This window comes from Diospyros lotus, chromosome 7 (assembly GCF_014633365.1).
Source record: "Diospyros lotus cultivar Yz01 chromosome 7, ASM1463336v1, whole genome shotgun sequence".
In the NCBI taxonomy this organism is placed as follows: Eukaryota; Viridiplantae; Streptophyta; class Magnoliopsida; order Ericales; family Ebenaceae; genus Diospyros; species Diospyros lotus.
This window is the reverse complement of record NC_068344.1, coordinates 34,389,328-34,511,223: the sequence shown is the minus strand read 5'-3', so window position 1 is coordinate 34,511,223 and position 121,896 is coordinate 34,389,328. Positions and strand designations below refer to the sequence as shown.

General features: G+C 36.1%; 14 protein-coding genes across 27 annotated transcripts in view; 8 read left to right on the top strand and 6 right to left on the bottom strand.

The window, feature by feature from the left end:
* Positions 1–727: 727 nt before the first annotated feature.
* LOC127806611 (gibberellin 3-beta-dioxygenase 3-like) lies at positions 728–2,527 on the top strand. Its single transcript, XM_052343997.1, has 2 exons — positions 728–1,237; positions 1,930–2,527. The coding sequence occupies exons 1-2, from the start codon at positions 762–764 to the stop codon at positions 2,525–2,527; spliced, it is 1,074 nt and encodes a 357-aa protein (XP_052199957.1). The 5' UTR covers positions 728–761.
* An 86-nt stretch (positions 2,528–2,613) lies between these two features.
* LOC127806610 (sodium/pyruvate cotransporter BASS2, chloroplastic) lies at positions 2,614–10,262 on the bottom strand. The gene is made up of 13 exons (XM_052343996.1): positions 9,921–10,262; positions 9,718–9,835; positions 8,535–8,658; positions 8,353–8,394; positions 8,162–8,275; positions 7,999–8,061; positions 4,939–5,066; positions 4,541–4,622; positions 4,060–4,111; positions 3,840–3,937; positions 3,590–3,748; positions 3,120–3,209; positions 2,614–3,020 (listed from the first exon to the last, which is right to left on the bottom strand). Exons 1-13 carry the CDS (start codon positions 10,030–10,032, stop codon positions 2,943–2,945), a joined length of 1,260 nt encoding a protein of 419 aa, XP_052199956.1. The 5' UTR covers positions 10,033–10,262; the 3' UTR covers positions 2,614–2,942.
* Positions 10,263–14,167: 3,905 nt separating this feature from the next.
* Positions 14,168–17,868, top strand: LOC127806764 (probable inactive receptor kinase At2g26730). The gene is made up of 3 exons (XM_052344259.1): positions 14,168–15,742; positions 16,737–16,975; positions 17,073–17,868. The coding sequence occupies exons 1-3, from the start codon at positions 14,440–14,442 to the stop codon at positions 17,484–17,486; spliced, it is 1,956 nt and encodes a 651-aa protein (XP_052200219.1). The 5' UTR covers positions 14,168–14,439; the 3' UTR covers positions 17,487–17,868.
* Positions 17,869–23,995: 6,127 nt separating this feature from the next.
* Positions 23,996–28,718, bottom strand: LOC127806964 (APO protein 1, chloroplastic). Of its 3 annotated transcripts, none has more exons than XM_052344594.1 (5): positions 28,478–28,718; positions 27,329–27,409; positions 27,038–27,111; positions 25,372–25,745; positions 23,996–25,256 (listed from the first exon to the last, which is right to left on the bottom strand). In XM_052344594.1, the coding sequence occupies exons 2-5, from the start codon at positions 27,381–27,383 to the stop codon at positions 24,419–24,421; spliced, it is 1,341 nt and encodes a 446-aa protein (XP_052200554.1). In that variant the 5' UTR covers positions 27,384–27,409; positions 28,478–28,718; the 3' UTR covers positions 23,996–24,418. The 3 variants fall into 3 exon arrangements, with proteins under 3 accessions (XP_052200554.1, XP_052200555.1, XP_052200553.1); XM_052344595.1 differs by having other exon boundaries at positions 25,372–25,739; positions 27,329–27,414; positions 28,478–28,716; XM_052344593.1 differs by having other exon boundaries at positions 27,329–27,414; positions 28,478–28,715.
* A 6,090-nt stretch (positions 28,719–34,808) lies between these two features.
* On the top strand, positions 34,809–38,002 carry LOC127805874 (myb family transcription factor EFM-like). The gene is made up of 4 exons (XM_052342699.1): positions 34,809–35,152; positions 36,069–36,680; positions 37,135–37,211; positions 37,350–38,002. Exons 1-4 carry the CDS (start codon positions 34,957–34,959, stop codon positions 37,836–37,838), a joined length of 1,374 nt encoding a protein of 457 aa, XP_052198659.1. The 5' UTR covers positions 34,809–34,956; the 3' UTR covers positions 37,839–38,002.
* A 2,860-nt stretch (positions 38,003–40,862) lies between these two features.
* LOC127806398 (glycine-rich RNA-binding protein RZ1A) lies at positions 40,863–49,971 on the bottom strand. The gene is made up of 9 exons (XM_052343657.1): positions 49,804–49,971; positions 47,069–47,167; positions 46,487–46,926; positions 43,713–43,779; positions 43,578–43,631; positions 42,298–42,366; positions 42,054–42,119; positions 41,891–41,959; positions 40,863–41,176 (listed from the first exon to the last, which is right to left on the bottom strand). The coding sequence occupies exons 1-9, from the start codon at positions 49,912–49,914 to the stop codon at positions 41,138–41,140; spliced, it is 1,014 nt and encodes a 337-aa protein (XP_052199617.1). The 5' UTR covers positions 49,915–49,971; the 3' UTR covers positions 40,863–41,137.
* Positions 49,972–63,386: 13,415 nt separating this feature from the next.
* LOC127806397 (protein argonaute PNH1-like) lies at positions 63,387–74,181 on the top strand. 6 transcript variants are annotated; one of them, XM_052343653.1, is made up of 24 exons: positions 63,387–63,481; positions 64,216–64,316; positions 67,299–67,667; positions 67,750–67,958; positions 68,053–68,199; positions 68,328–68,461; positions 68,577–68,686; positions 69,813–69,919; positions 70,019–70,157; positions 70,243–70,359; positions 70,651–70,758; positions 70,854–70,925; positions 71,029–71,151; positions 71,315–71,474; positions 71,679–71,800; positions 71,913–72,050; positions 72,137–72,279; positions 72,483–72,545; positions 72,720–72,783; positions 72,880–73,015; positions 73,209–73,282; positions 73,360–73,454; positions 73,546–73,577; positions 73,780–74,181. In XM_052343653.1, exons 3-24 carry the CDS (start codon positions 67,311–67,313, stop codon positions 73,947–73,949), a joined length of 2,820 nt encoding a protein of 939 aa, XP_052199613.1. In that variant the 5' UTR covers positions 63,387–63,481; positions 64,216–64,316; positions 67,299–67,310; the 3' UTR covers positions 73,950–74,181. The 6 variants fall into 6 exon arrangements, with proteins under 6 accessions (XP_052199613.1, XP_052199614.1, XP_052199616.1 ...); XM_052343654.1 differs by having other exon boundaries at positions 63,429–63,534; XM_052343656.1 differs by lacking the exon at positions 63,387–63,481 and adding an exon at positions 63,647–63,666.
* Positions 74,182–79,671: 5,490 nt separating this feature from the next.
* Positions 79,672–81,606, bottom strand: LOC127805496 (protein SLENDER RICE1-LIKE 1-like). The gene has a single exon (XM_052342256.1). The coding sequence runs from the start codon at positions 81,392–81,394 to the stop codon at positions 79,808–79,810; it is 1,587 nt and encodes a 528-aa protein (XP_052198216.1). The 5' UTR covers positions 81,395–81,606; the 3' UTR covers positions 79,672–79,807.
* Positions 81,607–87,130: 5,524 nt separating this feature from the next.
* On the bottom strand, positions 87,131–88,713 carry LOC127807012 (uncharacterized). The gene is made up of 2 exons (XM_052344674.1): positions 87,988–88,713; positions 87,131–87,864 (listed from the first exon to the last, which is right to left on the bottom strand). Exons 1-2 carry the CDS (start codon positions 88,460–88,462, stop codon positions 87,278–87,280), a joined length of 1,062 nt encoding a protein of 353 aa, XP_052200634.1. The 5' UTR covers positions 88,463–88,713; the 3' UTR covers positions 87,131–87,277.
* A 1,088-nt stretch (positions 88,714–89,801) lies between these two features.
* LOC127807011 (pentatricopeptide repeat-containing protein At1g31430) lies at positions 89,802–95,186 on the top strand. The gene is made up of 2 exons (XM_052344673.1): positions 89,802–92,391; positions 94,278–95,186. The coding sequence occupies exon 1, from the start codon at positions 90,029–90,031 to the stop codon at positions 92,027–92,029; it is 2,001 nt and encodes a 666-aa protein (XP_052200633.1). The 5' UTR covers positions 89,802–90,028; the 3' UTR covers positions 92,030–92,391; positions 94,278–95,186.
* A 4,548-nt stretch (positions 95,187–99,734) lies between these two features.
* Positions 99,735–103,888, top strand: LOC127806078 (uncharacterized). Of its 2 annotated transcripts, none has more exons than XM_052343074.1 (8): positions 99,735–100,188; positions 101,493–101,630; positions 101,751–101,819; positions 101,900–101,971; positions 102,209–102,291; positions 102,384–102,515; positions 102,695–102,908; positions 103,034–103,643. In XM_052343074.1, the coding sequence occupies exons 1-8, from the start codon at positions 99,769–99,771 to the stop codon at positions 103,067–103,069; spliced, it is 1,164 nt and encodes a 387-aa protein (XP_052199034.1). In that variant the 5' UTR covers positions 99,735–99,768; the 3' UTR covers positions 103,070–103,643. The 2 variants fall into 2 exon arrangements, with proteins under 2 accessions (XP_052199034.1, XP_052199033.1); XM_052343073.1 differs by lacking the exon at positions 103,034–103,643 and adding an exon at positions 103,666–103,888 and having other exon boundaries at positions 99,740–100,188.
* Positions 103,889–104,188: 300 nt separating this feature from the next.
* Positions 104,189–114,609, bottom strand: LOC127806079 (probable histone H2A variant 3). Its single transcript, XM_052343075.1, has 2 exons — positions 114,364–114,609; positions 104,189–104,672 (listed from the first exon to the last, which is right to left on the bottom strand). Exons 1-2 carry the CDS (start codon positions 114,475–114,477, stop codon positions 104,376–104,378), a joined length of 411 nt encoding a protein of 136 aa, XP_052199035.1. The 5' UTR covers positions 114,478–114,609; the 3' UTR covers positions 104,189–104,375.
* A 4,767-nt stretch (positions 114,610–119,376) lies between these two features.
* On the top strand, positions 119,377–120,456 carry LOC127806557 (EG45-like domain containing protein). 5 transcript variants are annotated; one of them, XM_052343920.1, is made up of 3 exons: positions 119,377–119,560; positions 119,663–119,963; positions 120,074–120,455. In XM_052343920.1, the coding sequence occupies exons 1-3, from the start codon at positions 119,440–119,442 to the stop codon at positions 120,171–120,173; spliced, it is 522 nt and encodes a 173-aa protein (XP_052199880.1). In that variant the 5' UTR covers positions 119,377–119,439; the 3' UTR covers positions 120,174–120,455. The 5 variants fall into 5 exon arrangements, with proteins under 5 accessions (XP_052199880.1, XP_052199882.1, XP_052199884.1 ...); XM_052343922.1 differs by having other exon boundaries at positions 119,378–119,560; positions 120,079–120,456; XM_052343924.1 differs by having other exon boundaries at positions 119,379–119,560; positions 119,663–119,967; positions 120,079–120,123.
* Positions 120,457–121,705: 1,249 nt separating this feature from the next.
* LOC127806509 (uncharacterized) overlaps positions 121,706–121,896 on the top strand; it is a 9,570-nt gene continuing 9,379 nt past the window's right edge. For both annotated transcript variants that reach the window (XM_052343859.1, XM_052343860.1), the window contains exon 1: positions 121,706–121,872. The gene's annotated coding sequence lies outside the window, so the exon portion shown is untranslated. The remainder of the gene's footprint in view (positions 121,873–121,896) is intronic.

The window sequence follows — 121,896 nt, the reverse complement described above, 5'->3', positions numbered from 1 at the left end:
GCCACAGCCATGCCCATTGCCCACAACCACCCAGATGTTGTCTCCATGCAAAGCTAGCAGACAAATTAAGTTAAGCTCCAAGAGAAGCATCAACCACCAGTCAATTCAACGGCCTCACCACCGGACAAACCTATGCGTCTGTGCAACCTTACAAGACTCATATATATATATATATTCGCTTTCATGTATGTATGTATGTATGTACGTATACACGTGTCAGGATCAAGTGACATTTGCAAGCCATTCAACCAAAATTTGTCACTCAAATCTGACCATGTTTGTGTGTCAGGGCAGTAGTGATGGTACCAAGTTGTGAAGTTGCCAATTGTAAATCACGACAATAAAAGAGGAACCACATATCCTCTCTTCTGGGTTGGTTTGCATGTGCTCAAATATTAAATAAAATACTGATTACAAGCTAGCTAGCATTTCAGCTGCAACAATCCAAATGATTAATTAATTTGAAGAACTGAAGGAAGAATGAATGGAATGAACAGCTTATGCTTATATATATATATATATATGGAGTGTCAGTAGTCATATTAATCACTCCAATTCCGTGTAATGACACATTAATCTTTATAAATTCAAAAATCATTTTCTCTCTAAAAATTGTTGTTATATACCACTTTGCAACCCAACAAAGACTAGTCAAGCCCCTCCTCCTCCTCCTCCTCCTCCTCCTCATATAAATATATAAACATCTATATATGTTTCATCAAGGATATATATATAGCTTCTTCTTCTTCCAAAGCTCAGCCATGGATTCCATATCAGGATCCTTCAAACCCGACCCCGACCCGCTAGACGAACTGGATCGCATCATCCCGCTGGACTTCAATGGCGTCCACGAGCTCCCAGAATCCCACACCTGGACCCAACCCAATGACCAACCCACCACCACAAACTTATCGGTACCCGTAATAGATCTCCAGGACCCGGATTCGAAGGAGCTCATACGACAAGCCTGTGAGAAATGGGGACTCTTCCAGGTCACCAACCACAGCGTCTCCGCCAGCCTCCTCAACCGAATTGACCGCCAGTCCCGCCGGCTCTTCGCCCTGCCGGCGAAGCGCAAGCGCCTCGTGATTCGGTCCCCGGGCGGCTTCACTGGCTACGGCGTCGCCAGGATCGCCCGGTTCTTCCCGAAGCTCATGTGGTCGGAGGGCTTCACGGCTGTGGGTTCGCCGGAGGTGCATGCCTGCCAACTTTGGCCTCATGACTATACCACATTCTGGTACGTGCATGCAGCTGTCATGTTAGCAGCTATATATATAGTATCTCTATATATATATATATCTATATAGATTAGCAATATTTACCTATAATAATAATAATAATGTAATTAACAGGTTAGTTATATAAATTTTAAATTTATTAAACATTTGCGATAATCTATTTGATTAACAAATAAGCAAATGCAAATTTATGTTTCGAATTATCTGTATAAAAATTTTGAACTCTTTTAACTCTAGCCACAAAGATCACCATGACCCTTTGCTACTTCACTTGCGTTTAGACCCCAAATCTATATATTAAAAAGTTCAAAATTATTATAAAGAGTATATATATTTAAAAAATATCCTTCAATATAAAAAATTGTAAGAAAATCAATTTTGATTTATTTTGTCTTTTATCAGCTGCCTAGCACCACGTAATGGTAGGTGGGGACGTGCCATCTGGCAAGGATTTAGGTTGTAGGGGCTCAATCGTAATTTCACATTGTGTACGCGGCGGTTAGCCAGTGATTTTAAACGGTGTTCCAACCTAATATGCACTATGGCGGCGTTATCCATCTCCGAACGCTAGCGAATATAATAAAATAATTTTGCAATATTTTGATGATTAATTTTCTAATAAAATTTTATAAGGAATGACATTTTCGTTAATAACCATAAATTGCCTGTTTTTTGGCGTTATTTCACGCAGCGATGCAACGGTAGAGTACCAGAACGAGATGAAGGGGCTTGCGGACAGGATGCTGGGCCTGATGCTCAAGTGTTTGGGCTTCACCCGAGAAGATCTAAACTGGGAAAAGACCAACAGATCCGGATCCAAACCCGCCCAAGGCCTACTCCAACTGAACTCATATCCCGTCTGCCCGGACCCCACCCGGGCAATGGGCCTGGCCCCACACACCGACTCATCACTCCTCACTCTGCTCTACCAGAGCAACACCGCCGGTCTCCAAGTCCGCCACGGCGACGACGGCTGGGTGGCAGTGCCGCCTCACGCCGGCGCGCTCGTCGTGAACGTGGGCGACCTGATGCACATTCTCTCAAACGGCCGATTTAAGAGCGCGCAGCACCGGGCGGTGGTGAACAAGGCTCGGCACCGGATCTCGGTGGCCTACTTCTACGGTCCGCCGGCGGACGTGAAAATCGGGCCGGCGATTAGGCTGATCGACGTCGATCATCCGCCGATCTATCGGCCGGTGACATGGAAGGAGTACCTGGACGTCAAGGCGGCGTACTTCAACAAGGCGCTTGATCTGATTCGCTCGGACGCGTTCAGCACAGAAAGATGAGCAGAAATGTGGGGTTCTCAATCAAATGACATGCAATCTTGTATGACTGATTAATTGCCACTTGCCAGCAGAGACAGTTCAGTCGAAACTACGGAAAAAGGAAAAGGCAAACGATGTTTCGTGTTGTTTACAGATTTTCGAGTTCGACAAGAAGAAGCCCAACCGAAAATGAAAACTCAGAACACAAAAATCTGAAACAAGCACATAAAACTGACACCTCCTAATTCTCCCATTAAATTCTCAATGCTAAAAATGGCTCAAACTTGATTAACCAACCATCTAAACTACAACTGGAAACCAAAAGTTGAAGCTTGGGCATATTATTTGCTTCCACAATCACAGCTAGGGGAGACTACAAAAGCGCTTCCACAATTACAGAAAATGATACTAACAGTGGAGAAAGGCTGAGACTTTTTCACTCCTTGAAGTCATCCTTGTCATCAATGGGAATTGGCCTGTTCCTCCAATAGACAGCAAGAGCACTTCCACCAAGCTGTGCAAGGAGATGAAACATAAAGGAAGGGGTTATTAATGGATCGGTAACAGGAAACTCCTTTTCCAAGTCTGAATCATGGAGAAGAAAGAGTCATACCGCCATGCAAACTACGCTTACAGCAGAAGGGACTGCAACTAAAGGGTTGGTGAAATGTCTTTGGGCAAGTAAAAATCCAAGTGCAGAGCTCTGAAGAAACAGATGAATCAGTAAACCAAGTTCCTCACAATTAATGCAAAATCACCATGTGAGTTAACGCGAAAGTTTTGAGGCGGTCTTTGGCAGTTAAACTGGGTTTGTCAAACAAAATAAATGTGTAGAAAGTCTTGATATACATCATTGAGCCCTATTCCTAAATCCTAATAGCTTAAGCTTTTAAGATACGAGAACTTAACATGGTATCGAAGCTTTGCTTCTAGGTTCCGGATTCAAGTCTTTTTATGCAAATTGATGGATATAAAGGTACAAGGTGCACAGGCAGGCAGGCGTTGATGAATGGTATGATGCACTCTTCACATTCGAAGTTCATAGAGAAAACAATATACTAATCTATGGGAACATATGATTACCTGCATTCCACATTCAATGGAAATTGTACGGGAAGTTGATTCGCCAAATGATAATTTTGAGATAAAGTAACCCAGAGCAAATGCTGCAGCATGTAGGAGCGCTACCGGGAATAATAGCCGTGTTCCCTGGGCTTTCAGGACATCTGAAACTTGTCCAATCTTCACAAAAGAATTTCATGAGATAGTCATATATATATATATATATATAAAGATATTGAAATGATTGCTTAAGCCATCTACTGCTACTTACTGGGCTTGCACAAAGTAGAGTGGTGAGTATAACTCCAATTAAAGGGGTAACAGTGACTATCTTTGAAGTAAACTTGGGGAAGTATTCATTTGACAACACTGAACATAAAGAAAAAATAGAGATTAATTGTTGTAGGTTATGACAAGCACTAGACATCCCCAAAATTTCAGTGTGAAAATCAACTCCAACAAAAATGCAATTCAAAAGCCCTTGAACTTACCTCCTAAAACTGTTGGCACTAGAACAACCTGAAAAGTACTGATGGCCAGGCCCTGAAACACAAATAAAAAGAGAAGTGACCATGAGCAGGTATTATGATTTCAAGGCAAAATTTTCTTTACCATCCTTGGATGATGCAAGACGCAGCCCAAGAATCTTTATTTGACTCCATTTAATTAAAACTTAACACAAATTGAGAAGAACATATGAGGATGATCCTGAAACCTCCATCTATATCAGATATTGACAGACCAATGGACACACAATGGTAGGTTTTTGGACAAGATAATCCTGTTGGAACCATCAACTTTCGACTGTTTGAAACAAAATGAAACCCCTTAAGAGGGTGGTCTTAGGCAACAAAGAAAGATTCAGCTACAATCATATTGATTTGCAAGTTAGCCATGAAGGAAATACACAAGTTTCTTCAAGGTTACAAAATCACATGGAATAGTTAAAATATCAAGCATGGCAGTACTTACTGCTGCATCAACTGGAACAAGCTGGCCAGCAAGAAGCTTAGTGAGAAGTGGTGTCATAACTATAGCCCCAATAGTTGAACACCTATTGAAGAACCATAATACTAAAGTCAGATACCCTAATACCAGAAATTATGTAACTAAAACTGATTGTTGCTAAACGTACAACTTTCAGTAAGGTAAAACAATGAATTACTAGTTTTTTGATGTCTAACTTTTAATTTGGCATCCGTCAAAAAAAAAAAAAACCTTCAGAGTGGCAGTAGCCATAATTTCACTCTATTGCAGATACATCCCAGATGTAAATGGGCAAAAACCAAGCCATTGCAAAGTTAGACAAAACCTGTACAACATTTCAACTTGATAAATTGTGTCAAAACTGCGTTGTAAATTGAGCATACGTTGTCATAAGAACTGAGAGTGCTACATTTCCCTTTGAAATATATGTAGCAACATTTGATGCCTGGCCTCCAGGGCAGCAAGAAACCAAAATAAGACCAGTTGCAAGAGGTGCAGAGAGTTTCAAAGTCTGCATAATGTAGCCAAGAGTCAACATTTTTATTTGAAGACATTGTAATCTCAATCAATAATAATTCATTTGCATTTAGATATATTTGAAAGTTTAATTTCAATAATTTCACACAATGTTCCAATTTATTTATTTATATTATTTTGGTGAAAGAAGGGGAGCCTTGGCGCAACGGTAAAAGTTGCCGCCGTGTGACCTGGAGGTCACGGGTTCAAGTCGTGGAAACAGTCTCTTGAAATCAAGGTAAGGCTGCGTACAATAGACCCAAAGTGGTCCGACCCTTCCCCAAACCCCGCACATAGTGGGAGCTTTGTAGCACCGGGCTGCCCTTTTTTATTATTTTGGTGAAAGTACTCCCCCAAAACCTGTAATGCAGGAGCCTTGTGAACTGGTTCACCTTTGCCACCTCTTCTTCACTGCAAATGAGGGCTACTCTTGCCTCCAGTGGAGAAGAAGAAGAAAGAAAAAGAGGGGAATAAAGTTTAAATATTTTTGGGGAAGGGTATTTCTGTCAATATGAGAAAATTTTGGGATATATTTAACATCTAATAAGATACAATTTTTAAAACAATATTTTCTGTTTTTATTTTCTAAATTTTGACAAAAGAGAATATTATCAAACACAAAGCTCAGCTTCTATTGTTCAAACAAAAAACAAAAACAAATACATGAAAACCACCAGCAAAATCCAAATGTCCTTAACATTTCCCTTAGAGATTGATATGACTGTGTTTGATTGTTGGATCTTAAGGAAAACCTTGCATGAATTAATTGCAAAGAAACCATAAGAAACCTTAAATGCTTATTCTTGTATGATTATATATTTGACTCACTCCTTAGGATTGCTCATTGTAATGCATTCCAGGACATAGTTAGTAATGACACGTGTCGATGGATGTATAAATTTGCATTATGCACTCTTACATCTTTGATATTGTTAAAGATACTGATGATTAAATGCCTTATGGCAGATATGGCCTAGTTTGGGAACTTAGAAAATAGGGATTGTTCCTCTCTTGGTGATACTGATAGACCCAAGATATCCTCTTGGAAAAGGTGATACTTGTGTCCGGTGAGACTTTGGAGCAACTCAAATCCCAAAACAAGGTTGTTCACATAGGAAAAGAAAAAAAAAAAGAAGTTGTTTTAAGATGCATATAATGGAATGCCCGTTGAAGTTATTAGATCCTGAGGATATCGGCATATTCTGCAATAGTGGTGCCCAGTTACATATAATGCAGACCATTGCGGGACTAATTTAAATTTTGGTAGATAAATGAAATGAGAACGTATATGATGACTACTTGCTGTCTCAATGTACTGTTTACATTTTTACCTTGAGAATCACTTTGCTCTTCTCAATGTTCTCAGCTCATGTTCATTGATCATTATCCTAGTTAACCATACAACTAAGTATCAGTGCACTCATACTTATATTGGAGAATACTGATTCACTAGAGGGAGGGGCCGATCCACCAAGGGCCAAGAGGGGGTGTTCACCCCCACTGGAAATTAAAAATTAATTACTTCGTTTTGATGCTAACTTCAAAATTGAATATATTAGCTTTTAAATGCATAGCATTTGGTAAGAGAGGTGGCATGGCTCCGTGGTTTTTGTACTAAATTTTCTCCCAACCAAGAGGCAGCAGGGGTTTGAAACTTACAGGAAAGGTTTCAAGTAATTTTTTTTCTTACTTACGTTATTTATTTTGTTAGCACAATGTAGGTTGGGTTTTCTTTTTACTATTCATAGTAAATATACAATATTACTATTTAGAAATTGGCATAAGTTACATGTTCAGTTATTAAGCACTGCCATATATTATATAATTTTACCATTCTAGTTTCAACAATTTTATCAAGCTAACAAATTGAGTGGTTTAAACTTTTAGGACTTTGAACCTCTTTACTTTGTAGGGTTAAAGAGAAATATTTGATCAACCAAGAGATGACTTTTTTTGGATACTTTTTCGTCAAAATTTTTATTTTTACATGTTTTCACCCTCATTTTCTTCATCTCTTCTGAGCTTCTATCTTGCAAGATTTATGTTAACTAGAGAAAATTTTATAAATTTTTATTGCGAGATCACATAATGGAATATTATAAATGTGTATATGAATTTTCCTTTTTGCCATTCATTTTTTTTAAAAAAATTATCAATGTATTTTCACCCCCCACTGAATTAAATTTCCGGGTCTGCCACTGAGTAGAGGAATGATGTCCCCAAGCAGTTGGAGTCAGATCTTAGCGGGATTAAACAACTGCCCTCTACAATTTTCGATCGCATAAGCCATGCAAGCTTGTGGGTGTTTTTAGTTAATATTTTTGGTTAATTTGTGGATGCATATGCAATCTTCATGATGTGGTATTTCTGGACTTAATTGTCATACATTGTTGGATTTCAGGGGTGTGTAAAGGCACTCTAATTGCCATTTGCTCTTTTATCATCATATATGAAGTTGACTTGCCATAGAGATTGGTAAAGTTTTAATGTATTTGGTGGTCAGCCCATTAAAATCATCCAGTTAACCGTCGGGTTTGGTGACGACATCCTAGTTCACTAGACTCTAGGAGAGAGTGCTTTAAAATGATTACCCTGATTTCTAGTTCATGCCCACCTACCTAGGTAATAATGTGTTCTTTACAAATAAATAACAAGGCACGAATGCTCCTGATACACATATAACTACTCTCAATTGCTTTAAAATTTAAATTAAATCCCAATAGAGTTTCTAGAACTGGTGAAGAATAATTTCCACGAATTCTGTCAGAAAGTATACTAAACATACACCATAATTATTGATAATAATGGTCAAAATCATTTACTATTTTGTTCTTGAGAACTCCATCTCAAAGACTATTTAGCTTATATAAGAAGACTTGGGACCAGAAAAGAAATTTCAGTTACTGACCAAGTAGATGAAGTCATACCATTGCAATAATGAAACCTAACATGGGTTTTATCAAATATTGAGCAAGAAATCCTACACCCACCTGCACCAATTAAAAAAGGGGAAAAAAGCAATTTTAAATAGGTTAACAACATATCATCTGCATATGCTTGGCCAAATTATCCAATTGAGTTGGTTCTTACAGTCCATGGGTTGCGAAGGCATCGTCTAAAATCCTCAAAAGTCAATGTCAATCCCATTGAAAGCATTAGGAAACCCAACCCAACAGTGAAAAGGTCTGTTTGTAACCAAGTTACCTGCAAGAAAGGCCCACAATTCTAGTTGAGACAACCAAGGACTTTCAATTCATTAAATAGAATGAAAAGAAAGTTACCGCAGCGGGTTTATAGATGCCAATGACAGTACCCAATATGACCTGTATGGTAAGATTGTAAATGTGAAAATTCTCCTTCAGGAAGTATTTTTCCAATGGAAACTGAAATACACATTCAGAAAAAACAAGACTAAAATATGGTCAAAAAGCTATAACTTGTCCCAACTGGATGCAAATCATACCCAAACAGGGAAAAGAGACGTCAGTGTTTCAATTATTCTCTCGTATTGGCTCATTCCACTAGGGAAGCTATCTGGAACATCTCCAGATACATTTGTTGCTGCCTTGCATACAACTTGAGAATTTCTAATCACAAATCAATCACTTTATTGTGATTATTTCATAACAAGGGATATTTGCGCATGTAGAGAAAAATTAAAATTGAAAGAAAGCAAATATTTGACTTGAAATCAGAGGCACAATGCCAGAAAGAATAAAAATTAAATACTAATCAATGGTAAATAACAATAAAAGTGGTTGGCCGTCTCTCTGCAGAAGAAGAAGAGAAACTTTTCTATGGGTAAAACCCCCGAAAACAACTGCATAAAAATTAAAAACATTAAAAAATGTAAACAATAATGACAGCAAGGACCAAAACTTTTCCAGTCCACTGGCAGCATTCACAAAAGAGTTTCTCGTTCCGAAAAGTTAGTCCCATATGGACCAATTTTATCAATGCCCAATGCAAGGGGAGGATAATTCCCAAATGTGATGCACACATTTCAACTGGCGATTCCAAATCACAAGTTCAAGCTGAACAACTGGTTTGAAAAGAAAGATTCAAGTTGAATATCTTGAATTCATGGCTCGGACAAGTTTAACTTGAATTTCAGTAACAATATTTTAATACAACAGCTTCAAGTCCTTTACTTGTAAAAAAAATTCATTTCAACAACTAATGGTTCAGAACTACAAGTGCAATAGAACCGCTGACATTGGGGATTATCTTCCTTTGGCTTAACAGTTGGTAGTGCCAGTCCCGTATGGACCAATGAAAAAACTCCACAGTTACAGGTCACACTTTTGATGGAATGGTTGAGACTGATAAAGTCCATAAGGCTCACTTAGGTTGACAACAATAAGCAACAACAATCATCCCAAGCCTTAATCCTATTAGGGCCAGGGGGAATATGCTACAAGAATTCTATCTTTCAAACCGTCCCTCCTCACTTAGGTTGACGAAAACAAAAAAAGGAAAACACTGATAGGACTCCAGGAACAAGACATGCTTTTCTTCTAAGTTCAATTTATGATTCTTGATCAATCAGCAACCTCAAACAAAGTTCTTCCTTTTTACTAACATGATGATAATGTTGATTCCACAGTAAACTAAATAAGGCATGCATATGCAATTAATAAGCAAACCTCGAAAGCTCAAGCATTGCGCCACGGGCTGAGAGAGCAACAACAGGACTCCTTGATCCACCGCGGATTGCCAGACAACCGTTTCCATTCGTAGGCGCGCCAATTGCACCACTTCGACCTAAAATCGGAACACAAGACAACAGAAAATGAAAACCTAGCAATCGAACTCAAAAGCAAACATATAAACAATAACCGAGACATACACAAACAGGTCTCCAGATTTCTCGTGGACACGCGAGAGCTCGGCCTGTAAACAGCATCACGGGGCCTAAGTCTGCAATCTCCTCCGGCAATAAATCTGGAGATAGACGCCATGGGAGACGTCGGTGAGGAAAAGCTAAGCAGAGGGTAAATCAAGGAGGCTTAACTAGGGCAATTTGAAAAGGGAAGAAGAGATGGAGACAGACAGAGAGTAGGAGTGATCGTGGAAACCAAGGAACCACACAAAAATCCTCGGGGAAGCTCATCCATTGATGGATTGAAAGCAAACAAAACCTTTTCTTGACTGATTTCAAGTAGTTTTCATATTCGTGTCGTTTACTGGGCTTTGAATCGGTACAAATGGAGGTACCCTTGTCTCCTCGCCTCCCCTGTAACTGTCCAACAGCAGCACGACCCACGTGAGATCAGTCTGTTTTTAGGCCGTCCGATTTGAATACTATCACACGGTCAACCACGCTTCGCCGTCGGATTATCGGTATTGCAAATTTATGCAATATCAACGTCGACCATTCGTCTAGAATTGGTAACGTTTTAGCCCCACTCTCTATCTTCTATCCCAATTTGGAATGAACTGTAAATGAAAGAAATATATATATGTAAGCATTAATTATGTTAATTATATTTAAATTAGTGATTTTTAAATAATAATTAATTTCTTAAATAATTTTATTACTACACTAACACTTTTTTTAAAAAAATTCTGTTTAAAAGATTTAAAAATAAATCATTAAATGTCATTCAATAAATTTTTTTTATTTTTTTTGTGTATATAGCACAAATCACCCACTTGGTAATTGTTGACACACATTTTTGTAACACCTCACATCTAGCGATAGGAAGGTCCGAAACAACTTACTTTGATAAGCCTACTCGAACTTCCCATAAGGGTAATTTATTTTTGAATTTCTCCATGTCAAGCACGCTTAACCTTAAAGTTCTTTATTTATATTCAGCCCAAAAAGTATTCAGTTGGTGTTGTTTCCTTTCTTACTTATTCTCGATATATACTACTTTTTTCTAGACTCTTGGGATATTACACATATTGTGTTATTATCATAGGGCCCACAACTGCGAGTCAACTTTTTAGCTCTCGCCCTTCAACTGTCAGGAGCCCCACCGTACTTATGAGCCCTTCAGTGGTTGCCCTCTAGGTAACAGATATGGAACGAACCCGATGCATCCATACCATCTTCCCCCCCAGGTGTGGTGGGGCTCTATTGACCCCTCTCTTATTAGGAGTTGTAGGGATCATTAGGCGGAATTCCCACAGACAGCGTCAAATGTTAACACACATTTTTGTAACACCCTGTATCGAGCGATAGGAAGGTCTGGGACAACTTACCCTGATGGACATGCGCGAACTTCATAAGGGAGTCACCCATCCTTGGATGTTCCCCATGTCAAGTACGCTTAACGTTAGAATTCTTTGCCTACATTCAGTTCAAAAGATATTCAGGTGGTGTTATTTCATTTCTTACTTATTATCTATATATATTACCCTGAGGGCAACTAGGTTTCCAATTGCATCCACACATGTGTGTCAGGGTAGTATATATTGAAAATAAGTAAAAAATAAAATAACATCAGCTAAATATATTTTGGGCTGAATGTAGACAAAGAACTCCAGGATTAAGCGTACTTGATATGGGAAAATTCAAGAATGGGTGACCCCCGAGAAATTCGCGTAGACCCGTCAAGGTAAGTTGTCCATGACCTTCTTATCGCTCGATGCAGGGTGTTATAAAAATATATGTCAACAGTAACATTTTAATTGAAAGGATTAAAGTTTGATTTTGTTTATTATTGTTTTCAGCTAAGAATTTGACCAAAAAAAAAAAAAATACCCATTGCTTTTAAATCACATAATCTGGTTGATTTGCATGAGGCGGGATTTGTGCGATTAAACTTTGGTTATCTCTCACAAGATATTGTTTATTTTGGTTTAAATAGTTTTAAAGATAGGTAGAATCAAATCGTCAAATTGTATATTCAAATAAGTGGTTATAAGAAAGAAGAGTTTCTCCATAATTATTTTTTTTTTCAAATATGATATGAATTGGTTGATGTCTGACTACATTTGTAGTCAAATATTATTTATTTTAATTCAATAACACATAAATTTTGGGACTATAATTCAAATATTTTATCAATAAAATATTTATTAAAATTATCGTTCTTGCACAATTCTTCACTAATTGTGCTCTCAATTTTGACAGAATAAGTAAATCGCAGATAAAAAATTTGCCTCACTGTGCAGAACAATAAGTCGAATTCATGATTTAGTGGTGTGAATCCTAACCCCAACCACTTTATTTGCATCATAAGAGTAATAAAATACTTCTTGTAAAGAAAATGAGTAACCTAACTTATAAGACAACTCTTCGTACTTATAATGAGATGAAATTGTCTCTTTTAACACGAAAAATACTTTATAAAAACACTTTCTAACTATTCTTATAGAAATTTATGTGTATAAAAGAATGTTAATTATAACCTTTTACTATTGTCAACTTTAGGATATCTTTATTTATTTATTTATCTCAAATGCTTCACACACATCAATTTCAACTTTCAACTCTAAGAGACAAAAGACATAATAGTGAAATGGCAAGAGACAAACTATGAAAGGGGATACGATGAACAAAATCCTTCCTATTCAATTAAAACCAAAGATGAAAACAAAACTATTTAATGGTAAATGACGAGAACGAACACTTGAGAAAATAGAACGAGTTGGAAACCATGTGCCGCCCCCCAAAAAAAGTTATATATATGTACTTGTCGAAACATTCTGTTGTAAGAATCGGATTGGACCAATGATACATTTGCTAGTCGGTCCAATTCAACAATGAAATTGCATCAGAGCCCGAAATACCTTAATTTATTTAAGTATCCTTTGTTAAAATAACTAACATCAAATTGTATTAAGATAAAATTAAAAAATATTTTAAAATTTTTATTAAATAAATTATTAATTTTTTTGAAATATAATGAAGAATATATACGTCATTTTTTCTTGTTTGTAAGATTTAAATTATGCTTATTTAGAGAAAGAAAGATAAACATATCTAAAAAATATTAAATAAAAAGTCACGTGACTTCTTTTCTATAGTATTTGTTAACCAAGATATGAAGTGAAAAATGTCAGATATGGGAAGTATTTTAGATATTTGTTATTTCTAACGTGTTTGTTAAATTTATATAGTGACCCATTGAAAAATAAGTCACGCGACTTTTTATCTTGATTTTTTCATATATGCTTATATTTCTCCCTCTCAAAATAACTATATATTGGTCCTTACAGATAAGAAAAAAATGGCGTTTGTGTCCTCTAGTATATTCTAAAAAATTTAACAAACAATTTAATAAAAATCTTAAAATATTTCCCAACTTTATATTGACCATTCCACATATTGGTTTAGAAAATATTTCGCCCTTATTTTAATACTCCCTTATTCTGCTCATTTTAACAAACGTTACCTAAGAGTATAAGTTTAACAAACATATTAAAAATTACAAAAGTTTAGAATGTTTTACATATCTTATATTTTTTGTCTATATATTGATAACAAACACTACCTTAGGTAACGTTTGTTAAAATGAGTAAGATAAGATTATATTAGGATAAGATTGAAATGCTTTTTGTATCGATATAAAATGATCAAGATAAGATTGTGAAATATCTTATAATTTTTATCAAACTATTTGTTAATTTTTTTAGAATGTATTAAAAGACACATGTACCATTTTTTCTTATCTATAAAGACTAAAATAAATTTAACTAGAAAGAAAAAGCTAAATTTAGGTAAAAAATTACTAGATAAATTTAACAAATATAATAAAAAATACTTTTACTTGAAATAATTTTTATATTATATTTTTTGTTATTAGTACTATAGACGTACTAAATAGTATCATTCCATCTTATTTTTTTATTTTTAATTAGTTTTTAAAAATAATTTTATTTTTTAATAATTATTGACTGTAACTTTAATCTCATAAATAATTTTTTTGAATTTTTTTAAAGACAAGACATAAATAATTGTTTTCGGGTAAGATCGTAATTTTTGATGAGATAAAAATAAAAACTATTTTCTAAAATAATAATGGAATAGGAACAACAATTTGTGAATTAAAATAAAATATAAGCAGAAACGTTTTTTTGTTTAAATAGTTATTTTTTATTTTTATCAATTCCTACTTCCAGTGCCAGCAAAATTGCCTCTGTCCAGTCCTCTTTTCTCCACGCCTTTTGTGCCCTTAGATATGCAAAGTCCCTCTCCCACTTACTCTCTCTCTCTCTCCCCTTTACTCTCCCTCGCTGTACAATCCCTCTCTTTCTCTCTCTAAATGTCTCTCCCGCCGCATGGCCTGCCGCCGGAAAATCACTCCCGGCTCAGTCCAAATTAGTCGCCGGAGCCGTCATCTCCGAACTTGAAGCCGACTAACCAGTCAAGGCCACCCCGAAATTTTTGCTTTCTGTTGCGAAAAACATCCACAATGGCTGTACTTTTCAGAAATGGGTTTGTTATTCTCTTCTTGGTGGTGGTGGTGCTGAGTTACCGAGCCGATTCGGAGCCGACTCAGGACAGGCAAGTCCTCCTCACTTTCCTCTCCGAGATTCACCACGAGAATCGCCTGCAATGGAACGTCTCTGACTCCGCCTGCAACTGGGTCGGCGTCGAGTGCGACGCGAATCGCTCGTTCGTCTACTCGCTTCGGCTTCCCGGCGTTGGGCTCGTAGGTCGGATCCCGGAGAACTCGATCGGGAAGCTGACCCAACTCCGAGTCCTTAGTCTCCGTTCCAACCGTCTTTTTGGCGAGATTCCGGCCGACTTCTCCAACCTGAAGCTCCTCCGGAGCCTCTATCTCCAGGACAACGAGTTATCGGGCGAGTTCCCTCCGAGTGTCCCCGAGTTGACTCGGCTGACTCGGCTAGATCTCTCCAGCAACAACTTCACTGGACCGATTCCGTTCGCCGTCAACAATCTCACTCACTTGTCCGGACTTTTCTTGGAGAACAATAGGTTCTCCGATAACCTCCCGAGCATCAGCCAAACGAGCTTGGTCGACTTCAATGTATCTAACAACCGTCTCAACGGCTCAATTCCTAAAACGCTTTCCAAATTCCCGGCGTCGGCGTTCGCCGGAAACCACGATCTCTGCGGCGGCCCGCTCTCGCCGTGCTCCCCATTCTTCCCCACGCCGGCGCCATCCCCATCTTCAACCCCCAAAACCCCATCCAAGAAGAAGTCTAAAAAACTCTCCACCGCCGCCATTATCGCCATCGCCGTCGGCTCGGCCGTCATCTTCCTTCTCCTTCTCCTCCTCCTTCTCTGCCTCATGAAGAAGAAACAGCGCCGCCGGGCCCCAAAGACCCCGAAGACCCCCGCGGCGGTGGCAGGGGCTGCGCGGTCCGCTGCCGGGGAGGCCGGAACGTCGTCGTCGAAGGACGACGTGACCGGCGCGTCGGCCGAGGGGGAGAGGAACAAGCTGATTTTCTTGGACGCCGGGATTTACAGCTTCGATTTGGAGGATCTGCTGCGGGCGTCGGCGGAGGTGCTCGGGAAAGGCAGCGTGGGGACGTCGTACAAGGCGGTGCTAGAGGAGGGGACAACGGTGGTGGTGAAGCGCCTGAAAGACGTGGCCGTGAGCAAGAAGGAATTCGAATTGCAAATGGAGGTTCTGGGCAAAATCAAGCACGACAATGTCGTCCCTCTCCGAGCTTACTACTATTCCAAGGACGAGAAGCTTCTGGTCTACGATTACATGCCTTCTGGGAGCTTATCCGCTCTTCTCCACGGTAAGATTCTCTGCTCCATTTCTGGTTTACTGAAGGAAATCTAGAATCTTGATGCTACATTTTAACAAATCTTCCTGCAAACCTTGAAGCTTGAGCTCTTACAAACATGGAAATTTCCATTTTCTCATACATTAATTTCAACAACCCTTTTTGTGGCCAGAAATGGGGCTGCAGCTTCGGTAGAAAAAAAATCCCACATTTTTGGTTATTTTCATGCTCCATTATTCGACGTGTACTGTTCATACACATAAAGAAGTAACAGTGGAGAGAATGGGAAGAAGGGGAAGGGGAAGGAGCCCGTCTCGTCTTTTCTCTGGGCAGTTTCTATAATTTCGTAATTATATATCAATTTTTAGTTATTTTCTGATTGTTCTTAAATTCAAAATTGTTCTTAAATTCAAAGCTGTGAAGTGAAGACGGCACATGCAGCTCTGTTTTAATTTTCCAGAAGCTGTTTCTGACATTCTCATAAGAGAGTGAAATGCGCCCCCCCTGAGGGCTGTCTTTTGATGTTTTTTTTTAAATATTTTCTGTATATTTATTTATATATAAATAAATAATTATATATCCAAAAGATCGCCATTAATTCTGCCGACATGAGTCTGACTTCAGGCGCTCAGCCTCGTTTCAGTTATTTTTTTCGTTTTGAAAATTACAGCGATCAAAAGCCTCATCCTCGCCGGTTTCCGGCGACTTCCGCCTCGTGTTTCCACTTCCTGGTCACTTTCTGTATCGCCGTCCTCTTCGCAATTGCAGTTGCGATTCGCGAGATGCGGTGGTTCCGTTGGCGGTCCAAAACTCGGTTCCAATCCTATTTTCTCCTCTCGCCGCCGGCGATGGTTCTAGCGGCCTTCCTATCTGTTCTAGGACTTCTTCACTCTCTGTGAAGATATTTTTCTTTATTCATGTAAAAGTTATCTTGTTAAATATTTTTGTTTTTGCAAAAAAAATGGGAACAAACCGGTGACCGGAGCTGCCGATTGTGACTGTGTAGGGAGCAGAGGCTCGGGACGGACGCCGCTGGATTGGGACAACCGGATGAGAATAGCGTTGAGCACAGCCAGAGGATTGGCACACCTACACTTGTCGGGAAAAATAGTTCACGGCAACATCAAGGCCTCCAACGTCCTCCTCCGGCAGGACCACGACGGCGCCGTGGCGGACTTCGGCCTCAACTCGCTCTTCGGCGCCCCCACGTCGCCAGTCCGTGTCGCCGGCTACCGCGCACCGGAGGTAGTTCTCCTCGAACTAGTCTCCAATTCCGCCGAATTTTCACTCGATTTTAGTAGTAAATCGAATCGCACACCACTAATTTCTGATCAATTTTCAGGCGCTTGAGATTCGGAAGGTCACATTCAAGTCGGACGTGTATAGTTTCGGCGTTCTGCTTCTCGAGCTCTTGACCGGAAAGGCGCCGAATCAGGCGTCGCTGGGAGAGGAGGGCATAGATCTACCGCGGTGGGTGCAATCGGTGGTCCGGGAGGAATGGACGGCGGAGGTTTTCGACGTGGAGCTGATGAGGTACCACAACATCGAGGAAGAGATGGTTCAACTGTTGCAGATCGCCATGGCTTGTGTTTCCACCGTACCAGATCAACGGCCGTCGATGCCGGAGGTGGTGCGGATGATGGAGGAAATCAACCGGGGAGAAACGGACGACGGACTACGACCGTCGTCCGATGATCCATCGAAGGGATCGGACGGCCAGACTCCGCCGCAGGAGTCGAGGACAGTCACACCGTAACTCCTTTCCCCCCTAAAATTCAGGAAATGAGAAGAAATAAAAAAAAAAAAAATGGGCATCCATGTTGCTAAGATGCGCACAGTGCGTAAATAAGTGGGAGTGGCTGCGCTGGTGATTAATGGGGGGGATAAGGAGATGTGGGTACCCAATTATGGTTTTTTTTTTTAATTATTTTATTTTGGAAATTCTTAAAAAACTGTGCAATGATTTTTTTTTCTATTTTAATTTTTTTTTGAAGCGGGGGGGAAAGAGTTCCATGCAGTGATTTGGAATTGAGCATTTGGTGGGCCTTTTAGTCGTTTGTTTATTTAATTCTTTTCTTTTCTCATTGTTGTTATTATTAATGTTTTAATTGTTAGTGAGAAAGAAGAGATTCACATCCCATCCCATCCCATTTGGCTGTTTCTTAGTTTAACTCCTCTACTTTTATTTCACTCAAACATGAGATGCCAAACATAAACAACATTAGTGATGAATCATCTGCATTTTAAAATGTTTATTTAAAAACAAAATGCATTCACTGTATCTTAACCACACCACGGACAATAATTTGTATTTTTTCAATAATGAAGATATAATACATGATATGACATCATTATTAATTATAATTTTTAATATTATTTTTTTTCTAATTAAGATATAGCCATTTTTTTCCCAAAGAAATACATTTTTTTGCTTAAATTTTCACTTGTGCAGTGTTTTGATAGTCATTTTTTTTTTTTTTAAAGAATTCATTTTTCCATTTATGGCCACGTGAGTGGATTTTTCTTCAAATCATGTAAACCAAATTCTCAAGAGGAAGGAGCTGGAATTTTCTTAGCAATTGAAGCAATCAACTTATCGAGCGAGAGAGTCAAAAGAGCCAGAGACAGCAAGGGCGAGTGACGATCGAGGATGAGGGGTTAAGGGGGCAACTGGTGAGAGCGAGGCCAAGGTTGAGTTGGCACCGGTGAGGGACGGAGTCAGACAGAGGCAAGAGCGATTAAGCGAAGCGAGCGTGTAACGATCGAGAAGGGCGAGTTAGTGATGATCTAAGTTGTCCGACAGAGCTTGGGGAAGGAGAAGGGCATGAGAGTGGGTGACGGAAGCGAGCGAAACAAAAGAGGAAGAAAGACAGGGGGTGGGTGGTGGCTAGGGGGATGAGGGAGAAGGGTAGGTGAGCGGGAGAAGGTTTGTAAATTATTTATATTATATATTTTTAATAATTAATAAATATAAATAAATAAAAAGATAAAATAAAAAATTACGTGTAAATTATTTCTTTGGAAAACATTTTTTTTTAATTTTGTAGTTTTATTTCTTTAAGAAAATGATTTAATTAATTTAAAATATGTTATTATTTTAATTTTTATATATAAGATTTCATATTTTTAATACATTTTCATCATTAAAAATAATGTCTATCAAATAAGAAATATCAAAAAAAGGGTCAAATTTTATAAAAAAATATTACTAATTAAATATAAAAAATATAAAATAACATCATTTTTCAGGTAAAAAATTATACTAATCAAATAGTTTAAATTTCTAATTTTCAAGATTTTTTTTTCTTAAAATTTATTTTTTTTCCACTCAAATTACTTGCAATCAAAGACATCTTTATTTATCACTTAGAGTGCAAAAAAGGAAATTATTTTTTAATTTTAAGATAATATTAAACGAAAATATATAATTAATAAATATAAAAACAAAATAAAAGTACACATAATTTTAATGCCTATGCATGGGAGATGGGAGGAGAGGTGTGGAGGACAGGCTGGCAAGTGGTGCCTGAATCTGTGCCTTTGTTTGCCTTCAGACTGACAAATTGAAGAAAAAGAGGGGAGAGAGAGAGGGCGGCCATGCCTTTTAGTCTTTCTTGACTCATGTCAGTGTGACGTGGCATCTTACTCCGCTCCTCCTAAAGCACGACGCGACCCAACTGGGTGGCTCAACCTTGAGCCGAGCAGTCTCTTTCCTTACAGCGCTGCATCTGACTTATTTTTTTATTTTATTATATCAATTTGTGGGATAGATATTTTAGAAAATATTATTATTATTATTATTTTATTATAAATAATTTAATAAAATAATACACTTTTAAATAATTTAACAAATTACTTCCACCCTAAAAGGAGGATTTCAAATATAAAAAATTCATTAACAGAACCCATTAATTACTACCAGTATTAAATCCCATATTTAGCCAAATTAATTTTGATAAGCTATCAATTTATTAACTCCAATTATCATATATATACTTAAAAACTTCTTTGACTAATTTGAATTCACAATTGGGAGCGTAACAAGTTCCCCACCAAACCTACCCTTTTGACAATTACCACTTTTATCATCATATAATAAAAAATAAAAAAAATTCAAATTTTCAACATTCTTTAAAGATTTAATCTTTTTCAAATAAAAGTCAAGATTCGTCACGCAATCTTCTAAGTTCTATTACGGGTAATTACAATCCGACCATTATCTTTTCGATTTGTTTTGATCTATTTTGTTTATTTATTCCTTCGTTGGGAATCAAATCGATTGATATCATGATGCAATTAGCTAGGAATGTTTGGCCACATGCCAAGTAACTTAGTGATAATGAATATTATAGCAGCAGAAGAATCTCTCACTTCATTGGTTAAAAGTGAATGAATTAAAGAAGTAGATGAAGTATTATTCTCTTCATTAAGGTTTCGAAATTTCGAGATATGTTACCCTCAAATTATCGAGATTTGTTTCATTCGAACTTTATACAAAATTTAGGGCCATAATATTTTGGAAAATGGCCCTAAATTTTAAAGGTCCGGAGACCACTGAGTCTTGTGAAAAGGGTCAAAACTGATAGTAAGAGGACAAAACTACCCTCAGACATGAATCCAAGGAAAAAGCTAGCTGGCACGTTTGGGCTTTGGGCAAAGCAAAATATTCTTGTAGTTTGGTGCACCGAAAGAGCACTCTATCAAAGCTCCAAGCCCTTTTGGTCGGATTTAAGTTGACTGCAGCAGCAGTGCTGTTGCTCTTCTGCTCTGTATGGACGAGTTATGTTTTGCTGTATGAAGAACATCCTTATTTTTACCTTAATTTTTTCCATTCCATTTAATGAATCAAGATTAACCCAATTGGGCATGCCATCACAGCCGTCCATTTCCCTGCTGCGATCATTGATTAATTCATTAAAAAGGGTGAGTGAAAAATGTTGCCTTTAATTAAGGCTTTGGGTCCGGATGGGCTCATTAATGCAATGCAGGGGGCATCACCTTAACTTTTCGCCTTTATTTTTGGTGGGGCTTTTGATAAGCTTTGGGCATGAGAATGTCTGCACTAAGAGAGAGATTAGGCCAAATGAAAGAACATTTATCTAAGGTTTTAAATTTATGATACATTATATAGTTTTTCAATTAAATGATATGATAACTGAAAGAGTTTATTATTATTATGGAAGATTCGAAGGATAATATAATCTTTGTTAAAAATTTACCAACTTTTGAGCTCAATTATTGAAGTGATCAAAACCCTAAAAGAAATTAATGGTATCTCTAGAGATTATGACTGTGTTTGGCCAGAGAATTCTCATTCATTCACCCATGCATAAATAAATAAATAAATATATATTATAATATAAGCTATGGTTTGGCATGCGAGTATCAAATTAAGGTCAAGTATAGACAGACTTGTGTCCTTATAATGGAGATCACCAATGCTTTGGCGACCTCCAAAATTTAATTAGTTTCTTCCAAGGCACATTACAGTTGAATTTAGATATATGATTGTTTGGTAGGCACTCTTGTCTGTCATCCATTGTTAGTAAGGATTATAAAAGGTGACTTAGAAAGATGCCCCATATATTTTATTTTAGAGAAAATGATACCCTTTTTTTATATGTAGAATTGATTATAATAATGTAGCACCCTGACTAGGGGTGAGTATTATTTATTTAAAACTGAATTTTTGAACCCCAACAGATTCATTTGATGTACAATTTAATTATAATATTAATATTTTAATTTTTAACCCAATAAATATAGGTTTTTACTATATTATATAATAATTGCATTTAGTACCGATCATTTTGAATAAAGTTGGTTATTTTACTTAATTTTGATCTTTCCAATTACCTTTAACTGAATTCAATTCTGTATGTATAAAGTCAATTAATTTGGTACGATTTTCAGGTCACTCAATAACTGAGCAAGATATATAACTGAATGGTGTCCTCTACCCATGATTAGGAGGGGTTCAAACATACACCCATACAAGCTTGAAAATGTGGGTTCGGATCTTAACCCACTATACTTAATGGATGGTCGACTTGTTAGCCATAATGATGTTATCATAGCTAATCTCTAACAGGATGCAAAAAAAAAAAAAAAAACCAATTAGTACCCTTTAAATAGTAATAATAATCAATTATAATGACCGTATGATAGTAGTTTTAGAATTAAAATATATGCATCTATATATATATATATATATATTAAAGTGACAGACACACAATCATTCATACATATATATATATATATATTTAAAATAAGAACCCATTTGGAATGTGAAGAGTGTCACTCAAGCAACTGCACAATGACCAAGTTTTGATCATCTCTTTTCTTTTTTAGAGTTTGAGAGACAAGCCAATAGGTTTCTTTCCTTCTAAGCTCAGGTACACATATATATAAATATAAATCAACAACTCTGAATTAATATTTCTTTCAAAACTTGAAGTTCTAGCAAAGGGTCCAACTCAATCCTCAAAAGCATTGCTAAACACATCAAAGCTGGTTTGATTAATCTTAATTAGTTTGTATCACAAACCTTGTATTGTTTTGGTGTTGGTTGGATGGGCACTGACAAGACAGTATACAGAACAAGCAAGCTTTAAAAAGGCCTCGTAATTGCTTTAGCCCTTTTGACTCATTGCTAACCAGAAAAAAACACATGCACTCATGTTCATGGATGGTTGCACTAATTGCAAGTCTCAACAACCTTCTCGAATAGCTTTGCATGGTGTGTGTTAGAGAGATGTGACTTATAAGATAAAACTATACAATCAATGCTTATTAACTCAAAGACTATTACATTATGAGATCTCGTGTAAGTTATAACTAAAATTTGAAATAAATTATATATATAAGAATTGTATATTCAATTCTTAGTGTTTACTAAGTATTCTTAAGTTAGTACTTATGCTAAGAAGATAAAATTTCGTATGAGATATAAAATTAAGAGAAAATTATGATTTATAAGTAAATGGTTACTTTTTTTAACTTTACCAGAATCTTTTTTAAGATAAAATTATCTTGGTTATGTTTATATTCTCTTACAATTTAATCACGTAAATATGTGTTTATATATAAATTAGTTATAATTATACTCATTTGTTAATTAACTTACAAAAATATGTTAGAATTTTTCTTTTCGCTAAACAAAAATGTAGAATAGTGTATATATATATATATTATATATACTCTACTCCTATACTATATTAGTACACTTGTACTGCACGATTATTTATTGTATATAATTGAGTTAGTAGTATTGATAAATACACAAAAACATTCGCCTGTATAGAGTTTTACAAAAACCAAGAGTTTGTCTTTTATCAATGAAACATCACAATTTTCTCATCACAAACTAGCAGGAAAAATTGCAAAGATATGAAATTCAACACATAAACAAAGCCATGCATAAGTGAACTTTAGAAGGGATCATAATACTCTCTCTCAACCCTAACGTTCTCCCACAGTTCTTTCCATCAGAAAATTACTCATTTTGTGCATCAGCCGGTAGATAAGAAGAAACATCATCATTTTGAATATATATATATAATTCGATTTATAGAACATTATGTTGATATGATTCTGGCTGGCCAAGTTCATTGCTTGTATACCAAACAAGGAGCAATCTATAGTGGTGGTGTCAAAGTGAACATTGCAGCTTTATCCCACATGATGTTCAAAACCCTTCCATGACAAACAACACATTTTGCTTCCAAAAAGTTCTCTCAATTTTTCTTTCTTTAGTTTCTCTTTATTTTTGATAAGTTGGAGAAAGAAGCCAAAGAATTAATTAAAAAAAGAATTGATTCTCTTTAATTTTGGACAATTTTTTATTTAAGTTGGAGAGTTGTTTTTATATTAGTAGATACTAACATGGTATGAATAATATTTTTGTATAGATTTTTTTATAAAAAAATACCTATACCCATAGCTAATTTATGTCCATATAATTGAGAAAGAAAAGTTGACGCAATTGAAGTGAAATATAACTTTAAATATGTTAATTATTTTGATATTTTATTTGAAGCTTTGATGATGAACTTAGCTATGAGGAGCCATGTTAGGTAGGACGTACGTTCATGGGTAGATTTGATTGAGATTTTTGAAACCAAATCAAGTTAAATAAAAAAATCCCCAGAACCAAACCAATCACATTAGTTCGGAACACATGGAACCAAAAGTTTGAAGAGATGAAGTTGCAGACATATCACATGTTAAGAGCATTACTAGGTGTTACAGATCACTGCTCACATGTACAAAACCATGCTGCTTATTAACAAACTGTTACAGATCTGTTGTATATCGAGTTTTGTTGGCATCTGTATATGACTTGATAGCCTCACAGTTTACTACGCCCATTAGACAGTTCCAAATTCTGTTCTCTTATGCTACATCAGTACTAGGCAACGGATACAATGACGAATGAAACAATAATCATAAACTCTGTATTTTAACTTGCTATGTACATCTGCTTCTCCTGAAAATACAGCAGATTCAGGAAATAGGTGCAGTCATCGACCCAAGCCCTTTTACGAGGAAATTAGAGCAGAACTTTGGGATAGGTGTCAGCAATCTCTCCTTTTCCATACCCTGCAAACTGCAAAGGCAAATTTGGCAGTCCACTGCTAAGGCAGAAAATCCAGCATTACAGAGATTTCACCATCTTGGCAAACCTTGCTATGCAACTGAGAAAGCTTCATCACTTTCTGGGATCACAATATCGAGACGCATCATGGTCTTGTATCTGTCCGGAACTTGGGCACCAGCTTGCAGGCACAGTTCAACTACAGCCGGAGCCTTCCCATAGAACCTCTTAAGTGCACTCTTCAGAGGCGGTCCTTCTGGATCACGAACGTGCCATACATAATTTGGAGGGAATACTTCATCCACCGTGGCATCCTGCCACCCGTGCTTTCCATCCCTCCATTGGTGCTTAAATTCTCCACAAAGCTTGGCATTGTGACCCCATGGACCTACATGAACCTCCGAACAATAGCCACAAGCCTTCACTGTGTACTTCCTCATCAACTTTGTCACACCCCATCTGACTTTCTCATATGCACGAATGGTCTCCTGTGCAATCCCAGGCACTGCCAGCTCTGTGGGAGCTGGGAATCGCTCAAATGCCCTGTGTGTGTCAATATCTACCAGTGATGAAGTTGAGTGTACAGAGAGACATTGTTGAGGCTCCTCGTCAGATCCACCCAGGTCAATCAGTTTCCTCCCAATCATTCGGACAGGCTTGGTGCGACGCCTTGAAGGATATTCTGGTATATCAACGCCTGCTTGGATGCATAGCTCCACAAGAGCTGGAATTCTGTCATAGTTAAATCGAGTGTCATGTTTAATGCGCGGACCAAAAGGATCGTACATATGATATGATTCAATAGGGAGAAGAACATCGTTAATGGATCCTTTGACCCAAGAATGGAAGCCTCTGCGCTTTGAACTGGTTGGGCCATGGCAGTTCTGGATGCAATGACCACTGTGCGCCACATGAACTTCTGAGCACTCACTGCACAGTAATGATCGTATATTTATTTTTCTAAAACATGGACTTGCTGCACAAAAATCAAATAGGATACAGCCGCAGGGCATGTTAGAAGTACTAATTACCAAATACAGCTTACCTGCAAGCATGAACAGGTACAACGTGCAAGAGCTGTGCAATTCCCCTAATTAAAATTTTCCACGCGTCTAATACTTCATACGCAAGTGGGATTAAATCAGGAACCAGTAACCCATTTTTTGGAGGCTCAAGGGACTTCTCTATTCCCTTTTCTGCAAGCTTTTTGTCAGCCCTGGCAGCCTGCTGTATCTTCTTTAGAGGGATTGGATAAGGCTTCTTCTTTTTCTTGGGTAGTATCGGAGGAAGATCCACATTTTGACGATATGATTCCTGTTTCTTAGAGTTGAATCCTTGAGCAGGCCGTTGACCACCATAACAAAAGGTTCCCAATGTTGTTGGTCCATCAGTTTGAATATTTTCATGCCCAACCTGAAACTGGAACAGAATTTTTAGCCAAATCCCAGTACAAGTGATATATATTTGCTAAGTAGTACAAGTGATATATTATCACTGTGGATTCCTTGTTCATTTTCCATCACATTATTGCACAAGAATAGCACTGAACCTATCACAACTTTCCCAGGGTTTGTTATGATTCATCGTATTTTCTAGGATACTTGTTAAAAAGAGTAATCTACAAAGAGAAGACCCAGGGAACTCCAACATTAAATCCACACATGCTCGTGATACACCTCCCAGTTGGTCAGGAATAATTATTGAAGTCAAATTCAAGACAATCCCAGAAAATCCAAATTGACCACATAAAATAAATGCCCAGGACCCAAAATAAAAGCAAGTAATTTTAAAAGTTTGAAAATTGTATCACAATAAAACTCTAGCAATTTTGAAAGTCCATTTCAGTCTTTCTTTCCTTCAAGGTTAGACTGCCCAAAAAAGGACAAAGAGGTACTCCCAGCTACAAAGTTTGGATGCCATCATATATCTAAATTCTCAAGAAAACGCATTAGTACTGCACCATTACAAATTCAGGCAACTTGAAAAATGTGACTTTCATACCATTGTGTATCACTTGGTCAAGATAAATTCAAGAAAACTGCAACTTATGACGCACCAAAATTATTGGTCCTAAGAAAAAATCTCTACAAATACATGATGCTAAGTATGAAAGGACAGGCAAAGAATTCCAGTACGACAAATGGATTAGTTTCCTGTAGGAAATTAGAGAACAATCATATATGGGAAGAAGATAAATTTTGAAAGGAAATGACAGTTCAATTAACCATGCTTTTTAGTAGGTTACCGGATTATGAATTGATGAATAATTAAACATGAATTCATTAAATTGTCATCTGGATTGAAAAATAGGGCATATAGCTCTCCTCTTTAGCTTTATTCCAAAGCCATATGGATGACCAGATGGGATAGAAAACAGAAAATTTCCCATTGACAACATCTCAACTAATAAATATTCCCTCAGGCCATGCTTCCTTTTAACTATCCAGATAAAACAAGTGAATGTTGCTGAACAATGTCAGCTTTGAATTGCATCACAATGGACTAGAACAGCAGGTTGAAGGGAATTTGGAAGTTATGTAACAAAACTGAACTTCAGGAGTATTGGCATATACAACAATAAAAAGGTATTCCCCAGACCATACAGATACAACTTAATAAGCGCATATACTCATAGCTGAACTTAGAAATTAATTTGCAAATAGAAAGAATCTCATACTATACTAGGATCAAACAAGAAAGATAAATAAAACCTTCAATTGATGAGAATATGACTTCAAGCCTGGTAATTTATGCTTCTTAAGCTCCACTATGCCAAGGAAAACACCTGAAAATTAAAAATCAATTGCAGACCATTAAAAAAAGACATATAATCTAAAAAGGAAATTTGAAAGTTTCCTGTTCTTTTAATTAATTGCAAATTGAGGCAGGCAACATGCTGTTGTGGCAAATACAATCTTGTGCACCGATTCATGTCAGAATTCATTTTGTCACTTTGTAAATATACAAATATAAATGTGAGTAAGAAGGAGATAAGTACTGACCCCTCTGAGATGGATCCCATGATGCTAAAAGTACTCCTGGAAACTGCTGAAGCATTAATCTGAAAGAATGCCTTCCCAATTCTAGTCTAATTTTGTAGAAAGCAAATTGTAGAAAACTACTGTTAAAAGTTGATTTTGATAAGCTCAAAAAAAGAAACAAGTTCTACAGAAAGGTAAGAATAGGTGCAACAAAGACAAAGCTCCAATCAACAAGTCATCCTGCCAAGAATTAAATCCTTCCAGAGATTAAAAATCTCACTTCCCAAAAGCGGAGCAAATCATCCATGCTACCAAAAGAGTATCTGATTCTTTCGCCCAGAATTGACCGAAGAATATCATAACATATACATAAAAGGACAACCACAAAACTTCCCCTCTGAACTATCCATTCCTTCACATAATGAGATGGTGTAATTATATAAAGTAATACATTATAGTATGGCACTTGATGCACAAAAATGGATCAAGGAGTATGACCTGCTCTCTTTTCACCCAACTAAATATGAGGATCAGTAAATCCTATCTTCTTAGATAGAGAGCTTACTGAACAAGATATTGTGAATAAGAATGTGTCTTCAAGCCATGAATTTTAACAGATGACCCACTAGAAAAACGGAAAGAAAGTCTCCAAGAAAGTGAGCAACATGCTGCAGAACTGAGGTCACCAGTACATTAGTCAAAACACACAACACAAACTAGCACCATTTAGGTCCCACCTATCCATCCCAGTTAACACCATTAAGATTGGAGTAATGGGTAGAATTTGCAAGTGAACAAAACGTCATCACTTCAATTTCACTAATGGATTACTTCAAATTATCTCCGTACCAAAGAACTGGAAAAGCTATCGCATGAACATCAAATTAGCCAAATCTACATGCTCTGAGCATTCAAGTCTTAAATTACCACCGACGCATCAGATACATTAAACTGAAAACAGGTGTGTTCAGTGTGGCTTTCTATCAAACAGGTGGTGAATCCGTAAATAGCATTCGAATTCCTCAGGCTTATACAAGCAAAAATCAACGGTACACCAAAGTAGATCTAGAAAGCAAATCGAAAATACTAAAACAAAATGAGAACTACAGAGAATGATAATTTTTTTTAAAAAAAAAGTACCAAAAAAATCAAAGCTTGAAGGGACACCACCTTGGATTAGGATTCACTTCAACTTTCCAAATCCAGCAAATGAATCGAAAATTTCCAACGCAAGTATGCTGCTTTCTTCCTTAATAAGTATACATTCGGAAGAATTCTCCGATGGTTCCCTTCAACTGTATTTCGCCTTCTTCGCTTTCTGTCACTTTTTGAGTCTCAGAAATCTTAAAATTACAGTAGAGATATTTATGTGGCAACAAATAACACAAACACTTTCATTGGAAGCAACAAAAAATGTATTTTTATTTAGATTTTTTAAGGCAATGCCATCATCATCATAAATATCCTCCTATATTTTATTTAAAAAAAAAGATAAAATACATTTTTACTTTGATTTTTTTAGCCATTTAGCCTTTCCAACTTTGAAGTAGATCTCATGTGTCTCTATCCTATATTTTCAATTTTAAAACAATCACACACCTTATTTGACAAGATAATATTATGTGTAAATTATAAGTGATTTAACATAGACCCCCCATTGACTAGCCCAATAAGAGGGCGTTAGTGTGACAAGGTGCTTGACGAAGTTGGGTCTTAACGTTGCAAAATAAGAGATAGGGCTGACAGTGAGAGACGTGGTGAAGGTTGAAACCGATGACCTTGGTCTCATGGAGAAAGAAGATGAAGATAGTGGAAACCCCTCGTGGTACTTGGTGCCATCGATTCACAACTTGTTTGTTTGGTATCGTCGTCGATTCACTAGGTTGAATCGCCGTTTCATGCTCAGTGCTACCATTTTCGTGCAACACGAATCGATTTAACTTCAAATATGCTCAGTGCTGTCGTCAATTCACAAACACAAACTAGGTTGAGTCATCGTCATGATCGATTCAGCCTCAAATAGGATTGGTTGGTGACGAGGAAAATGAGACTATGATCAATTAGCAACGAGAAATGAAGGACCACGGTTGGTTGGATAAAAGAAAGACAAAAGGTTGATCGACGATAGGAAGGTGATAAGTTGATCGGTGGCAAGGTAGATGGGAGGTTTGTCGGCAAAGAGAAAGGCGAGGGGTCAATCAGCAACGGTAAAGAAGACAAGAAGTTAGTGACGATGAGGTAAGAAAGAGGTCAATCAACAGAGGGAAAGACAAGAAATCATCAATGCGATGAAAAAGGAAGAAAAAATTAAAAATTTTAGCCATTGCACACTTCTCAATCGCGCATGAGTTCACGTGTTATGTTGAATGGATCAAGAGGTACGTGATTGTTACAAAAATTAAAAGTTAAAGTCCAAAATGGTCAAATGACAAAACTATCAAAGTTTTGAGGTATTTTTATGCTTTTTACCTTTAAAAAATATCTTTCTTTATGATTCTTAATTCCTAATGTAAAGTTAAAATATTTGAAAAGTTATTTTTATTTTTCAATTAGAGATATTTGATTAAAAAAATTAGAATCTTGAAACTTTTTTAATTAAAGATTTAACTTTTATTGAGCAATTAAAAATAATATTATTTTTATTTTCCTAATAGATTTTTTTATCGCTAATTTTCATAGAAAGTTTAATTTAATAATTAAAAAGAAACTCTTTCGTCCCAAAATTAGCAACATAAGTATGTACTTGATTAATTTTGTCAGAAATTTAATTTAACAATTAAAAATATACTCTTTATAGTTTCCTAATTTTGCGACAGCTTTCTAATTGTAAAATCAGTTTTAAATTAGTGGCGGTTGTTTTTCAGTCATTAATTTCTGCCAAAAATTTAATTAAACAATGATTTTTTTTTTATGACGGCTGTTTCGGTTTCAAATTCAGTCTTTGAATTGCGACAAAAAAACTTTTGTCGCAAAATCAGTCTCCAAGGACGAAATGTGAAATTTTGTCGCTAACTCTATCCCCAAATTCGTCGCTAATGTTGCGACCATATTGTCGGGCACAGAATTTGTAATCTCAATTGGATCGAGAATCCATCGCCGATTATAGACCCAATATAATGGTTTGGATAATTCCATCGCTAATTTGCTTTCTTCTAGTAGTTAGGTTTCTTTCAGTTGCTTCAATCTACGGCTCAAGGAGAAACGAACCAATCTCCGTTCATAGAGAAGAGTTCTCTTCTTATTCACTACGTGCTGATGGCAGAATGAAACCAGAATGCTTCTTCTCAATATCAACAAAGCGACTGCAAGTGTATGTTATGGAGGGACTGTCCCAGAACGAAGCAATGCCCCAACATGAAAAGCGTCTAAAGTCTCCATATATGACTTGCTGTCATAAAGAACAGCAACCCGGCCCTAACAACCCACTATCTCTAATGGGGACTTGCCAAAAACTTGGCCCAAATCACTGACCCATTGGGCCTAGCATAAGAAAACCAGTCAAGTCCAGTCAGTTCAATGTTGCATATTGCATGATGGGTATATGAATGGATTGTAAATTTTATGCTTCCAATATGTATGGCTTAAACAAGAGTAAAAAGCATATGGTTTGGTTTAGAAGCTTTAGGCCAAATTTGGAACAAGGGTTTCCTTTCCTTATCCTTCCCCAAATGGTAGTTCGAAACTTAGTATTATAAGTGATTAATTAAGATATTTAAAAACTTTGCAAATAAGAGTATACATGAAGGGAAGTTAATTAATTAGGAAAAAGGGATTGTTGGGTTGGTTAATTTAATAACGAGCTAGTTGATGCTGCACTTTTAGTTGGCACTAAGTCAACAATAATCCAGAAACATCAAACATGGCAATATTAATTAATTATATCCTTAGAATAGAAAGTTCCTGTCTTCAACAACACACTCTAATTGCATATCTTTTGTTAGGGCAACATCTTTTGCTAAGAGGCCGACCAAAGTGATTCTAATTCCATTCCCACTCTCTCATGCTGCAGATGCCTTATTCTTAGTTCATATCATTGTTTCTATACGCTTCTTCTTCTCTTTTGGGTCAAAATTCTCCCCTACCATTCAATTAAAACCCTAAAAATTTTACACCAAATAATTGCACACACACACATATCTATAGCTAGGGTTTCCACATGCATCATGCTATGCACTCCTCTCCACTGTCCAAAAGGGAGAAGAATAAATTGAAAATCTTCTGCAAAACAATAACTTTTTTTTCCCTGGGATAAGCATAAAAACATGCAATGCCAATACAAACCCTAGGTTTATTTTTCTTTTTTAAAGTTCATCCACTGATTTCTACTTTCTGTGGGACCAAACAACATGAAATCTTAATAAGTTACAACTCATGTAACTAAACCCTATATATATATATATATAATAAGACAAAAACTTGATAGGTTGTTGATTCAAACTCAAAGTTCTAATTCTCTTTTGAAATGGGACTAAAGTATATTGCATAGTTATATACAGAGGCGAGCCTATCATAGATAAACTGGGAGATTGGTGACAGATATTAGAGAATTTAGAAGAACACCCAGCTTTAAGTTTAATTCCATCTTGATAAATACTGCCAGTGAATTATATTCTAATACATAAAGAAACCTTTAATGTGCCAGTTAAGGGATTCTGATTAAAAATCAAAAGAGACCTTACAGCCCGTAAATGTACCCATCATTGGCTTTGCGGAAAGCCCTAAAAGAATATTTCACATAATGCAAAACAATTAAAGGCCATTCTCTTCTTTTTTTTCTCATGACTTTTGAGTCTTGGATTTAGGTTGAATAGTAGAATCTGAATTTGGGAATTTTAGTTCAAATGATCTTCTTCTACTTGACGATGGAGGGGAATAGAATCTTGATGGGTTTCTTATCCTTGTTTTGATGAACTTTATTGATTATTCTAAGTATATATATCTCTCAGCTTTAGCAAAGCACATTTGCACACACATTATTGGCTTCCTTTTCAGCCTATACATGCATTGTTGTTCATTTGATTCGGGTGAAGTTAAATTATGGCCGCTTTGGGGCACCCCTAAACGTGGCCTGTCCAATTAATTAAGATACTTCTGTTACATGATTGAGTATTAATTTCACAAAGTACGAATATCGTATGTATGCATGCATATATGTATGTCGAGTTTGCCTTGAATCTGCAAACCCATCACCGATAACCTCCTCTATCTCTTGTCACCTCTTATAATCATGTAGATTATGCTTAATACTGTAAATGTCTCTGATGCACAGTTAGATAACTAAATAAGATATAATAAATACATATAATCATCTCACATCTCATTAATCACATTCATTATTATAACACAATGTTTTTACATCAACCAAATGGAGAAAGACATATATGTGTATAGATAATTAAATATCTCAGTAAATAAAATATATTTATTATACTTTATCACGAGCCCTTTATTTATTGACAAATAAAAATTAATTATTTAATAATATATTTTAAAAAATTATCTATAAAATTTTCTAATTAAATTTTCATTTGGGTTGACAAGTGTGTGGATTGAAGGACAAAAGAGCTATGAGACCTAAAAAAAAAAAAAAAAGGAGGACAAAAGAGGGAATATGTGGAGGGGCAGTGGTCCGGAATTGGCCCAATTGTCTTGAGTTCATAGGCCCGCAAGAGCATAAGTCCAAACTTGGGCTTTTTGATTGGTCCAACATTACTCAAGAGAGCTTGTCCTTCTAAATTACTATTTTGTCCTTTACCTAGCATTTTGATTGAAAATTTGAAAACGCCAATAAGAAATAACGGCATGAAGCGTTATTTTGTTTAAATAATAATAGACATTTATATAAATTGTCCTAAAAACAATCCTGAGGGGCAATTAGGAGAATTTGGAGACCCGACCTTAGCCAAAGGGATATGCACAATAAGGACAATACTGGGAATATCATGACACGTGTGACGAGAGAATCTCCATGGAAAGACATATAATTAAAAAAAAATTATTAAATATATTTTTTAAATTACATTTGCATGGCACGCGTCACAAGAGAGAGAAAGAGAGAGAGAGGATTGGAGTCTTGAAGGAGAAGACTGGTTGGAGGAAAAGGTGACGAACCAGTGATGATTAATCCCCTGCAATGCTCCCCCAGGGAATTCTATGCACCCTTCGTTTTCTTTATCTTAGTAAGTGATATAAAAACAAAGTAATTAATATATACTTCTCATTGATTAATTATAGCATTACATATACGTTACTTTCATAATTAATTTTACAATTAACCTCGTAAATGAACATTAATAATCCAATCTGATTACTTAATAGTTAATTAGGATAAGTAACACAAAGTAACTTTGAATTGGAAGGGGGGGGGCGGGCATCCATGAAGATCCAAGCAAATATCTGAACTTTCCCTTCAAAACCAAACCCTATATATAGCTAACCAAGAAAATGCAGAGAGAATCTTCGTGGCTTCCCAGCCACTTCATTAAAGGTTTAATTTTTCTTAAAAAATAAAATGCAGGAAAGATTCCCAGATGTTAGGGGTAGTGTCCTTTATTAATTACATATTCGCTTTTTTGTGGGTTTATGTTCCCTTAATTTAGAGTCACATATTCCTTCCTTAGCCCCAACTCTATTTTGTTCTTTTCCCATAAACTCAATCGTGCAACAACATATATACATAATATTCTCTTGAATTTTTTTAACTCTAAATTATTATTATTATTATTAATTAATTAATTAATTAAGGCCCCCTCCCCATTTGTTATTAGAAATATTTTTATGACAATTTTTGAAAAATATTTATTAGATTCATGATTAAAAAAATAATATGATTAATTGATTAATTAATCACAGCCATTGGATTCATCTGGACTTTCTAGTGAGTGGCCTGCCATAATTTTACATCTTTGCCACCCAAAAGGCTACATATGGATGCTATTGCAGTATTCCTTTCACAAATTGACATCCAACATTATATTAAATCATTTTCAATAAAAATAATGATACATTCATAAATTAAAATTTTAAAAATAGCATTTGCACACATATTGAAAAACGAATATCAAAGTATCTCATAGCTATAAAAATTGTGTCTTTTTACCATCTTTAAGGACAAGAGACCCTAATTAACTGCCTCAAAAGACTGTCACCATGCACAATAATAATAACATTTGGGGCTTTCTAATTTAATTAGATTGCCTAATTAACCAAATCTTGATTGTTAAACCATGCACGCCATATACCTAAGGATTCTCAGATTCTTAGTAAACTTTTTCTCTTCCGTTCGTTCGTTCGTTCTTCTTTGCAAAGGAAGTTACCATATATCCCTTCTTCTTTAACTTCTCTCCCTTTTCCTTTTTTCTCTCTCTTTCCCTCCCTTTCTCTCTCTCCAAACACCCCCCCCCCCCCCCCCCCCGGGGAACCTTTATTCCCCCCCTCCCCCTCGAACTCACCCCTAAAAAGCAGCTGATCCCCTCCTTGATCCTGCTTGTGTTCTTCTTCCGAAAAACCTCTCTTTCTCTCTCTCCCCCCCCCCCCCCCCCCCTTCTCCCTCTATGAGTATGAAGATTTGAGATAGCAGAGTTTGGTGAACAGGTCTATATACTACTAATTGGCTTTTATTGTTGAACCACAAGATATATAACATTGAAATGATGGCATCTCCGTCGGAGCTGAGCCTTGACTGCAAGCCTCAGAGCTACTCTATTCTGCTGAAATCGTTTGGAGAGTTGCAGGCCGATCAGACGCAGAAGCTCGAGGACTTCCTAGCTCGCCTTGAAGAGGAACGACTCAAGATCGACGTTTTCAAGCGCGAGCTCCCCCTCTGCATGCAGCTCCTCACAAATGGTAATTCGTTTCTGCATAAAACTGGTTCGATCAATTCTAGACATGTTGATTGACGAGGTAGAATTCATTCATATAGAGAAGCCAAGCCGAGCCTGAAAACCCTCTAAATCTACAAAAGGAATTGTGTGTTGTGGAGGAAATGTAATGGGGTTAGAGATTGAAGCTAGAATCATCTTTGATTCAAAAGAGAAAGTTATTTTATTAGGAATGGTGGATATATCCATGATCTACGTACACAAAACAGTACTGCCTCTCTTTCTTTCAGTCGTCTTCTTCTCCTTCTTCTACTTCTCTCTTTATCTTTTCATCGATAATAGAACCAAGAAATGGCTTTTTCATGTGCCTGCCTTTGTTTTCTGAGTTCATCTTTCTTTAGAATTCGAAGTAGATTTATCATTTCAGACATCACTTTAAAGTGAAAAGCTTGCAAAAGACAATTCCAAATCTTAACCTAAATAGGGTAATTTTATATATATATATACACACAGAAACGCACATATAAATCATACATGCATAAACAACTTTACATAAGAGTTTTCATGAAAATATTAGTGTTACGTTATAATTTATGTTTTTGGAAATTCACTTTTATTAGTTTTAATTTTAGTCCCGTATGATGGTATCTTTCCGAGGCTTCAATTATTTAACAATGTCCTTTACTAATTAGGCTTCAATGACAGTATCGTCAATAATCTCTTCACTACTCTTAAACATAACCGAGTGACCCAAAAAAACACTGACGGTGGAGCAAAATTGCTCGTGGGAAACATTTGACCTTTGAAGCGTATTATGCAAGCATCACTGTCAGGCTACCACCGTCGTGCATTTAGAATAACTTTCAGTTCACAATAAATTTGGTGTACTTCTGATGATATATGGCTTATGATTTATACATACATATCTCTCTTCTTATTAGCTGTGGAGGCTTCAAGACAACAACTTCAAACCTTCAGAGCAAATCAAGGGCCAAGACCCGTTCTTGAAGAATTCATACCCATCAAAAAATCAAGCTCCGAACGCTCAGAGAAAGCTTCAAACTTGTCGGATATGGCGAATTGGATGACATCTGCTCAACTATGGAGCCAAGCAAGTGATGGAACCAAGCAACAGTCCACAGAAACATCTCCAGAAATTGGTTTCAGCGTTGGCTCCAATCTGGCTTTGGATAACAAGCACAGAAATGGAGGAGCTTTCCTTCCATTCTCCAAAGAGAGAAACTCGCCGAGCCCGACGATGAGGGCTCTCTCCGATTTGGCTCTCGCCTCACCGGAGAAAGGGATAGAAGAGAAGAAATGCTCAGAGATGGATAATGGAATTGCTTGCACAAGGAAAGAGAACGCCGGTGGTAAGCCGGCAACGGCGAAGAATGAACAAGGGCAAGGAGGAAATGTGGCGGCGGCGGATTCGCAGACGGCCACCGTCACCACCACTAATACTACTCAGACTCACCGGAAGGCAAGGCGGTGCTGGTCGCCAGACTTGCACCGGCGCTTTGTGAACGCTCTACAAATGTTAGGCGGTTCTCAAGGTAATTTGCCATGCATAAATTAAAGATAAATAATATATATGTGATATTTTTCATTGAATATATGATTAAAAATAAATGGCAATATTTGAACAGAATATTTATATTTAATATATTTATACATAAATTTCTTTATGGAGAAAATATAATTAGAATGTTTATTTTTTCATTTCATTCATGAAAAATAAAAATTATAGAATTTCAATTTTATATAACCATAATAATGAAGATCTAATAATTTTTTTTATATATATTGCAACTAAAAAAATATATTTTAGTATATATATATATATATATATATAAAACAATATAGCCAAAAGGTATGAAAAATGGTGATGATTACATGTATGATTATGTGTTTAGATTATTGGCTACAAGACTGCCTGCTAGGAGTTAAGCAAGAGCTCCACTACTAGGGTTTGGCTTAATATATTTTGTGGGTAATTAATGATTTCAGTGGCCACTCCTAAACAAATCAGAGAGCTCATGAAGGTTGATGGCTTGACCAACGATGAAGTTAAAAGCCACCTCCAGGTCTCTCTCTCTCTCTCTCTATATATATGAATATAATATGCATACAGAGAATACACAGAAGAACACACACATATGTCAGCCATGCATGGTTTTACAAAAGTCTTGATTTTTTCTTTTTTTTTTGGTGTGTGTGTACAGAAATATAGGCTTCACACCAGAAGACCAATTCCCACCCCACAAGCTGCCGGTACACCGGCACCCCAGCTGGTGGTGTTAGGAGGAATATGGGTTCCACCGGAGTATGCCACGGCGGCAGCGGCGGCGCACGGTGGGGCACCGCAGACCCTCTACAGTGCGCACCCGCCCACCCACACCGCCCCACCGCACTACGTCCCCCACGAATTTTATCCGGCACCACCGCCGGCGGGGGCCCACCACCAGTTCCACCCCCACGCTTTCCACCACCCGCTCCACATGTACAAGGCCTCGTCTCAGCCCCACAGCTCGCCGGAGTCCGATATTCCGGGGGTCGGCGACCGGTCGGAGAGCATCGAGGACGGGAAGTCGGAGAGCGGCAGCTGGAAGGGTGGCGACAGCGGCGGCGGCGGCGAGGAGAGAAAAGGGTTGGGCACGCTGCTGGGGGAGGGCGAAGAGAGCAATGGAAGTGAAATCGCTCTCAAGTTCTAGCAGTTCTGTAAATTAGGTTAGAGCCTAGGATTTCGGCTTATTCTATGATCAGAGGGGTAAAAGGGTCATTTGGAAAAGGGAAGGATTTGTCGTTGTTTTGGTATTCTATCCATTTGCATGCTTTTTCTTCCTCTGTTTTGATGAAAAATTGAAAATTGGATTCATATGGGCTTTTGGATTTTTGTCCAGTTGACAGATTTGCCCTTATCCTTCATTGATAAGGACGGCACCAGCCAATAGTCCCGGTGCCGTCACCGGAAGTGGTACGGCACTTCTGTGCTACTAGTATGAAAAAGAATGACACCTGTCGGCCAGTCCCTCATAGCAAAAAATTAAATGGACATACTACACTTACACTCCTTATTTCTTAAAAATTACACTTTTCCTCCTGTTTAAAGTTGCATAATATTATTAGAATGCAATATACCTTTAAATTTTACAAAATTATACGAATTTTGAAAGAATTGTTGTTATTATGTGAAATTTTAGGGATACCAAATAGAATTTACTTAAAGTTTGATACTACCAAAATTTATAAGAAGTATCGATGATAAGACATTTTATGTTCAATATATCATGGAGTGGAAAAAAAATTATTATAATAATATATTAAAATTGCAAGAATAACAATGATATGAAAAGGTGAAATGGTAATTTTATTTTTAGATAATTTTTGTTAACCAATATATGAGGTGAAAAATATTAAATATGAGAAGTATTTCGAATACTTATCATTTTTAATATATTTGTTAAATTTATATGATCTTCTTCGAAAAAATTCTCACGTGACTCTTATCTGACTTTTTATAAATAAATTTTTATCTGATATTTTAGAGATAAGCCTAAATTATCTATATGCCCCTTGTAGGATAATCTGATATTTTAGATAATAATATATATTAAAGTCATTTAATATATATTATTATCTACTACAAATTACTTTCACCGATTTTTTAAATTATTTTATTTAATTTTATATTTTATTATCTATATAAAAATATGTTTTGGTAATTTTTAATTATCTAAGTGGAATTATTGTAATTCCACCAATAATTATTTCTATTTTTTGAGTCTTTTTAGAATCTAGTTTTTGGGCATAGATTTAGAAAATAAAAACACTACTTTTAATTTTTAATTTTATTTTTTTGACAATTCACATTAATCATAAAATAATATTTTAATCATAGATTTGTTGTTGATATTAACATATAATTTTGAATGAATTTAGTAATAGAGATATTTTGATAAAAAAAAAAAAAAAAAAACTCTTACTTCGATACCTATATATATCATATGCATTTAACAAACATATGAAAAGAAAAAATATAATTGTCAATAAATTTTAAAATACTTTTCAGTCTTATCTTGACTATTTTATATTTTAGTCCAAAAAATATTTTAACTTTATTTTAATACTCTATTTCTCTTACCTATTTTAACAAAAAAAAAAAATTACCCCAATAAACTCCATCTGCAACCCCCCTTTTGAGTTTAGACATTTTAAGAGACGCCCAGAACGTGATTCACTTGTAAGAACTGAAGACATAAGTTATAAATAATACCTCTTCAATCATCTTTATATATATATATATATATGATTATGTCTCTTACAAAAGGCGCAAGACCATCTCTATTCTATATATATATATATGCACCCAAAAAGACAAAAAAAAAAAAAATATTGATAAAAGGAAGCAATGAATGTCACCGAAAGTAATTAGCCTTGTTTGTCTTTCCCTTTTTATATCCTTAGTTTAATCCCAACAGACAGTGCTGCTTGCTTTTGACAACCAAACCAACCAACTCAACTCTTATCTTTTTCTCATGCCATTCTTATGACCAGATCTTGCATTCAAAAACAAAGGGCTTTTAATTTAAGGGTACGTACATTACTCTTTTCTGGGGATTTTGGTGAAATTTGTGATTATATTTCTGTGTTTTAGAAATATTCCCATCACTTCCTTACATTTCAATTTCGTCAATATATTTTAACAAAAATTAAAAAAAAAAAGAAGAGACTATATTGTCAATTCTTATTTATGTGTTTTGAAAATATGCCTACTGCCCTCTATGTTTCAATTTCATCAGTATTCTTTAATAAAAGTTAAAAACAAATTATATTAACAAAATATATATAATTCATACAATATTATATGCATTGTATAATAATTATATATCTATAAAATGTTTAAATGTATTGCATCATCCTTTAGTCTAATATGTTACATCTTTTTATTAAAATAAATTAATTATGTATTATCTCAATTAGAATAGATATAAACTTACCTAAATTTCTCATAACTAACATCATATATTTAACTATTTCTCATCAATTTTCTTTTTTTTTTTATTTCATCTATCTTTTTTCCATAAGAAAAAAAATATTTATTTCATTTTTCTTCATAAGATTAAATATTTATGTATAAAGTTTATCTAAAGATATTTTTTTCTTAAAGTTATGTTTTCAAATTTATATATACATACGTTAGAGGAGTATCTCACGTGTTCAAAAATAAATAATTATAAATATTTTTTTATGATTATAATTTACTTTTTAATTTATTTACACAATGTTAAATAAAAAAAAATCAATTCTTATAAAATTTTAAATATATTATTTTTTTAAAAATAAATTACGTAAAATTTAAATCTTATTAATTTAATTTTTGTTTACTTGATTATAACTTTTTTTTTTTCTGTTAAAAAGAACATTTGTGAAATTATTGGTAAATTACTTTATGACCCCTTTATCGTATTAGCAATTTACTACCGAATATTGATAAAATTAAAACATAAGGAGTAATAGATATGTTTCTAAAATATGGTCCCAAATTTCACCTAATGTCGAGAGAAATAATAATTTACCATTAATTTAATAGCATGACGACTATCATTCAAGAGGTTTTCAGGAAAAACCCATCGCCAATGTGTCCCAGAAGCAAAATATCATAATAATAAATTTTAAGATCATATAAAGGGGATTGAAAATTTTAAGCAGAACCTAGACGACCAAACACAATTCAGGGAGGAAAAAAAAATAATTTACACAATATGTAAGCATTATATGGTAACAAAAGCATCTCTGGAAGACCTATCCAAACAAGGCTGCAATTCACGAAAAAAGGCACCAAAAAAAAAAAAAAAGTAACAATACCAATACAGGCAGCATATAGAGTGAATACAAGGACTGCACAATGGCGCCCATGAAATGCAAAACGGATGATATTACCAGTCGCCGGAGCCCGGTGGAGCATGCCATTCCGGCGACTCATCCCCCATCCCTAAAGCCCAAATCTCAGTCAAGAATCCACCTCTATTGTTGTTGAATCAACAAGTAACTGCAATTGGACAAGTCAATTGTAAGTACCGAGGCAAGGCCTCCCACCATTTATATTGAAAAAATCTAGTGTTCACTACATGTAATGGATCCATGCACCCAGAGTCAAATTGAAAAAAAAAACAAAAACAAAACCATATTAGAAGCTTCGACTAGTCTGGAAGCAAGACACCAAATCTAAGATGAGGAAACAAAAAAATGAACGGTGAGAATTAGTCATTATGTTGACACCAATTAATATAGGCCCGTGTATTTGACAACACAACCATAAGTACAACTTCACGATTATTCCAAATCGGTGGTGGAGTCAAGACCTTGGGTCGGAGACAAAAGTCTCAAGTCTAAAGATGGGGGTTAATTACCCCCATCTTTTTTTTATTTCAAGGGGGACAAGTATTGGAGGGCAAAATAATTTATATGTACAAGGGTCAAGGGTAATTTTAGAAGTTGGGGGGGGGGGGGGGGACGCAATTGCACGCCCTCACATACATGCAGTTCCTCCCCTGTTCCAAACCCACATGGCCTTTTTATTCCAAGATTACAGACCCTTCACAGGATCATATGCAGGAAAAAATTGAATAGGTTGCTCAACATTAAGCAGATTTACAATGTAAGTGTCGCTTAGTAAATTCAAGTAAAGGATTGAACAAAAGTTAAAAGACTTGCCACGTTCCAACATTATCAGGATAGAATAGGGTGGCGAAACCAAACTAACCCGGAGTTCCTGTTCTGAGTTTTTAAGCCTTTCATTGTAGTCTTTCACATGCAGAAAACTTTTGTGAAGCTGCACATGGATGGTTCAAATAATAAATCTAATCATATTTCAGTAATATCTCACAGCTTTGATTATTTCTAGCAAATGATTACAAGGAAATTACCTTAGTCAACTGCATCCGATGGTGGGAGGAAATCTTCTTTGCAGCAGTCAATGCATCCTCCAATTTCTGCAATCAGAACCATTCTAAGAAAAGTTTGCGATGATAAAGCTCAGCAAATAACAAACAGGACTTTCTTTTCTTTTCCCTTTTTTTTTTTTTTATGCAAAACAACTCAAGGCAGTGACAAGGACATAAACAGAATTCCACATGATAAAAGATAAAAATGTAGCAGAAGAGAGAGAACCTGGGATTTCTCCTGTAATTTTGTAACAAGTTGTTGCTTCTCTTCTGCCATCTCTTCCATTTTAGATATCTTGCAATATAATAACACAAATGATTGTTCTGTTCTCTATTACCGAAAGAATTATGAAGAGATGGCTCTGAAGCAATAAGTACCAAAGTACTCTCAACTAGGAATTGAAAGATACACAATATTTTCATGAAATCAAGGGAGCAGAATTCCATTCTGAACATAAGCTAGATATACAAGAACCAAAATAAGGAGTTTAAGTTCCTACTTACAGTTACAGTAACTTTTCTCATCTGAAGAAGGTTGAATATTCATATTGGATACATATCACAATTATCCATCAAAAATAATTGTTATAGGTAGCAAAAACATGAGATTTTATTTGGTATCAAGAATTAATAAGTAACACCTGGATGTCTCTCATAAAGAATACTTCATGGAAAAACTTTGACAAGTTGATTTAATTTTGATGAGTACCATCACTACACTTCCAACAAGACAAGTACTTGTATAGAAGTGGTGTACTATGTTTAAAACTCATGTCAGACACCAGAAATCCTGGAACATATCTAAATGCATGTTGGATATTCTTACAGATGTGAACTATTTTGTTTTACTATTGGGCATCCTATGGAAACAAGACCAAATTAATGTTCATCACAAGATCTTGCTTATTCATTATTTATAGCAACATCCATGTCCATCGTGGGATCTTGCATATTTATTATTTAAACAAATCAGAGCCAAATTGCAAGTTTTTAAAAGATAGTTGAAAACAGTTATAAGAAAAACAATATAGTATGAATTTACTAGTCCTCCCTCCCTTAAACCTTTCTCAAGTTAAGAATTTTGAATTTCTAAAGTTTTCAACAATAATGTCTTACTAACTATATTAAAACTTTTTAGTCGCGCTCATTTTCCATTTTGTCAAAATAGAGTTCTTTTTTTATGTATATAAGATCTATAATTTATTATTTGACACATTCTGACTGTCTCATGTTCAAATTTATCTAGAAATTATAAATTCAAGGTGCTATTGTTGTGTGATTTGCATCCATATCCATCTCAGCTGCTCTCCTCTAATTGGGGGACTCAAAAGAATTGGAACTACCAAGCACTTTCTACCTAGTCAATTTCTAACGTTCACTAATTTTACAAGCAGTTTCCAGATATCCAATCATAAAAAACTAACACAAGCCCCCTTCCTAGCAATCAATACCTCAAACATTAGGGCAAATTCCAAAAATGATACAGAACCTGCAAGGAATTCTAACCTGTTCTCGAAGTTCTTCAAGTTGTTGATTTGAAAGTCCCAGTTGTTTTTGCACCTGACAGAAGTCATGAAAAAATATTTGAATCAAAGCACTGATCAACATTGAACAAGTACTTGCAAACAATGTAAAACTTACCTCATCATGACCATCGTCACTTGATTCTGATGAAAGTTCTCTACTATTTCGTTCACTAAAATCCAAACTGTAGAGGAAAGAAAAATCACAGTTAAGTAGAACCTAAGCAGTCAATTGAAGTAATTGGTTCAACACTTAGGCCTTGTTTTCTTGTTGCTGAAATCCAATGACAATACTAAACATCAAAGTTAATGCGACATACATCAACAATCCACTAAACCCAAATACAACAACAGTCCTAACTATCCAAATGGATAGGATAATTTTATCAATTAGAATTATAGCATGAGATTTTATCCACAATACTCTAAACTAAAGAACTCCTTGGCCATTTGTTTCACAAGGCTTCAATTAAATTATGAGTAAACTACACTTGGCACCCTTGAGGTTTGATGAAAAAACAGAAAACCCCCCAAGTTATCATAAATGACAAAGACCTCCTGTGACTTCTATAAATTCCTTTCACTTTTTCCCCTCCAATCCAGTAATGATTTTCAAATTTTAGAAAATGCCCAAACTACCCTCACATTTATCTCCCCCTTTTCTCTCCCTGCATAAACCCTGTTTTCTCCGGTGACCCTCCATGTCTCTCCAGCAGTCACCATTGCAATGGAGTTCAGCTTGAACCCCCACCATCTGAACCCAAACTTGTTGAGGCCTATGCCAATTTTGGCCATTTCTGTATCTCCAAACATGTTTTCAACTCTATTGCCAACCCAACCACAAACCTTGTACAACACATTGCTTGGGTGTCTGCAAGTTTGGTGAACATAACCAGTAACTTCACATAAACTTTTCTGTTGAAACCGGAAAACGGATTGAAGATCGCGTGTTAAAATAGGTTTTGGTTTGTCTGAAACAGTGGGTTGTGCTTTGGTGGGAAACATACAAGCCATTTTTTTTTTTTATGATGAGAATGACTTTTTTATGATGAGAATGACCAATAGATGTTTGAAAAATGACTCTTAATGGTTCAATGGAAAGGGTGTGTTTCTTTCACCGAGCAAAAACAAAATGGTGAGTTTCGATGCAGAAGCAGCTTCAACCCCAGTGATTCCAGCACTCCCAAAGATTGTTGGGGTACGTTTACAAAAACAAACTGAGAAAAAAAAGAATTTAATTGTATATTCCAGCAAATTCTCAATGAAAATTATTAGGTTTGAATATTGGACTCTCAGGGGCAAAACAAAGTGAAAAGTCCAAGACATTAATATGCTTTTTTCTTTGATAAAAATTGAACACAAACATGAATTTTCTAATATATCTCTATTTTTCTGTTTACATTTCATCATCGAGTATAATTCTGACCTTCCAAGTTTTGTTTTCCATCCTCAAGTCTGAGTTTCAGAACATAGATCAATAATTCTATCTACAAATCCCAATTCTAGACCATAAAATAAGAAAGAAAATGCAGCAGTAGAAAAAGAAATGTGTTGCATCATAGTAAAAGTTTGAGGGTATTTGAGATTTCATCATCAGGCAAACCCAGTGGAGGGTTCGCCCATGCACATCCAGCAGGCTAGCAAGAGAGAGAAAGAGACGTAAGAGGAAAAAGGAGAGAGAAACAAACAGTCTAAAAAATTAGGGGTAAAATAGTCTTGTCTAATTTTTTTAACAGCAGGGAGGTCTTTGTAAAATCATTACAGAGGGGGTTTGTGTTTTTTTTCCAACTGGGTGTAATTTACCCTAAGATAATTATAGGAGTCATCATTTTACAGTTAATTATTAAATGTGCAATGAACTAATTCTCCAGGTCTATCAACAGTACAAATAACATGCTAAAAAATTAAAACCTCATGAAATGTAAGCCTCACAGAAAATGGTTAAACTGCCATTCTAGACAATGGTGTGTGTCATTTAGAGTCTTAAAATAGTGTCTCTATCTCTTTTACCAAGAAAAAAAAAAAAAGTGCGTATCTTTTCCTTTTTCTTTTCTCCTTTCATTTCTTTCTTCCCCAACTCCTCTCCCTTTTTTTTGTGCATGGGGCCTGCAGCAGGTTAAACCCAATCCCCTATAGAATATAATCACAGTATTGAAAGAGTAATAGCATGAAGTTCTATCTTATAACATCACAATGCTTGCTTTGGAAGAGTACTGTTAGGCCCTGTAAATTGGGTCATTTTGAAAATAAAAGAAAACGGGCTAGAGCCCAAAAATTTTGAGGCATGGGGCCATCCCACCCCCGTGATAAGGCCCACCAGATGAGTGGTCTTGTGCAACAAAAAGGGGCCAATAAGCCCATTAGGGTGGCCCCTGCATATAAAAAGAAAATTTGGGTATAAGCCTCTCCTTTTTGCCCTCTCTCTCTCTCTCTCTCTACACACTCCATAACCCCATGGGTGTATATATAAACATGCACACACACATATGCTAGGATGTTGTTTTGTGGTGTTCTGGGTTCAGTCATGGAAGAGAGCTTCAATTGTGATCCTTTGGTCAGTTTTCTCAAGGCATGAAATTTACTATTGCATATACATCATTATTTTGTACATGAACCCCTCATGTTCTATAGACATTGTTTTCATACAAAGTTGCATCTGATGGCAGAGACTGTCCACCTAGAGATAATGTATCCTTTTGACATGTCATATGATATGTATATAAGGTATATTCAAACACTAGTATGACATTCATAGGGTGTTATCATAGATTTGTCACTCAACATATTTCAATACAATTAGAACTACAGTATAAGCCCTCCATTCATTCATATCAGACTTGTCACCCTAGCCAATACAAACAAGAAAAGGCCACACTATAGAAAATGACTTACCCATTTAATTTCTTTGAGGTTTGATCCTTGTCCTTGTCTCCGCTTTTGTGATGATTATCGGTTCTCTGCATCTCCTTATCTTGGCTCCCATCCAAATCATCATCTCCTTCCCAATTTCTGTCGCGCTTCCTACCATGCTTTAGCTGATTATCTTCAAAATCTTTGTCTTGATCCCAATCTCTATCTCCATCCATGGAATGATCCCTTGTTCGGTCATGTCCACGGTCATATCCTCTTTCTCTGTCTTGATCATGGTCATCAGACCTATCTTTGCTTCTATCCCAGTGCCGGCCCTTATCACGATCATAATCCCTATCGTGATCTCTGCCCCTATCCCAGCCCCCTCTCTCAGAATTACGTCGAAAACCTTCACGGATAAAATTTGCTCTTCCACCTCTGCTTTTAACTTCATTTACTCTCACAACTCGCCCACCAATTGTCTAATCAAAAGCTTCATTGTGTCAATAGTCTAAAAGAATACATGCAAAGATGCATAATAAAAACCAAAAGCAAAACAAATGTGTCTTACTTGTGCTCATTAAGCACAAAATTATCCAAACTCAAACATAACAAGGGGCATACCCTGCCATCCATGTCGTTGATGGCATCAATTGCTGATCGAGGATTCGTGAATGTAACAAAGCCATAGCATTTTCCACCCACCCCACGGTCATTGATAATCTGCATATCAAATTAGTTCAAACATAAAAGAATTCTTTGGCTAAACATCAACGTATCAATGATTACTACTTTCAACATACCAATGACAGAATAAAAGAAACTCAACAAGTTAAAAAGACTGTAAACAACTTCCAACAGAAGAAAAAGGTGACATAGTGTTAATGAGGCCAATTTCTTGTTAGCAACAAGAGAAAAAACCCAATGCCCATTCCTAATGAGAACCGAAATCAAATAAACCAATAATATTTCTACTTTACGAAGTAATATAATTATTAATTACCATAACAAACAATTGTGTGTGTATATGTGTTGTATGAAGGTTACAACTAGAACTAGAGATGTAAATGGATCCCCCAATCAATGCCATCTAAAATCTCCTCAATGAAAAAAAGTATGAAAATTTATAATCGGGAGATATAAGCATAAGGCTTATTCGAACATTTATTAAAACAAGAATGTAAATGGGATTAATTGCGGGCCCATTTACATCCCTCGGCAACAACAACCACCCCGGGCCATAATCCCACTAGGTGGGGTCAACTACATGAATTCTAGACCTCCATGCATATTTATCCATAGCCAAATCATTTGTAAGGCCATAATATCATGCGCCATGTCTAAGAGTTCCTTACCAAGTTTTTTTTTTTTTATCCATCACCCTTTTTTGCCACAAATTTCCTCCACTTCATCAACTCACATCATAGGAACTTCTATTGGTCTTCTTCTTACATATCCATACCATCTTAATGGTGATCGTAGTTACCAAGAATGTGATGGATGGGGGCATGTTAACATGCTAATTTTGCGGTATGGAGGGGACATGCTTAATTGGTTTGGTATTTTGGGTTCCGGTACATTTTATAGTTGTACTGAGTTGAAATTAGTTGGATTGATTCTTTGCCATCATAAAAGTTGGTTTGATTACTTTGTTTTGAGTTCTTTTCTATGTTCTTGTACAACTTATACAATGATGAATCCTATGCAAACAAAATCAGGTTTGAATGATGAATCAGGTTTGAATATACAAGAAATTGAAGAAAATGAGGTAAGCAAGCTTTTTTTTCTCTAATTTTCTTTGGAAATTATTTTAAATTCAAGTTTTTTCTGTAGTTTTAAATTGTATGAACTAAATATGCACTCTTTGTGATCCCCCATCTTAGGGATTTGGATCACGAGGAATGTGATCCAAGGACAAAAAAAGAACCATGATTTGGATCTTGGTTACAATGGGGGAAGAGCAAACCTAGTAACTACAATCATGACTCCAACATCTTATCTTCAATAGGCATTACTTTAACCTTATTACATATGAACTCGTTCTTTTTTTTTTTTTGTCTTGTTTGTGTGGCCACACCATCCATCATAACATTCTAATTTAATTGCAGTCATATTTTGCTCATGTTAGCATTTGACGATCCAACATTTTGAGACATACAACAAAAATGGTCTTATAGCCATCAAATAAAACTTCCCTTTTAGCATTAAGGGAATTTTGAGATCACAAAAAATGCTAGTGGCGTTTCTCCACTTCCATCCTACCTTAACCCTATTGAGTACCATCCTCCACAATCCCCACTTCTTTTTGAACAATTGATCCAAGATATCAGAACTTATCCCCTTTTAGAATAACTTGATCCCCATTCTCCAAGGTTCACAATAACATTATCCTCACTTCTATTTTTATTGAACTCATATTCTATATATTCAGTTTTTAACCTGCTTAATTTAAAACCTCTGGCTTCTAAAGTGCATCTCCATAATTCAAGTTTATCATTCAAGCATTTTATTGTCTCATTCATCAAGAAAATATTCTTGGTGTGCTTTGTGAGTTCATCCCAAAAAGAGCAAAGAGAAACAAAATCAATGTAGGTGAGGTGTAATCAAATTGCAACCGAGAAGGACTCCTTACCTCCTCCATGATTCCTAACAGACACGATACATGTCCTAACTATATATAAACAATTCGAACTCCTCCTCCTCCAACACCATCCACAAGACTTCCCTAGGGACTCTATCATAGGCTTTCTCCAATCTATAAATACCATATGTAAATCTTTTTGTTTATTTCTGTACCGTTCCATTAAGTGTCTCAGCAAGTAAATAGCTTCCACTGTTGACCTACTAAGCATAAAACCAAATTGGCTTTCAAAGAATTTAGTTTCTCTCTGTAGCCTTAGCTTTAATAATCCTCTCTCGGAGTTACATGGTGTGGCTCATTGCTCTATGTGGATGTACTGGCTAATTATTAATCACCTCAAAGAGCTCGACAGTTCATTAGCACACCCCACAGAATAAGTTCCTCCGATCAGCATCTTCTAACTACCCGATAACACGCCATTACGTCTGTGTATACAGAATATAGAAACACAGAATAATGGGGAAGAAGAGAGGTTGGGGGGAATAGCTGAATCCCATTTGAGCCTTATCTAAGGACAACGAACATATTGCTATTGTAATGTTATCTTTCATCTTCCAACATTTTCTCAGCCACCAGACGTGGAATAGAACAAACAATCTCTAGTAAGAAAATTAAGTTGTGGTTATCATCGAAAGCGATCTCTGAACTGGTAAAAGGAAGGAACCCTAGACAAAGCAAAACCCTAGAGAGAGAGAGAGAGAGAGAGAGAGAGAGAGACCTTGACGGCGATAACGTGACCGTAGAGATCGAAAACTCGGCGAAGGCTGTCTTCGGAGGCTTCGTACGGAAGGCCGCCTACGTATACCGAATTTTCGTCGTCGATTGTCATCTTCTTCTTCCCCAATCACCAAAAACCTACCGCAAGCCGCTGCACTCTCTCCTCCCACTTCTTATAAATGAAAATGAATTTCTTACCATTTTAATCATTTTGTACTAAAATGCTACGAAATTCATAAAATAATTACTTGACATTACATTTTCACATATTGTTTTAATAAAACATTTTTATAATGTTTATGAAAAATTATGTGCTCATAAGTTTGCAAAATCATGTTAGAAATATTTTTTATATTAAATTTAAATTTTATACAAAAATTTCTATGACAATCAAAATAAAATAGATTTTACAAAATCATTCTTTAATGATTCATAATTGTTAAAATTATTTGAAAATATCTAAAAATATTAAATTAATAACAAAATCTATCCCGTATTAATAGTTCTTCCTTTTTTGAAGTTTTTGGATTTACTTTATCCCACGATCTTATTTTTTAGTTAACGAATTATCGTTTAGCATCTTTAGTGGTACTTGTGAAGTCATTTGTTTTTAGATTAGTTTCTGTTCTTAGTATTCCCTTTGGGAAGTCTGTTAGCATATTTTTTATTTTATAATTTGTATTAGTTAGTTTGTTTCAAAGTTGCCAGAAAAATGGTTAAATTCGGTCAGGATACAGGTAGTTAGTTGTAACTGCCTTGCTCGCTTCTATGCTTTATAAATGGGGGCTGGGAGGGCTCGGTTGTGTGTGAGATCTCAGGATTATCTTGTAAGGGTTGTGCGGGTGAGCTAGGCTGAGAGATTTTGTATTTCTCTTGGGATTTCTTCTCTTGGTAGTCTAGGGTTTTAGACTAAGGGAAAAGAGAGGGTTTCCTAGTTCATATAATTGCTGTAAAGTTGCCAAGATAATGGAGATTTCATGGGCCTAAGGCAGTTTGGATGTAGGTCTCATTTTTGAGACTGAACCAGGATAAAATCTTGTTTCTCTTGTTGTGTTATATTGCTGTGTTCTATTCCTATTTTTGTTTTTCCTATCGAGTGATTGTGTGTATATTGTTTGGGGGTATAATCAGTGAGTCTTGAGGGGTAGTTTGTTGTAAGAGTGTTGTGGTCTTAAGGACTACAATTTGGTATCAGAGCTCCAGGGATCATCTCCAGCAACTCTATCAAGATCTTCAAGATTCTCAAGAAACCAGAATCAGCTCTGGTAGGCGATTATGTCACCCTCATCGGCCACCCGATATGATGTGGAGAAGTTCGACAGCAGCAATGATTTTGGTCTCTGGCGGATCAAAATGAAAGCCCTGCTGTGCAGTCTCGGATTGGAAAAAGCAATCGAACAAGAGGTAACCACCGAGGGAAGCTCTGAAGGTAAGGATCCTAAAACCATATCTTTAGAGGATAAGGAAATTAACAAGAAAGCATTCAGTATGCTTATCTTGAGTCTTGGAGACAAAGTTCTCCGAGAAGTTTCAAAATTAAAAACAGCCATTGAAATCTGGATGAAATTGGAGTCTCTTTATTTAAAGAAGACTTTATCCAATAGGCTGTATTTGAAGACCAAATTCCTCACATATAAGATGCAAGAAAATCAGAAGCTTCAAGAGCATCTTGATGAATTCAATAAGTTATGTCTTGACTTAGAGAATATAGGAGTAAACTATGAGGATGAAGATAGAGCCCTAGTTCTTCTTTATTCATTCCCTAAGTCTTATGAAAACTTTGTAGATATTCTTCAACACGGTAGGGACAAACTATCATTAAAAGATGTAATAGAAGCCCTAAACTCAAAGGAATTGAGAATAAAAATGGAAGTAAAATCCACCCCTAGTGATGCCCTAACCGTAAGATCTAGGAGTACCAAAAAGGACTCAAAAGGGAAAAGGGAAAAGTCTAGATCAAAGTCTAGAAATGGAAAGGGCCCTATTAAATGCTACTATTGCCAGGAAGAAGGGCATATCAAGAGATACTGCCCTAAAAGAAAGGAAGACATGGCTAAAAAGAAGACATCCGATGGTAGAGCAAACTTAGTTGACCTTGGATATGACAATTTAGAGGCCTTGACTGTCACAGAAATAGCTGGAAATAATAGTTGGGTGATGGATTCAAATTGTTCTTCCCACATGACCCCTAGGAGGCATTGGCTGCAAAATTATAGAGAAATCAATGGGGGTAAGGTCTTGCTGGGCAATGACCATAAGTGCAGGGTTATAGGAGTGGGTGATGTGAGGTTAAGTATGAATGATGGCACGGTTATGACTCTCTCTGCAGTCAGGCATGTGCCTGATCTCAAGAGAAACTTGGTTTCCCTTAGAGAATTAGACAGAAATGGCCTAAAATTCAAAGGAGAGACAGGGGCCATATCAGTGGCAAAGGGGTCACTTGTCTGCATGAAAGCTAAACTGCAAAATGGAATTTATATCTTACAAGCCTCCACCTTAAGTGGTGAGGCTGCAGCAGTAAGTAGCAAATCCCAAGATTTGGCAAAACTGTGGCATCTAAGGATGTCACATATAAGTGAGTAGGGGCTCAAGGAGTTAGCTAAACAAGGGATCTTAGAAAATAACCAAGTCTCAGTTTTGCCCAAATGTGGGTCTTGCATCTATGGGAAGGCAGCAAAACTTAGGTTTAATAAGACTGCCATTCACTCATCTAAGTCTATCTTAGATTATATACACTCGGACCTGTGGGGACCAGCCCAAACCCCATCCCATGGAGGTTCTAGATATTTCTTTTCTATCATAGATGATTATTCTAGAATGTTGTGGATTTATGTGCTAAAAACTAAAGATCAAACTTATGGGACCTTTAGAAATTGGAAGACAATGGTAGAAGCTCAAATGGGCAAGAAAATTAAAATCATTAGGACAGATAATGCATTGAAATTCTGCAATAAGGAATTCAATGAAATGTGCAAAGAAAATGGCATAATTAGGTACTTAACAGCGCCTGAAAATTCCCAGCAAAACGGGGTGGTTGAGAGAATGAACCGGACAATTTTAGAAAGGGTAAGATGCATGTTATTCCATGCTCATTTGCCAAAAAAAATTTGGGGAGAAGCAGTATCCATTGCAGTCCATGTTCTCAACCGAACCCCATCTAAAGCCATAGATTTGCAAACTCCTTATGAGAAATGGACAGGCCACAAGCCTAGTCTTTCTCACCTTAGAGTATTTGGGTGCTTAGCCTATGCTCATGTGAAGTAAGGCAAGCTTGAACCTAGGGCTAAGAAATGTCTCTTTATAGGTTACCCAACTGGTGTGAAGGGATATAAACTATGGAACCTTGAACAAGAAGGACCTAGGACAATAATCTCAAGGGATGTGACATTTGATGAGTCAACTACTATGAGTCTAAGTAAAAATGAAACCCAAAAGGACCTAGATAGAAAGGAGGACTCTATGAAGATAGATATTTAAGGTATAGAGTCTGAAATAACTGAAATAGAGCCTGAACCAGATCTGGGCCCAAATGATCAGGTCCAAGAAAAAGATCAGGATGCTGAAACCTCTCAATATGAGGAAGAAGAGGCCGACAGTGATGCTGATTCTAGCATTGGTGATCAACCAAACCCAAACAGGTATAGTGTGGCTAGAGATAGGTAGCCTAGAGTCCGCAGGCCACCTCTTAGGTTTGGCTTCTCAGATTTAGTAGCCTATGCCTTACATAGTGCCTCCAAAATTTCTGATGAAGAGCCTCAATCCTATGACCAAGCTATAGCATCTAAGGATTCCCAAAAATGGATAGAAGCCATGAAATCAGAAATATCTTCCCTTAAGAAAAACCAAACCTGGGAATTGGTAGAAAAACCAAAAGGGAAAAAGATTGTAAGCTGCAAATGGCCCTACAAAATAAAAGAAGGAGCTGATGAAAATTCTAAGCCTAGATTCAAAGCTAGGCTAGTTGCTAGAGGGTTTACTTAAGTCAAAGGGGTTGATTACAATGAAGTTTTCTCCCCAGTTGTAAGGCATACATCAATAAGGGTTTTGCTGGCCATTACTGCCCAATTAGACTTGAAATTGGAGCAGATGGATGTTACTACAGCTTTCCTTCATGGAGAGCTGGAAGAAAAGATATATATAAACCAACCTAGAGGTTTTGAAGTTAAGGATAAAGTGGAGAAAGTTAGTTTGCTAAAAAAGTCTCTCTATGAGCTCAAACAATCTCCTAGGCAATGGTATCGTCGATTTGACACTGTTATGATAGGTCAAGGATATTCAAGATGTTCCTATGACTGCTGTGTGTATCTTAAGCACATATCTCCTAGCATTTCAATATACTTACTGTTATATGTGGATGACATGCTTATTGCAAGTCAATCCCATAGAGAAATTCAGCAACTTAAGCAAAAATTAAAGGCTAAATTTGAAATGAAGGAGCTAGGTGAGGCTAGAAAGATTCTAGGGATGGAAATCTTTAGGGATAGACAGCATAGGAAAATTTTCTTATCCCAAAAATCCTATGTAGAAAAGTTGCTATCTAGGTTTGGTATGGTTGTTTCAAAACCAATAAGTGTGCCGTTTGCACCTCATTTCAAATTATCTTCAAATCAGTCCCCTAAAGATGAGATGGAGAGAAGAGAAATGGAGAAAATTCCATACTCAAATGCTGTTGGCAGCCTGATGTATGGAATGGTGTGTACCCGCCCCGATCTAGCTCATGCAATGAGTGTAGTTAGCCGCTTCATGGCAAACCTAGGTAGATCCCATTGGATGGCTGTAAAATGGATGCTTAGATACCTAAGGGGCACTAGCAAGAATGTATTGTCCTATGGTGGAGCTAAGATAGGAGAAAATCCTAGTATTTTAGGCTTCTCGGATGCAGATTATGCTGCTGATCTTGATAAACGTAGGTCCACAATTGGTTATGTTTTTAAGTTGTGGAATTCCTCTATTAGTTGGAAGTCTAGCCTCCAACATGGGGTAGCTTTATCCACTACTGGGGCAGAATATATAGCTATTACTGATGCAATTAAAGAGGCTATATGGCTTAAGGGGCTAGTATGAGAGCTTCTAGGTTTAGAGGTTAAAGTCACCTTGATGTGTGATAGTCAAAGTGCTATACATTTGTCAAAGAACTAGGCTCACCATGAGAGGACAAAACACATAGACATTAGGTATCATTTCATTAGGGATATTATTGAAAATAAACTTGTTGATCTAATTAAAGTTGCAGGTGAAAATAATGCTGTAGATATATTTACTAAAGCTGTTCCAATTTCAAAGCTTCAGCAACGTATCAAGCAGTTGAATTTTATTCCAGATCAGAATTGAAGATGGAGCATGTGTGCAGGAAGCTAAAGTGCAGTGAATCTAATTCAAATGGGTGGAGAATTGTGAAGTCATTTGTTTTTAGATTAGTTTCTGTTCTTAGTATTCCCTTTGGGAAGTCTGTTAGCATATTTTTCATTTTGTAATTTGTATTAGTTAGTTTGTTTCAAAGTTGCCCGAAAAATGGTTAAATCCGGTCAGGATAGGGGCAGTTAGTTGTAACTGCCTTGTCCACCTCTATGCTTTATAAATAGGGGCTAGGAGGGCTCGGTTGTGTGTGAGATCTCAGGATTATCTTGTAAGGGTTGTGCGGGTGAGCTAGGCTGAGAGATTTTGTATTTGTCTTGGAATTTCTTCTCTTGGTAGTCTAGGGTTTTAGACTAAGGGAAAAGAGAGGGTTTCCTAGTTCATATAATTGCTGTAAAGTTGCCAAGATAGTGGAAATTTCATGGGCCTAAGGCAGTCTGGATGTAGGTCTCATTTTTGAGACTGAACCAGGATAAAATCTTGTTTTTCTTGTTGTGTTATATTGCTGTGTTCTATTCCTATTTTTGTTCTTCCTATCGAGTGATTGTGTGTATATTGTTTGGGGGTATAATCAGTGATTCTTGAGGGGTAGTTTGCTGTAAGAGTGTTGTGGTCTTAAGGACTACAGTACCGAAAAAAAATAACATTTATGATGTTTATTAAAAATTATGTATAACCTTTAAATTTTTATATCAAATAAGAAATTATTTTTGTAGATAAAAAGAGTTTGCAAAGTAATTTTAAAAAATTATGCATTAATTATTGAAAACAATCAATTTAGTACAATTATTAAGAAAATATGTTATTTTTATTTCTGAAAAAGAAAACATCAAAATAATATTTAAATGAAAACTATGTCTACTTCATCAACTAGTTTTTGGCTTAAATATGTTGATTAGTTAACTTTAGTTGCCTTGACATTAATTAATTACTCTCTTGTCACCATTAATTAGTTAATTGGGCCAGCTGCTGGATTGTATTGGGCTTCCCATTACAAGGCCCACCACCAGCCCAACTAATGGCACCTGAAATGCATGAAAATTTCAAGAACAAAACTATTTTGATTTATATTTATTATTTAATTTTCATTTTCATTTGAGAAACAAAAACTTAAAATAAAAATTAATTTAATTTTAATTTTCAATTTTTTGTTTTAGTTTTCTATTTTATGTTCAGTTTCTATTTATATTAAAAAATAAAAATTGAGTATATTATTTGATGACATTATCAATTTTTATTTTTAGCCACATGAGTTGTTAAATTGTCCCGACTCGTCAATATGCAGATTGATCCTAGTCAACTTAAGCTACCACGTTTGGCATTTTTAGTGTTTGGTATCATATCATTAGATGAGTCATTGGTCGGCTACTTTTTCATGTAGTTGAATTCAAAAATTAAAACTATCGAAATATTTTGCCCAAAATGACATTTGATCACAACTTTAGCAATGTTCATACAGTTTTAAATTCAAAATAAATCTAAGTATTAGGTAGTATTTACACAAAGTTAATCTTGCTCGAGAATTAAAGTTATCTTATTTCATGACCACTAATATCCTGTGAAAGTCTTACATGGATCCTTAAAGAAATAACAATATTTTGATTTGAGATGGAGTTTAGCCTAATTAAACTCTTTGTGCAAGTGATTACACACTTTAACGTTGCGGCCAATCATGCATCGCCAATGATCTTGATCTCGACTATGTTGGGTTGGCATAATAAATGGCACCAGATACCTAGGAGGGGTGAATTGAATGTTTAAATTTTTTTTTTAGGAGATTTAGAAAGATAAAACACAAAATAGTGAATTATAAACAAAAATACAATAAAATGAATGCTAGAAACACAAAAAAAATTGAGTGGTTTGGTTAAACTCAACCTAATACACTACCTTAGTTTCTTACTAAGAATTTTAAATAATTTACTAAAACCTCATGCTTCAAAAGTAGACCCTCTAGTATAAACTACTAAGAATTACAATCTCTTAGCAAAACTCGATAGATCTTATAGCTCACAAGGTAAGAAATACAAGAATGGTATACAAGAGAGAATATGAGATTTGATACTCTTAATTATAATGATATCTCAAAATTAAATGCAAGGCATGAAACAAATTATACAAATGAAGATCAAAGACTTTTGAGTGAAAAATAAAAGCACAAGAACAATTGAGAAGGAAAAATACAAATGTTAGATCAAATGAATTTATTCTACCTCATTAGTCTTCTCCAAAGCTTTCTTGGGTTTTATTTATAGGTTTTTCTAATGCTTGAAGAAAACTAGTTGTTGGAGCTGCAAAACTAGCCATTAGAAAAACTTGTGACAAAAAAGATTGACAAGCTAAAAGAAACGATCGACTAGATAAAGTAATTTCTAAAGATATAATTGATAAGGAGACTAAAAACGATCAATTAGATCCAAAACGGTCAACCAAAATTGATACAGTAGCAATCAACTGAGTTTCACAGAGAGTATGCATAAAAACAGTAGACATACTTGGAAAAATGGTTGACTCCTTTTCAAAAATAGTTCACTATTTGGCTTTAAATTTTAAAATATGGTTTTGACAGCTTTAGCTACAAAATGAGTTTTCTTGGTCGAAAAATATTTTGATACCATTTAACACATTTGATTTCAACCAAATACCCAAATTTCATTTCAAAATGAATATTTTTCATTTCTAAAGATAAATTTTAATTCATTTTCAAATGCCAAGAATATAAATTTTTTCATTATCAAAACATTAAATAAACCCAAAACAACAATCTTTTTCTTTTTTATGATAACAAAACTACTATGAAATACTCAAAATTCTCTATTTTTTGTCATAATTCAAAAAAGACATATTACAAAAAAATTGAAAGGATTTAACACTTAGGAAAGATAGGGATCGGGTAAAACAATAGATCAAGAGACCAAATCATTGATCCAATTTTTTTTTTTTTTTGAAAATGTTAAATATTTAGTTGTAATATATTTTATGACACACACATATAAATATAATATAAAATATAATAATAATATATTAATACATAACTATCATAAAAAAATATCATAATTAAATACCCTAATAACATTTGTGGATGCTTTTACCTTAGCATTAGGAATCAGGGTGGGTCGCCGTGCCCATAATTGCTCCATTCAAAAGGGAAACTATTTTCAACGACATATTTATCATTTCTTTGTTCTATTTGCTTGTTGGGACGTTGTTAAAGAAAAAGTACCTTCTAATTAGTAACTACTAGTACACTTTATGACTTATGGCTAAGTATTATCATACCAAAACGACAATTGTGACAAATGATTTGTTCACTTGTTTTAGTAAATTTAAAAAATATTATATGAATTGAAGTCGAACATAACTTTGTTCTAAATATTTAAGCGAAATTTTGACCATTCATAAACGCTTTTCCTAATGTGTAAAAACTTTTTTAGTTTTAGAAATAACAACGTCGTCAATTTGTACCCAAAGGCTAGAAGTTATGGTGCTGGATAAATATTTTATTTAAATAATATTTGTTAATCAAAATATGAGTTGAAAAAAGTGAAATATAAAAAGTATTTCAATCAAAAATATTTTCTCTTGTGTTTATTAAATTTAATCGACAACCTATTGAAAAAAAGTTAGGTGACTTTTTAGCTAAAATTATTCAAATAAATTTATCTCTTATCTCTCTAGATAAATTTATCTTGAACCTTATAAATAAGAAAAAAATTATCCATATGCCCCTAATGTATTTCAAAAAATTTAACAAATAAAAATATTAAATTTTTTTATAAGCTTATCTTAATTATTTCATTTCTTAGTTTAACAAACGATACCTTACCAAATAAGATGTCAAAAATGTTTTAGAAAAGTACAACATCTTAATGAAGGGCTTGTAAGCTGAATGTCTTAGCGACTCCAATTGCATTTGAGTCTCAGAACCACAGCCATACAATGGGACTTGTAATATAAGGATGAAATATTTTTCATTCGTAGTGTAAACTCGAAAAAATAAAAAAAATGAATATTTTATTTTCTAGGATGGGACAAGCCTTAAAAAATAAAAAATATATATAATCAGACCCAAAAAATGTGCAAAATTAAGAAAGCGAGAGTATATTTGTCATGTTGTGAGGGGGTTAGGAAGCTTGAAGTAGGACAAATCTATAAAGGGAGGGGCCGATTGATGGGCAGATCAGCACAGCCATGAAAGCACAATGGCATGGGGCTTTGGAGGCAGAGCGGCAATAAGAATGTCAAAATGCAATACAAAGAAAGCAGCTTGAAAGGACCAAAAGCTATTGAGAAGACAGTGTAAACTTGTTTTATCCTTTGTGTGCTTCCCACTAGATTAGTCCCTTTCATTCGTATGAGTGAGAGTGAGAGAGCTGGCAAAATATTGCTTTCTAAATCACACACACAAACACACTTCCCTCCTCTTACCAATTGTGCTTCCAGAAACAATCTCTGTGGATTAGGATGGAGTCATTTGCTCATTCAATGTCACCTCTTTTGAATGAAAAATTGGAAATCTTTCTCATGATGTAGACTTCAAACGAATAAAATTATAAACTCTTATAATCTTTACAATTGATGGAGAAATATTTATAAAAGAAAAATTATTAAACTATCATTCAAGATTGACTAATCTCATTTTATCACATGTTTCTATTGACAAGTAATAGGGAGATGACACGTGTCTTTTTATCTAACTCAATTTTGAAGAATAGTCGCAAGCATATAACTTTTCATCTATAGAGAAATTAGGCCTAATATTATCTCTATTATGTTCAATGAATTCACCTCCACTTCAAGATAAAAGATGATGACTCTGAGTATCTCAGCTCCTTTTACTTACATAAAAGTAAGAAGTCTGATAATACTTGTATAAAGACAGAATTATACTGATTCACCTTAAATACCATCATCAATTATTTTCTCGTACAAGTACAAATGACACTGATAGTGCCAAGAAAAGACCAGTTGGTTTGGTCCAGATGTTATTTTAAAAAGTACCCTTTTAAAAATTTTAATTTTTAGAGTTATTTTCAAAATCTCAAAGAAATTGTATGAAAAAATATATTCCCCCCACGATGGAACCAACAATGGTGTTGGATGAATGATTATGGTGGGATATGAATGGGAATAGCCAGGATCTTGTCTTCGTTTGAAGCCAAGTTCAAAGCTTTACTCATTATTTTGGCTTTTGGTTTATTAATCATTTGGGCATGAGAACCGGCACTGGCACACCCTTTGATGAAATTCTACCACCATATGTGTATCATCATCATCATCACTTGCAGGATCCACTCTCACTGATGATTGATGCTATGCCCCACCCTCATGTCTCCATATCTATCCATCACCGCGCGCGCCTCTCGTTACAATAATTTACGGCTCTTTTCAACTTAGCTAGGGACATGACGTATTATTAGAATATACATAGAGTGGTATAAATATTCAATATTAAGTATTAAAATTTACTTAAAACCTTTAAAAAATTACTTGAAAAATGGAAAGATTGAGTGTTATTAAATCAATTGCAATTTTAAAATTTTAAAAAATTATTAAGATTGTTATAATTAATGTGCCTAGGTGAATTCAAACTCAAAATAGATTCAAAATAATAATAAAAAAAGCTCAAAAAGAAGTATTCCTAAAAATTTTAGTCTTTTTTGGGAGATTTTTTCAAAAGACTCTCTCGAGAATCAAAGATTTTCAAAAGGCTCACTCGAGAATCAAAGATACAATCTAGGAAAACCCTCTAAATCATGACTCATAAAGAATACGTCAATTTATCAATGAAATCTTTATTTAAAAAATAGATTTTTTTTCATCTCTTAACATTTAATCTTTATAAATAAAAAGTAATTTTTTTTATCAATATATGCTTAAAACTCTACTGATTACACTTTTTACTGCTAATACAATATACTTTTCTGATGGAACTAATTAAATATCGTAAAGCTCGTGTAGGAAACACTCTATATTCTTGAATGTTTTTTTTTTTTTATAAATTTTTTAGAGATTGAAAGTTGAAGATAATTTTTTTTATAATTATAAATTATTTATTATATCTCGATAACAAAAATTAATTTTTTTTAATTCATTTGCCCTCAATTCAAGAGATGAACTTTGGGACTTAAATGCTTTTAACATTTTCTTGATAAAAATGTTGAATGATTTATTAATTTTATCACGCCAACTACAGATTTCGGTCCCTTAAATCGGCTGAATATCTTTATTCAAGATTAATTAATATAAAAAATATTTAATTAATAAAATTATGATGGTTATGAGAGGGTGAGTTACGTGGCAAGTAGGGACCACCAGTGGCGAGTCCCCGAGTCAGCGGTGCAGTCGTTTCGGGGGCACAAAACGACGCCGTCAAATCAACAGTGCAAAATCTTCGAACACTGTGCCCCCCCGCGCTTCCCCTCCTCCCAAAGCCGCATTATCGATGGGGTTAATTGCCTATATTTACTATATATATATATATATATATATAGGCAATTATAATACATTTAAAAATATTTTTATTATATTTAAATTTTAACTAAAAATATTTAAAATTAAAATATAATTATCAAGTACCAAAAGAATATTTATTTAAAAAATTTAAATTTTTAATTTATATATACATAACACGAGTTACCTTTATTTTTTAGATTTATTGACAAAAAATTATAAAATATATTTTATGCTTTTTGAGGTTTCTTTTTTTTTTTTTAAATAAAATAAATAGAAGAGACAAAGCTAGTCAACAACATTGTAACAGAGGAATATTTCAAAGGGTTGCAAATCATAGAATGTAAGTACATAAAAAACATGAAAATAATTACAAATAGACATCCCCACAACAATATATACACACACACATATATAAGGGCTCAAGTACCTTAGGGATGAGCAAAGTCATGGACGAACCAATAAAGACAGATATTCAGTCTTAAGAGTACCATATTTTATAAACCATATCCACTATCGATCCCTGGTTGTTCAAACATAGTATTAGGTATTTTATATTGTTATATATATTGATGCTGTATGGGGGTATTTTAGATATTTTACATACTATACAAATTTCTTAATATTCATTTAATTGAGGAGAAGATAGTGCAAATTTTCAACACAAATAATTAATCTACACATTATATTGAAATCTAGCTAGCATGCATGATCTCATAAATTAAATTACTAATAAAAATTTAACAAAAATGCGTTCTAAAATTAGGTGATATTAATATTTGATTTTTAATATTCATCATAGTATTTTTTTTTGCTTAATGTAAGGTTAAATTTCACATTCTTTCTTAAATTACACCGACTACTTTGGTGACTTTAAAAATAATATAAACTTTCTTAGGTTGTAATAAACTCTTTGAATTGTCAATTTTGCCCCTATAGTTAAATTATTCTCTCTTTCTCATAAACGCTGATGGTTTGATAGTATTCAATTGTAGCCACCGCCAAACTAATCACTATTGTTTCTTTCTCTTCCATCTTTTCTCTTTGCCCAATTGGAAATCTATAATTCCTTGTTTGTTTGGAATTTGTCTCCCAAAACAAATTCACGATCCATTTTTAAAGGAGATAAGGATAGAGAGAAAACTAAATTAAGTGAGAGAATTAATTAGAGAGAGACAAAAAAATAAAGATATACCATCAATAAAAATTAGGCATCGTCTTTAATTGTTGTTATCTTCTTCTTTTTTCAAAGATCTCTGCGTTGTGTTCGAATCATCTTTATCTGTTTATTTTTTTCTTATTCTCTTGTCAATTCATCTTCATAATGGACGAACCCAAGTCATGAATTTAAAAATTGTTTGAAAAAGAAAGATATATGTAAATCTTATTTCTCGTAAACACAATGGCAACCATCAACCTATATCTTATTCAAAAGTTTAGGAGATTTTATGGGAGAGAATGAAGTGAGGCGGAGATAAGAAAGAAAGAAAGAGATGAAAAGATATAAACAAGAGGATATTTTAATCTTTTACAAAATATAAACGATGATTTTTAGAAGGCGGGAAAAATTGATGATAAATCATAAAAGTCCAAAAAGATTAGTGATGTTTCTAGAAATGCAGGGATAGTCAGAACAATTTAAGCAATTTCATGGATGTACTGTGAAATTATCCTTAATATAATTATCATTTAGTTTTGTAAACACTTTTTTGTCAAAATTATATATATATATATATATATACATAAACGTATCACCTGTGTGTACCCCATATATATGTCAGATCTGCAAACCAAGAAATTAAAGGAAGGAACCAGCAAGGAAACGCACTGAAAGCTTTGCAGAGATATCTATACCTCTCCCCTTTGCCTCTGTATGGAATCTAACAGCTTTCTTTTCTTTTCGATCTCAACTATACATACATATGTAAGCTTAATTATACATGTATTTATGTTCTTGATTATTCCCACAAAATTCTAACCTTGTTCTTTTGAATTCATCGTTTTTCTCTCCAAACAAACAGAAAAGGAGCTCGTATATAAATATATGTTTTATCAGGTGCACGCTTTAGCAAAGTTTATATATATATATATATATGTTGTATCTTGTATATGTGTAAAGGTATAATCCTACCAAAGCTCTTCTTTTTCTCGGTTTAAAGCCTCCTTTTTCTCAAAGGCAGCGACGAGGGAGAGAGTGAAGAGTTGCAGTAGTCTCTGAGAGATCAGTATGGCGCAAAAGCCACCATTGTTTTTTCTAATCACAGCCACATGCATTTCCCACCAATTCGATTGAGTTTTTTCGCTTTCTTTACGAACCCCGAAACTCTCTCTTATTCCTCCATTATCATTAAACCTTGTTTTCGTGCTTGGGTTCAGAGCCACATTATTCCTTCTCTTCTCTTCTTGAAGCCTGTCTTCTGCTCTCTACTTCTTTTCCTGCAAATCTTGGTGGGTTTTCTTGTGTCTGACTTCAACTGTTCTTCTTGGTTCGAAACCAAATCACTTGTTTCTTTTATGCTTTATTCTACTGTAGATCTTACAAGATCTGTGTATATATTTATATATGTAATGGATTTAAATTGACAAGGGGCCATGCAATGTGCAGTTTCCGTGGAATTAAGCAAGGCGAAGAAGAAAGCGAATTCAAGGCCCAGGCAGTGTGTTAAATGATCAGCGGCGAGTTATAAAGAAAGCGTAAGGTTTAAGGTATGTTCTCTGCTTCTCTCTCTCTCTCTCCCTCTCTGTGTAATAACTATATATATGGGTTTTAAGCATTAGGTCGGCGTTGATCAGTTATATATATATATATATATATATGTCTAGGACCTTGGTTTCTTTCTGGGAATCTATATATAGAGGAGAGAGAGAAGGGGGGGGGGGGGGGGGGGGGGGAACTGATAATGATTGTGGTGGTGGTGTAGGGTTTTAACTTAAATAAAAGTCCATCTGTCTTTGGCTTTTCATTATTCTCAACCATATCTTTCTACACAGGAGAATTACAGACGTTCTTTCGTTTTCTCTGGTTTGCATTTATTGAGTCGCTCTGTTACCCATGATGGGTAGTTGTCAACACTACATATCCAACGCACACATGGGGAGAGAGACAGAGAGAGAGAGAGAGAGCTAGCCCTAGCATTTCAGTTTTAGCCAAAAAGATTAAAGAATTAATGGTTGATTCTTAAACAAATTGTGGTTCATGCAGTTTGTTCATACTTATTCTATAGCTTGACCATAGCAGCTGCTTCGTTGTAAATGGTTTTTCCTTTAATTCTCTCCCCTACTTGAACTAATTTTGGCATGTGTAACTGAGATATTCTAACAAAATCTTTTTCTAAAGTCCATATTTTTTGTGTAATTATTTTAAAAAGTAATCATCATCTCTAGTTGTAAAAATTTGAAGCACTTTGATGAGAATCATTGTTCTTTTTGTCAATAAAAAGCTCGCCTTTAGCCTCATTTGATGGAACTTTTCTTTCCTCTCTTCTTTTCACCAAATCTTCTGCATGCTTATAATTACGTTTTAATATCTTTAGAAAGTTATAAAGATCAATGTCACTTCGTATATATATTTATAAATAATCTTGTATGTACTATTTTGGATTATATATATATCTTGTAACTTTACATATTGTGCCTTGCTTCCTGGGAGCTGTGAAAGTACCCTTCTGCTTTTGAAAACAACCCAGCAGTGTTCCGTCATTTTCAGCCAAAGATCCCTTTATTGGTCAATGGATCAAATTCTGGGGAACTTCCCGATCCCTTGCAGACAATTTGGCTACTGTTGAAAAAGTGGACACCATACTTGAAGAATACACAACTTTAGTTTGAACTCTTCAACACCCAATCGCTAATCGGTCGAGTTAAAATTCATATAAGTTTTCCCTCATATTAAATAAAAATTATACACAAAATTATAACTCTACCCTGTCAACCAACCAACCGATTGGGTTGGAATCGAAATCATTTTCCATAGATAAAAGAGTTGATCTTGAATTAGTTGCTGGGTATCTAACTTGGGATTGCTTCTATCCCTGCCAATGTCCCACCAAATCCTGGGATCAGCCATCATCATTCGTTGTCCAACTTTTGGAGAACAAAAGGGTAGCCATAGACCGGAGCTGATGACCCATTTCTGGGATTGCATTAATGGTTGTGGAAACTGCATTAGATGCTAGTGTCTAGGGCTCAATTTTTGGGCGTTTTTAGGGCTTGGTATTCCTGCTTTTGATGTTTCTGGGGGGAGGAGGGGGAGGGAGTCAGTAGAGGTCTGAGCTTTGGAAGGAGTTAAATAAAAGCTCCCTCTGCATCTCTGAAAAGGGTTTATTTTCTTGCCTTACAAAGCGGTCCAGTAGTCCAAAATGATGCGCCCAGTAGTGGGTTCCATCCCCAACAACAAAAGATGGTTTAAGGACTCTGGCTTTGTGGTTATCCCAATAAAAGAAACTCATCAGCAGAAGAAGATTGAGTTGGTTACCATTTTGATGGGATTCAGGCCTTTGGCCATTCACAAGAGACAACAAAGTTGCCTTTTTGTTCACATCGAGTAAACTCATCTCGTACAAATCAAGCGTATTAAGTAAATGTGTAATGGAGAAGGTAATTTAACGGCGAACCATTGGGTTATGTAGTTTTTGTTTTTGGTGTTTTGAAAACAATCAAATTTTCTGTTTCATATAAATTTTGCTTTCGTATGGAAACAATCTTGAAATTAATATCTATAATGCTGTAGGTTTCAACTTTTCACCACTTTGCTAACCAAAAATATTATCGCTATGAAGGTTTTGATTGGGTATTAGAGCTTATTAACCAGAGACAAGGTTTTTAGGTAAATTCATCGGGTATGTACAATAATCCATAAATCACAACACACTAGGTAATGTAAGCACACAGAAATCTCTATGTGGGCTCGCTCAAAAGAGGTTTGAACCTTGTTCAACAGCCGACTATATTGTGAACCCTTGGGTTTTGCAGTTTCTGTTTTTGTTGTTATGAAAAGAATGAAAATTTTGAAGATCGCTGTTTCATATAGATTTTGCTTTCATATGATAACAATCTTTGTAACCGCTGCGGATAAGTCCTAAAATTAATATCTATAATGCTGCGGTTTCAATCTTTTCATCACTTGGCTAACCAAAACATCACCACCATGAATATTTTGATCGCATATATTACGACTTATGATGAGTTGTTTATGTTGATATAAAAAACATAATTCTTGTACGAAATTCAAGGTCCTTAAATGCACATGAACAATCAAGAGAGTGGCGATACTCTCTATGTGTTGGCTATGAACTTGTAGTTTGTGGATAAGTACATGCATATCATCATTTCCTTTTGTCCTATGCCAAGCATGGATCAGTTTCTTGTTTCACTTTGCCTCATGGATTTTCTCAGCATATTAATGTCCATGAGCTTTTTCTCTAGTTTTACTTGCAACTTTTCAGAGAATAATGAACAAAAAGAAAAAAAGGGAGGGGGGGGAGGAGAGAGGGAGATAGAGAGAGTCCTGTAGAGATTTGATTCTAATCTCCATCTAGAACTTACCATTTTAAGATTTGATTCTTGGAGCACACGTGAAAAATGTCATGCCATCATCACCTTTATCTGTTGCTTCTCTGGCATCAAGCTTGAAAGTTGAAACCGTCTTTAAAGTAAAGTGGCTGCCTTAACATGAAATATGTGGTTCAGGTCACCATAGAAATGCCTCACTGGCAGCCGGAAGAGCCTAAGCAAAGGCATGTTGTCTCCACCAGGAGGCCTCTGCAGGACTCCATGAATCAGCATTCATCGGCCCAGATGCCATTGAGGAACCATGAGAGCTCTGAAGAAGTGAAGAAGAAGAGTGAAGGGAGGGGTAGGGGAAGGAGAAGATCAGGGAGAGCTGCAAAATTGGATACACAACAAACGCCAGAAAATGGGGCTGATCAATCTGCTTTGCCAGAAAAATCTCTTGTCTTGCACCGCAGGCCCGGATATGGCCAATTGGGTACTAAATGCGTCGTTAAGGCCAATCATTTCCTTGCTCAAATATCAGGGAAGGACTTGGCTCAGTATAGTGTAAGCCCTTTGTCAATCTGTGGCCTTGGCTTTCATTAGTCTCTCACGTGTTTTTAACTTTCTATTCATAATTCTGATGCAGGTTAAGATCAAACCGGAAGTCAATTCAATCAAATTGAACAAAGCTGTAATGGCTCAGTTGGTGAAACTTCATAGAGACACTGACTTGGGGCAGAGGCTCCCCGTTTATGATGGAAAAGGGGCCCTTTACACTGCGGGCCAATTGCCTTTCACCTCAAAGGAGTTCACAATAACATTGGCTGAACAGGATGAGCGGAAAGGCATCAGCAAGTATGCGATTTTAACAATTTGTTACTAAATTTGCAGCATCTTGGTTATGTGATATTAGATCAATGAAATTTTTCGTTTTAATCAATTTTGTTAGGGGGCGAGAATTTATAGTGACACTCAAGTTTGTAGCTCATGCTAGCATGCACCAATTGAGTGAACTTCAATCTGGGAAACAATTAGATACTCCCGTAGAAGCAATCAAGGTTATTGACATTGTGCTAAGGGAGCTTGCAGCCCAAAGGTATACCTCCAAGGGATTTGTTTTTGATTTATTTTATTTTGCAGTATCTTGTTTTAATTTCTTATTAAACTGATGAACTTTTGTTGTGGTCTTAATTATGTGCTATGATTTGATCTGGATTGATTTAGATATGTTTCCTCCGGGAGATTTTTCTATTCCCCCAACTTTAAGAGACCACAGCCTCTTGGCAATGGCTTGCAGTCATGGCGCGGCTTCTACCAGAGTATAAAAGCAACACAGATGGGAATGTCACTAAACTTTGGTAGGGACTTCTTCATTTCCACTTAGTTCTTAGTTTATCGAATTTGAAGATCTTATGGTGCCATATTTACAATTAAATAAGACCTTTCATTTTGTTTATTACCATTTTACTGCAGACATGTCAGCAGCCGCTTTCATTGAACCACTCCCTGTCATTGAGTTTGTAGCTCAAGTTTTGGGTAAGGATGTATATTCGAGGCCGCTTTCAGATGCAGATCGCATTAAGGTATGGCATCTAAATGCACAATTGTAAGTCACATATCATTTATTGTTGTGAATCTCTTCATACTTTTTGTTCAAACACACTTATATATTTGTCGTTAATAATTTTGTATTACAGAAATCTTTACTGGGTTAGTTACTCATTCCTTCTTAGGACTCATTCATGTTCCAATATAGTTCAGAAGTGTCTTAAAATTGACTATTAGCTTACTCATTATCGCTGGATTGGCAGGAACTTTTAACTTGCTTTAAAGTCTGCTCAGGTTAACGTGTGGTTTTTACATCTTTACGCATCATGCAAGAGAAGTTTAAGTTCTTACCTCAGAGTGCAATTAGCCGCTGAAGATATTAATATAACATCTGTTTATGAATTTGACTTCACAAGTATCATCATCCAAATGAATTCCTTATATTCTAAGTCTTACCTTCTGAAGGCTGTGCACGTCAAAGTTCAGGTGTATGGCCATGAAGCTGTCAAGTCATGATAGCCCACACTATGACCCACACAAAAGATAAGAGATTCTCTCATCAATCTGTTGATAGTTGATTATCTCAACCATCAGTAATGCTAGCCATTAGGTTAGATTGAATGCATCTTCAGGCTGGGTTTTTGAACGGTGTGAACACCAGTTTTCAACTAGTGGAAACTCTGCTCGCGTAGTTGTCACCGTTTTCATTGCCTCTTTCCTGCCATTGCTTCCTTTTCTGTCTTATTGCGTTGAAGCATATTTCACCTTTCCTCAGTCCAGAAGAGTGCAAAAGCTTTGGACATTTTTGGCCGATGAGATGTGGCAATTGTTGTTGTCAATTTTGAGGCAGTACTGCAGTTTTCAAGAATGATTTGTAGTCCCTTTTGCAGTGCAGCTTCATTTATATATTTCCAACTATATTATTGGGACATATAGGTGATGTTTTACCTACTTTTTCTTATATGAGATATTATTTACCAATTTGTTGGCTGTGTTTATGGATTCAAGTGTTTCCAGCCCCAAGTCACTCAATTTTCTGTCCAGGACTGAGATAATACACATTTGGAACCACAACTTGACCGACTGATAGATTTGATACAAATGATGGTAGATGCTACAAGTCAACATCGTCTAACCAATCATTCTGTGAACTTTGAGTAGGTTAAGAAAGCACTTAGAGGGGTCAAAGTTGAAGTTACACACAGGGGAAACATGCGAAGGAAGTACCGTATTTCAGGGCTGACATCCCAGCCAACAAGGGAGCTTATGTACATATCTTATGCTTAATGTTCATTTTTTTTTTCTCTCCTCTCTCCACTTCTGTATCTCTCTAATGTTGTTTCTTTCGCTTTCTTCTCCTTCCTAAGTTTTCCAGTCGATGAGGAGAAAAACATGAAGTCGGTGGTTGAATACTTTCAAGAGGTGTATGGCTTCACCATTCGACATCCCCATCTACCTTGCCTCCAAGTGGGAAGTCCAAGGAAAGTGAACTATTTGCCAATGGAGGTAGGCTAGGCTAGACTCTGGTGTATATTAACTAACTCCAAAGATTATTGTCCTTGGAAAATACCATGCTGCTATACTTTTTCAGGCTTGCAAGATAGTTGAAGGACAGAGATACACAAAAAGGCTGAATGACAAGCAGATAACTTCGTTGTTAAAATTTACATGCCAAAGACCCCGGGAACAAGAGATAGACATTTTACAGGTCCGCATCTTCAGTCATTAGATAAATTTTCTCTTTATTTGATAAAACAACGGTTCCATGGTTGAACTATTGAATTGACTGGAAAATATTTTTCATGTTTATTGTTCCTTGAAACAGTTTTTTTTTTTTTTTTTTTTTTTTTGGGGGGGGGGGGGGGGGGGGGGGCGCCTGTTGTAACACTATACAGGGTCTAGTTAGTTATATTCATAACACATGAAAAAACATATTGTTGATATTTAAGTAGAGCCAGCCGCTATAGCCATAGCACTGAAGTTTCTGGTCTCTGTCCAGACAATTCAGAAAAATGCATATAGCCAAGATACTTATGCAAAGGAGTTTGGCATCAGTATAGACGACAAGCTTGCATCAGTTGAGGCTCGAGTTCTTCCTGCCCCTTGGGTAACTGTTCTATGGCATCCAATTTCATGATGCTTATTTGCATTATTTATGAGTATAGAAATACTGATGTTCGCTCCTTGTCTTGCTTTTGATAGCTGAAATACAGTGATAATGGAAAAGACAAGGAGATCTTGCCTAAAGGTGGTCAGTGGAACATGATGAATAAGGTAGCATAATATCGTAACACTGGAGCTAGTAAAGTTTTCTGTACCATACACCTTTGGTATAGCTTGCTGGTTATCCCTATCTAAAACATGGTAATCTATGCAGAAAGTGGTTAATGGAAGCACTGTAAATTACTGGGCTTGTATCAACTTCTCGAGAAGTGTCCAAGAGAGTGCAGCGCGTGGTTTTTGTGATCAGTTGGTCCAGATGTGCCAAAGCTCTGGCATGGTAAGCTTGATGATCTTGTGAAATTAGCAGGGAAGAAGGACTTGATTGACTTCATCTCATTTTCATTTCCACTGATTTTTGTCTTAAAAAATTCTCTCTATCAAACAAGATTTCCCCAGCTGAAGCCTTCTGATCATTTAGTTTTTGATCTTTTTTTGCTCAGGAATTCAACAGCGAGCCCATAATTCCTATCTACTCAGCCAGACCGGATCAGGTAAAGAAGGCCTTGAAATATGTTTGCAGTGCAGCTGCAAATAAACTTGGAGGGAAGGAGCTGGAGTTACTCATCGCCATTCTTCCAGACAACAATGGCTCTTTGTATGGTGTGTGGCTCTTTATATCATGGATCTTCAATTTCTCTCTAGCTTGAAAAAAGAAAATATGCAAATCCCTTAAATCTAGGTTTTTATTGCTTCTCACCTTCCATTCAGGATCTTATAGAAAGGAAACTGAAAACTTTTTCATTACTAATTACATTGTCCCCCATGAAGTTCCATGAACTAAACCTCTGCTTGCTTTTCACTCAGGTGATCTGAAGCGGATTTGTGAGACAGAGCTTGGGTTGATTTCTCAGTGCTGTCTTACGAAACATGTACTGAAGATTAGCAAACAGTACCTGGCAAACGTGTCGCTTAAGATTAATGTCAAGGTCTACCTGGAAAGAATGACATACATTTTCTTCGTCTAATTTGTCGTTTTGGATTCAATCTAAGACTGGGTTTTGGTTCTTCTTCTTCTTCTTATTCCCTTTCTTTTGACAGATGGGAGGAAGGAATACCGTGCTCTTAGATGCCGTAAAATGGAAAATTCCTTTAGTAAGTGATATTCCAACCATAATATTTGGGGCCGATGTAACTCATCCAGAGTCTGGAGAGGACTGCAGTCCATCAATAGCTGCTGTAAGCATTGGCCAACTTTTATTACTTCAAAATTGAAAACCATCTTGGTTTAGAGATTAAGCCTATCTCACATTACTTTGGCACAGGTTGTAGCATCTCAGGATTGGCCAGAAGTTACCAAGTATGCTGGCTTAGTTTGCGCTCAGCCTCATCGTCAAGAACTTATCCAAGATCTATACAAAACCTGGCAAGATCCTCAACGGGGCACGGTTTCAGGAGGCATGATAAGGTACGTACTTAAGGTTTCACGACTTTAATCATGTGACTACTGACTAGCTGTGGTGTTATAAGAGTCAAAAAGATAAGTTCTTCCAGTGAATAACCGAGTCCTTCCAGGGTATGTCGTCATTGAGACATAACCAATAGTATAGGAGTAGCTTTTTTGTGTGCATTCGATAATTCAAGATTACAATTTAACGTTTACAATTGCAGAGAGCTTCTACTATCCTTTCAGAAGGCTACTGGACAAAAACCTTTGAGAATAATATTCTACAGGTAATATACTTTGATCTTTTGTAATCAGCTCCCTTGGTATAGACTTGTCCATTGTAGCTTATTCGTGGCTTCGGATATTAATTAGTTAAGAAGCAAGCCAGGGAATTGTATTGTACTGTCCAAAAGATTTGTGATTAGCTTCATTCTTCCTATTCCCATCAATTAAATTTGTAGGGATGGTGTCAGTGATGGGCAGTTCTACCAGGTTCTACTATATGAACTCGATGCAATTCGTAAGGTTGGTTTCCAGTGATTTACCCCTGCCATCTTTGTCATAAGGAACATGCAGATATATACATATACAATAGCGTGCTCATGATCGGTCTGTTTCTAGGCTTGTGCCTCATTGGAGCCCAGTTACCAGCCTCCGGTCACCTTCATTGTAGTCCAAAAGCGTCACCACACACGACTCTTTGCAAGCAACCACAACGACAAAAGCAGCACTGACAAGAGTGGGAATATCTTACCTGGTACTGATTTTTGACATTTTTGTGGTAGCTGCCCACTATGATTTGTGCTCATAATGAATTAATTCATAACAAAGAATGTTTGAACTCAAATCAGTCATTCAAACGCTTGCTAGCTCTCTCCTCTGGCTACTACTAATCTTGATGAACATCAATCGCCATGTATGAACTAATCATCATCTATTTTCGAGTGCAGGTACCACGGTGGATACTAAGATTTGTCATCCTACTGAGTTCGACTTTTATCTATGCAGTCATGCCGGGATCCAGGTATGATCCTTCTTAAAAGGGTGGGTTCAGTTTGGATATGGTTGCATCGGATGCCAATCAAGCTAGCATTTTTGCAGGGAACCAGTAGACCAGCTCATTATCATGTCCTCTGGGATGAGAACAATTTTACTGCAGATGAGATCCAATCTCTGACAAACAACCTATGTTATACGTAAGAATTCTTTTCCTTTTCCTTCTCCCTCTCCGCTCTTTTACCAGTTTCATAATTTCTCAGTGACAAATCTGGTTGGTGTTTATCGCAGATACGCTAGGTGCACTCGATCTGTTTCTCTAGGTAACATTTCCATTCACCTCTTCTGGAATTATAATATTAACTTGGTACTAGATCGTAGAATTTCATCGATAAATATAATCACCCAAGAACTCGATTCTGCTCTCCATTTACATTGGGAAACTGGTTGAAAATGTGAGTGTTCCACATGCAAAAGATTAATTATGGCTTCAAATTACAAACATTTTTTGCCTTTTCGATGCAGTGCCGCCTGCATATTATGCTCATTTAGCAGCCTACCGTGCAAGATTCTACATGGAGCCGCATGGACATGAGAATGCATTGATGCACTCCACCCGAGCAGCGAATGGTTCCTCAGTCCGGCCTCTGCCAGCGCTGAAAGAGAAGGTCAAGAATGTGATGTTCTACTGTTAGAGATGAAACAGAAAAGAATTACAGCACAGGAATGATAGGAAAAATGTCTGAAAGGTTGTACATGAATGCTTTGTGTTCATATTGTAGAGAAGAGATTGTTTGATGCAATGCATTTGCAAGTTTCTGTTAACAAAATTTTGTTGTTAGCTAGGATCTGGAATGCTGGTGCATGTAAATTGAGATCCTTCTGCCACAGCATTGCTCTTAAAGGTGATGCTGCTTGCTACTGTATTTCCTGTCAATTTTTTTTTTTTTCCAGATTTTGCTGCTTCTTCAAGAGTTCTAGTTTATGTAGGCTTCTGTTCATCTAAGGTGAGCCTAATATACAAACATTGTCATGGCATGCATGTTTGGTGGGAGAGAGAACGAGAGAAAATTTTTGGAAATGGGTTTTTCTTGGCATTATGTTATCAAACATTGCCAATGACAACATCACACTTTCATCACGGCCCACTAACTTTGGGCTTAAATTGTTGGGCTGGGCTAATCCAGAAATGGGCTTAAATGGGATCACTTCATGTGAACTGGGGCCTCTCCACATGAGTTTGATCACATCATCATGTTGGAGGTTTGATTATGAGAAGATTTTGATGGATGACTTGAAATATGAGTAGGAAAATAAAAATTGTTGAACATCAAGATCCCATTAGTCAAAAGTTCAATTGAATCTATCGACAACTTGATGATGTGCATTGCATGATCAAAACTATGGTGGGGGGTAAAAAGACCTAATTCTCCTTTGAACAAGCAAATTTTGATGGGAACTATGTGAGAATATTGGTGGGTATTAATGATAATTCAACCATATATAGGATAAAACTCAAGTATAAAATATATTTGAATTTATATATATATATATTACCATTAATATACAAATATAGAAAATTTTTAGTGCTTTGGTTTTGATATTAATATGATTATGTATTAGGAAAATTCTATTCATTGCCCATATTTTTTCTCTTCACAGCCCACACCTCGCCAAATTTCACAATAATTTTAAAATTTTTATTTTACCCCTCTCACAGCCCACTTTCTCTTTCGACCACCCCTGACCGCCAGCCTTTGGCTCGCCTCTCTCTTTCTCTCTTGCACACACACAAACACATACATATATATATATATATATATACACACACACATGCGGTTGCCATGGCCGATCCACACACACACTCTCTCTTTTTATGCGAAGACATACACACACGAAAAACATGGCCGCGGTCATGGCAGTAGTCGGGGAACGATGGGTTCCCTGTTGGCAGTCGGGGAAGATGTTTTTTTTTTTAATTTTTTTTATTTTATTTTAATAAAATAAAATTAAAAAATAATACAAATAAATAAATTTTAAATATCTGCATTTTAAGTAATTATAATCTAACTAATTTTAAATTTTAAATCATTGTAATTAAGTGTTGAATTTTTTATACTTAAAAAAATTTAAAATTAATTAATTTATCTTATTGAATTAGGTAAAGATACATACATTTAAAAAAATTTATTTTAAATGATAATAGGATTTTTAGATATGTGTATTTTAAAAATTTATTTTAAAATAAAAAAAATTATTTTAAATGAGAGAAAGAGAATATATGTGTGTGTGGGTCGACTATGGCGGCCGCATGTGTGTGTATATATATATATGTATTTATTTGTGTATATATGTGTGTGTGCAAGAGAGAAAGAGAGAGGCGAGGCGGAGACTGACGTCAGAGGGTGGTCGGAGGCGAAAGTGGGTTGTGGGAGAGGTAAAATATAAATTTAAAAATTATTATGAAATTTGACTGGACGTAAATTGTGAAAAGTAAAAAATACGGGCAAATAGAATTTACCTATATATTATTGGTTATAATAGTAGAGTTTAGTGTAGTCCGTGGTATGGTCCAATAGTAGAGTTTAAAACATTGATTGACCTTCAAAGGACGTCCTAATCTCGAGATGTAAAATCAATCAATTAACATAATTGGCAGCGCAAATCCTGGCTTCAATGATTTGGGTCCCATTTATTTCATACATGATACCCTACCAACCATTAAAAACTTTGAAAAAATGAACCCATAATTTGTATTGATTTATTGTATATTTATTATATATTAATATAACATATTAATATCAAATATTATTTTAAGCAAATCAATTCGACAAGACTACTTCTATAATTATGAGTAAAGTCCCAATCAAAGTTTATAAAATATATAATAATTATTTGAAAAATTGATTAACGTTTTGGGGTATTTAATAAACATCCATTTTAGTGTGTTAAAACAACTCTCAACCCATCTCAACTTTTTAAGTTTAAACTCAAAGCTAAACACACTTTTAAGTTGAAATAAAAATAGAGTTATCAAACAAACACCCTCCTTTTACCATATTTAATATTAAATTCAACACAATGAGAATTTAAACTCAGTGCCAAACACGGCTTATATTCATTCGGGTCAACTTTTTGAGTCCAACGAGACTTATGGTAGGAGAGGAAGAGAGAGAGAGAGAACAGGGGAGAGGGCGACGTCGCCATCGACACGTGAGAGAAAATTGACAAGTGAAGGTGGGTGGGAAAGGGGGGCAGAATGGGCCCAAGTCCATGAGGCGGGTGGTCCCGATGATGGATCATCATCACCACGCTATGTGGGCCAGCCCCACCCCAACTGCTGCTTTGCACGTGATTCCGTTCCATATACGGCCCACCGTTATTTACGCCCTTGCCTCGGCGCTCGGCTTGGCTCGGCTTCACTGGGCGGTTCGCACGATGAGTACGTGAAATTACCACTTAACCCTCCTCGTTTAACAAAAATTGAAGTTTTTCTTTTCTTTTCTTTTCTTTTTTTTTCCCTAACCGTAGCGAAAACGATTTAGTTAGGAATGTGGATGGTTTAATTTTACAAGAATAAAACAATTAAATTATAAATTATGATTTAAATATATTTTAAATCATAAATTATTTCAAAATCTTGAATTATAGTGATGAGTTTTAAGGTCATTTAACATATATTATTTTGGAATATGCACACCAAAATTGATACTTTAGAAATTATTCTTGTAAGAAAAAAAAACACAATTTTGAGATTTTAACTTTAAGAGTTATATTTGTGAGAGAAAGAGACAAAGTTATTAAGTCTTTTAATTTAATAAAAATTTAAATTAAACTTAGATATATTTAGAAGAGAATCCTTGACTTTTATAAAATGACGATTAGAGAAAGTATTTAGAATTGAATTCTAAAATTCTCAATCTCGTATCTTTTGAGTTTTGACGAAAATTTCTTAAATCTAATAAAAATGGGATAAGATCTTTCCTATCTACTATAAATCTTTATATTGACATTAATACGTGTTTTAGTGTGCTTTATTCTAATAGTCAAGAGAAAGATTGTGTCACGATATGATATGAATGATTTAAAAGACTCAAAACACATGATTTACAGGGAAAAAAAAAAATTTAAACACATGACAAGTTTGAGTTAGATTAGATCAAAAAATATTTTGGTAATTTTGCATGTCCCGTCATATTCACCCTGGAAACCCTATTTGTTGGCCTCGGAATTGACCGATTGATACATTGTTGTACAAATCGGATTATCAAATCAAAGTTTCGTACATGAAGGGGAACTCTTTATAGTGACCAGTGATCACTGTCCTATGAATAAAATTAATATTTATAGTAAATTTATACCATTATTTTTACAACCATTACGTTAGGTTAGGAATGGCAAGGAGGAGGAGGGTCAACAATGTAATTTTAGAATTACGAGCCTCATATAATATGACCCTACAACCCCCTAACTCAGCAATATGGACCCTCTTCTGGTTCACGTAAAAAAAGAATTTAGGTCTGCATGGGCAGCTCAACTGTTTACAGTTGGGGCATAAAGCGCTTTTAAGATGAAGTTTGAGACAAGAACTAAGGATTGAGTCTCACCAGTGATAATGTGGGAGCAATCTCTCAAAATGAGGAGAGCTTCTTGTGTGCAGTGAGTATTGGTCTAGCCATTGTACCCGGCTGAGTCACCATAATTAATCCCCTCACATTCTGTCGGGCCAGGTGTGAGACGTCTGGAGTGAGCGATTCACCTTTTGGGACAAGAAAAAGAATTTAGGAATCAGATATAATATTTATTATTATATTATTTATTTATTACATCATTCTTGAAAATCCACTAAGACCAAATTCTGCACTTGTTTTTATTTATAGACAAGTTTGAATTCAAAAATTATTTGAACTAACTTAGTATAAAAGAAACTCAAAAATAACGGGACTGTATCACAAATTGGAGGGAGATGGACTCCAAAACTCTCATCCCTTGTCAAATCTATTGTGACAACACACAAACTCGTCACACATGAGATAAATTTTATTATGGATATCCATATTAGACCGTGGGGTGGTGTGTCCTTACCATTCTTATATTTGAATAGTACTTTGTCAAGGAGAAAAATTGTGGCACTGAAGAAGACGACTTTTTAGGGGAGCATGACTTAGTTGGAAGGTGCAGCGCTGAGCTGGGCGTGAGCCCAATGAAAGGGAAAGATATACAGAGCAAAATGCGGCAGCAGCAGTGTCACAGTTGCACAGAGAGAGAGAGAGAGGGAGCGGGGTACAGAGCCCTCATGTGACCTCCCTTTCCCACCACCTCTGCTTCATTATTACGGTGAAAAGGCCCCTCATTTTCTATATTAAGGTTAATTATTAAGAAATATAAAACAAAAAGAAATGGGCTCATGTGATATCTTTCTACCTATGTCCTTCAAAAATTAAATTATGAGGGATGATGATCGAAATGTGATATTGTGGAGCATCTAGTTTAATACTTCATAGTAGATTAAGAGGTTGTTTAGGTTAGCGGTTTGATCGCGTTTAAGCCATTTATGCAACTGATCTGCTATGGTGCGTTTGATGGTTAATTGTTTGATTTAACGTTTTAACTTATACATTATTCTACTGAAAAGCTGGTATAGCAGCGTTTAGCAAAAGCTGGTACCCTAACTTTGCCAAAAAACGTTGTATCGTTAATCAACAAAAATATCAAAATATCTTTCATTATCGTTACCTAAAGCTCTCTTCTCCATCATCTTCTTCGAATCTGTGCTCTGCCATTACCGCCGCAAGCAGCTCGTGTTGGTGGGTCGCGTCATCGCCTCATCTGGTTTCAGCCATCACCATTGCCTCATCAGGCGCCGCCTCCTCCATCGCTAGTGGCGTCCTCAACCTTTAAGTGTATATACAATATATACACTTACAGGTATATATATATATTATATATATTAATGATACTATTTTTTAAGAAAAAAATAAAAGATGTATATATTATATTGATATATTTTTTAATAAGTATGTATAATTGATCTATTTTTTATTAAAATTAATATTTTTATAAATTTTATTTGTATTATTTAGTACCATATCTATTTCAGTCTTTTTATCAAGTTTTAACAATTTATTAATTTTTACAAACCAAATACATAACTATTAACTCATAGTTTAAAAATATATTTATTCAAACACGCTATCAACTTAAATACTACACAACTTTTATACTAATCGCTAACTAACTTAAAAACTCCGATTAAAAATGATAAGCCAAACTGCCTCTGAGTAATATTCCTTTTTCCAGTTGACTTGAATGGTAAATGCCTTTTATAACCCAATTACTTCTGTAAGACCTTCTCTTGACTAAAAGCGGCATCTCATCTGTCATACTGTCAACAATACCCATTAAGGTACCGTTACGTTATTAGGAAAAGAATTCTCATATAAAATTACGAGACCCCTCGTATCATTGGACAGTAATAATAGGAATTTGGAATTAAATGGGAAAACGTGGGACCCAAAATACAAGCTCTACATCACATTGTTATTTTGGTTGATTAAGCCAATGGAAGGGGTCGGGTCGGGTCGGGGATGGCTTGCCAAGCCGAAGCCGAAATGAGAGGCCGGCTGTGCCACCCCAGCGTCAAGCACCCTTCTTTCTCCTCCACGCAGTATCCTTCCGCTGAGAACAGCGTCAACAGCATGCTGGCTTGCTTGAACGCATTGGATCCCAAGTGGAGCGGTCTAAACCCGGCTCCACCCAGCCGGGCCCTCCACTTGGCAAGTGGCTCGTGTCTCTCCACCCGAGCCAAGCCTTCACAGCACACCACGTTGCATATCTCTCGCTGAATGTACAATTCGGCTAGGGCTTTCTCCGGCTGAGCCGAGCAAGCCTCCAACGAGTCGAACATGGTTGAGTAGTAGAACAGCGCTTCTACGAACCGGTCCAGAAACTCGTTCTGGTTGTGGTTGGCTTCTTGCTCGATCACGGTCATGATCTTCGGGTTCAAGCTCCGGATCCACCCAAGAACCGTGCCAATTGGAGATCCGTGAGTTGGAGTCGAAACCAGTAGCTTATGGAGCTGCATGATGGAGTTTATGGCGACGACCTCGTTCTGGCTGACTTGTAGCATCCACGGCTTCACGTCCTCCAGCCTTGAAGCCGCGACCCCGCGAAAGGCGAATCGGACTTTGACGGAACGGGCTAATTCGGCTAATCTAAGTCCGATTTCACGGAGCGAATCTCGGCCGTCCGGCGAAGGCGGGCCAATGCCGGTTAAACGGAGCAATGGGGGCCCGCCGGGTCGTAGAGCCAAAGCTTGAATCAAAGCCGGCCATTGCAGGCCGTGCATCAAATTGAAGTCAATGACGTGGACAGAGTCATGGCCGTCGAATGCTTCTAAAATTGCTTGATTAGCCGTGAAGTGAGCGAATTTTAGGTAGGGGCAAGCCTCGTAGAAGTGATGGTACAGTATCTCGTTTTCGTAAGCCGACCCGATGGCGCTGGCCCCTTGTGGGGTGAAGAGCCGGCGGCTCAACGCGTCGATGAAGTAGCCCGCTACTTTGCCGATGCCACAGCCGGTGTTAACTCGGGTCAGTAAACCCTGCATCTCGTCAATCAGGAATCCAGCCACTGAGAATTCGCCACGCTGGACGAACTCTGCACACGACATCAATACGTGGACCAATTTGATGCTGGAATCTTCCTCCATCGCCGTCACGACCGTTAACTGCTGGGAAGCTTCTCGCTGCTGCTGCTGCTGCTGCTCAGCCGCATGCGGCTCCATCCACCCGCTATTACCTACCACCTGATCCAACGAGAGGTCCGAGAACTCGGGCAGACCGACATGGGCGGGTCCGGGCAAGGTTCCTAGTGGGTTGAACTCCGAGAGCAAGGAGTCGACCCAGGAGGCGAGGTCCGACGGGTTGTGGTGAACGGCGTCGTTTGCGAGCTGGGAAATCTCGGCAGGGGCGTTCACCATGACGGTCTCGAGGCGTTCGAGGCGCTGCGCGACCTGCCGGAGCTCTGAGGAACGAACCTTGTAGCCGGCGCCGGCGAGAAGACCGTCTATCTGATCCGGTGCTTTGCCGGCGCATGATGAGGAGCTGCCGCTGCTGCTGTTGGACGACTCGTATGGACCCATGATTGATGTATTCTCCGCCCCCCGATCAGCGGCGTAGCTGCGTTCCTTGGCGCGTTTCAGCTCGCATAACTGGGCTCTGCAGAGCAGGAAGAAGAAGAAGAAGAAGAAGAAGAAGAGACGAAGAAGTTAGAGAGCGGGCTTGTGAGGAGAGTGAGAAATAGGCGAAGTTGGGATTTGCTTTACAGAGAGAGAGAGAGAGAGAGAGGAGCAAAGTTAGGGTTTGAGGGGAGAGGTGACATGTATAAATTAATATTAATATACGACTGTGATACCGAAAATGATATGCTTAAATTAAAGTTTTGGTCATTTTCATTTTTAGTCCAATCCTTCAAAACTTGGAAATTCTCTTCTGACCCTCTGACGTTTGAACACTTTCACTTCATGCCTTCATTCCGTAAAAAGCATAAAATATATTCTGCATCTCTTAAATTCTTAACTATTCTTTCTGTTGCTATATATAACCACCGCCACCACCTCCCCTACCCCTTGCTCTAATTCTTGTTTAAGTTTTAAACACAGATTAGTTAGATCTTTTCAATTAAACACAGATTGCATTAACTATGCTTAAATTTTACTTTTCTTCTTATTACTATTACCACCCTTATGTTTGTATTGAAACCAAAGATTATTTATTGTTATTAGATTTACATTTACGTTATGCAAAATATTCATTTTTCATACAAAGGATCAGGGGCCTGGATGAAAAGCTTCTTATTTTTCCGGGGGAGAAATAGAAAAATAGAAAATGAAATAAGCGGCTGATGACGACATCCTAGCAAAGCATTCTCTCGCATCTGTTCACCAACGCTAATTACATCAAATCCAGATTTTCACACCAAAAAAATAAAAAGAAAAGAAATATTAATATATGTCACGCGTAGATTTCCGATTAAATTACGAAATTATCCTTAGTAAAGATTGATTGATTTAATGAATCATTTTTCTCTTAAATGTGGATCATTATAGTTAATTAAGCCTTTGTTTTGGGCACAAAAACCCAGATGACCCTTATCACATCAATCAAAGAACCCTTTTGGGTAAACTTTATTCTTTTTTCCCTCTGCTTTGAGAGAGAGAGAGAGAGAGAGAGAGGGACATTTGCCCTTTTTTAATACGTTATTTGACCATAGTTTTCACTCTTTCCCACATAGCACTTAAGACTTTCTGTCCAGACATTTCAAAAGATAGAATTTTTCCCCTCCAATAATTAGTTTTGATGACCTTAATCTTCTACCCACTTCGCTTAAATCTTAAATAATCATCATTATCATCCTTCACAAACTTTAGTCATGTGAAATGACATAGACACCTAGTTCCTATTTTTTATTAATTCATCATATCACATGTTACATTTATTAAATTTTTACTATAAAATTAACACACACATATTTATATATACACGATTTTGTTATACTATCCAATCAGACAAGATAACATTTACTCGATACAGATAAATCGAAAGAGAGAAAGGGCGTGGGTCCATTGAAGGTGGGACCCACACGTTTATTCTTGTTATCGTCAAACATGAATAATATATTATTATTTTTTGTATATATATATATATGAATTAATAAATTAGTGTCATAAACATTTCAATAGATCCTATATGGGCTATTCCTATAAAGGGTTAAGGAGTACAAATATTACAAATGAACTTAAAAACATAATCGACCAGTTTAAGTCCCTCCGTAGCTCGTTAGTGTGACATCTAAGCTAACTTATTTGAGGTAAAGTGAGGGTTCACTAACAATGGTGGTGCAATCTGAGTGGAATGATGGGAAGATCTTTCCCTTTTTCTCTTTCCATTTTTGTAATCTACCTACTAAGGGTTTCTCCACAGCAGCGTTGATGGGGCTGCCGAATGGTGACACATAATATTTCATCAACCCTGTCCCTGTCAATTAATGTACCAATCCCACATTAATCAAAGAAAACTAAACCTACTTGCCCACTTATTAATGAAGATCGATCAGAGTCTAATAGCATGGAAAATGAGGCAAAAGTTGATCACTCCCCCCACCCTATTTCCTGTCTAATCTTTCATCTATCAATTTTGAAAATTTATAAAGTTTGAATTTCGAAATATTACCTACTTGATCTAAGACTAATATGTAAGAAGGAGCCAGAGGGCATAATAAAGTCCAGTGTGCTAACTTGACTCATTAAAATTCTGGTGATTTCGACTCAAGCTAAAAATTATGTTCGAGTTTACGTTTGTTAAGGATTTACCAACCTTAATCTCAAGATAGCGCTTTTTTTTTTTTTTTTTTTCAATGATCCAAGTATTAGGCTTCGCCCACTTAATTCTAGAGAAGATTATCATTTCCCCTAGTTTTAATTTTTGAGTAAATTAAATGCAATCTCAAGATTATACACTCCTAAACTGACACACAGTCAGTCCCTATCAAATGGGGCATTTCTATTTCCATACAGAGTTAATTCCTTGCCACTTCGAAACAATTTGAGAATTTTACCACTTATACCATGCCATAGAAACAATCAAGATAGCTCATTTACACATGATAAATGAGTTTCTAGAGAGGTGAGCTCAAACTTATTAATTTATTTTAAAATTAATGCTATAAAATATATTTTTACATAACAAAAAATATAGCAAATACAAGCATAAAATTTTAAAACAAATACAATAACTTTGTTTAAAGAAATGTAAACATCTTTATCACAAATACAAGGATAAATAACAAAATATATAAATAATAATAAAAAATATTTATTGCTTATTCGCTAGCTTTGTTATGAATCAAACTTTGTCTTACTCAAAACTCACTGGTTTATGAGTTGAGCTCCAAATTGGAGCTCAACGTTGGCTTGTTCATAACACAATTCAAACTTGTTTATAACACAATTCAAACGTGAATAAGTTTTTATCAAGAAGAATGCTAGATAGCTCAAGTGATTTACAACCCTACTTAAGGGATTCAAAATTACTCATTTATCCTTAAAGATAGTTCATTTTCTACCTGACGGCATCTTCACTAATGACTAGTAGAGAAGAACGCATGTCGCCTACCTAATTTTTATCAAAAAAAGTAAATAGATTTATATTCTAAGGAATTTGAACCTAACCTAACAAGTTTTATCCCTGTCATGTGCAATGGGTTAAACCTCGAAAATCTCGATAAATAATCTCGATGAATAACTCTAGATGTCCTACTCGGCCAAGCCTCAATCTAGCATATATAATGACCTCAATTAGTAATATTTTGATAAATTTTTATACAAATGTCACTTATTAAAATTGGTCATATAGGCTTGATATATACGTACGCTACCCATAGAATAATTTCTCAACGATTCGAAATTTTTTAACCCTAGCTAACACTTAATTTATAACGGATCCTCCTATTTTTGGTCTATGGTTTGTCATCTTATTAGATTAGAGAAATGGTATCATTCGGTTACATGATTAATTAATGTTGATATGTTGTGAAGAGTTTCATATATGACAACTTTAACTTCGTAGTACTATTAATTTCAAGATTTTCACCTCAAATAATAATAATATATTAAATTTTAATCTCGAGATCGAATATTGCATTTTCTATCAAAATTTAGAAAGGAATAAAGGGTTTCGTTTTTCTTCTTCTTTGGGTTCTTGCAATCAATATCAAATGAAAGTAACAAATGGATTAAAGTATACGTACTTACCATCATTAATTAAGACAAAGGGTAGTTGTATTTTAAACCTAATTGAAAGGTTGAAAAGAACAATATGCCACACGCTTGCCCCTTTGTATATAATAACGTTATATTATAACATATAGTATATTATATATCAGTCGGTATTTTATATGTACATTGGACATGCTTGGAATGCGTGACACTGTCCAAAGGCTTATAAAGAATGAGGGTTTAGATAAATAATTATCTTTATTCATAATTAATGTTTGATTAACCTCCCCAGTGGTGAAAGTGACTGACAAAGATGGATTAAAATAGGAAGAAACCAATAGGGCCTAATCCTAAACATTATTAAATATTACGAATCTCTCTTTGTGGCTGCAACATCACAACATTTTTGATGATTTTTTGAGGTTCCCTCCCTCCATCATAGTTTAATGTGAATTAGACGTAGCACCAACACTCCTTTGTTACCTCCAGCAACCTTCCAAACTTCAAAAAGTTGGCAATTATTGAGCCTAAAACAGGTAATCTGATTTCCAAGTTTACAACCACATCATCGTATTATGTATAAACTTAAAAAAAAAAAAAAATATGTGGGCCCGCAATTTACATTAATAAAAAATTTGTTGAATTTAAATTATTATTTATTTATTTTTAATTTTCATCTATTATTAAGACAAAGTGAATTATCTAGGAGACTTTGAAATCGCTCTCTAATACTTGGGTTAGATGAGAGAGAAAGAAAGTGTAAAAGTAGATTCACTTAAAGGTTGATTGAGATAAGTGAAATTTACCCGATTTATAATTATAAAAATGTTATTGTCACACCAATTATTTATATAGTTATTTGTAGAATAATAGATAAATTTCATTTAGACGGTCTCTAATTTCATGGATGTTCCGCGAAGATGCTAGAGGGTCCCACCCAACATATTTGGGAAGAAATGGGACTGGAAGGGATAATTTGGGACCATATCAGTGATATCACAAAGCCCAAAAGGCACGAATGTAGATGGATGGGGAAAGAAAGTGGTCCAAAACCAAAGAAGAAAGCCACGAACATGAACATCATCAACATGGGTGTGGGACTCAGCGCTCCCCCCTCTCTCTCTCTCTCTCTCTCTATCTTGGGTGCAATTTGATTTAGCATCTCTGGGCATTTGAAGGCTTGCTTTGCTTGTTTGGTCTTTGGATTGGTGGTGGATGGGTCTGGGGACCAGCACCAGCACCGGCACCCTTCCCCCCTAAAACAACATGTTCTGTTTGGGACACTGCCCCCTCCCAGCCCGCCCTTTGTCCATTCCTTTCTTCCAGCTGACAACACACGTTCCCCCCCAAAGCCTCCATGCCTTTCCGCTCGCCACTCCAACGGCTACAACCCCATTTTGTGTTTGCCAAACGTGGCCTATCCGTGTCATGTCAGCCCCCCATCGGGTCGACGAAGTTTCCCCTTGACCGTGAGGGCTGAGATGGTCCGGTCGGATCCAAAAGCAGACAGAGATGGAGTACTTTAGAAAACCCAATCACATTGGAGTTATTATTTATAAATGTGTATGCTTTATACTTGTTACGTGATTATATATATAATATAATATATATAATGCATATGATTCGACTGTAATGAGTTAATTTAAAATTATAAAATTGAGTAGGTGAGAGGGAAAAGAAAAGGGAAGTTTGGGGCCAAGGCAAGAAAAAAGTGGAGGGTGGGTTGGTCCAATAATAAGCAAAAAAAATAGTACTAGCAGCACAGTTTACAAGGTGGCTTGGCAAATGTGGTGAATCTCATGCTACCCAATACAAAAAGCGCCATGGATTCTTGACTCCACATATTTAAGTTACATGACATTGGTTATATGACAAATTCATCAACCTTTGTGTACCTCTGCTTGGGCTTTTGTGTTCCATGCATTGTTTGTTGCTCATTGCCCAATTAATTCTTGTTTTCCTCTCAACTTTCTATGGGTTCTTCAAAAATTTTGAATTTCAAATTTTATGTAACAATCATATTATAAAATCGTGTTTAAGAGGACAATTGTTCTTAATATGTACTATAAAATATATTTATTTTTGTTTGGTAGCACATCAGAATCACAGAAGCAGTACACTCAAAATTAACTTCACAAAATAAATAGAAAGAGATATTTTAACCACACGAGACTTTTCATCTTGCGAAACATGGATGAATTTGACATATTGGTATTTATGGGTATTTTTTTTTTTTTTATATGATTTGGATCAAGGCAAGATGAGGCCGGAGGAGAAGCCGATCCCAGCCATGTTAGAGCCCTTCATCTTGCAGTCGGGCAGTGGGACCCACGTCCAATGCTTCCGCGACGTATCGTAGGATAGCCAAATTATGTCCCACGAAGCTTCGTAATTGGACATCAAAACAGCCCTAATTGTTCCTTCTCTTCGCTCCAGGCAGCCCATTATAACCCCATAGGGCTTCCTAATTTTCTCAATAAGGCCGTTTGGTACCGCTGAAATGGGCTCCCAAGACCCACCGTTTGGGCTCAAGGCCCACAACTCTACGCTTTTCAACATCCTTGCTTTTCCACCGCCGCCGCAAGATCTGATCATCATCACGTGCCCATCACCGTACACGTGTAATCTATCAGCCAAGTTGCCCCAGCTGAATCCAACCGCCGGGCTATCCTCTTCCACTCCGCCGTTGAATCTCGGCCGTAGAACCACGGGGTTGTGGGCTTGGGATCCGAACCCGATGAGAACGCTCCCACCCCTCCCATTGACTACGCTCAGGAAAATTAGATCAGCAACTCCGCCGTCGAAACTTGGCGAGTCCCCAGCTTTTTCTCTGGCTCCTGTGCACCGCCACGTGTCAGTCTCTGATTGGTACTCGAACAAAACCGGACGATTTTCGTGAAATTCCGCGAATAAAAATCGAAAATGATTCGACTTGTAAGGGCAAGATAGTAATTTCATACTGGAACGTCGCCACGAAGATGTGCCACGTGGACCGAGCGGACTTGAAGGAATTCTCTTGACCGTCTTTGTCATGAGATTAACGCAAACAACTTCCTGGCTAGTGTTCAAGGCGAAGAGAAAATGGTTGCCGGAAGACGTTAAAAAATAGATATCTTCGCCGGGAGGGACGACGGAATTCAGTAATTCTGCAATTGAGAACCTGAACCACCGGTCCGAGCTGTCGGTGAATCCGTGAAGTGCCGAATCACGATGCCATCGCTTCTTGTAAAGAAAGAGCCAGGTTGCAGAGTTCGCTCTGAGATTGTACTCGCGAACGAAATCTTGATCGGAGATCACAGAGGTAATGAACTTATTCGTGAATTTCAGGCGAACGATATCAGGCAGAGCTAGATCGAGAATTATGTGGTGCAGGAGCTCCGACGGGAGGAGAGAGAAGCCGACTGTGCTCGTCATCGAACTCTGGTGACTTTCCATTCAAGCGGAAAAGCAATGGTCCAAACTTTTGTTTTCTTGATTGGAGATGGCAGAGGTAATGAACTTATCCCTGAATTTCGGTCGAACAATTTCAGGCAAAGCTAGATCGAGAATTGTGTTGCCGGAGAGAGAGACAGAGACAGAGACAGAGACACCGACTGCGTTCTCCAACGAACTCGGGTGACACTGTTCGTCGTCGAACTCCGCTCATTTGGTCCAATCTTCTGGTTACCAACCAACCTTGAAGCGACGCCATTATATTATAGGCAAGCTCATTCGTCTCTTGCGAACGTCGTTTAACTTAATCCGTCACTAGTATTAGAATATAAGCATACTGTTACTTAAAAAAATTAACAAATGATGTAATCAGGGAGAAGACAAATCATCCGACGAGGCGTCCGATGCGGATCGATCGTGATGGTCGGAGTATCGGACGGTGCAGATGTTAGGTAAGCTAATTTCTTTAAGACTGTTGACATGGTTGTTTTGTACATAGTGATTAAATTTACGCTTAATAATGATTTGAAAAACGTCAAAAACTTTGGGTTGGTTGGTACGAACAAAGCGGAGCATGCGTGGATTTTGTGTTTAAAAATTTGTAAGCATCATAAGTGCGTGTCTACTGTCTATATGTATATTCAACATTTTGCCATATTATATTAACAGTAAGACAGGATAAATTACAATATTCAATTGGAATTATAGCCTTTTAGTTGACTTCAAAAGGCCCCAGTCAGAGTTGACTTCAAATTAGCTTTGTTGGGTTACGATTTTGGCACCAATGAGATGCAGTTGTTTTTGAAAAAAAAATTCAAAGTTCCAAATTTTGCTCCTCAAAATGAAATCATCAATGACAAAAGATCAATACACATATAACAATTTAAATAGTTCATTTTGATAATTGCATTTGATCATCTTGTGAAATTGAGCTCAAGAAATGATGGAACTACTTTGGGACCAAAAAAATGAAATTTTTCTTAAGGGTTCTTGCAATTCAACCTCAAAATTTTTGCAAGAAAAATAAATCGTAGAACCCAACAATGAAAGTCGAACACGAGACTTGTGATCAGCTATATAACAGTTAGAATTTAAAATTCTTTGAAACCAATACATGTACGATTTTAATCATTAGGTTATGTCGTGCGGGCAATGATGGAACTACTTTAATCTTAATAATGAGTGTCATGTATTAGAAACATAGAAATAATTTTATTCTCGTGTGGGACAAGGCTGTCTAATTCTATTTCTCTTCAAGTTTTACAACCTTTTGGGCTCCACTGCAAAATCAAGCTGGACTTTGGATCAGTTAAGGTGAGCTAGCCTGGCCTGGCCCAACCATGTAAGGCTGGGCCGTGGTATAGAATATGGGCCCGACTAATTACAAACAAAGATTTTGTATGGACAAACATTCACAACAAAAACAAAAACAAACTCTTAACTGCTAGTAGTATCATGTCAGGTACTTTCTGGCTGAACTTAGTTTCAGTTGACATTGTTTTAGGGGCTATATAACAAACCAAATCCACCTTGGCTTATGGCTTAGTCGCTCTGAAAAACGACGGCCCCATGATCTCCCGACCCAACTCTCTGTTTCTCAAGTCCATCACCCGCCATTTCCTTTCAAAGCCACTTCATTTCTCACCCTTCATTCCCCGCAACACGAGACTCACCAAGCAAGAATGCATACACCTTCTCAAGAGCTGCAAATCAATGCAAGAGCTCAAACAAATCCAATCCCAAGCCTTCAGGATCGGCCTCCACCAAAACAAAGACGTCCTCAACAAGCTCCTAGTCGTCTGCACCGACCCCTCTCAAGGAAACCTCTGGTACGCGCAAAGAATCTTTCATTATATCGAGGACCCTTATTTGTTCGTCTACAATGTGATGATCAAGGCGTTTGCCAAGGCTGGTAGGTTCAGGAGAGCGATTATGCTCTTTGATGAATTGAGGGTGCGGGGCTTGTGGCCGGATAATTTCACGTATCCTTTTGTTTTTAAGTCCATTGGGTACTTGAAGGAGGTTTTGGTGGGTGGAAAGGTTCATGGGTTTGTTTTGAAGTGTGGGGTTGAGTTCGACTGCTATGTCTGTAACTCGTTGATGGACATGTATGCTGAATTGTGTTGTGTTGGGAATTTGAGGAAGGTGTTTGATGAAATTCCTGAGAGAGATGTGGTTTCTTGGAATGTTCTGATTTCTGGCTACGTTAGGTGTGGCCAATTCGAGGATGCTGTTAGTGCTTTCAGGAGGATGCAACGGGTGAGTACAGTGAAGCCGGATGAAGCAACTGTTGTAAGTACTCTTACAGCTTGTGCAGCTTTAAAGAATTTGGAACGTGGCATGGAAATTCACCGTTATGTTTGTAATGAGCTTGGATTCACCACTACAATTAGCAACGCGTTGTTGGAAATGTACTCCAAGTGTGGATGCTTGAGCACAGCCCAACAAATTTTCCATGCAATGCCAGAAAAAAATGTGGTCTGTTGGACTAGTATGGTCTCTGGATATGTGAACCATGGTCAGTTGGATAAAGCTAGAGATTTGTTCGAGAGGAGTCCAGCGAGGGATATTGTTCTTTGGACAGCTATGATTAATGGGTACGTGCAGTTTAACCGTATTGATGAAGCAGTTGCCCTGTTCCGGAATATGCAGATGGAAAGACTTAAACCGGATAAGTTTGTACTGGTTGCTCTCCTTACAGGTTGTGCTGAAGTGGGAGCTTTAGAACAAGGGCAATGGATTCATGGATACATTGATGAGAACAGGATTACACTTGATGCTGTTGTTGGTACTGCTCTTATAAATATGTATTCAAAATGTGGGTGCATAGACAAATCCCTGGAGATCTTTCATGTGTTGAAAGAGAAAGATACAGCGTCATGGACTTCTATTATTTGTGGGCTTGCCATGAATGGGAAGGCTACCAAAGCGCTTGACTTGTTCTCGGAGATGGAGCGAGCAGGGTTTAAACCTGATGATATCACCTTTATTGGTGTTTTAAGTGCTTGTAGTCACGGAGGACTAGTAGAGGAAGGCCAAAGATATTTTAATTCCATGAGAAGAAACTATCAGTTGGTACCTAAGTTAGAACATTATGGATGTCTGATTGACCTCCTTGGTCGTGCGGGTCTACTCAATGAAGCAGAGGAATTGATTGAAAAGGCACCAAAAGAAAATAATGAAATTATAGTACCACTTTATGGTGCTTTGCTCAGTGCCTGCAGAACCTATGGCAATGTTGACAAGGGGGAACGGGTGGCTAGACGACTTGTGCAAATTGAAAATAGTGATTCTAGCATACACACTCTCTTGGCCAATATTTATGCATCTGCAGACAAATGGGAAGATGTAACAAAGGTAAGAAAAAAAATGAAAGCCCTAGGAGTCAGGAAGGCCCCTGGTTGCAGTTCCATTGAAGTTGATGGTAGTGTTCATGAGTTCCTAGTTGGAGATGCATCTCACCCAGATATGAAAGAAGTTTATGCTATGTTGGATAGCTTCATTAAACCATTGTCAGGCATGGAAGAAATTGAAAAGGAAAAAGATAACTCAGTTGCAGAAATTTCATGACTGAAGCCATATTTTGGAATATTCAAATAGCTATTTGTTGTAATGCCATATTTTCAGAAAGATATAAATTTAGGATTTGGCCGTTTTGTCTTATATCATATTTGATTTAGCCATTTATGAAAGATGGTGTTGAACCCGGTACATTCTTTCACGGGAGGGGCATAAGTTAGTCCGTAGTTTCCTAAGAAGTGATGAGGCTACATACATGGAGAGCTCACTCTAATTTGTTAGCATAGAATCGAGTCTAACGGTGCATAGAAGAAGATGCTCAAGAAAGTTCCGGCTACTTGCATGAGCAGGAGAATGAATTCACTGCATTCTGAAGGATTCACTGACAAACACACTAACATAGATTGCATCTGGTAAGCTGATGCAATACCCATTTTAGCATGAAAAGTTACATTATTCATTGAAGTGCTTAATAGAAATTTCAAAAATTATGTCGTGGCTTTGAAGCTGAAACCTGCTATACGTTTTTGTGATCATGTGATCAAATATGCCTTATCAGTCATGAATCTTTGTTTCAATTCTTTTGTGGAGTAGGCACAAAGAGACTGATTTAAGATTTGTATCTTGCAAATATAATTGAATAGAAAAAGAAATGTTTTAGATTGTTGAAGTATACTCTCAATATTGAAAACTCTAGCAATTCTATCAAAAGTTAAATTCATTGTTGACATGGTGCATAAAATCTTAACAAAACAACAATAACAATCACAAGCCTTAAACTCCACTGGGTGAAGTCAGCTATATGAATTCTAGACTTCCAGCCAACATAAAATCCTTTCAGAATCAAGAAGGCCCCCTGGATCATCAGTATGTTCTAGTATCCATGTGGAGGAAATTTTTTTTTGCCGCCTAGCTATGTTGGCAAGCCGAAAGATAAAAATTAGCCAGTCATTTACAAAGAAAGGACATAAAAGTGGAAGTTGAAATTAGGTACGAAGAACTAGCACAATCTGTATTGAACTTGCTCTGGGCTGTGCTTTTTGTCTATGAGCGATAGGACATAAATTGGAACACTGCAAAATGAAATTCAAGGAAGAAGCCGCCTGAAAGGCTGAAAGTTGCTTCTTTAGTTGGGCAGCTTTGAGGTGTGTACTCATGTAGCCCAATTTTATTGTAGTTTGGATTCAAGTATAGCCAGCCAATGACTAAAGGGTGACACTGATCTTTACTAGAAGCATTAGGTCAAGGTCAACTGCAAAATGAAATCTCAAGGATAAGCAGCCTGAAAGGCTGAAATTTGCTTCTTTAGTTGGGCAGCTTTGAGGTGTGTATTCATCATGTGGCCCATTTTTAATGCATCATATATTCAAGTATAGCCAGCCAATGACTAGAGAGTGACACTGATCTTTGCTGGAAGCATTAGGTCGAGGTCATAATGTCAACATAAATGGCAAGTCCCTATATATTGATATTATATTACTTGCTATAAGGTTTTATTTTTGATTCTCATGTTCCTCTGTTTTTTATTTACTTGTCAATTATCCTTTTGAAAATCTCAAGGATAAGCAGCCTGAAAGGCTGAAATTTGCTTCTTTAGTTGGGCAGCTTTGAGGTGTGTACTCATCATGTGGCCCATTTTTAATGTATTATATATTCAAGTATAGCCGGCCAATGACTAGAGAGTGACACTGATCTTTACTGGAAGCATTAGGTCGAGGTCATTATGTCAACATAAATGGCAAGTCCCTATATATTGATATTATATTACTTGCTATAAGGTTTTATTTTTGGTTCTCATGTTCCTCTGTTATTTATTTACTTGTCAATTATCCTTTTGTGGATGGGTGGTCGGGTTGGAGCTGAAGGAGTATTGGTCCCGTTACAGCACTTAATTTAGTTCACAGCTTTGACTCACACACACCAGATATTCTTCCCACAAAATATACTAGCAGACAACCAAGCTATTCTCCTTAAACCTTACTATAAAAACAAAGCAATCTCATTTCACTAAGAAATATTGTTTGTCCTCTATTTGAAAGCAAACAAGCTTTAATAAGGAACTGGCTTTATTGTAATAGTTATTGGATTATAGTCATTAAATACATGACCTGCATTATGTGATCCGCACAGTGACAGAAGCTAAAAGATATGAATTCTTCGTGAAAATGTCTGAGATTCGTGAAAGCCTACAAAATGTCTGGGATTCGTGAAAATACCCATGTTCTTTAGAAGCTAGCTGTCAAAGTCACTTCGGATGAATATATATCGGTACTAATAGTTTGAACTGTCATTCATGCAGCTGGAGCATAATCACAACCACCATCATCGTCATCATCGCCATTACCCTCCATGGATGCTGCAGGAGCGTAGCCATAGTCTCCGTCATCATCATCACCATCTCCTTCCATGCATGCTTCCAGGGTGTAATCGTAGCCATCACCCCCATCGTCAGCTCCATCCGGATGCTTCTTGTACCATCGCATAATGGCCTTTGAAAATGAGAGCCATTTTTCTACAGAAAAATTGGGAGAAGCAAGGAGAGAATTAGTGGAATTAGTGTTGTGTCGAGATGGGTAGGAGGAGGAGAAGAAACTCGAGGTTCAGGCTTGGATGGAGCTTGGCTGGGAGGTGAGTAGGCATTGCTTACATAAAGGGAAGAGATCAAGCTATGCTCGTTTTGTCACAGGGAAGCCACAAGTAGCGCCATGAGGTCCTTCCAGGTGGGAAATTCAAATTACAGTCAGCATTAAAGGGTTTTTTCACCCAATAGAAGAAAAGCATCGTCAGTGCATGGTTGGGGCAGAAAAAAGGGGTGGGATTTTTTCAGTTTGCTGACAATGAAAGCTCATAAAAAGGGAGGCCTTTAAACAGGGTAGAACCTGTGAGGGATATTGTACTCTAGAAATGGGTTTTTTAACACCTCTTTGAAGGGGCAATCTAGACATTTCACGTACCCTCTTCGTCTAGCTCAATGAGATTGCCTTGCCTCTTCAGCAATGTGGAATTCCATGAACCACAAAAGCCAACATCTGTTGAGGAAAAGGAAAGCAAATTAATGTTCTGATTGAACATAGCTTGGAATCTTGGTGGAAGTTTGCATAAAGCAGCAGTATTGATTTCTACCATATTTAGACAAATTATGGGAAACACACAAGTGCATGCATGGGCACAGCAATACTTGAATTTGAACTTTGTAGGTTAAAGTTTTGATGGGAATATTATTTTCCAAAAAAAGAAGTGACTAGCAATTATAGCATCCATATGCATGGAGGTGTGCCTAAGCCACATGCCTCCACACTCCTGAGGAGATTTGGACACACCTCTCCATGGGAAAACCATGTGTCAGTCAGACAGCTCTGCTTTCATAATACATATTTTATCTCATTATATTTGTACATTTTTTTATTTAAATATTCAAATTTTTTATTATTTTAAAAATACCCTTAAATTATACAATTTCTAATAAATTACACCTCTAAATTTTTTATTATTTTTATTACACCCTTAAATTTATTAATTTTAACAAATTTATCGAGATGGTCAAAATTGTAAGTTCAGAATTGATTTTAAAATAATAAAATATTTGAATATTTAAATAAAAATATATATATACAACTATAAGAGTAAAAATAAATCAACATTATCTAATAATATCTTTATTTTTTTTACTGAAAACTGTTGACCCATTTGATCAGTCCATATACCAATTATGTGGATGCAAGAATGAATTATAAATTCATCCCCAACATTTTAAGGACGAAAACGATGAAGATAATGGGGATGACGACGACAATGGCGCTCATGAAACGGCATCACGGAATTAAGGTGATGGTGACGATGGAGTTGGTGGTGATTAGTTGTTATATTATCTGTACATCATCATGCTAACTCTAACAAAAGAATGATGAAACGATTATATATACTATATATATACAACCAACACTTAGGCTTAGAGATATTATTATATGATTAATTGTGATAAATACTTCAAGTCCTATAGCATGATATCATCATCTTCCACTCTCTAATTCTTAAATTAGTAGATAAGATAATATTAACATATTTTACTCATTTTTATTTCGTTGAAAGAAAGTAAAGAAGAAAAAAATTAATGCCTTTTCAATTATGCACATTGCAAGTCTTGAAACTGTTTTCACATGGTTTTGTCAAAAGGAATTCTCCCAATTTATGCTTATGTTTTGCATTCCAAAGTTGCTTTGCCTTGCTTGTTTTGGTTTGTGTCGCATTGCATGCCCAGTATTGCTGTACATTTGAAACTTATGGGAGTCTTCATTACAGCAGCTGTTCATAGTCTGTAATGATGTTGGCCAAAAAAATTGATCCTGAAGAAGTCATAGAAGAAACTGAGATGCTGTCAAAGGATGCTGATGAATGCAGAGAGAGACCCTACGGAAAATTCTACAGGAAAATGGCAATACAGAGTACTCAAAAAGAGCAGGGAGACTTCTGTTCCACTTGTTACTCACATGGTGATGGTTACCTTATCCTCACAGGAAAACCAATAACAAGTATCTCTGTATGGTACTTGTAACAAATGTTTATATACATCTTCTGCTATTTTACTGCCATTTTCTTATAAAAAGTATGCATTTGAAGTTTATATCTATCAACTCCTTGTTTCATGCAGTTCTGGTACCACTCAAGGAAAGCCCCAGTTTGTTCCATACTCCCCATTCAATGAAGAATATATGGAATCCAGTATGCAGATATATATGACATCTTTTGCATTTAGAAACAGGTAATTAATATCCCTTTAGGTACTAAAATAGATTTGGTTTATATTGGTTTAAGATGTCCTTTATTTGTAGTTGACCATAATAATATTTGTAGCGAGGGTGTCATTTCACTTTTAATTAATTTTTTCTTCCTTGTTTTATTTCAAAAAGATAAGAAAAACGATGAAGCAGTTGTGAATTATTTGGAGTAGCCATTTGCCCAACAAGAAAATTTAGATTGTTGAAGTAAACAACCTGAAAGGCTGAGAGTTGCTTCTTTAGTTGGGCACTGTGACATTAGCATGAGGGAACCATTCATTCTGTTGTGCGTTTAACATTTCACACTATGTCTTGCATGTAGTCATGTTAAGGCCATTTAAATACAGAAAAGAGATGTTCAATTTAAAGCTGCTTAATATCTGATAGTGGTGCAAGGTAGGAAAAAGATTCATTGTAGCTTAATTACCACACTAACTTTAAGGTGTGTACTAATTTAGCCCATTTTTATCATATTTAGGTTCAAGTATAGCCAACCAAGACTAAAGGGTGACACTGATCTTTACTAGAAGCTTTAGGTCTAGGTCATAAGGTCAACATAAATGGGCAAGTCCGTAATTATATTAGATTGTATGAAAGTTTTATTTTAGGTTCTCATGGTCCTCTATTATTTGTTTACTTATCATTTTCCCTTTTTGTGGGTGGGTGGGGACTGAAGGAATATTGGTCCCCATTACAGTACTTAATTTAATTCACACCTTTGACTCATACCGGATATTATTCCCAGAAAACATACTAGCAGACAACCAAGCTATTCTCCTTAAAGCTTCGGTATGACAACAAAGGCAATCACATGTCACTTTAGAAATATTGTTTAAACCCTGAATTTCAAAACAAACAAGCTCTAATAAAGAACTGACTCTGTTGTACTAATTAATAATTTAATATTGCAATATTGTAGTCATCAAATACATGACCTGCGTTATGACAGAAGCTGCAACATGCATAGTAATTCTTCATGGCCTCATAATACATGGTCTCAAGTATCAGGAAAGCCTACAAAATGTCTGGGATTCATGAAAATACCCATGATATATAGGGTTAGAAGCTAGCTGTCGAAATCATTTGGGATGAATATGCGTTGGTACTAATTAATAGGTTGAACTGTCACTTATGCAGCTGGAGCATAATCATAACCACCATCATCATCATCGTCATCGCCGTCACCCTCCATGGATGCTGCAGGGGCATAGTCATAGTCTCTGTCATCATCATCTCCATCTCCTTCCATGCATGCTGCCGGGGCGTAATCGTAGCCATCGTCCCCATCATCATCCCCATCCGGATGCTTCTTGCACCATGGCATAGTGGCCTTCAAAATGATAGACATTTTTCTGCAGAAAAATTGGGAGAAGCAAGTAGAGAATTACTGGGATTCGTGTTGTGTTGAGATGAGTAGGAGGAGAAGAAGAAACTCAAGGTTCTTCAGCTTTGGATTCAGCATGGCTGGGAGGTGAGTAGCCGTTGCTTATATAAAGGGAAGGATCGAGCCATGCTCGCTTTGTCACAGGAAAGCCACGAGCGAGAGTGTGGAAACAGCGGAATGGACAACACGTGGCGCCACGACATCATGCCAGGTAGGAAAATTCAAATTACAGTCACCAGTAAGGTTTTCACTTCCAGTAGAAAAGCATCTTTGGTGCATGTTTTTGGGACAGAGAGAAACTAAAAAGGGTAGGATTTTTGGTCATTTTGCTGACAATGAAAGCTCATAAAAAGGAAAGCCTTTGAAGGATACAACATGGGAGGGATATTATCCTCTAGAAACGGGTTTGTAGCACCTCTTTGGAGGGACAATTTAGACAATTCACCAACCCTCTCTTGTCTAGCTCATTGAGATAAACCCCTGCGTCTTGAGCAATGTTGAATTCCATGAGCCGCAAAAGCCAATCACATCGGGAGAGGAAAGGAAAAGCAAAGCAAATGTTCATATGGAACATATATAGCATAGAAGCTTGATGGAAAGTTGCCCAAAGAAGCAGTATCTGCACCGTATTTAAACAATTAGGGGAAACTGTTAACTGTGTGCATGTATGGACATAGCAGTAGTACTTAGTTATTTGAACTTTTCTAGTAAAATATGTTAAACATTAAGTATTAGAGAGCTGATGAAGATGATATCACGATAACATCTCTAATCTAAGCATTAGTGTAATATATAGTTGTATAAAGTGTGCATATATATATGTATATATGTATATATTCTACTGAGTTGTATTGCATAACGTATGCATTACTAATCATTTAACCATGACGACTATATGATGATATAAACCCATTACAAGTAATTGGTGGTTATTGCTTGTTTTTATTAGAGTGGAAAGAAGGACGAAATGAACAGAGTGATGGTCGTGGATGGCAGAGCTTGTGGGACACAGAGTGGTGCATGGCTTTCCCATGGAGGGGTGTGGCCAGGGCTCTACAGGAGTGTGGAGGCATGTGGCCCGCCCAGGCACATCCCCCATGCATATATGGATGCTATAATTGCCACTTCTTTTCACAAAAATAATATTCAATCAAAAGAAATTGAGTTGGGAGTCATATTTTATATAAATTTATGAGACCCTTTATCATGTTTAATTGGGGGTTTTAAGGGCAGATAGGGTCACAGTGTGGTTATAATTATAATAATCTTGTAAGGTTTTGTGGATGCCATTTAACAAAGCTATTTTGGCATATGATTAAATAAAAAATTGTGAATCATTGGATGCGTATAAGCTTGTATATAATAATCATATAATTTATTCATTGAAAAAGCAAAAGCAAAAGCAAAAGTGTTGATTTATATATAATTGCAAGACCCTAAAGGTATCATACTATTTTAATATTTTTTAAGAATATTATTTGACTCTGTAGTCTATGCCAAGAGGTGACACTAATTTTAGCAAATCTGGACCAATCATTTTCTGAGGCTATTAAAAAAAAAACCCACAATTCTCTTCTTACCAAAAATATAAAATAAAAATTTTGTTTTACCAAACAATTCCTAAGCAGATAATGGCCACCACTACTAGTCTTTCCGACCACATTTTCCGGCCCAGCACCAACGTCAGCGTCGGTCCCCGGAGGCTCACCGCCACGAAAACCGCCGGGCTTCCACTCCCTCCTCGCAGAACTTCCAGAGCTGGAACCTTGGCGGCCAAAACTGATAAAAAATTCAACTGGGTAGTGAGGCTGAGCTTGGCGGAGCGAAGCCCGCCAAGATCAACGGTGGACGTGAAACGGCTGGTGGATTTCTTGTACGAGGACCTTCCGCACCTCTTCGATGATCAGGGCATTGATCGGACGGCTTACGATGAACGGGTCAAGTTCAGGGACCCGATTACGAAACATGATTCGATTAATGGGTACCTCTTTAATATTGCTCTCTTGAAGAAGCTCTTCTCGCCTGATTTTCAGCTTCACTGGGTCAAACAGGTTTGCTTTCTTGTCATATAATCTCTACAGAATGATATTTTTATATGGCAAAGTAACAGTGGTATACATTTTAATATACTAAATTCAATTTTTTTAAGTTAATTTGATAGGTGCCCTTCATGGCCAACATTTTTTTGGTTCTATATCTGAGTTAATAAGTTTATTCTGTCTCATGTTTATTTACTTCTTTTGCAATTGTTTGAGATTTTCTCTCTCAAGTATTCTCTGCAATCCTGTGGAACTGAGCAAAGCTAGGAAGTTCAAGGATATGTTTCTGAGATCCTAACTAAAGGTTGGTTATTTGAAAAGAATGGCCATTGATTGATGTCCTAAAAGACAGGTTTTGATTTGAATAATTTTGACACTTGAGATGGGAAATCTAAATAATGAAGTCTATCAAAATAAGATGCCAGGACTTAACTCTGTCTTTGTTTGTTCTACTTGAAAAAGTATCCATTGATCTTTATCGTACAAGCAAAATAAAATCAAGCATTATCTTTTTGTGATATTTTGTTGGAGCGAGGCTTGTATAACCTATTGAAGATGTGTGAAACACGATTTAGAATATAGTATGGTTAGGTGGAAAAAAAGAACAATAAATTTTTCTGCAAGGAGTGTAGATGGAATTGAACAAATATTTAACAAAAAGGGTAGAGGAAGACTAAGAAAAAAACTTGATGAGAGGCTCTTAGTTATGATATAAGTTATAAGGGTTTTTACAGAAGATAAAATTATAGATCAAAATGGTTGGCGAGCTAAACTTCTTATAGTCAACCCCACATAGTGGGATTAAAGCTTGATATGTTGCTCTTGTTGTATGACTTATTATAAAAGAGATACACCGTCCTCTAGGTCAAATGACCCACTAGGCTCAAGGCAATGTATATTGTTTGTTTTGTAGGGGGTATCTGGATACATAAACTAGGTTTGCTTGGGTTTCAATGCATATGTGGTATCATTGATATGCTCTTCTGGGCCATATAAATCTTGCCTTATCCTGCCATTGAGTTTCTTGTGGGTTTTTATCAATATTTCCTGGCATGTTTTCATATTGGTTCAGGGATGTGATACAATTTGATGGTTACTTTAGCAAATGGATTTTATCTGATTCTTCTGAGCTAATTGCACTTTCTGAGTAGGTCTCTTCGAAATGAAGCTGTATTGTATCTTCCCTGCATAGCTACTGCTTAAAAAGAATCTAACAAAGTCATTTTGAATATCTGCTTTATGATGTTGGGAGAGAGATTCAGAAGCTCAAAAATTCAATATGAATTTTGCATCTTCAATTGATTTAGTTGCTATAGACAGGGCCTTTTGAGATAACCACAAGATGGACCATGGTAATGAGGTTCATTTTGTTGCCATGGAAACCAGAGCTGATTTTCACAGGGACTTCAATTATGGGTATCAATCCGGAGACCGAGAAGTTCTGCAGCCATGTGGTAATTTCCCCCTATATCATTACAGAAATTAAAACAATACCATATTAGCAATTAACTTTTTTTAACCTATCTTCTTTTTTTTTTCCTTTAATTTTGTATTTCCCTTCTCTGTTTTTGCAGGACTATTGGGATTCCATAGAAAATAACGACTATTTCTCTTTAGAGGGACTACGGGATGTATTTAAGCAGGTAGTTTCCTTAAATTTTGAAAATTTATCTCTCTTATTGATATCTTTTCTTATAGAATTTTGTGAGAGCAATTCTTGCAGCTACGGATTTACAAGACTCCCGACTTAGAATCTCCCAGATATGAGATCCTGAAGAGGACTGCGAACTATGAGGTAAGGATTATTGCATCTTATGCTTCTACTGTATGTGCAATGATAATGGTCTAAATTGAAGTCAACATTATGATCAATATTTAAACTAAGTTATTTGAACTGGCAAGGGAAGCTCTTAATGAGAAAGTTAGTCGTGCTGCTAATATCGCCTATCATGTTCACGATTCTTCAGAAATTCTAATGTGTAAATAAAGGTACAGCATAGGCTTGATTAGAGTTTCATAAATATTTGTGCAGATCAGGAAGTATTCCCCATTTATTGTTGTAGAAACAGATGGGGACAAGCTTTCTGGCTCAACTGGCTTTAATGCTGTAGCTGGGTAAGCATGCTTGCAATTGTTCCTCTCTTTCTCTTTTGAGATGTCTTCATCTTTTTTACCTTAAATTTTGATATTTAATCCTATATGTGAAGGTATATCTTTGGGAAGAACTCCTCAGAGGAGAAAATACCCATGACGACCCCTGTCTTCACCCAGACATTTGACAATCAAATGTCTAAAGTCTCCATCCAGATAGTTCTTCCATCTGAGAAAGAAATAAGCAGGTGAACTTTATTCTTGAGTTTAGGTTCTCAAACTTATAAAAATGAAACTACTTGAAGTAGTTTTTACAATTTCTGTCTAGTATAGCAGAGAAGATTGGAAAGTGCTTGAGATAAAATTCCTTTCTTTCCATTAAGTTTACACATGGAATAACACAAGAAAATGTGTTTTTGCCCAACAGTTTGCCAGATCCTAATCAAGAAACAGTTAACCTAAGAAAAGTGGAAGGAGGGATTGCAGCAGTAACAAAGTTCAGTGGGAAGCCTATAGAGGATATTGTTCGTGAAAAAGAGAAAACACTACGTGCTAGTCTTATGAGGGATGGACTCAGACCTAAAACGGGTTGTTTGCTTGCTCGCTACAATGATCCTGGTCGAACTTGGAGTTTTACGATGGTATGACAGAAGAGTCCCATTCATGTATATGGTTTTGACTTCCATATTTTTAATATTTTCTTCTATTTCCTCACTTGGAAACTGCATCAAACTTTGAATATCTAATCTCGAATTCTTTCATGTAGGGGAGAAAATATTCTAGCAGTAGGAGTAGCTCTTGACAGATACTAAAATTAAGGAAACAGAACAAGTAAATGACTGTAAGATATATGTGCTTTTATGTCCAACAACTTCTAATTATGCTCAAGCCATTTATCTCGGTACAAAACTCTCTCAAATAGATAATAATCTTGAACCCCATTTGGCAGCTAGACGACAACAAACTGTAAGTTGAAAATTTTCCCCTCATTAAGTTTAAATTGAAGTAGTACCATATCCTGGATTTCCTCTCTATCCTTTTATCTTTTATATACTGCTAATTCAGCAGCAAAATTGCCCTTTAAAATCCTATTTAGATTTTTATTTTTATTTTTGTTCTTCCTTCTTGATATGTACATACCTTATTGCATCTTTCAAAGAAGCAAGTTCTGTTTTACTTGCTTTAGTGCGTGTAATTTCAATTCTCTTGTCTCTGTCATGAAAGGTGGTTGTTATTCTTTGAAATTTCTACTTAGATTTGTAAGAAATTTGTCATGATGATGATACTGCGAGATGTTAAATTCTTCTTGAAATTCAGTTTCTCCATTGCCCTTCAGATTTCCTATTTCCTTAGTTGCTGATGTCATCATCTTTTTTCTCTTAATGGTTCGCATTGAAGAGGAATGAAGTGCTTACATGGCTGGAGGAGTTCTCATTGGATTAGCTTTCTACTGCATCTTCACCAACTGTTCTCTTTCAGCTGATGTCTGGTTGGTGCAGCAGTATGCAGTAATATTAGGAATGGATATAAATTTATTAACTTGTAAATGGAACTTGATCACTCTCTCACTATACTTGTGAAAAAATTGCGCAGAAAGACCTACGTCTAGGATTTTGAAATCTTTCTCATCCCATTGGAAGCATGATCGTTTTGGCCTCTCATTGCATGGCTATAAGTTCAAAATCCAAAATTCCAGAGATATTGAGGACATATCTCTTGTCTGATAATAACAATTTTTGAAGCCGCTAAAAACATTTTCATTGACAAAAGTTCTCAAAGAAGCTCATGAAATACAGTTTTCATGAGTTTGTCTTATTTTAAGACAGTTATCCTCAAGTTCATGGCTATACCACAGCTTCCATTGTTCGAAATCATCTATGTGATGTCCAATGTTGCAGCTGTCTTCTGATCAAATAATGAATTGGTGAATGCTCAAATGTACTGACAGAATTCATCCAACTAATGTGCAATGACAGTAAATAGACACAGAACCATATGCATAACTAAAGAAAAACCTAAGAGTAGTAGCACAGCAGATAGCTTAGTTACATAAGGGTGAAAAGAAGTTTCACAGTTTCAGGTAAAAGAGAGCAAGCTCAATTCTTAACCTACTCCTTGGAGGATTTGTTGATGAGGGACTTGTGGATGTGAGGAATGACACCTCCCCCAGCTATGGTGCCCTTGATGAGGGTATCAAGCTCCTCATCACCCCGAATCGCAAGCTGCAAGTGTCGGGGCGTGATACGTTTCACCTTCAGATCTTTGCTGGCATTGCCAGCCAGCTCGAGAACCTCGGCAGTCAGATACTCCAAGATAGCAGCGGTGTAGACAGCAGCAGTGCCTCCCACTCTGCCATGGGCTGTGGTCCTCGATTTCAGCAGGCGATGGATACGACCGACTGGAAACTGCGTTTTCAATCAGAAACAGAGAGTTACATAGTGGCAAAGAGCCAGCCTGTTCAGCTAACCTTGGTATGCCGTCCTTGGAAGTTGAAAGTTCTATACAAAAAGGCATTCCCCAGGATCCCCTCTTTCTGAAGGTTGGGAGAAGACATATTTGTACTCAGGCTTCCCCTCTTTCGGAAGATTGCTTCCACAGCTCCAACCCCGCAAAATATTTATAAGCAATACAGAATTCATTGTAACATCACAATCAAAATGTATAGAACCTTCATCAGTGTGACCTTCTCTAACCATGGCTACAGCCATATTAATGGCCTAACATGTCCCTAGGTTTCTTAGAGAGGCAAAAACCAATTCTAAATGAACTTTCACATAACAGGGTCATAATCAACAGGCTGACAGATTAGATGAAAAGAAATGAATAATCAACAGAATTATTATAGAAGAACATGAGAGCTACTTGAGAAACAGTTACAAGATGATAATGGAGAAGCAAGCCAAAAGAACTAATTTCCTTCAATATAAATTCCCACTCATATATATGTTTTCTTTTGGGGATATTCAGGAAGAAGTTAGGATAAATCAATCTTGGAAAAGAAGATGAGTTGAGAAGTTCATAAAAATAATAAGAATCAAAGGCATCTAAACCTGTTGCTCACTGCCCAAAATGATTTTTTTTTAATACGAAACCTAAAATTTTTTGTTTCAAAGTCCAGATAAACAACCATCAGGTTTTTATTACATTAGCGTTTCCTAGGGCGGAAAGTGGAGTTAGCATCCTTTCCTTCTCAAGGCCACACAGTGCTGCTTATAAACCTGAATGGTTGCACTTTGCAGCCGATAGGACAATTTTATGTCATTCAATGGGAAATGAACAGCATCAGAATCTGTTCAAGATAAGAAAACTCCCTGAACAAAAATCAACGGCTTAGTTTTGAAGTATCCTGTGCTAATCAAAGAAGGACAAATTACACAAGCATGCAAAGATCTGTTTACATGTTTTGAACACAGGGCACCCAGGTCAAATTGGAGCTGACTTACCATTGCTATAAGATACACATTCCTACCCTCTATAGGTCTAAAGTTTTGATTTACTGACGGGCTAGTGGATTTGATTTCAGCAATTAAAAGAGTATGATTTGGACCAAGACTTGATCAGATTCAGTATTTACAAAGTCAAAAGATCCTAGAACTTGTAAGGAACGATTTCAAACTACAAAAAGTAAAGGGAGGTTTTAGAAACAATCCCTAAAAGAGTTTAAGATGGGAAAGCTTATAAAAACAATATACTTCCCAAATCCCCTTTACACTTTCCTAGGTTGGCCAATAAAAATACAAAAAACTACTACTCCAGCACACACATATTAATTTCAACTTCAAATCCATGCAACAAAATTGTATCCTAAAAAGTTTGCCCAAGCTTCTATTATTTCATGTTTCAGGTTCAGGATAATCTGAAATCTAGCATTGATAATCTTAACTGTGTAATGAAACAACACCCTGAGGGGAATCTCTATAAATGATCTTCTTCTCAAAAAAGAGAAAAGGCCTTTTTATCTGTAACTTGATACATGCATCATAGAAAAAAAATAAATAAAAGGGTCAACAAAGATTCAATCATATTCCCTGTTAATTCAAAATTCTGACAATCAAGATATTCTACAAAATCCAAAATCTAGTTCCATTCATCAAAAGAATTCTACTTATGTTTCCCCAAAATTAACTACATTCAAACCAAGTGTTTTCTTTCTTCAATTCCTCAAAAAACCCAATTCATGTCCTGGAATCGCAGCACCAAGGACCAAAAATCTCTAGCAAATATGCAATATATGAGATACGTTGCCTCTCCAACATTCCTCCATATGTGCACTAGTTCTAACATTAATTTGCAGCTTCATAATCTAATTATATTGTGGTATAGATATTTGGTTCTCAAGCAAGATTGACACAATCATTCCCAACTATCCATCTTCATTAAACCTCAAAATCCATTTCTCATTTTGCTAAATCAATTCAAATAACAATCTTTTACTCCAAAAACATCTAACGCGTTCATTCAACTAGATGCTTTCAGCACATAGGAGGCATTTTCCCAGAAACTCAAAAGTCCACCACTTCCAAAGACACTGCTCTCTCTTCCACTAACTTTTCAGGAGCTCAATCATTTCTCACCCCACAAACAATACAAATTCAAAGCTGCAGGTGTCTGGGAGAGATATGTTTCACCTCCAGATCCTAACCTGCATTGCCAGCCAGCTCCAATACCTCTGCAGTTAATTACTCCAAGATAGCTGCAGTGTAGACAGCAGCAGTGGCTCCGACTCTCCCATTGCAGTGGTCCTTATGGGTCCAACCAAATGGAAACTGCATGTTCAATGCAGCATTTTTTGTAGATATAGATTGTTCAATAGGAAAGATGAGTTACAGAGTGATTAGGAGCCTGTTCAGCTTGCCTTGGTATCCCAGCTTTGCATATTGAAATTTTTATAAAAAGGGGGGTTCAAGTGGACGAGGATCCCCACTTTGTGAGAATCAAGAAAGGGTCATATTCATATGTAGCATTCCCCTTGCTTTTTGGTAAGAGGCAGTTTCCACAACTCAAACCTGTCCCTAGTATCTTAGAGAAGCAGAAACCACTTCTAAATGAACCTTCACATAACAGTATCGTAATCAACAGGGTGACACATTGGATGAGAAGAATAAATAAATCAACAGATTTATTATAAGAGAATATGAGAAACAGATAAAAGAATGCATTTCAAGTTTTGATTTACTAACAGGGGCTACTAAATAAAATTGATTTCAGCAATTAAACAAACATGATTTGGAACAAGACAAGATCACAATCAGAATTTATCAAGCCAAAAGATTATGCCAGAACTTAAAAGGAATGATTTCAAGCTACAAAGTAAAGGAAATATCTAAAAGCAATTCCTATAAGAGTTTAAGATTCACAAAGTTTATAAAAACAACATATTTTCCCAAATCCCCTTTCTTTAATCTGTACTTTCCTAGATAGGCCAATACAACTCTTAACAACTACCTTGCCCAGCACAAATTAAAATCAACTTCAATTCCATGCACCAAACTGTATACTAAAATGTGTGTATGAGCTTCTATTATTTCATGGTTCAGGTTCAGGATCATACGAACGCTAGCATAGATCATCTTATCTGCTAGAGCATTGCATAATTAGCAACACCCACAAAGGAATCTCTAAAAATGCTCTACTTATCAAAATTCATACAACCCACCACAATAGAGGGGTGGAAAAAAAAGGAGAATGTCTTTATCTGTAACTTGGTGTGTGCATAGAAGAAAGAAAGCCAAAGGGTTACCAAAGATTCACACAATCATTCCCCATTAATTCAATTTTTTTTTTTTTTATCTATTCTAGATATTCTACAAAATCCAATTCAATGATTAATCCAGTCCACCAGGGATGCATCCATACAAAATAGCCAAAGAAGGATTCTATCTATTCATTTAATGAAACCAAAAAAACAGTGTCACCATTTCTGAGGAATGGCAGTTCCATTCATCAGAGAATTTCTGTTTACGTTTTATTGAAATATTTGCTTAAGGATTAGACTAGGGCTCAGTAGTATAGTGTTAGTTAGAAGTAGTTAGAATAAATCTTCTAGAAGCATGTAAATCAGGGGCAGTCTTGTAATAGCAGTAGGGGTTATTTCAATCTTGTAATTCTTGCCCTCTATGTTCTATAAATAGAAGGGCGTGAGGGTCTCTTATATCTTTAGGTTTTGCGGTCTTTCTTGTGGGAAGAGTATGTGCTGTGTATAGGTGAGAGTAAAGGGTTTTTCTTTGTAATCTCTGGTTAGTTCTTGGTCTGGTAATTGGGCTGAGGGTGTGCGAACAGCATGTGTAATCTTGTATTCCGTTTTCAAGATAGTGAAAGCAAGGTCATATCAGTCTGGATGTAGGATCTTTTTAAGAGTTCCGAACTAGGATAAATCCTCTTGTTGTTGTGTGAGTGTTTGTGATTTGATGTTGTGTTCTTGTATCTTTCTGGTATCGGTTCTGAGTTAAGTAGTGAAGGGTTGTGTTCAGCTGTGAGAGGAAATCGTGTGTGTGTGTTTTAGCAAGATCTATTTCAACACATTTCCCCAAAATTAACCACAATCAAACCAAACTTTTTCTTTCTTTATTTTCTCACAATCATCCCTCTTCTAGAATGCATAATGTCCTTCAATTCCTCAAAAAACTCAATACACATCAACTCTCCAACATTCCTCCATATCTAGTTCTAACATTAATTTGCACCCTCCTACTCTAATTATCAATTGTAGTATAGATATTTGGTTCTCAGGAAAGATTTACACAATCATTCCCAACTATCCATCTTCACCAAACCTCAAAATCCATTTCTCATTTTTGCTAAATCAATTCAAATGACAATCTTTTAACCCCAAAACATCAATCACAACCCCAAGGATCCCTCAAGGATATGTCAAGGTCTCGGTCCTGACAAGGTAATTCTCCTCGAGTGAGGGGAATTTGGGTAGGAATGAAGAGAGAAAGAGAGAGGGAGAAACAGGAGAGAGAAAGTGAAACAGAGGGAAATTGAGAGATAGAGAAGGAATTTAAAGTTTGTCAAAGAATTAATCGATGCTTTTATTGGCAGGGAAAGCCCCTTTATATAGGCCCATCCTTCGCCAATCATTGGCAGTTGCATGTTAACAATCGGTGGTTATTTCCCAACCATATTAACAATCTACCCAACCACCTAACTGCCCCTTCAACCGTTTAACACCCTACTGTTACTTGTTACAACTGCCAAACCACTGTTACAACCCCCATATAACCATCTCAACCCTCTAACCACCAATTAACCACCGTAGGGTCCTAACAGGATATAGTAGTAGTTACGCATTATATGTAATTCTCTTTAATTGTACTTTGTTGTAGTAGTTTGTACCCTTTCAATTGTATAGGATAGAACAGCCTATAAATAAGCTAGATCAATTAGAGAATGTCATGTTGTTGAATGATGTTGAATTTTGATTTCCCTCTCAATTGTTCTGATCTCTCTCTCAATTCTCTCTCTTTCTTTGTTCTGTCTGCATTTCTCCCTCTATCATTGTTGTTATCTCCCTCTTTTTTAGTTTAATTCTCCCTCCATTTTGTCTAATTTTCCCTCGGTTCCTCCTTCCTAAATTCCAATCTAAACTCTAGGATCATGACAATTGGTATCAGAGTGATGGATTCTTGGACTACTAATTTGATAGCTTTGATCTATTAGAGATGGCAGACGAAACTAGAATGAAACAATTGGAGGCACAGGTTAACCAAGTTAAGTCTGTGGTCTGCAAAACTGAATTGAGGCATTGGAAGAAGGATCAAGTAAGCATCACAAAGCAATTCAATCATTGGAAAACAAGTTAGTTACTTCGATAGATGGACTGACTAAGACTCGATGGGTTCTTGCGGATGTTTTCTAAAATTCCGCAAATCAACTTACCGGGAAACTTTCCATCGAAGGAGAATCCTGATCTAATTCTAGAAGATAATGAGTCCCCATTAAAAGAAGATGAACAATCTACCAAAGCTATACAAGAAAGCTTGAATGTTGAATCTCCATCCTGAGATGGAAATGTTAATATTTATCAACCTATTCCTTTTCCCTATTCAACAGGGTTCAAGATATGTGATGGTTGTAACACTGAGATTGGTTATGGAAGATTCCTGAATTACATGGGTGCAATTTGGCATCCATGATGTTTTAGATGCCATGTAATCAACCAATTTGCGATTATGAGTTTTCCAAGTCTAGGAATTATCCTTATCACAAGTCTTGCTATAAGGAGCACTATCACCCAAAATGTGACGTCTACAAGCATTTTATACCCACAAATGCTGCTGGGTTAATTAAATATTGAGCACATCCTTTTTGGGTCCAAAAGTGCTATCCTTTCCATTAGCATGATGGGACTCCTCGGTGTTGTAGCTGTGTGTGAATGGAGCCAAGAGAAACAAGATATGTTGCCCTAGATGATGGCCGAAAGCTTTGCCTAGAGTGTCTCGACTCAGCAATAATGGATACTATTAAGTGTCAGCCCCTTTATCTTGATATACAAGAATTTTATGAAGAAATTGAAGTGGCTGATAAAATTTTCCTTGAAGATGCACCTAGATAACAATACCTAGGAATTTCTGCCAGATCTGCTAGCTCAATTTCCTTGAGTTGCTCAATTCCTTTGATTTTCTTGAGGACGAGAAAATTTTGAAGGGAATTATATTGAAGTTATCTCATTTTTCTCTCTATCTATTCTCTGTTTCCCTCTATTCTTCTCTCTATTTTCTCCCTGAATTCTCTCTATTCTCTGTTTCCATCTGTTCTTCTCCATGTTTTCTCCCTAAATCTTCTCATTTCTCCCTCTCTTTCTTTCTTCTTTCATGACTGTCAACTATAAATCGTAGATTCGAAACCTACGGTCCTAACAATGAAATTCAACAAGGAGATCTATGAGGATCATAATTTATATTTGCAAGAAGCTGATGAAGTAGCATTGGAAGAGGAGGAGTGCAATGAAGACAACTTTCATGCGGCTGATGAGAGGTATGCCTGTGACATCTATCCTAGGCTGGATCAAGTTCGTGACAGTCCACATGCAGTTAAAGAAGTTCTGATCAAACAATTCGGACCTGAACAATCTTACATTGGCTGATGAAGTCTTCAGAATAGGAATTTTGGACCTCTATACTCCAGAAAATTATTACAGGAGGTCTAACTCTAGATATGACTACATGAAGCTGGACCAAAGAAAGAAGCTAGAGGCAGAGGAAAGTCGTACTTCCTGTATGAAGGTCCAGGACATTACTGGAACTTGCAGATCAATTGGAGAAGAGAGCTTTATCATGGATATCTTTGAGGACTGCATTTTACATTTGCAAGAAAAGCAAAAGAGAATGAACATAAAAGTGAAGAGGAAGAGGCCTAGAAGGAGAAAGAAAGAAAGAGGGATAAATCAGATAGCAAAGGCAGGGATTGGATGAAGAACCATGGCCAATCACTGTAAGTTCTTGGGGACAAGAACTCTCTCAAGGAGGGAAAAATTATCACAACCCCAAGGATCCCTCAAGGATATAGTAGTAATTGTGTATTATATGCAATTCTCTTTAGTGGTACTTTGTTGTAGCAGTTTGTACCCTTTCAGTTGTATGGGATAGAACAGCCTATAAATAGGCTAGATCAATTAGAGAATGTCATGTTGCTGAATGATATTGAATTTTGATTTCCCTCTGAATTGTTCTAATCTCTCTCCCGATTCTCTCTCTTTCTCTGTCTCGTTTGCATTTCTCCCTCTATTCTTGTTGTTATCTCCCTCTCTTTCAGTCTAATTCTCCCTCCATTTTGTCTAATCTTCCCTCGGTTCCTTCCTAAATTCCAATCTAAACCCTAGGATAATGACAACATCCAACATGTTCTTTCCATTAGATGGTCTCAGAGCACAAGAGGCATTTTTCGTGAAACCCTAAAGTCCACCACTTCCTGAAGACACTACTCCACAATAACTTTTCATAAACTCAATCATTTCTCACCCCACAAACAATACAAAATCAAAGCTTGCATTGCACACATACATGTATATATAGAGATCAAGAACCTAAAGGTCGATATGAGAGGAGAGCAAGATTGCTTCTTCTTAACTTTGGCCTTGTCTTTGCTAGTGTTTGGGGTCTTCTCCATTGTCAAACCCTTTGATCCAAAGGGTTTGGGTGTTGTGTACCTAGGGTTTAGCCTAGGGTAGGATTGGAAATTGAGAGAAATCAGAGGGAAATTAGATGGAGAGGGAGGAAAATGCAGCAATAAATGGGGGAAGGATTACAAAGGAACAGTAAGGAGAGGGAATCAAAACAAAGAAGGGGAGAAATTAGAGAGAGCAAAGGGAAACGAGAGGAAGATTGGAAGAGAATTCTAGAGAGGGAAATTGAGGGAATTCATTCATCAATCAAAACATAATTCTTCCCATCCTTAGCTGTGGCTTATATATAGCCTAATAGCCTGCCCACATGCACCCATGTGCAATACAACAAAGAGTCTAACTGCCTATAGATAAGAACAAAGCCCTATAATAGAAAAAATGAAAGGAAATTACAATTATTGTGTATTGCGTGTAAGCTATCTACTAATATAATAACAATTATAGCCGTGGGGATCCTTGGGGTTGTGACAGACTGTAATTGCTTCTAAGAACCGGACTGCTCTGAAACCAATTTGTCAGGAACTCAAGCCTAACTATAACTCCTTTGATGAGAGAATTGAAAGAGAGGGAGAAATATAGAGAAAAAGGGAGAAGAATCAAACTGATTAAGAGGGAGAATTCAAATATATAAAGGATAATTTAGACAAGGAGTAGGGAGAAATAGAGATATCCAAGAGAAAGTAAGGGAGAATTGCAGAGAAAAAGGAAGATCTTTAATTCACAATACTCATAATGACTCTTGGCCATGTGGTTATAGCTTTATATATAAGTCATCCATAGATTTTAAGGGGCATTTACCACTTCTCCACTGCCAATAACTGCTCCCAAATGACTCCATAACCTCCTAAATCAATCCATAACCGGGAGTTACAATAATAACTAACTCATCTTGCAAAAATAAATTAAATTACTGTAAAAATAAATTAATTAATTGTCATGGTCGTGACATTTCGATATCTACTCAAGATATTCCATAGATTTCAAAATCTTTTTCAAGGATGAATCCAGTTGATAGGAGACATGTCATACAAAATAGCCAAAGATTTATTCTTTCTCTTCATTTTTGGGTTTTGGGGGGGGAGGGGGGGGGAGAGTTAACACCATTTGTAAGGAACAGAAGTTTCGTTCATCAATACAGTTCTGCTTAAGTTTCCTAAAAATTAACCACACTCAAACCATAAAAATCACAAACCAAGCCTTTTCTTTCTTTATTTCCTCAGACACTCACCAAAGCACCTACATAAAGGGGCACTTGGCCGCTCACTCCACTCAAATGAAGTTTGTCTCATCCCATCACTTAAGAGTAAACATAAAATAGAGAATGAGAGGTAAGATCAAACCCTTATCACATTAGTGATCATCCTTCAGGCAAAAAGAAGGATTAAAGATCAAGGTATCTCCTATTATATTTACATATATTTGATTAAGCATGCTCGTAATATTAGTTTGATTTATTTATTTTTAAAGTGTAGTTAAAGTTCCTATACTAATCTAAAAATGGAATCACAACGCCAAGGACCAAAATTTCTAGCAAATATGCAATGTACGAGATAAACCGACTATCCAGCATTCATGCACGTGAGCACTAGTTTTAACATGAATTCGCAGCCTCTTAGTCTAACGATCAATTTTAGTTCGGTTCTCAAGTAAAATCGACGCAATTATTCCCCTATCTTCACTAAACCTCATAACCCACATCCCATTTCACTGAATCAATTCGAATAACAATCTTTCAATCCCAAAAATTCTTTCAACTAAATGGTATCCGAACACAGGAGGGGCATTTTCCTAGAACCCCAAAAGTCCAGCCCTTCTCGAAGACGCTACTCTCTCCTCCACTCCAACTTTTCAGAGGCCCAAGACAATTTCAACCCTAGAAATAATACCAAATCGAAACTTGCACAGGTGTGTATACACCCACACACACACACATAAAAAGAGAGGGAGAGAGAGAGAGAGAGATGAAGCACCTGGAGGCCGGCGCGAGAGGAGCGAGAGGTCGGCTTCTTCTTGTCTTTGTCCTTGTCCTTGCTAGCGTTTGGGGTCTTCCCCATTATCAAACCCTTTGCCCCTTTTCCGGACATTCTCTCTTCTCTCCCTCTCGCGAATTCTTTCTCTGCCGGGTTCTCTTACGAATTCAGCTTTCTCTGAGACGAGTGAGAAAGAGAACAAAATCGTAAACTCATCCGCAGCAGCCCCTTCGCACGCTTCCAGTTCCGGAAATGATATATTTTTTTTTTTACTATTTATATTTATAGGAGTAAATTGCCTTTAAAACCAAATTTCTTATAATTTATTTTTGTTTTTAAAGGTCTTGCTATTTTTACTTTATACACCAACACCCCCCTAGTTAATTAAACTTAAGCTAGGTTTAATCCAAATCTTCTCTCGCTAATTAATTAGTAATTATAAAATATTTAAAAAAATATTAATGATAACCAATGATAGAGATTTAGAATTTATACACATGTATGATAGATATTTCACTTAAATGTTGATTTTATAGGCGAAGTTATAAACATAATAAGGATATACGTCTCAATTTCTTAGTGATAATATTGTTATATATTAAATTATTATTATTTTAAATCTGTTTCTCGATTTTTACACTTTATGTACGTCATACTGTACACCTAAAATTGAGTTTTTAATTTTGTTAAGATTAAGTGCTTTTTAGCTAAACAGAGGGAAAAAAATTTAGAAAAACTAGTAGTTATTTAAATAATAATATATCAAATCTTAATCTTATTATATGGACTAGATTATATGAATTTTAGGTCATGATTATTTTTAGAGAAAACTTAATGTAGTACCCTTCAAGTTTAGAGTTGTTGTAGAAAGTGTTCCGAGAAATTACAAATAGTACCCTTGATGTTTAATGTTAGGTTGTAATTTTTTTAATTGTTAATTAACTTTGGTTAAATATTAAAAAATAACCAAAATATCCTTATATTTAAATATTTTTTCTCATTTTTTATTTATGTCCATCTATCTTCTCAAATCTTTATTTTGTTTATCTCTTTTCTTATGGTCAATATTGACGATGTGTGATAAATTTCTTTTTTTCTTTTTTTTTTCTTTCTTTGTCACACATATTTGGGTTGAAGAAGCCCAACTCAGGTCTATTGTCAGTTTCTTATACTTTTATTTTATTTTATTTTGTATGTCGTCATCATCGTCATCATCAATTTTTGTTCATATATTCTCTTTCTTTTTTGAACTTGAGTCTAGATTCATCATTGATTTCTTCTTTTTATATTCATATTTTTTTCCTCTCATGTGCATACTTTTTTCTTATTTTATTTCTCTTTTTTTTCATGAATCTAGATTTAGGTTCATCATCAATTTCTTCTCATTTTTCTTATTCTTTTGTTCATTTTCGTTTATTCTTCTTTCTTCTCAACCCCAAATATGGGTTCTTCTTCTTCAACCCAAATGCATTGCTAATTTCTTCTTAATCTTATTCTATTTATCATTTATCTCTCTTTTCAATCCCAATAGTGATGAACCCATATTTGGATTAATCGTTAGTGCCGGTAAAGAACCCATTAGTTTTATTATCGACACCACCAATGAACTTAATGGGTTCCAGTTGGGTTATTTTTTATTTTTTAATTTAAGAATAGATGATGAATGATAAATTAGTTATTTTATCTTTTTATTTAACAATGAAGGTAGTCATTGCCATTTCTAAAACATCAAAGGATTTTAGCAAATTTGCCAAACATTAGGAGTGTCCTTTACAATTTACTCTTATTTTTATCTATGATTATATTTTTTATAAAATTCTTATAACTCGTATTATACATAAAATATTCCTACCAAATATTTTTTTGTCTTTCTCTATCATGTTTGTTGAAAACTTGTGCATTCTATCCAACCTTTCATCCTAGCTAGATTATTTTTTATTTTGAAGATAAAGAATAAATGATAAATTGATTATTTAACCTCTTTTATTTAACATCAAAGGTTGTCATTGTCATTTCTCAAACATAGGAGATTCTTGCAATTTAGCCAAAGCTCAAGAGTGTTATTTACAATTTACTTTTATTTTTATCTATAATTTTTTCTTTTACAAAATCCTGTAACTCATATCGTACCCAAGACACTCCCATCAAGTATTTTTAGCCTTTTTCTACCATATTTATTAAAAATTTGTTCATTCCATTCAACCTTCATACAAGAACCCATTTTTTCTAATAAATCAACTATCTTTACAACTAACTTACAATAAAAAGTCTCTAAGATTGTGTTTGATAGAGATGAAAAATGAGAGTAAAAGGAATTTCAATTCTCATCTTAACCTCTAGGAATTCTAATTTATTGATTTCAAAGAAAATATTCACTTTTAGTTAATTTGAATTTCATGGAATTGAAAAACTGTTTGATAAAATTTCTTAAAATTTAGATAGAATTCAAATTCTACCCTTATTTTTCATCCTATCAAACGCACCCTAATTTAAATTTACAAAAATGTTAGCTTTAATAAAGAAATATCATAGGATATGGTATTAATTATCTTGTTGTCCAAATATTATCGGTGTAAATTTGGTCCCTTTGTCAACTCAAATGACAATAACCTTTGGGGGCAAAAATAAACCATAATCACAAAAAGTCTTTGTCCTAATGGCCCAAATCCCAATGGTCACATTTTATCATATTTATTAAGAAAAATACTAAACTACTATATAAACTAAGGTCATTTAGAATATTTTTTGTTTTCAATTTTTAATTTTTGTTTCCCCTATTTTGATAACAAAATAGAAAAATAGTTTTTGATTACTTATTTCCATTTTAACAATCCTTAATTGTACTATATATTTTATTACTTTTTCTTCTTAAAAAAACCCTTGGTTAAACTAGCAAATTCAACTAACATTAATAGCTTATTAAATAATTTAAAATAGTAATAATTTAATAATTTTTATAATAATAGCAATTTTGGAAAAAAAATTTATCCACAACTAAGTACCTTATTTTTTGAGTAATTCTATTATAACTCTTCGGGATAACATAAACGGTCTACCACATGCATTCGAAAGCTGGGAATATCGAGAGAGCATAAATTTAATTCTGCCTCTATGTAGAATTGTACAATTATTTGTGTCTATTCGAGTGACTAGACATATTTTAATTTGTGATAAATTTATCTATTCACCTAAACTAATGGAGTAAGTAGATAATGGGTTTTCGAGAGACTAACATGGTTTAAGTTAAAAGCTATATGTGTATTAAGTACTCCTCAAGTTTTTTATATTATAAAAAAAAAATCTATTATATTAATCTCATAACCCTAAATTAGACAAGACCTCATAAACTTTTAGACTAAATATTGGGTAATGCCAAATTTCAGACTTGGAGCCCTAGTTGGGTGGCCCAGATATCACATTTTTCAAGAGTAGGACAAGAAAAATTGACACTAAAGTGGCGTCTCAATGAGCAAACTTTAACCATATACTAGATGATAATTTGGAGAGAGATACACTGATTTTAGACTTAATTCTCAAAATTAATAAGGTATTCTAGTTGCTTTGTCAAGTAATATGAAAAGTGAAATATGAAATATATTTTAAATAAAAGTATTTTTTATTATATTTATTAAATTTATATGGTGATATTTGAAAAAGAAGTTACGTGACTTTTTATTTAAATATTTTAGGTAAATTTATCTCTCCTCCATTCAGATAAATTTATTTTACTCGTTACAAATAAGAAAAAATGATGCACATATTATCTAGTACATTTCAAAAAATTTAACAAATAATTTGATAAAAATCTTATAATGTTTTCAATTCTTATATTGACCATCCCATATATTGATTCAAAAAGCATTCAAATATTATTTTGATATAACCTTATTTTACTTATACCTACCTCAATTTATAAGTTTAATGGCAATAAAGTTTCTAACATTGTCTCAAATTTATCTTAAAAAGCTTCTTTTGAAAGATTTGACTTATTAATATTATAAATGTGCTATTTTAAACTAAACTAAGATGATTAATTTGTTTTGTTTAATAGGCCAATTTGATTGTAGATCTAAAAAATTATTCTTAATTAAAATCAATTTGATTAAGAGTCCACTTTTTGGGGTCTATAAACCTAATAAGAACTGATTTAAATTTATTATTATTTTAATTATATTCTTAAATCTATATTTTTAAATCAATTTAACTAATACAAACATAATTAATGCATTTAAAGATCAATTTTCTAACTTGCAACCATAGCTTGAAGTTGAAGCTTCTCTCACCTAACTTCATTTATTTATTTTTGCCAAATCCTCACCAACTTTATTTAAATACGAAAGAAACAATCATTCATACCATAATTGACCCACCGATTATCAAAATTTTTGATAATATTATATTATTCACATTGAATAACATAATGTTTGTTTGATGCGACAAAATGAGATAAGGGATGTGGGCCTCACTCCCCAATACCCTCCTTGCATGTCAATGCCAGGTAAACTTGACACGAACATGAGAACATATTTGTATAATTATATATATATAATATAAATAATCATCTTAGGCATATACATAAGGAAGTGATTTTTTTATTAAATAAATAAAATCAGATTGTATTAATAAAATATTTGAATATTTATCGAATCAAGATATGAAATTATCAAGATAAAGGTAAAAAGTATTTTAAAATTTTTATCAAATTAATTATTAAATTTTTAAAATATATTAGATGACGTATCCGTCATTTTTTTTATCTGAATAAGAATCAACATAAATTTATCTGAAAAGAAAAAAAATAAATTTATCATTTTTTCTTTTTTAAATATTACTAAATAAATATAATAAATATAATAAGAAATATTTTTTATATTTCACTTTTTTTTTTATCTTTAATTAACAAACACTGCCCCCATGGTAGGGAAAACGGGAACGATTAATCATGTTAAATAATCACTTAAGTTACTCGTTGACTTGATGACAATTGTTGACTTGATGGGAATCCATACACCATGCTCTTCTTCTTCTTCTTCCATAAAATAGCCTTGATCCCTCTCTGCGTGGCCTCTCTCCAATATGCCCAGAGCTCAAGCAGTCCTCCAATGGCTGCCTCTTCTTTTGCTCATGCTCGCCAAGCTTCCACGCCCCTCCAATGGCGACGTCAGCACCGCCGCCCAGTACGCTCCGCCATACACGCGTTAGTAACCAACTCCCCATTGCAAAAGCTAAAAAACAGTCATATATATTCAGCCATCTGTTTGACAAGATTCCTGATTCAAACGCTCTTCTTGTGTTGCAGCAACTGCGTGCTACGGGAACGACCCGTCGCAGTTCCCGTCGAACAATCAGTTCGCCGCCGCGGGGGATGAGATATGGGACAACGGGGCGGCCTGCGGGAGGCAGTATCTGGTGAGATGCATCAGTGCCAGCGAGCCGTACGGATGTGTTATTGGCCAGACAATTCAGATAAGGATTGTTGATTATGGCCCCACTGCGGTTTCTCCACCTTCGATCTCCGGCACCGCCATGGTTTTGTCGCAGACGGCCTTTGGAATCATTGCTAATTCTTCTGCTCCCTTCATAAACATTGAGTTCCAACAGTACGTAAGACTACTCTTGTCTCTCTCTCTCTCAAATATGTTCGTCTTTCTTAATATGCCTACTCTCCATTCATGTGTTTCTTAGATTTTGATAAATCATCATTTTCAAGGACAGCAATATCCTATCCATCAACCGTTCTGGTGATAATTTACCAAGAAATTTTGCCCCAACGCCATGCAGGGTATGATGTATGGACCGAGAAGAGCTAGGAGGACTTGACCCAGAAGGGGACTGGAGATGACAAGATGGTCCAATCCAATTGATTCGATTATATTTTCAGGGAATGACGAAGACAATAAACTAAAGTGTTGGTCGCCCATGGAATCGTAATTCAATTTGCTCTGTAAAGTAAATTATGTGAGCTTGGTACGGGAATGCGTGTCATTCCCGTTCTGTGGATTTGATGTCATTGGTGTCTGTCTATATAATATACTATGATGATTTGATGACCGAAATTTCTTGCTTCGTCTCGTCTCCCGTTTGGAAGCTTACAACGTACGGCCCACACCCTTCATTTGTCCCCTCCCAATGCACTTTATTAATTTCGTGGTGTATGGGCCGAGTCACACACTTTTAAATGTGGTAACGTCACACAAATTTAAACCGTTTAATGATATAAATTTACTGTGTTTACTTAGTGATGATGGGGTGGCTGGCTGGCTGGCTGGCTGGCTGGCAGGTTTGGGTACATGGAAATTGTGTGAAATGTCGTCACGGTCGTCAATGTCACGGTCGTCGGTAGGTGGAATTATGGAAGAGGCGGCTGCTGCTGCTGCGTGTGAAAGCTTGAAATCCAGGGAGTCCACTTGGCTTATAAGGAAATTGCCTCGATTGTGACGCTGACGCGTGAAGATTGGTCAAACCAGTCAGTACCTCTGTCTTCTACCCAACCAAATAGTGGTCCCACTTTTAAGTGCGCTCAGATATATTTAGGACTATACAAACAGTCGGTTTGGATATTAAATTAATTAAAATATATTAATTGATTAAATTAAATTAAAAAAATAAAATTATATCAAATTTAATCGACTAACTAATCTAAAAAATTGAAATATTCGATAATTGAAAAAATCAAATCAAATCGATAAAACTGAAGAAATATAAATAAATTAAAAAAAATAAAATAATCAATAAAAAATACACAAAATCGATGAAAATAACATCATTTTATAAATATCAAAACAATATCGTTTTAAAGTTCAATTGATTCGATTAGTTTAGTTCTTTCAACTAAAAAATTATTCTTTTTGAAAAAATTGACCAAACCTATCTTATGCAACCAAACCAATAAGTTCGGTCGATTCGATTCTTTTAATTCAGGTAAATCGAACTTTTACTCTTTCTTATATATTTTTATTTTTTTGAATTTTTATTTTTATTTTGAGGCCATGCCTAACTTGAATTGGCCATTTTTTAAGAAAGGAGAGAGAGAGATCTCTAATCTCTTCACGTTTAAGTTGATTATTATTTTTGACACTAATAATATAATAATGATGTGATAAATACCATACATGAACCATTAAAATCGCCCTTTTATATAAGTAAATTGTGCGGCCAAGTGACCAAGAAAAAGTCATATGAAGGTCGAGACTAATAATTATTTGAAATTTAAAATTTGGGCTGGATTTAAATAAAACATACCCAAGAAGGTCTTGGCCCATATTTCTGATCCAAAGACTGAAGCCCAAGAACAAGCCCATTTCTACTTTTCCGCGCATTTCGCCCAAAGGCGTGACGCGGAAGTGAAGTCAAGTCTCCCAGATGAGGCGTACGCACCGGGCGCAACTTAGAGAAGAGCGCTTCATCATCCTAGACCCATCCGAAGTCCAAATACAGAACAAAACGCCAGTCTTCCTCTGTGGAATTCTTCAATCAGTCTTCGTTCAATTCCCTCTTCGGAACACAAAGGTCCCCCGATCTATGCATGGATAT

Excerpts from the sequence above, each read along its gene's own strand:
- LOC127806611 (XM_052343997.1), top strand. The coding sequence starts at position 762 with ATGGATTCCATATCAGGATCCTTCAAACCCGACCCCGACCCGCTAGAC. Across the intron at positions 1,238-1,929 it reads CATGACTATACCACATTCTG|CGATGCAACGGTAGAGTACC; the intron begins GTACGTGCATGC and ends TATTTCACGCAG.
- LOC127806610 (XM_052343996.1), bottom strand. The coding sequence starts at position 10,032 with ATGGCGTCTATCTCCAGATTTATTGCCGGAGGAGATTGCAGACTTAGG. Across the intron at positions 9,836-9,920 it reads AAATCTGGAGACCTGTTTGT|GTCGAAGTGGTGCAATTGGC; the intron begins GTATGTCTCGGT and ends TTCCGATTTTAG. Across the intron at positions 5,067-7,998 it reads TAGGTTTCATTATTGCAATG|ACTTTGAAACTCTCTGCACC; the intron begins GTATGACTTCAT and ends TACATTATGCAG.
- LOC127806764 (XM_052344259.1), top strand. The coding sequence starts at position 14,440 with ATGGCTGTACTTTTCAGAAATGGGTTTGTTATTCTCTTCTTGGTGGTG. Across the intron at positions 15,743-16,736 it reads CTTATCCGCTCTTCTCCACG|GGAGCAGAGGCTCGGGACGG; the intron begins GTAAGATTCTCT and ends GTGACTGTGTAG. Across the intron at positions 16,976-17,072 it reads CCGGCTACCGCGCACCGGAG|GCGCTTGAGATTCGGAAGGT; the intron begins GTAGTTCTCCTC and ends ATCAATTTTCAG.
- LOC127806964 (XM_052344594.1), bottom strand. The coding sequence starts at position 27,383 with ATGCTTCAGCAGTTTCCAGGAGTACTTTTAGCATCATGGGATCCATCT. Across the intron at positions 27,112-27,328 it reads ATGGGATCCATCTCAGAGGG|GTGTTTTCCTTGGCATAGTG; the intron begins GTCAGTACTTAT and ends TTTAATTTTCAG. Across the intron at positions 25,257-25,371 it reads GTACCTGTTCATGCTTGCAG|TGAGTGCTCAGAAGTTCATG; the intron begins GTAAGCTGTATT and ends ATTACTGTGCAG.
- LOC127805874 (XM_052342699.1), top strand. The coding sequence starts at position 34,957 with ATGATGGCATCTCCGTCGGAGCTGAGCCTTGACTGCAAGCCTCAGAGC. Across the intron at positions 35,153-36,068 it reads CATGCAGCTCCTCACAAATG|CTGTGGAGGCTTCAAGACAA; the intron begins GTAATTCGTTTC and ends TCTTCTTATTAG. Across the intron at positions 36,681-37,134 it reads AATGTTAGGCGGTTCTCAAG|TGGCCACTCCTAAACAAATC; the intron begins GTAATTTGCCAT and ends TAATGATTTCAG.
- LOC127806398 (XM_052343657.1), bottom strand. The coding sequence starts at position 49,914 with ATGACAATCGACGACGAAAATTCGGTATACGTAGGCGGCCTTCCGTAC. Across the intron at positions 46,927-47,068 it reads TCAACGACATGGATGGCAGG|ACAATTGGTGGGCGAGTTGT; the intron begins GTATGCCCCTTG and ends GCTTTTGATTAG. Across the intron at positions 41,177-41,890 it reads ACTCAGAACAGGAACTCCGG|TTACTTGTTGATTCAACAAC; the intron begins GTTAGTTTGGTT and ends GTCCAATTGCAG.
- LOC127806397 (XM_052343651.1), top strand. Across the intron at positions 67,959-68,052 it reads GAGCGGAAAGGCATCAGCAA|GGGGCGAGAATTTATAGTGA; the intron begins GTATGCGATTTT and ends CAATTTTGTTAG. Across the intron at positions 72,051-72,136 it reads GCAGTCCATCAATAGCTGCT|GTTGTAGCATCTCAGGATTG; the intron begins GTAAGCATTGGC and ends ACTTTGGCACAG.
- LOC127805496 (XM_052342256.1), bottom strand. The coding sequence starts at position 81,394 with ATGGGTCCATACGAGTCGTCCAACAGCAGCAGCGGCAGCTCCTCATCA.
- LOC127807012 (XM_052344674.1), bottom strand. The coding sequence starts at position 88,462 with ATGGAAAGTCACCAGAGTTCGATGACGAGCACAGTCGGCTTCTCTCTC. Across the intron at positions 87,865-87,987 it reads ATCTTCGTGGCGACGTTCCA|GAGCCAGAGAAAAAGCTGGG; the intron begins GTATGAAATTAC and ends GGCGGTGCACAG.
- LOC127807011 (XM_052344673.1), top strand. The coding sequence starts at position 90,029 with ATGATCTCCCGACCCAACTCTCTGTTTCTCAAGTCCATCACCCGCCAT.
- LOC127806078 (XM_052343073.1), top strand. The coding sequence starts at position 99,769 with ATGGCCACCACTACTAGTCTTTCCGACCACATTTTCCGGCCCAGCACC. Across the intron at positions 101,972-102,208 it reads AGAGGACTGCGAACTATGAG|ATCAGGAAGTATTCCCCATT; the intron begins GTAAGGATTATT and ends ATATTTGTGCAG. Across the intron at positions 102,292-102,383 it reads GGCTTTAATGCTGTAGCTGG|GTATATCTTTGGGAAGAACT; the intron begins GTAAGCATGCTT and ends CTATATGTGAAG.
- LOC127806079 (XM_052343075.1), bottom strand. The coding sequence starts at position 114,477 with ATGTCCGGAAAAGGGGCAAAGGGTTTGATAATGGGGAAGACCCCAAAC. Across the intron at positions 104,673-114,363 it reads CCTCTCGCGCCGGCCTCCAG|TTTCCAGTCGGTCGTATCCA; the intron begins GTGCTTCATCTC and ends TTGAAAACGCAG.
- LOC127806557 (XM_052343920.1), top strand. The coding sequence starts at position 119,440 with ATGCCCAGAGCTCAAGCAGTCCTCCAATGGCTGCCTCTTCTTTTGCTC. Across the intron at positions 119,561-119,662 it reads GTACGCTCCGCCATACACGC|CAACTGCGTGCTACGGGAAC; the intron begins GTTAGTAACCAA and ends CTTGTGTTGCAG. Across the intron at positions 119,964-120,073 it reads ATAAACATTGAGTTCCAACA|GACAGCAATATCCTATCCAT; the intron begins GTACGTAAGACT and ends ATCATTTTCAAG.